The following is a 144,179-nucleotide window of genomic DNA, read 5'->3' on the forward strand; positions in this document are numbered from 1 at the left end:
TTTTTCAAATTTTCAAGAAATTTTACTTACCTTGACTTAACCTCTCTGGCTTCATCGGTTTGCGCGTCATATCCTCGAAACGCGTGCCTGAACCATTTTTCTCCCCAAAATCTCCGAGATATTAGCAAAACATAATTTCCTATATTTTTAGGTTTTTCTATTATTTTTCATTATTTTTTCCATTTCTTTTCTCTTTCTTTTCTTTTCTTTTCTTTTTTCCCCTTTTCTTATTCACCTTCTTCTCCATGGTTATTCTTCCTCCTCTGCTCTTCGCACCAGCACCCGCCTACAACTCCAGCGGCCACTCCGCTTCCCGGCCTCACCGCCGCCAGCTGCCACCACGGCTACCACCTTCGTTGCCAGTCGCCCCCAACTCCACCGTGCACGGTCGCAGCCACCGTGGTCGGCCTCGTTATGCACGGCCATCGTTGCACACACAGCAGCTCGGCCGCTGCTTGCTTGCTCCTCCAGCCGCATCCGATTGCCAATGCCGTCGCTTTAGATCCTTGCGACCTCGCCTCCGTGTTGCTCCGCCATCGCGTCGCCCCTGCTTTGTTGCCTAGCCGCTTGGACGCCTGCGGCTATGGCTGCCGTCGTTCCTTCCATCTTCACTTCTTCTTCCCTCCCAATCCCTCAATCTCTCTCTCTTATTTATAGGCAATGCACTGCCTACTTGGCCATCCCTTATTGCACCCAAGCCATCTCCCTATGCATCCACTTGGAAGATTTGCAGAGGCATGGCTATGAAGATTTTGTAGAGTGATGGCCTCCACGCACGTGTACATATCACATTAATGCCCAATTTCCTAAAATCCTGCTGCCCTACCTTCTTGCATGAAATTACTCAATTGCTAGCCATGATTTACCTAAAATCCTGCTGCCCTACCTTCTTGCATGAAAATTACTCAATTGCTAGCCATGATTTGGCAGAGCGATGGATTAAAGATGCACGGAATGGCCATACATACGGCTACATTTATATATATATATACACTATATATCACATTAATATATAAAAAATTACACAATTAAATTCTAATTTTCTCATAATATCACTTGGGCATTTCCCCAATAGCAATTATGCCCTCAAACATTCAATTAATTTGCATTACAATACCGAAAACACAAAATTAATAACTTCAAAACGCAGTCGAAAATGACGATTCGCCCCAATGTCCTCACCGGGTTGTTGTTTCATCCCGAAACCACTGAAGGGTTGCTCATTACGAAAAATCAGGGCCCCCTCAAGCTTTCATGGATTTTTCAGAAGTCCCCTATAACGATTCGATTTTGCAGCCTAAATAACAGTTGTATTTTAGTTGTACAGAAAATCGTTCCCAATCTGATTTCTTTCGATACCATAAATCTTATTTCAAAACGTTTATCGAGACCATATCATTTTTCTTAGATAATTTCACTCCGAGACACTCCCTACAGTCGATTCAGTACTTATAATTACTGTCAAGCCTATTTTTCGATATTCAAACATTGCTTAAATTACGTGGCAACCTTATGCTGAAATGGGGTCTTACATTTTACCATTGGGCCCAAGCCCAACCCAACAATTATATAGCCCACCTAATAGCCCATGAACTCATTAACTAATTGATTATGGCTTATTCATTTAAATTCATGATTCCATGAACCAAATGAAATTTTACACTAATCTAAAAGTTTATTTTTCATGCCATTAGAACAATTTATCATCAAATATTAGAATGGTTAGACCCACATAAAAAAAAAATACATTCCCCATCTTTAAAAATCTTAATGCCATCCAAATATAATACATCAAAAATAAATTATCACCAAATTATACCTTAAACGCCATAGACCCAACTTGGGTTGCTACAGGGACTTCATTTACAATTGAAAATTTATATTTTTTGTGACTTCTGATTAGGATATAGATTTATACAATTTAAATCATTTTTCTATATATCTATAGATGAAGGATATATTTATAAATAGGAACTTAATATTTTGAAATTATAGCAACAATATCATTATTGTAGTAGAAATATCATTATAGTGATATTTTTTTTTATGTCCTTAATTTTTTTCGATTTGAATTTTTTACATAAATATTTTGTATTCATTTGTGTGATTGATGGTTTGATCGGAATTTGTTTTCAATCCTAAATCCTTTTGAAAAATGCTATAATACATCTGCCATCACATATATATATATATGTATATATAAGAAAACACAAAGTTAGAAATAAAATTAGAGTTCCATTTGTTAAAAATAAAATACATAAAAACAAAATTAAGAATAACGTAAAAAATACCAATAAACACATTTGGGGTGAACGGATCAGCAGAAAAAGTAAGTAATTATTAGTAAAACAAAGGCTTTAAACACAATATAAATAATAGTCTTGCGAAATATACATCACAAATAAAATTAAAAAAATACAAAGAGAGCAACATTTCATATGTCCAACTGTTACTTACATGTTGTGATGAAATTGTTTTGCAACTTTTATGTAATAGGACAGTGATAGATATTGGACATAAAAGGCTGAATTCACATTACTAGGCAATAAAATGCCTCTTTTGTCCCTATATAGAGTCCTCTTTAGAAGGCAATAATTTATTTTATTTTAATATTATTTTTTTAATTTAATAAAAATTCGTTGGATGCAGTTAGTGATCCCAATGGTGACAAAATTGCAGTGGACGATGGAAGAGATGGAAGATCACACTGGTTTCGATAGAAGAGATAGGGGTTCGCAATGGTTTGTAGTGGTTCTAGTGAAGGATTAGATTAATGGAAATGATAGTTGTTCAAGGTAGTTATAAGTAGAGGATGACATTGCGTGGTGGTTCCTAGGAGAGAGGCCAAGACCTACAGTGTGGCCCGAGAGACGGTTGTCTTTGGGTTTAGAAATTCTATTAATTTAGGGGCTCATAAATCTGAGGATAAATTAACCATTTTGCTCCCGTATAAAGTCTTTCTTTCTCCAAAATTTGCATAATGCCTAACATTTATTTTTTTCTCTCTCTTCTCTCTCTCTCTCTTGCAATCTCTCTCTCTCCCTCCCTTTCACTCTCTCAAAAACACCTATATAAATCACTACTTTTCTTTATTATAGTTAAGACTCAATAATTATTTTTTATTTTAACACTTTTATAATACCACAACCAATTGGGTTTGGTTCTTGCTCAACCCTAAACTCATTATATATATTATATATATATGGATATGTATGTGTGTATGTGTATATATATATATATATTTGTTGATGTTGCTGATTTAATGTTGTCTAAAAGTTAAGATTAATTACAATACACAAATAGATTAAAATGTTGTATTAGTTAATCAGATAATGGGAAAGACGCGCGCAATAGCTAACCCTTCGGAATATACTATGTGATAAAACAGATTGAATAGATAGACTATGTTGTCTATTAAAAAAAATGATTGAACAATTTGATTATGTTAATTTGATTGATATTTTTTCCTTCAAAATTGTCAAAAGAGTAGTTCTTAATTGATTATTTAAAAAAAATATTTTATTCTTTGATATGGTATGAATATTTATTTATTTTTTTGATATTTTATTATAAAAAAATAAAATTTGAATGTATACTATGATTCAGGAGCCTATTTTTATATTTTTGACTCAAGATTCAAAAATTTCAGGTACGACACTGGAAGGAGATGGTGGGTCAGGGTCACGCAAGTTTCAATAAAAAAAAAAAGAGAGAGAGTTAGATCAATGGAAATGGTGGTTGGTTGTTCATATTGGGTTGTGGTGGAGATCAATGGAGATTAATGAAAGTTGTGATGGTTCGTGACAAAGATGGTAAGGGTAGGAAATTTGAAAAAGATGGAGAATGAAGAAGAAGATGGAAAAGGAAGTGCACAACGTTGATTTTTTATGGCCAATGGTAACCATAACTTCTATAGGACTTGTGAGAGTAGTTGGGTAGATAGAGAGGTTGCAAATAAGTTTAGGGTTATTGATTTCATTCCCTTGAACAAGCTTTCAAAGGAATCCCATTCCCATTCTCATTCCCTCAAAAGGCTTATTTTGTCCAACCAAACGGCCATTTAGACTAAAGATTTTAGGTAGTTAAAATATAAAAAGAATGATTTTGGAAACTCAAATTGAACCCTTAATCACAATTGCACATTGCAGTTGCATTTACGAAGTCGCTCATAATCAAAGAACCTCCCACTTTGTCCGAATTGAATGCAAAAGCAAAGTATATGTGATGTTATTGGAACTTTGATTTGAGTTTGATTTTAGGGGGCTAGGGTTTGATTTAGAGTACAAAAAATTCTATTAACAAAATATAAACATTGTTGGATGGCATCTATTATAAGATTTAACACATTTCAAAACACAAGAGTCTATTTAACCTTTTTAAAAGTATGAGAATCAATTTAGCTCTAAAACCAAGTATAAAACCTAATTTGGGACTTTATGAAAGAATTATTATCTAATTTCCTACTAATTTATCTAAGAAAACAAAAGAAAAATAAAGATGAAGATGTAGTGTTGCTAGCAAAAAAGATAGAGATATAGATTGTTTTTGGCATTGTTGCCAAAAACATTACTTCTAGTTAGAAATTTTCTAATGCTTCTCCTTTTTCTTCTTCTCTCTCTTATGCACATTTGATTCCTCCTTAAAATTCATTGTTTTCAATGATGGGCGTTAAAGATGTTTTTTTTTTTTTTTTGTGTCAATTTCTAGAATCTTTCTATAGGTTTTGGAATCTAGTTCTAGATTCCAAAAATTGAACCATAATTTTAAGACAGGTTAGTGATAATGTCAAATTTTTCGGCTAAAACCAAATCGAAATGGAAATCAAAATCATTGAGAAAAACAACGTGTTGTCGTCGCACCAAGTCATCCTTTTTACCCCCCCCCCCCCTCTCCCCCCTAGAACTCACCAACAAAAAGAGTATTACTTATAGGTTTCGATAATAGGTTTCAAAATCCATTGTTAAAATATTATCAGCGATCAGTTGGAATAATTGTCCGTAATAATAAAATAAGTTATTATTTTTTATTTCTATTTTGATTTAATGAAGATTTATTTTAACATAATTAATATTTAATTAAGATAATTTAAATCAATTCTAACATAATTAGCAATGAACAAAGTATCTTCACTAAAAAAAATTAAACTGCAAAAATAAATAAAAGTATTTTCATAAAATCTTGAGCAATGATCCAAACAAGAAAAAGGGCCGGGTGGGTGCGTTGTACCTCTAATGGGATGGGACGGGGCGACTTTGCGCCGAGGACAAGAAAGAAAGCAAGTGGGGCAATGGAACAGCCTGGGACCTGGGTGGTACAGCGCAACCAATGCAAGGCAAAGTGGGAATAAAGTAATCGGCGGGGACACACATACGCATTAGATTCATTGGAGCCGCCCCCCTTTGCTTGCACCGAACCCAATATGTTAGTTTTAAATATATCAATTTCATATTTTATATTATATATCATATTAATAAAAGTACATAAATATATAATATTTTAATTAAGTAAAATCTTATGAATGATCAACACCACCTAACCCAGATAAGTGTAATTTTGTGCACCCACTTTAAGGGGTGCACATCACCCATTATTAATTTTATGGGCTCTAGTCTCACTTTTCTCTTTTTTTTTTTTTTCTCCCTCTCCTTCCTCCTTCTTCTTCTTAAGTAAGTCTCTCGTTACCTTTTTTTAACCATTATCTGTGCGTTGACTATCGCTGCATCTTCCCTCACTACGGAGATGAAGGATACAATGATAGTTAGCACTCAAAAGGTGAGGTGGTAAGACAACTAGAAGTGAGGTAGTGAAAGGGGAGACATCGGTGAAGCAAAAGAATGCAAAAGCGAGAGGGTTAACGACGAGAAAAAGGTAGCGAAAACAAGGAATGAAAGAAAGAGAAAGGCTTGAGGAGAGAGACCCTCCCCCTCCAAATGACTTTTTTTATCACTTTTAAATTGACTATGGGTGACATACACCTCAATTAAAGTGGGTGCATAAAATTGCACTCTTATTTGTAAACTCCTTGAAAATATTCATAAATTTAAATTCAAGCTTCACGTAAAGCCACACCAATTAAATCCATTAGATACATATTTTTAATATATTTTTATAATTCTAAATATTTATATATATATATTGTCTTATATTGAAGATTTGTTCACATAACTAAATTATCTATTACATATAATGAAGCCGGATAAAGGGCTATTATTTGGAGAGTCTTTAATTGTCTACGTGGCTCTATTATTGTGCACTATTTAATTTTTTCAGTTGATGGATTTTTGTTATGCACTATTTAATAATTAATTACTTATGTAATATAATAACCAAGAGTGTTGAAGGAAGACATCCAAAAGGTTGTAAAAAAGAAAACAATAGCAATTACATATAATGGAGTTCTTTGATGAAATTGTAAGTATTCCAATTTATTGACAAATAAATAAATTAAATTTATAATCAATCAATCATAACTCATCATAACTCATCATATTTGAAAAAAAAAAAAAAAGTGTTACTAATGCTATAATAGAATAATTCACTGCTTTTTAAATATTTATTTATAAGCATATCCACGTTTCTTTATTATACTAGAAGAGATCCTAATATCAATAATAATCAAAGTTGTAGTCAAGGATTTCGAAGCATATAAAAAAATAATTTTTGAATTTATTTGTCATTTATCTATCACATATTTAATTTAATTGACAAAAATATTTTATTATTTGCAACTATGAGCACCAACTAGAGATTCTAAGGATTTTAAATTTGGGAACTTTGGCACCTAAGCAGGGCCGAAGGGATAGGCTGGTGAGGCAATTGCCTAGGGCCCAAACCCCTTTATCTTAGTAATAATTATTTTAATTTTATTATTAAAATAAAATTAATAAATTTTTAATTTTTCGTTAAAGGGTTGGGGCCCTAAATTAGTGATGGCTTAGGCCCCCTAAGCCCTTGAGCCAGTCCTGCACCTAAGCTACTGCATTTAACTCATGATAGAGAAGAATATCTAAAATTGTTCGTAAAATTGAAAAATCAAGATGCATTGCTATTATTGAGAATAATTTTTTTCTTTTAATTGTGAAAAAAAAAAAAAGAATGGTCTATTCCTGTTAAAAATTACAATGCAAAATGATAATAAGCAGTGCCATTGTCTCGATCAATGTTGGGGGAGAAAAAAAGAGTGCACATTTTCAAGGGCCTTTTACATGGCATATACTATAAAATTGGATTGAAAATAAACCCCAACTAAATCATTAACCACACAAATAAATACATAATTTAATGTGAAAAACTTAAATTAGGAAAAATCACATGTAGAAATAAACAAAATATTACTATAATAATATTGGTATAATAATAGTGATATAGTTACTATCAAAGTGATGATATTACTACTACAATAATGATATTGACTGTAACTAATTTTAGGATATTGGACACATATTTATAGATATAAAATTATTTGTAGATGTACGCAAAAAATCATATTCTAATCAGAATATGATTCAAGAAAATATTTCTCCAGACAAGATAAATTTCACTCAAAATCAAATTTGACAACATTCTAATCAAAGTCAAATTCAAAATCTTAATCACGGTCAAATTATAAATTTCAATCATAGACAAATTTGAATTTCGAATTACAATTATAACAACATACAAAATAATTCTTTGACCGAAGAATGAAAAGTAAAGTTCACAAATATACTAACAAAAGGTGAAGAAAAAAGGATTAACATATAGGTTACTTTGTTCCAACAATGTGGAAATTGCATAAATTAACCACCACTAAAATATAAAATTTGTTTTTAACTACTTTTCTAGAAAAAAATCTTTTGTCCTTTCCAAATAAATTAATTGTATATTATAGCCACTTTACTAGGTTTGACCCTATCATCTAATCTTTCAAATCCACACTTTATTTAAGAATTCAAAATAAAAATAAAAGTATTAAAAAACCAAAATACCCCACTATTTGAAAACACAACAAAACACATTTTCCAATAAACTCCCATAGCCAAACCCCCAAAGCCACAATCATCGCCGTAGCCTACAACATCGCCATCACCACCGCCACCGCCAATTGCCTGTAATACCACCACGGGATTAAAAGAAAAACATAAATAGATATTATTTTAGTGATAATCGAACTCACGGATTGAAAGAAAAAAAATAAGAAAATGAAAAAAAAATAATAACCGGGCTTAGTTGTCCACTAAACCCAATGGGCCAACTAAACTCGATGACTAGATTTAATGGCCAACTAAACCCAGAACTAAAATTAAACCACTTTTTTTTTTGCCATGGAGTTTTCCTAGTTACCTAATAGGGCCAAGATTAAATTATTGTTTAAGAATTGAACTTTCATTTGGATAAAAAAATATCATAACATCATCTTGATCCAATGTTCATGGTTAGTAGGTAGTTAGAACATTTGATCATATATTGATTTATAATCACCTAATGGCATCCCACACACAAAGTGACCAATTTTGTTGGGATTCGACGTTCAATTAACTCAGATAACGTAACTAGAGATTATTTTAATGATAATGGAACCCACAGATTAAAAGAAAAAAATAAAAAATAATAATAACTGGACTTAGTTGGTCACTAAACCTGATGACCGGGTTTAGTGGGCCCATTAAACCCGATGGGCCAACTAAACTCAAAACTAAAATTAAACCACTTTTTTTTTTTTTTTTGCCATGGGGTTTTCCTAGTTACCTAATAGGGAAAAAATTAAATTATTGTTTAAGAATTGTACTTTTATTTGGATAAAAAAATATCATAACATCATCTTGATCCAATGTTCATGGTTAATAAGTAGTTAGAACACTTGATCATATATTGGTTGATAGTCACCAAATGGCATCCCACACACCAAGTGACCAATTTTGTTGGTATTTTACATTCAATTAATTTGAATAACGTAACTAGATATCATTTTAGTGATAATGGAACCTATGGATTAAAAAAATAAAATAAAAAAAATTAATAACTAGGCTTAGTTGGGCACTAAACCCAATGGGCCAACTAAACCTGAAACTAAAATTTAAAAACTTTTTTTTCGATAGGGTTTTCCTACTTACGTAATAGGGCCAAAATTAAATTATTGTTTAAGAATTGCACTTTTATTTGAATAAAGAAAATATTATAACATCATCTTGGTTCAATGTTCATGGTTAGAAAGTTGTTAGAACACTTGATCATATATTGGTTGATAGTCACCTAATGGCATCCCATACACCAAGTGATCGATTTTGTTGGCATTCTGCATTCAATTAACTCGAATAATGTAACTAGAGATCATTTTAGTGATAATAGAATCCATAAATTAAAAAAATAAAAAAAATTAATAACCGGGCTTAGTTGGGCACTAAACCCAATGACCGGGTTTAGTTGGCCCACTAAACCCAATAGCCCAACTAAAGTCGAAACTAAAATTAAAAAACTTTTTTTTTTCCATAGGGTTTTCCTAGTTACCTAATAGGGCCAAAATTAAATTATTGTTTAAGAATTGTATTTTTATTTGGATAAAAAAAATATCATAATATCATCTTGCTCCAATATTATGGTTAGTAGGTAGTTAGAACATTTGTTCATGTATTGGTTGATAGTCACCTAATGGCATCCCACACACCAAGCGACTGATTTTGTTGGCATTCTACATTCAATTAATTCAGATAACGTAACTAGAGATCATTTTAATGATAATAGAACCCACAGATAAAAAGGAAAAAATAAAAAAAATAACAATCGAGCTTAGTTGGTCACTAAACCTAATGACCAGGTTTAGTTGACCCACTAAACCCGATCACCAAGTTTAGTTGGCCCACTAAACTCGATGAGCCAACTAAACCCAAAACTAAAATTAAATTACTTTTTTTTTTGGATCATGGGATTTTCCTAGTTACCTAATAGGGTCAAAATTAAATTATTGTTTAAGAATTGCACTTTTATTTAAATAAAAAATATCATAACATCATCTTGATGCAATGTTCATAATTAGTAGGTAGTTAGAACACTTGACCATATATTGATTGATAGTCACTTAATGGCACCTCACACACCAAGTGACCGATTTTGTTGGCATTTTACGTCAATTAACTCGGATAACGTAACTATAGATTATTTTAGTAACAATGGAACCCACGAATTAAAAGGAAAAAAAAATAATAATAACCGAGCTTAGTTGGGCACTAAACCCAATGATCGGGTTTAGTTGGCCATTAAACCCAAAAACTCCATGGCCAAAAACAAAAACAAAAAAAAATTGTTTAAAGAAACTTGGTGAATGCGACTTCAATGAGTACCTAGCTGCAATTGATGAAGAAGGTTGAATAATCCAACAAGTAAAAAGATTGAATGGAGGAATAATGGTTGAGTTTAGATGGTTTCAACAATGGAGAAAGTAGAAAGTAGTGAATATTGAAAAGAAAAAGTGATGTGAAATAGACAAAGATTGTGATGACCAGTTAGTGTGTCTAGATTACTTGGTCATTATTTTTGGGTATGTGTGATATATTGATATATTTTGTTACAACTTGATTAATGTGATAAAAATAGAAATTCTCTATATGTTGAATAGTCAAAGGCAATGAAAAGAGGAGATTATGTGTGTGGGTGTGTGTAGAAAAGTCAAGAGATGAGGATGTGTATGTGTGGAATAATCTAACCCATGAGGGTTGAACAATCAAAGGTTAAAATGGTTGACAAGTCAATGAGGGGGAGTTGTGGCAGGGTTGAAAATTCAAAAGAAAAAGAAGTTTGAAATGTCAAAAGAAAAGGGTTGAAAAATCAATAAATCTCATGTGGGGATATGTTGGTAATTATGCTAAAAGGGGGGGTAAAATTGGGAGTAGTTGGTGATGTTCTACCCTTGTGTTTAGTTTTGATGATGAAAAATAATACCTTGTTTTATCCCTAAGTCATGAGTCAAGTCTATGGTTTTCAACAAAAATCAATTTCAAATGCTTTGTTAAAATGAAAACAAAAAAGATTTATCATTTTCTATTTTAGTTAGAGATTTGCAAAGTCAAGTTTTTAGTCTTAAAAGAATCTTCTAAAATGATTTTCAAATTAGCTTTGAAGTCGTTGGTCAACATAGAGCTAAAATTGTTCTAAGGCAAAAGACCAACTTGAACATAAATGTGTTTGATGAAAATTCAATCTTAAGTATGAAAAATCATTTATGTTAATCTCATTCTTCAGAATAAGCTTTCATATTTTGAAGCATGCATGAAAGGTTTTGGTTTGAGATTTAATCGTATGAAAAATCCTTTAGTTCATGCATCATGTCTTGAAACTCATTTTGATATCATTTCAATATTTTTCTAAGTCTGGAAAACTAGCACCTTATAAGGAGACATATATGAAAATGTTTCCTTTTTAGAAAACTAACTCCCGGTAATTCAATAACTAACATTCATTAGTGATAAAATAATTTTTAACAAATTTTTCAAGAAATGAAAAGTGTATATCTTGGAGGTGGTAAAATAGCAAAATCCTAAGTTCCTACTAAAATCCAAATTCTACTTTTTTATTCTTATGGATTTTGATTTTTTTGATATTTTTATTGAATCCAAATGGGGGATACTTTTTTATTTACATTTATGTATTAAAGTAAATGGAAGGTAAAATATAAATTAAACAAAATGAGGACATTTACTTAAACTAAAGAAATGTAAATATGTGGTGATGTTTTGTATTAATCAAGTGTGCTTCTCATGTTATCTGTCAAGTTTCCAGATTTTCCAAGAAGATAGTCGACTATGTTATTTAGTGCTGTCGACTATGCATAAGGATAGTCGACTATGCTTGTTCAGTCTGTCAACTATTGTGAAAGGATAGTCGACTATGCTATTTCATCTGTCGACTATGTTTGTTCATGAATTTTAAATTTTTCTTTGTAATTTTTGATCTGTCGACTATGTAAAAGGATCTGTCGACTATGAGATTTTTGTGTTATAAGATAGTCGACTATGCTTTTCTGTCTGTCGACTATGGCTAGCTTTATTTGATAAAATAGTCGACTAACCTATTTGATCTGTCGACTATGTGTTTCACAGAAAATTTCAACGACTAGTTTTTGGCGCATTTAATGCTCGCCCAACCACCACAACGGTCGAATTTTTGGATCTATCTACCATCAACTATAAATATGGGTTGGGAGAATCGATTGAAGGTTGTTGGAAAACATTTAATATCTTCAACCACCGAGCTTTCATTTTCCATCGAGCGATTAATATCTTCTCTCTCTGTATTTACATTTCTGAGGCTTTGTATACACTGTTACATTCATTGTAAGCCTAAATTTATCAGTTGGAGAGAGCTTGTAACTAAGAGTTTGTACTCTTAGACTCTCATCTTCACGATTACTGTAATTGTCCTAGCGTAAGCTAGAGAGCCCATTATATTGGGAGGTTTGTAATTTTTTCCTAGTCACGGACTAGAGGACCTACTCGGGTTGAGTAGGGGGTTGATAGTGAATTTGCTTCAAAATCCTTAGTGGGTAGCTAAGGTAGTGGATTAGGCTTGGAAAGCCGAACCACTATAAATCTTTTGTCTTCTGTGCTTCCTGTTTTTATTTGTTCATGTTAGCATTTTTTATCCCTACTTAATTCATTCATTCATTCATAAGATTTCATATTTACTTTTCACAAAACAAGATTGTTTTTACACGGTTGATATCTCTGTTTCTCTACTTCAATTTTTAATATAACCAATTCACCCCCCCTCTTGGTGTGTGCCATAGCACCTCCTGTTCTAACAGTTGGAGGTGGTGTGTAAGCCACTCATTTCCCTCTCCTCCTCTATGCTTTCTTGTGTTCTTCTTGCCTTCTTTTTCTTTCCCGATTGCTTCTTCTTCTTCTTTTCTTCCATCACTCTTCTTGATTAGAGCTTCAAGAGGTGGGGGTTTTACTTCTAGCAGGTTGTTTTTTCTTTGGGATTCCATCAACAAGGCAAGTTCTTCTTCCTCTTTTACATTTAAGAGGCAAGCTTCATATCTCTTTAGTTTTGGGGTGCAAGTTCTCTTCTTTCTCCCTTTATATGCAAGCTCATATTCTTTTGATTCTAATGCACGATATATTTTGTTGCTTCACATTTGAATACATCAAGAATCTCTTTTTCAGTTGATGGTTATTGGTTCCTTCTCTCATTTGAGATTTATTTTTTTGTGTTGTGGGTCTCTCATCCTTGTTTTTCTCAACCTATGGATTTATCTTGATTCATGTTAAGATTTGTCGAAATCTTCAAATAGGGTTTGTTTCACCTTATAAACCTCAAGGAATGTTGCTTTTATTGGTTAGAGTTTTGATTTAGGCAAGAACTTGGTTGTATCTTGCTAAAATTTTGATTTCTCCTTTGTTATATGCGTTTCAAGCCTCTATCGGTCGATAGTTTGCCTTGATCGGTCGATCACTTTTGAAAAATAGCCTTTGTCGGTCGACAAATGCTTCCTCATTTGTCGATCGTTTTTGTTTATCAGGCTGTGCATGTTGTACTCTTTCAGATATAACTTTCTGTAGAGATATTCAAATTGAAATCTGCTTTTTGCTCCATAAACTAGACACCTTAATCTTTGTTTTGGCATAATTCTTGGATCATTTGGTCATCTTTTGAGCCGTAGTAGCCCTGCCAATCCTTGCCCAGAATCTGAATTTTTTTTATTTTGGGTAGTCTGCCTTGCTCCGATTTTGGGAAATAAATAAATTTATTGGGGGTATTATTTGAGTATGGTTGAGAGCCATTAATAGGCTATGTGTTTCTTCTTTTTTTAACAAATTCCTTAGAGAACTGAGGGAGTTTTATTGAACATTTCTTATTGCATTTTTATTCACTAGCCAAGTATGACTTGTTCTTCCCTACATTTCTTTATGGAATGATGTTGTACCATAAGGGGATAGGTTTCAAATGTTGATATTGGGTTGGTTGTGTGATTTTACTTGTGGTTATGTTGCATTGTACTGTGTTGCTATATTGCTTCGTATGATGATGTTAGGCTATGTGTTGCATTCATTGGGGGTCATGTTTTGTATGTGTTGGGAGTGTGAGCATTGGTATGACACCGTTGACCAGTTGAGTGATAATTGGTGTGTGATAGGTGAGCATATGCATGTAAAGCATTCGCATGTGTGAATTACTATTTGGGCGTAGCATGGCCTAATACTTGGCTTATGGGGGTCATGCTATCACGTTAATGCCGCAAGAGTCATTGCATTCTTTATGTGTTGCACTGCATGATGATGGTGTTGGCTTGTGATTGTGATGCGTAAGACTAGGGGTTCTAGTCCCACAGTAGTTGTATCTTGTGATGCTTGAGATTAGAGGTTCGAGTCCCACAACAACTTGTGATATTGGATGTGATTGTAAGTGTTTTGGCACGTAATGATGATAGAGGTGGATATGATATGAGAGCATTGGGCTCATATTATTGATTTGGTAGCCTAATTTTGGCTGCTGACAAGTTTGTATACAAGTCTTGGATGCCAACATGTGCATCTTTTGTGGGCCCCAATGAACATATATGTGCATCTATGCATTTATGATTTTAGTTTGGTATTGTTTTATATGAGCACATGTTATGGTGTGTGATATGGCATGGATTGTGTGTCGTTTATGTATATGGATATGACGTGTGTTTTCAATTAATAGCACGATATGCATGATGTTTTAGGGAAGTCCACCTGTATCTATTTTCCATTATTTCTATATACTTGCTGAGTTTTGTGGCTTATCTTGCTTTAACATCATTTCAGGTTAGGGGGAATGATAAAGTTTGAGGGTATTTTTTGTGGCGTTAATTCTTTTTGGGGTAGTTATGTGTACAAAGACAATCCAAACTGGAAAGATATTTGGGGATTTGGCTTTCCAGGTGCAGAAGAATATGTGTTATGTTTTGTTAGATCTAAAGTGCACCTTTTATGTAATTTAGAGAATTAAACCCTAGTAGATGTATTAAATGAAATTGATATGTATTATATTTCCATTACATATATATATAATTTAAAGAGATTTTGAGAATATTTTTATTTAAATTTTTAAGTCACAGCCTTTGGGGCTTGGGGCGTGATAAAGATATTTTGATAAATGAGACTAAAGACAATATGAGCTTTCCATTTTAAAATCCCATAAAGAGTATTTTGGGTATCTTACATAAAAGTGGCAATAGAGTGTAGTTTGTTTGTTTGAGTGGATAAAAACGTTTTTTTTTTTAAATGATTAAAAACAATTGCATCCATTTATTTTGGGTTAATTATGAATTTCTCCTTTCAATAGCTTTTGATGATCATTGGGATAATAACTAGATGTTCTAGCATCATGTTAATGAATTGTTGATTTGTTATCTATTTTGCAAAATATTAACATCTATATAATGAAAATTAGATTAAACATAGGTTGAATAATTTTATTATTGCGTATCACACATGTTTTAAATAATATTTATATGACTCCATTTGATGTTTTATTTAAATATAAAGATAGCAGTTTAATATATCCTTTTTTTCCCCCTTAATTTTGATATCAGTTGTATAATCTAAAAAATCCCCAATTCAATTCAACATGTTTAATTCTATATAAAAAAATTAAAAATTAAATTTTATGCACTATATTTCATATTAATTTAAAGATATCCTGCACGTAACGCAAATTTATCATCTTGTATTGAGTGGCGTTAATTTACCAAAATGGAATTTATTTTCTTTATTGTACGGATAGTGATTTCTAGGTTTTTAAGTACTTTGATAGATGTAAAATTTGAGGTGGATCATACTATGAAATAATGAAAATTTTCAACCTACCCAGGTAATTATAAAATTACACAAATTAAATAAGAAAAATTTGTATTTGATCTTAAGTTTGTTAAATTAAATTATAATAACAATATATTTTTAAAAAATTAATATACTTCATAAAAAAATAAATCACAAACAAATCAACACCGGAGATTTTTCTTAGGTTGGGGTCTCTATCTAGATTGTTTACATTCTCTCTTAAATGTTTTGTGTTTTGGTTTGTGTTTTAAATTTTTCTTTAAAATCAATGCGGCTAAACTTTTCTCTATTGCATTCTTTTTTACTAATAATTTATTATTTTAAGTTTTTAATATTTTTTTTCTTCTTGAAGTTTAATTAGTTGATCTTTTAATTTATTTTCATTTTCTTTCTTGATCTCTTTAGATTTTTCTTCTAAGTTCTTTATTTTACTCATTAATTTTTTATTTTCTTCTTTATGATTTTTCTTAACAATTTTTAATTTTTTTTAATAGACTGATATTTTATATATAGTTCTTCGCATGCCTTTTGTTTTTTAACTCCATATCTTCTTCTTCTATAGCCATAAGCACATATGTGCTTGTTAATTTTTGGATTGGGAAGAATTATCCGCATCTCATGCCGAGAAAATATGTTTTTTTATTTTTTAAATCTTTTATTTTCTACTTTCTTCTATTTCTTATTCTCCACGCAATCAAATTGCATGTGCTACTTTTCTTACATTTAAAGCAAGTAGGAGATATTCTTCTATGTTTCTTCTCTTTTTCTCATTATTCTAGCAAAATGTTTTTAATAGAATGGTTGTTTCATCATTTTCTTCCTCTTCACTAACTAGGATTCTTCATTTGCTTTTAAGACTAGAGTTTTCTTATCTTTAGTATATTCAGTAGTCTTGTTTAATATTAATTCATGAGTTAGAAATGTTCTTATTAATTATTTAATTTTTAATTCTTTCAAATTCTTAACTTGAAAAATTGCAGTCACCAAAGACTGCTAATCTAATGTTAGAGATCTAAAAATTTTCTTGATTTGATCTTCTTCCGAGATTATTTTTCCTAACATTTTAAGATTGTTTATAATTTTTTAGAATCTATCATTCATATCACTAATATTTTCATTTTGAAATAGTTTAAATTATTCATATTGTGACATTAGTAGATTAATCTTTGTATCCTTTACTTGATCGGTACCTTCATACACTATTTATAATTTTCTCCAAATTTTATGTGATGTAGAACAAGTAGATAATTTCTCATATTCACTAGAAATAATTGAACAAAAAATTATGTATTTTGCTTTATGATTTATTTGATATTTTTTTATATCTTCTCCGGTTCAATCTTTATCTCTTGGTTTAGACATTTCAAAACCATTCTAACAATTTTCTATAGGTAAAAATCTATTGAAATTAAATAAGACTCCATTCTTATTTTTCAATAGACAAAATTTGTGTCATAAAAAATTTGTGGCCTAGAAGGTGATGGACATCCGGTTATAGTTTGGTTGGTGAATGAGGCATCTAGATCTCTTCTAAGTTGAGGTACTGACTAAGGGTTAAACTATTTTAGAAGTCTGCTTTGATACCAATTGTCGGTCCCCTAAGATATGGCCATTCAAGAGGGAGAGTGAATTGAGTGATTAAATTTTTTTTATAATTTTAATAAATATTCTTGATTAATGATTTTATTGGAGAATATATATTTGATAAATATAATAATTGTAAGCCACAAAATATAACAAGAATAAATAAAATGGGACAATACGTAATTTTAAATGGTTCGGTATTTCCACACACACCTAATCCACTTTCCCAAGATCTAACCACCATTGGAGTTCTACTAAACCAATCTCACCAAGATTTCTATATTAGTTCACCTTAAAAACTAGATACACACCTAGATTACAACGAGTTTTAGACAACCACTACACCAAGGTTTCCACCATCACTTATATTAGAAACTAGATTCATCTAGATTTTAATGGTTTTAGAAAACTTATACAATTCACAACAATAGTTTAAATGTTTACAAATAATTGTCCATACTTGGACACAAATAAATAAGCAATTAAGTATAAATTATACAAGACAAATGAAATATAAATAAAGTAAATAAATTTGTAACTTTAAATAGAAAAGCTCGGATTTCTCTTAGAAGACTTGAAAAACTTTTTTCTTCTTGTCTTGTGACTCTTCAGTGGATATACAATAAACTTTGAAAGCCTTAGATTGCTTGAATGTTTGTTTGAGAGCATTTGAGAGCTTTCAAGTGGTTTGAATATGCAATATGTGCAATGAAAAATCTTCAAAACACGCCTAGGAAATTTTATAGGCATTTATGGGCACTATTCACAACGGTAAACAACATTGTAGCGACGGCGACGCTGTTCACAACAGTAAAAAGCACTATAACAATGGCCAGATACTATAACGATGGTGGAATTCTAGTGACGCGTAGACTGTATCAATGATCAGGACTATAGCAACACGCAGAATTGTAGCAACGGTTAGATTCACTGTAGCGTCATTTTAAGAAAATATTTTTATAGAAATTTTTTTATGTATTTTAAAATTACTTGAAAAACAATTTTAATGTAAAAGAATAGTTTTGGTACTACATATATTATGAAAAAAATATTTTATAAATTAATAAAAAAATAATTTGGTATTACAATTAGTATATTTATTCAAAATATAATTTTTGTTAATAATTAAAACTTGAATAAAGTAAGTTGGCTCAACATTAACTAAGGTGTCAGGAATTAAGGTTGGAATTATGTCTATTTTTCTATATATAGAAGTTTACCCTAATTAGGAGATCTATTTCCATATTTGTGTAAATATCCTATTGTATATATATCTCTATTAATTCAATGAATAAAAGTCAAAAAATTTCTACCCCAATTTTCCATGCAAATGTTTGGCTATCATGATAGAAATTACCAATCGTTATGAAATATGATGACATTCCCCCTATTTGTTAGAGTGAATGTGATAGGTTTCTCATTCTCCTAAACTTTCATAATAGAGTTTACTTGATAAGTCTACTTAGTGTAGACTTTTCTAGAGGATGAAAAATTTCATGCCAATGCCTTTCCTCTAGAGATGACATGAATAGCTTGATGAGTAGGCTCATCGTCCAAATAAAGAGTTTTTCTATTTTTTCTTCTTCTATCATCTCGCTGCCTACCTTATTTTTCTTGTCTTTTTAGCCTTTTTTCTTACCTCTGATCATATCTTCTATCTCTAGTGGAGGTCTTAACGTACACTAATCTCCCTAGTTTTCCATCTTTCACTAGTGTCTCGATTTAGTTCATTAATTCATGGTATTTATCAATAGAATGATCATGAGTCCATGGAATCTATAGAAAGCCTCCCTATTTTTCCTCAAGGGTTAGATTCATTTTAAAATTACAAAAGTGGGTTTATATAAATATGAATTAATATATGGATTAATTTTCAAACATCCGCAATCAAGTGATTTTTAGATTTATATTAACATATATTATATTATTTTTATTAATAAAATTGATAAAAAATCAAAAGATAGATTGAATTTTAATAAAAATTAAAATTTAGTAATTGTGATGGCAAAAAAATTAAAATACAATAATTAATTTATTAAAAATATAAATTTAAGAACTAACAATATAATTTACGGGTAAAAAATCTACACAAATCTTGGTTATAAAAATAATTTTCTAAATTTACTCTTTCAATGAGAATAAAGAATTTTTTCAGATTTTTAAATTTAAAGATTGAAGACTTAGTTTGCACATGCAGTTTGCATGAGAATATTTTGGAAAGATGCTTTAAATACCAATAAATGTACTAAATTAGGAAAGTAAAATTTGTATAGAAACTCATTGTAGTTTATTTTAGGTTTTTATGAATTATTTTTTAAATATATTTTGCAAGGCAAACACATTCTTTTACCTAATAGATAGATAAATATTTTATTTTTAATTTTAAAATAATTTTATTAATTGTTAGAAAATATATTGTGTTTTAGAATATTTTATTAATTTAAAAATAATAAATAGTAAATACACTTTATTATATAATGATAAAATACGCTTAGTAGAACTTATTATCACCCAAACCAAAAATTATTGTAATATTTTTGTAATTTAACAAACAAAACATGCCCAAAGCTTTAGTATTCCAAAAGTGCCCTTTTTGGCGGCTCTCTTCAAGTCGTGTTTGGACGTCAGTTATTTAACATGTTTTTTTCCTCTCCTTTGTGTGCACGTTTCCATGTGCGTTGGCTTTGGGGCAATCAACGCACCTTTCTCTCGCAATTCTCCTGCCAAACAGCGTCCCAACCTTCTGTTCCTTCCAATCTCCGGCCTTCCCTGATCCTATTCTCCACCGTTCGATCCTACCGCTGCTGGTATCGACGGTTGATATTCGTCCGATAGGTACTTCCGCTTGCGCCGGAATCTTTCTATCCGTTCTCCGATCGGCCATTCTCTCGAATTTCTTATTCTCTTGTTTCCAAACTCTCGAATTTTTACCGTCAATTTTGCTATCTATTGATTATTGTTGTTGGTCGTGGTTGCGGATTGATTATCTGTGCCGTGGCAAGAGTTTGATCTACGGACGTGCTTCAATTTTGCTATTATTTGTTTTCACTTTGTTTGTTTGTGTTTTAGAGCCGTTGATCACAGAGATTTTTGCTCTGAATAAGTATAATCGGGAATTCCATGCCAGACAACGTCTTATTCGGTTTATGGTGGACTTTCAGCGCCCGTCAAATTTATAGTCTTTATATATATATATATATGTATATATATCTAAAATATTTTTGCTGTGATGAGAACTTGGAACCGCTACCATTCGGGCGTGCATCGTGTGAACTTACTGGGGACGCAAAAGATTTCACAAACCACGCGCATCTATTTATCCCTCGTGATAAAAAAAAAAAATAAAAATTGGCATGTAAATACCTTTTCTTTTTCCATCTTGTGCCCGTTTTTCTTCTATGTATTTGGGCAGAGCCTGTGGAGACATTAGAAGATCCATGTTATCGACCTGAGTGATGAGATATGTCAAATTGACTTGTGCTTTAACTTTTGTTTTCCTTACGGTTGATGTTCAACTAAAGTATATCCATTTTGGTTGTTTTGCACCAAGGAACACTCACTAAATTATGGCTCCTCATGAATGCGCATCCGCTTGAAATTTTATTACTTTTTAGCATGTCTGATCCAGTGTGATGAGCTCGTTGTTAATTGACGCTGACTGTGATAGATTCTCTGTTTTATTGTTCCCCTGATCCCCTTCTTGAAAAGGTGAAACAATGTTTGTTCTTTCCCATGGATGTAATTTCTTAGATTATCATGTAAATTGAACATTTTCAGAGTTTAATAGAACATCCATTGATATTGTTAGTTTCGTCAAAACCATAGTTGTCAAGTTGTCAAAGGTGTTATTGAGGCATGCCTAGTCTCAAGGCTCTGCTGAGGCCCCCCCCCCCCCCCCCCCCCTAAATGAGGGGTGGGCCTAAGCGCTAAAGTGTGCCTCATCCTGGCATAAGGCAGTTGTCTTTTGCTCCTATGTATTTTTTTTTGTTTTGGTTTTTGATGGACTTGTTAAAATCTAACCAGTAATAACCAGAAAAAATTAAAAGAAACTTGAGAAAACAATAAAAGTCCCATTTTTAAGTTAAATAGTGTTGGTTAGTTGTTACTTATGATTTTATAAGTTTGCATTTACCTCTTTATAGGTTATACTGAAAATCATGATGTTAAGTATTTTTTATACACATTTTTTTAAATGTGTGCCTTGCATCCAAAAGGTTGTGCCTAGGCTCCAAGCACTCTCACGGCTCAACGCGCCTTGAGCCTTTGACAACTATGGTCAAAACTATGAACTGCATTAGCATATAGATGGTTTAAGATCATTACAATGTATCAATGATATTTTGGTTAAACTTTTATTTCTCTTTTTGGATAGTGGTTGCACCTTCTTTACTGTTGCACAATACACCAATGGAGACATAGACACCTATACACAATACAAAGATGGAGCAACTCACTTTAAAATGACATTTGACTGAGTTGGCAAGGTCCTTGTCTCAGTTTATTCTGGTTAGCACACATCAATCCATATGTTTTTCCTTGTTCCATATACTGTCTAATGATTGTAGCTACACAAATTGTGGTGAGAAACCTGTATTTCATTTTTGATAGGATGAACTCTGATCCAGGATTGGTATTTTCAGTATTGCAGTTAATTTATCCATTGTCTTCTATATGAATGTAAAAGTGAATTATGTTTGGAATGAAATCCAAATGAAATGTATTTTGGAATATGCTTATCCTACAATCTGTAGGATGCTAACTGTTTTGCCTTCTCCTGAAGAATATCCATTGTATTTGCTCCTCATAGGGTATGCTTTTGAACAGATGACCTCCAATTGTTAGGGTTTTATTTATTTATTTTTAAGTTAATGATACTAAACTACTGCTGAAAGTCAGTGCTTGCATTTTGCAACCTTACTATAATATTTTTAATGGCATAGCTCAAGTTACAGGTTATTTTGATGTTGCAAGATGAAAGAATAATCCTAGAAAGCTCTCTAGGGTGTGGTTCCAAAATCATGGAAGATGCCAAAAGATCTTTTCTCCTATAGTACTGGGGTATTTTTATAGCTGAACCAATTGAGATTTTTTCCCATTGTGTTTGCTCACTGCCATCCTTCTAAGGATGTTGTCGGGTTGAAACATTTGGAGCTAGCAGTATGCTTATGCTGTAAATGATTCATCATCCGTTCGTAGGTTCAGTTGTTTTCCGTTATGCAGGTGCTGGAGTATTGATGTTATATCTTTCCTTTCCCGCATGTCACTTGTTTGTGACTTGTTTGCACATCCATTGCATTAAAGTGCATAGAATGTGGTTATCCATTTGAACAGGTGAGTGAGAGTGTCACCAGATGGGCTCTCTCCCCTCCATTTTGTTGGAATTGCATATATCCTCTTTACAGGTTTCCTGTTTAGGTATCTGCCAGGTATTAGGCGCTTTTATGCAGAATCTCTTGTCCCATGTTTAGGTTTGCATTTCTTCACATACCTGCAAGGATTTAAGCATCTTCTTAGTTCTTACATAGCTTTTAAAAAATTCTAAATTTCAGCCTCCCTCACATTCAGCTTTTTAGTGCTTATGTGATATTTTTTATATCCAATAATTATATGCCGGTTAGAAATGGTTTCTAGCCATTTGAAAGAGCCACATGGTAGGTAGCTAGTGAGGCTTTCATTTTGTTCAGTTTGTCTTAATCATAAACGGTATTGCATTGCAGGCACTTTGGTTTCTCTGAGCTACAGCAGAAGGATTCTCATTTTTGAATCCTGTCTTTCTTATCAAGATTCATAACATATGAACAGGTGTATTGTGGGCTAGAAATTGACTTTGACTGAGAAAGCAAACTACAGTTCACTGTAGATCTATCATTTTTGAAGTTGCTGAAGCCTTATAGTTCCTCATTCATATTGAACATCATGAAGCTAAAATGACCATGACACTCCTGGTGTGGTTCCTTTATATTGCACTAAGCTTGTGAAGTGCAGCTCGTCCTCAGCCTCCTATGGCCATAGGAACAATCTTTGTGTGAAGGTGCATTCACTTCACACCTTGAGCAGTCTAGCATGTACTGTTAAGAGGGAACAAGGATGAGGGTTGTCCCAGCGATTTATATGTTTCCAGAAAAGGAAAAAAAAAAGCCATGGCTCAATGAATACTTAATTCTTATTTACATAATGATTCACTAGTGCTTTTTCTTTGATATCTGGGAGTAAGATATAACATCTTTTATCCAAGAGCATATCAACATCCTTCCTACTTTGCATAGTTATCTTCTTGGATACCTCTATTTGGTATTGGATATTCCTTTGAACTGTTCATGTCATGATTCCAATATTAACACGGGGTTCAATGCAAAAACAATGCTGATTATAATCTCTTAGAAGAGATGGTAGTGTGCCAGTAGTTGACTTTTATTGTTATTCGACATTGTGGTTTTGCAAATTTTGAAAAATTGAAGTTGCTTGCCTGCACAATGATGTGAACACTTTTGGTGTTTCATCAAGTGTTGGTGACACTTTTGGCTCAAGAATAACCACAATCCAAGGAGAAGTGTTGATTTTTTTTGAAGAGGAATAGATTAACTTTACTGAAGCTGAGGAAAAGGATATCACCTTAGAAGATAATAAGTCATCACTGTGGAGAAGATAATAAGTCATCACTGTGGAGAAGTATGATAGAATCTTTGGCTTGCATTTTAAAATTTCACTGGAATGCTGGAACAAGGAAACTGAACAACCATCACCACCACAAGACTTAATCCCACTAGGGGGAACAAGGAAACTGAGCAAAATAAAATATACATTTTCCTCCAAGTCTGGTGAAGATGAATGGATTTACCAATGGGAATTACTGCCATGTGAGAATTTTTGGTTTGTTTCTGCCAAGAGTAAAGATGTAAGGTAGTTGAAGCGGATGAGCTAATTTCTTCATTGAGAAGTTCATCTTTCCCTCTGTATTGGCTGTTTTTTGTGAATCCATTTGGCTCTTGTTCTGTCCATATTGGTTGACTTCCATTTGCCTTTGAAGCTTCAGTTTGCAGTTGAGGTTTCCACTTCAAAATGTTTGAGGAATGCATCTGGGTTTGGGTCATCGAGCAGTCAATTACAGGTTTTCTTGTAATGTTGCTTCCGGCAAGTAGCAAATTTCACCTGGAATGTCCATGTGATCAAATGGGGTTCTACTGGAGGGATGGATCTTGTTTCCAATCCTGAGAGACTGGCAGTTCAGTTGTTCTAGACAATTAAGTAGCTTTTTGTCTGTATATTTCACTAAGCAACCTTGTATATATAGCATCATCATAACTGACTGGATATCCTCAGTTGTTCTATATGACAGTTGTATTGATTGCAAGTTTTATAACAGTGTATTATGATCTTATGTTGAATCCAGATAAAGTATGACTGTTAGGAATTTGTTTTATGCCAAGTTTCAGAAAAAGAATTAAGTATTTAGTGATATGCATTGGACATATGTTTGTTCCCTAATTAGTATGCTAGAAATAGCAGAAAGTTGCTATGATTTCCAGCTTATCCATTCTTTTCCAGTAGTTTTAAGTGGCATAACCTCCTTTTAAGGTTTGTCCCTTTGTCTTCACTAGTGTCACAAAGTTCCCATTTCCCTTTAACTCCAGCATTGTTTTTGGATTGGATCCTTCTGTTTAGGTCTCTCTCTCTCTCTCTCTCACTCTTTCTCACCTTCTCTCTCTCATGCGTGTGTGTGCGCACACTCGCACTTCCTCACTCACTTTTCCTTTCATCTTCAATAAGTTACATGCCTATATTTGGTTTCAGGGTTAGCATTTCCATGTGTTGCAGGCAAAAATTAACATCTTGGTTCAGTTTCTAGGTGGAAATTCTGATTTATTTTTCAGAAAATATGTTCATATAATTTTCATTTATCTTATTTCTTGAGGACGCCAGTAAGCATGCGCTATGGGGTTTATTGGTCCTTTGGTTCAGTTACTGACAAGAGAAGTTCAAGGCTTAGTTGTGTCATTTCTTATTTGTTAATTAGATAACTGGAGGTATCAGATTTTGTTCACTATTATTTGTTGTTTGGAAAATGCTATTGGTACATCATTGTGTATACCTTGGGTTACACAATGATGCTAAAATGTCTAAAATGCCCCTCACCTAAGGCAGTGAGGCGCATGACTAAAATATCCCTCACCCAAGGCGGTGAGGCGCTAAGGCGTGGTGAGGCGCAATGAGGCGAGGCGATGAGGCGCGGGAGGTATTTTTGTCATTTGTGATGCATTGTGTAGCCCAAGCTGTACACAATGATGTATCTATAGCATAGTCCTTGTTGTTTTTGGTATTGCATTACTATTCTCAATTTGTCCTTTTATTCTTTTTGATATGCTGAACAGTAAAGCTTTTAAATTAGATTAAGTTTTGCTTTTACATGGACAAACCTAGACAATTTGATGATCAGTCTTACATACCAGCACCACAGCCTTCTCAATATGAGAAACATATATTGTCAAGCATTCAAAGCTATTTTATATTGCTAAACAATTGTAATCTATATTACATGGGGTATGGTGTACATTTATGTGTCTAAGTGCCTCATTCACTTAAGGACACCACAAAGTTGTGCATCTTTTAAAACTTATTTTCTTTAGGTTAAAATGGAGCATATGAAGTAACATGCTTTTATGTATAAATTGGAGTCTTCTGTATAGTTTCATGATGAACCCCACTAATTAAAACATAGTCATTGAGTACAGGTCCAACAAAAGAAATTGGACAATTCAGTACAGGCATTTCACAAATTTTGACATGGTAACAAAGGCTACATTACTGGGGTCTGTGTTGTAAGCTTCATTTTTGCAAGAACTTACTGATGAAATGTTATAGGATTCTCAGCATTTTTGTGTAGATTGTTAAGTAGTAAGGATTGATGTTCAGGTATAAAACAGGAATATCATATTTTATTTTCATTGTAATTTGTTTTAGATGTGCTTGTGCCCTATGAGAAAAGTTTGAGTTTTTGCACTACAAAATAAATCATCTGAACTAAGATAATATCAATGTCACAAACTCCATTACCTTCCATTTTATAGATTCAAGTGTTTGGATCATTTCTCTCTTTCTCTTGCATTCCATGATGCCTCTTATATAGAATGTTGGAAGTTCATTTATTGCACCAGATTTAGGTCTCATTAACTTTTATGCTCAAAGGATAATATATTTTGTTGTCTCCCATTTTATACATTTATACAATGTAGCTTTTTGCTATGCTTGAAGTTACTGGCTATTTGTATGTTTATTGCTCTAATGTTTGAAATATACATAATAGACCTTGTGTGAGAGGTTGGGTCATGGGTACTGATGCCTGTGCTTCAACTAGACTGTTTCTCTTTATACGTTAGGTTCTGGTATGACAGAATTTTTGTTTAAAACACCAATGTGCTTGGGGTTTTTAGTTGTGATTCACATTATCATTGGGTCCTTTGAGTTCTAGGCAAATTAAAGTTTTTCCTAGGAATAGTTTCTTATTTTTGCCGTAATTTGATATCTGGGTTTGATTTAAAAGAGCTAATGTTGGGCAATCAAGTTTTTGCTGCCTTAAGTTTGCATTTAACAGTTATGTCTGCTCTGTAATAAGGTCTCTTTTGTTGAACCAGCACGTCTCAGTTGAGTCACTGAAATGGAAATTGCATGGCAGAACGACCTTGATACCATTTAGGTCATGACCTGTTGCTTCAATAATTTGGATGCTATTTTGAGGTTTGTCATGAAGGAAAACTTAGCCTTAATTTGAGACAGCATTTGAATAAAGTAAAATGTGGGTAATCAGTCTCATTTATAAGCTTTTGCTTCTAGTTCATTAAAATACACTCAGCATCATTTGTTTGGAAGCTGGAACAGACTGACTGCTTCTAATACAAAAACCAGTGAATCCCACAGGTCAACCAGTGCTTTTTTTTTTTTTTTTTGAACTGTTCCAGTTTAGGTGAACCTTGTGGTTTTCCTTTGTTAGGAACCTGAGCCTGACTTGTGATTATCTTGAAGATAGAATTGGGAGAATAGGAGATAGAGAGAAATGGGGAAGAATCAGACATAATAAGAGAGAATAACAGAGAGAGAGAGATGGAAGATTTGACAGAAAAATAGAGAGAGGGAAATAGACGGGAGAAATGGGAGAATTAGAGAGAAACTGAGAGAAAAGGGAGAATTTCAGATAGAAGGGAATAACTTTTAATTCATACAAAAAACATAAAATCAGCAAACAGGTTACAACTTTATATAGGAAGCTGTCCAGCAGTTATTTGTGGTAGTTATCACTCCCCCACTACCAATAACTGCTTCTAAACATTATACAACTATCTCTAATCTATAAATAACTAACTAATACAATTTTTCCGAAATAAAAATAAAATGTAACTAGCCTAAACCTTGACATCCTTCACCATGAAAAACCCAAAATTCCATTTCAACCCCAGAGCAGTGACTCAATCTCTTCTCTAGCATCTCTAACTCATGCCTCTGATTTTCCAGAACACCTGAAGAATCCAGAAACTTAGTTACTTGGGTAGATTCTTTGTTCCATCAATGTCTTGTGCTATCTGAAACCAATATCTGGGGTAGGGGTGTACATGGGCTGGGTTGGTTTGGGTTGAGGTTCGACCCAAACCCGATCAGATAACTTTTTTATGAATCTTAACCCATACAAAGCAAAGATTTACAACCCAACTAACTGAAATCATAAAAAACTGGGTTGGGTTCTCGGGTTGGCCATTTTTAAAGTTCTCTTTAATTATTGCTTATAATATAATTATCAAGTTGTGTTGAAGCAAAAGAAAAGATTGCATATAATTTAATTTTACTAAATAACTATATTATGCATACTTCAATGGGAAGAAAGTTCAATATAAGTTCAGAATATATTACAAAAAAGAATGAACAGTTCCAACTTCTATTAAATAATTACTAGATTATAAAATATTAGTTATAATAAATGTATAGGTTGGGTTAAAATTTTTATTAGTCTCAACCCAATCAAACCCAAACCAAACCAAAGTTTTTCATAAATGTCTGAACCAACCCTATCCAAATTGAAATAAAAACCAAACCAACCAACAGTTTGGGTTGGGTTGCTCTGGTTTGGGTTTTGAACAACCCTAATCTAGGGTAAAGGTCAAGTCTCAAGGCTCCTTTTCTTTTTCTTTAACATCTAAAAGTTTTAGTTATATAGAAAAATAAGCATTCAAACCAACAAGAAGTTTATATAAACTAGCAATAGAGCAACACTTAGATGTTTTTTTATGATTTAATTAGAAGCTAAAATTTAGACTGACCACTTTGTGGTATTTGTAATGTTTCTGATAATAAAGTCTTAGAATGATTAAGAAAGCATCCAACTCATAGAGAATAAATACATAATATTCCTTGTTTCCTGGTGAATGGAATATCTAAGAAGTGTTCTCTGTTGTTGTTTTTGTGCTTCTTATGTATTTCGATTTATGAATTCTATGATGTGTAGTGTTATTTTAGCATAAAGAAATATATTAGAAAATGTATTGAATATACAATGGGTGTTAGTTTTTTTTTTTTGAAATTTAGTGGCTTTATTTATAAATTTATTAATTATGGCATCATGGTTAGATTCTGGTCCAATTTCAAATCAACCAATAGTTGTACCACTGACACTTGACTTGGTCACTTTTCTGGTTAGTTAATGGTCTGTGTTTTAAAAAGTTCTTATTGCTCTTAAATTACATGCTTTTATTTTCTCGAATATTTTTGATTCTTGAGCATTTATTTGTAGCTTATACAGTACAAATCCTGTTGTACTTCTGTTAGTAGATAAATAGATTCCTATGTGATACGTTTTTGTGAGTTCATGCGATTCATAGGATGTTCTGATGTTTGAAATAGGCCTGTTATGTTGGGAAATCTGTGTCGAACTGCTGATTAGTTCACTATATTTTTGTGTGGTTATTCTATTCAAAGATGTGGTATCCTCTCTCTCTAGTTGGAATATTGTTTGTTGCTCCCCTTATCCATAGAATAGGATATATCAGTATGAATGTAAGCACATGAATTCTATTAGTTTAGTCTCTCATTTTACCACAATAAATCTTGTGTGTTGTGTAGTATGCGCAACCTATTTCTCATTGTTTTATTTATCTTTGCAAACCACATTATTATTGTTGTTGTTGATAGCACCAGTGTATCCACATCAAAACTTACATTGATAATGCCTAGACTGACACAATTATGGGAGAGTTCAAAAATCTTTATTTGAAGTTTTTTATCGACTCAATTCACCCCTTTCTAGCGGCGACCATAACATAAAGGATCAATGGAGATATCATGTGCCTCTCCTTGATTACCTATTATAAGTATTGTGCCTATATCATCCTTAGCTAAAGCAAACTTGGTTTCTAGTGATAAGCTTAATATGGTTCCTAAGCAAAAGTTTGGGGCTACACTCTAGACATGAGAAAAATGAAATCACCACCAAAGCTACCAATTAACCTGTTATTTATAGAAACTAGATCTAGAGCATTCAATATTGTAAGAATAGAATGTGTAGGATAGTCAACTTTGTAATGTGTCTTTGCTAGAAGATTTATTCTCTCTTTACATGGTATCAGAGCCAGCTCATTTGCCCTAGTTGAGCAAGCTCGTCTCCCTGAAGTTGAAGCAGCCCTTGTCTCGTCTAAGATTCGATCGTGAGGTGCCCTTCTGCCCGAGTTGAAGCAACCCTTGTCGTGCCCAAGATCCGATCACGAGATGCAGTTTCAAGCCCAGGTGAGCCCAATTCCAGTTCAAGTTAAAGTTGTGATGGGATCCTGTTGAATCCTGATAGTGCATCAAGTTCCCAGTATTGTTTCTTTCGAGTTTTTGCCAGCCAGTTGTGTTGTTGGTATTGATTCCTCCTTGGTTCTAGTTTTAGTTGTGTTGTTATGGTGGTGTTGTTGGAAGCCAGTTCCCAGTTTTGTATCGTTCCTATTCTTGGTGGTGACTGTTGTTTGAGTTGCAGTTGTGTTCTAATCTTTCTTGCTGGTCCAGTTGAATCAATTGGGTATAGATCTTGATGGTGGCCCAGGAACCAAACACAATTAATGCTCCTGAACAAGTAGATGCCAAGGAGGTAAGGACTGTGATTTTTGATGTCATTCCCATGACAACAAAAATCACAAAACATAAACTCAATAGTAGGAAGCATTTAGACTGGAGCAAAACCATTGGGGTATGCCTATGTGACGACGCCAAAATATTTCTGTAGATTCGAAACTTTATCGAGATCTAGGTAATTGGCCTAGTGAATCATTGTGAATTTGTTAAGGAGCTTATGGATTACCTAGCCTTTTTATACTCCGGTAAAGGTAATGTTTCTTGCATCTATGATGTATGTAAGGAGTTTTACCGCCCAAAGAAATAGGATAGGACCCTTATAGAATATTTTATGGACTTCAAACGAGTGTATGAAGAGTCAAATTCTCTTTTTTCCATTTAGCATCGATGTAGAGACACAACAATCTCAACGTGAATAGGTGGTGTTATGAGTTTTTTGGTAGGATTACTAGCAGAGTTTGATGCTGCTCGAATGCAGATTCTGTCTAGCTCGGAGCTTTAATCTCTTTGTGATGTTTTTACTAGGGTTCTACAAGTAGAAAATCCTCGTCCTCCTCCAGGTACCAATTTTGCTCTTGTACGTTGCAATAACTGGAGTGCAAGTGGACATCATGGTGGAAAGGGTGGTTGGAATGGTCGTGGAGGGAGACACAATGGTGATACTAGTGGCAGTAGGGGTCGTGGTTCAGACGCTAGCAACATACCTACATGTTATCACTGTAGTGAGGTTGATCACACTAAACGAACTTGCTATAAACTTCATGGGAAACCCTCACATGCCAATATTGTTGCTCATGATAAGAGCCTTGCTGAAAAACAGTTTTGATTTCTGCTGATGAATACGCTCGTTTTACCCAATACTAGGCCTCCAAATCATCTATTAATGCCTTGAAAACCATTGGTGATAGCTTAGGTAATCCTACTACATTTCCTATGTCATCCTTTACCAAATGGGTCATTAATTCCGGTGCTACAGATCATATGACGGGGAACCCATGTATTCTTTCATCCTTTGATTCCCAAACTCCTTTCCCAAATGTGACATTGTCTAATGGGTCCATTGCGTCTGTCGTAGGTTCCAAGCTTGCCCATCCTACTCCATCTCTTTCATTGTCATCTATTTTATGCCTACTTGATTTCTCTTTTAATTTATTCTCTACTAGTAAGCTCACTCGTGTCCTTAACTGTTGTGTCTCATTTTTTCCTACCCACTACCTCTTTTAGGATCTTATAACGAAGATGATTATTGGTAGAGGATATGAGTCCGATGGTCCGGACTCATATCTTCTTGACACTACTCCTACACCATCTATTCCACAACCAACCGCTTGCTCCAGTGCCCTCTCTCTTCTCGATCTCCACTGTCGTTTGGGACATCCCTCCTTGTCTACTTTGAAGAAATTGTCTCCTCATTTTTCTTCTTTATCTCATTTAGAATGTGAGTCCTATCAATTTGCTAAACATCATTGTATGTCTTATTTCTCTCGAATTAATAAATGCATTTCGTCTCCTTTTATGTTAGTCCGTTTTGATGTTTGGGGTCCTTGTTTGATACCTTCCAAGTTTGGATATCGGTATTTTTTAATGAAATCTCGCGCTACGTGGCTCTGTTTAATGAAATCTCGCTCTAAATTATTTTCTATATTTCGTTCCTTCCTTCTTGAGATCCAAATTTAGTTTCATACTAATGTGCGTGTTTTACATAGTGATAATGCCACTAAATATGTGTTGATACCCCACAACAGATTGGTGTTGTCGAAAGAAAAAATAAACATCTCTTGGAAGTTGGAAACTACCTAGGCTCTTCTTTTCAACATGCAACTTCCTAAACCATTTTAGGCTGATGCAATCTCTAGTGCTTGCTTCTTGATTAATTGCATGCTTCATTTGTCCTTGGGGGGATATTCCCTACTCTATCTTATTTCCTTCTTAGCCTCTATTCCCTATTGAATGTTGTATCTTTGGTTGCACTTGTTTTTCCCGTGATGTTCATCCTCACTTGTCTAAGTTGGATCTAAAATCTCTCAAGTGCATTTTTCTTAGATGCTCTTGTATTCAGAAAGGGTATCGCTATTTTTCTCCTACTCTTGGTCAGTACTTGGTCTCTGCTAATGTTACATTCTTTGAGACTGCACCTTTCTTTCTTATCTCCATTGATCATGAGTATGCCCAATAGGATGATGACATCTTGGTCTACATTGTGACCATTCACGTTGCTCCACCTGTGTTTCGTAACCCACCAATTATTCAAGTGTATTCTCGCTGGGCTCTGAATTCACATCATCCACCGACTTCTTCTTCGTCTGTGGATCCTCCTACCTCCACTACTACCCCTGTTCTTCCATCTACTGATTTGAGCCTTGATCTTCCCATTGCTGTTCACAAAGGTAAATGTCAATGTACTCATCCTGTTTCTTCTTTTGCTTCGTACTCATATTTGTCTCCCTCCCTTCAGTGCTTTCTTTCATCTTTAGATCATGTCTCAATTCCTAAATGTTTATTTGAAGCTCTCTCTCACTCTAGTTGGCGTGCAACTATGGTTGATGACGTGTGGGCCTTGGATGAGAATGGTACTTGGGATCTTGTTCCTTTACCTTCTGGGAAGACTGCTATTGGATGCAAATGGATCTTTGTTGTTAAGGTTTGTTGAAACATTTGTATTAGATTAGCTAGAGAGTCTCAGGAGGGCATTTATGTTAGGGGTGTATTCGGTATTTACCTGGTTGTTTCTTCTAGAATATTGATTAGTTGTAACGGCCGATCATGTCTTGTTTGGTCTGCCCCTTATGTTCTATAAATAAGGGGTCGGGGGGGGGGGGGGGGGGGTCTCTTTTGGATCATTTTGTTTTCATTCTATCTTGAGAGAGCTATGTGAGTTATGTGCTGTGTGAGAGAAAAGCTGCCGAGTGCTTTGTAATCTTGGGTTAACTTTGTATTGCTTGGGGATAGGGCTGTAAGAGAGTGTTCTACAGTGCATGTAATCGTTCTTGTGATTCAAGATAGTGGAGAAGAGGCCTAAGGCAATCTGGATGTAGGTTTCCTCCAAGGGAACTGAACCAGGATAAACTTCTGAGTCTTTGTGTGTATAGTTTATATTGTTGTTTTCATTTCTTGTTTTATCTGTTATCTGTTTACTTCTTGTACCATGAGTGGAGTATTGTCTGTGTATTCTTGAGGGTTGAGTGTTTGAATTAGTGAGGCGGAATCTGGGATTACAATTTGGTATCAGAGCGAGGCATCTCTACCGTTCAAGAACTCAAGAAACTCAAGAGAAGGAGACAAATTCCAATAGAAAGAAATGGTGTCAACCTCATCAAGGTACGATGTAGAAAAGTTTGATGGGAACAATGACTTTGCCCTCTGGAAGATTAAGATGGAAACCCTCCTCGACAATCTTGGCCTTGAGGAGGCGCTAAAAGAGGAGGAGATGTCAAAGACCCTCACATCAGAACAGAAGCAGGAGATCACCAAGAAGGCCTAACACACTAATATTGAGTCTTGGTGACAAAGTTCTCTGGGAAGTATCCAAGATGAAGACGACAAAAGAAATTGGAGAGTCTATACCTAAAGAAGATCTTGTCCAGCCATCTCTACCTTAACGCTAGGTTCTTTACATTTAAAATGCATGATCATCAAAAACTTCAAGATCACATAGATGAATTTAACAAACTTTGCTTAGATCTTGAGAACATGGATGTAAAATACGATGATGAGGATAAGGCCCTAGTTCTAGTTCACTCATTACCTAGGTCATATGAGACTTTTGTAGACATACTTAAACATGGTAGGGATAAGCTGTCCTTAGATGACGTAATTGGTGCCCTTAACTCAAAAGAATTGAGGTTTAAGTTGGATGGAAAATCCACCCTTGGAGATGTCCTATCAGTAAGGTCTAGAAGCCTGAGAAGAGACCCTAGAGGTAGAGGAAAATCACGGTTTAAGTTTAGGACAAGAAAGAATCTCATACGATGTTACTATTGCCATGAAGAAGGACATATTAAAAGACATTGTTCTAAGAAAAAGAAAGACCTATCCGATAAGGAGAGCGTAGAAGGGGGTGTGAATGTGTGTGAACTAAGATATGGTAGTGCTGATGCCCTGGTAGTTTCTGAAAGAGTAGAAAGTAATGAGTGGGTTATGAATTTTAGCTGCTCATTTCATATGACCCCTAAGAAGCATTGGCTGCAAAATTACCAAGAAATAAATGAGGGAAAGGTCTTGCTAGGCAATGACCATGAGTGTAAGGTCCTAGGAGTGGGTGATGTAAGATTAAAAATGCATGATGGATCTTATAGAACCCTCATTGCAGTGAGGTATGTTCCAGAACTCAAGAGAAATCTGATTTCTCTTGGTGAGTTGGATAGGAATGGCCTAAAATTTAAGGGTGAGGGTGGAGTCTTGAAAATACCAAAAGGATCATTAGGGTGTATGATGGCAGTGCTGCATAATGGTATAACATCTTTTGCAAGCAACCACCTTAAGTGGTGAAGCTACAGTAGCAAGCAACAACATCCAAAATTAGGCAAGGCTGTGGCATTTAAGAATGTCACACATAAGTGAGGAAGGGCTCAAAGAATTGCCAAACAAGGAATTTTGGGGCATGGATAGGTCACTAAATTAAGTAAGTGTGAATCCCGCATTTATGGCAAAGCTGCCAAAATAAAGTTTAATAAAATAGCTATACACTCATCCAAATCACCCCTAGGCTATATTCACTCAGATTTGTGGGGGCCATCCCAAACCCTAACCCATGGAGGCTCTTGGTATTTCTTGTCAATTATTGATGATTTCTCTAGAATGCTATGGGTTTATGACTTAAAATCTAAGGAGAATACCTTTGGAGCTTATAGGACATGGAAAATAATGGTAGAAAACCAAAAGGGAAGATCTGTTAAAGCAATTAGAACTGATAATGGGCTTGAATTTTGTAATAGGGAGAAAGCATCAAGGTTGAGTTGTGGAGGGACTGATGCCTAGGATGCCGATTGGCATGAAATTGCGGCGGCCAGGGGCCGCTTAACGCCTCAGTGGCACCTAGGCAGTTACCTAGGCTGTCATTTAGAAGACTGCCTAAAGGACAACATATAGTGGGCTGTAAATGGCTATATAAAATCAAGGAAGGTGTTGGAAACAACTAGGTTGGTTGCAAAGGGTTTTACCTAAGTACCGAGAATAGATTTCAATGAGGTTTTCTCACCTATTGTGAGATATACCTCATTAAGAGTGCTGTTGGCCATCACTGCTCATTTAAACCTAAAATTGGAGCAAATGGATGTAACAACAACCCTCCTTTATGGAGACTTAGATGAGAGAATTTTATTGGATCAACCTAAAGGCTTTGAGGCTAAAGGAAAGGTGGAGAAGGTGTGTTTGCTTAAGAAATCCCTTTATGGGCTTAAGTAGTCTCCAAGACAATGGTATTGAAAATTTGTTACTGTTATGTTGAAGCACGGGTATCTTAGAAGTTCCTATGATCGCTGTGTTTACTTTAAACATATCTCACCTAGCATCTCTATATATTTGCTTCTCTATGTGGATAACATGCTCACAACAAGTTAATCCGAGCAAGAGATCCAACTATTAAAGCTAAGACTTAAATCTGAATTTGAGATAAAGGAACTAGGTGAAGCAAAGAAAATTCTAGGGATAGAAATCTCTGGAGACAAATAGCAAAGGAGAATTTTCCTATCTCAGAAATATTATCTAGCAAAGCTATTATCTAGGTTTGGAATGGCAAATGCTAAGGTTGTGAATGTGCCATTTGCCTCTCATTATAAGTTGTCCTTGGATTAATCCCCAAAGGATGAGGAATGTGGGAAGGAAATGGAAAATATTCCATTCTCGAGTGTCGTGGGAAGTTTTATGTATAGTATGGTATGCATTCAACTCGACTTAGCTCATATAATGAGTGTAGTAAGTCGGTTTATGGCAAATCCAGGAAAATCCCACTGGAATGTAGTGAAGTGGGTATTTAGATACCTAAAGAGATCATCTAAGAATGTCTTGTCTTACGGTGGAGCTAATATAGGAGATCAAGCTAGTATCCTAGGGTTCTTGGATGCAGATTATGTTGTCGATTTAGATAAGAGGAGATCCACATCAGGGTATGTGTTTAAGTTATGGAATTCTACAATTAGTTGGAAGTCTAGTCTCCAACATGTGGTGGCATTATCTACAACCGAAGCTGAATACATAGCTGTATCGAAAGCTATTAAGAAGGATATGTGGCTTAAGGGTTTAGTTAGTGAGTTCCTAGGGATAGATGTCAAGGAAACTTTGATGTGTGATAGTCAAAAGTGCCATTCATTTGACTAAAAATCAGGAACATCATGAAATGACTAAGTATATAGATGTTAGACACCATTTCATTAGGGAAATAATTGAAAAGCAAGATGTATTTCTAACCAAAGTTTCAGGTGAAGAGAATGCGGCTGACATGTTTACTAAAGTTGTACCTATCATGAAGCTAAGACATTGCATGAAGATATTGCAGATTATTCCAGATGCTGATTAAAAGGAGTAGCATAGCGGTATGGGAGGGTGTATATAGCCGTGAAGTCATGAGGAAGCCTAATTTAACTCAAATGGGTTGAAAATTTTGTTGAAACATTTGTATTAGATTAGCTAGAGAGTCTCAGGAGGGCATTTATGTTAGGGGTGTATTCAATATTTACCTTGTTGTTTCTTCTAGAATGTTGGTTAGTTGTAACGGCCCTATTGTAATGGCTAGTCAAGTCTTGTTTGGTCCGCCCCTTATATTCTATAAATAAGGTGTCGGGGGGTCTCTTTTTTGGATCATTCTGTTTTCATTCTATCTTGAGAGAGTTATGCGAGTATGTGTTGTGTGAGAGAAAAGCTGTCGAGTGTTTTGTAATCTCGGGTTAACTCTGTATCGCTTAGAGATAGGGCTGTGAGAGAGTGTTCTACAGTGCGTGTAATCGTTCTTGTGATTCAAGACAGTGGAGAAGAGGCCTAAAGCAGTCTGGATGTAGGTTTCTGCCAAGGGAACTGAACCAGGATAAACTTCTGAGTCTTTGTGTGTATAGTTTATGTTGTTGTTTTCATTTCTTGTTCTATTTGTTATCTGTTTACTTATTGTACCGTGAGTGGAGTACTGTCTGTGTATTCTTGAGGGTTGAGTGTTTGAATTAGTGAGGCGGAATTTGGGATTACAAGGTTAATCATGATGGTTCTGTGGCTCAGCTTATAGCCCGTTTGGGTGTCAAAGGGTATGCTCAGATCTACAGTGTTGATTATTCTAATACGTTTTCTCTGGTGGCTAAACTTGCTTCTGTTAACTTGTTTATCTCTTTGGCTGCTACTAATGATTGGCTCTTTTATCAATTCAATGTCAGTAATGCTTTTCTTCATGGTGACTTACAGGAGGAAGTCTATATGGAGCAACCACTTGGGTTTGTTGCTCAGGAGGAGTCAGGAAAGGTCTGTAAACTTTGAAAATCTCTATGTGGTCTAAAACAGAGCCCTTGTGCTTGGTTTGGGCAGTTTAGTGAGGTTGTTCAAGAGTTTGTACTTAAAAAACGTTCATGCGATCATTCTGTATTTTATCAACAATCAAATGTTGGTATAATATAGTTAGTTGTATACGTTGATGATATTGTTATCACAGGGAGTGACAATGCAGGCATTGTAGCTCTTAAGTCCTTCATCCAGTTTTGATTTCAGACCAAGGACTTGGGAGAGTTGAAATATTTCTTGGGAATTGAAGTAATTAGATCTAAAAAAGGTATCTTTCTCTCCCAACGTAAATATGTCCTTTTTCTTTTAACTGAAACAGGGAAGCTGGGAGTCAAACCATGCAATGCGCCAATGATTACAGACTTGCAACTTCCAGTTGATGAGGGAGAGTTGTTTGAAAATCTTGAAATATATAAAAGGTTGGTTGGGAAACTAAACTATCTAACCATGACTTGTCCTAATATTGCTTATCCTGTCAGCATTGTAAGTCATTTTATATCCTCTCCTAGAATGGTTCGTTAGACTGCTTTAGAGCAGATTTTGTGTTATATAAAAGGAGCCCCAGGACGTGGCATATTATATAAAAGTCATGGGCACTTTAATATTGAATGTTTCACAGATGTAGATTGGGCTTCTTCTAAGGTTGACAAGAGATCGACAACAGGATACTGTGTTTTCGTTGGTGGCAATTTGGTCTCATGGAAGAGTAAGAAGCAGAATGTGGTATCTCGGTCTAGTGCAAAATCATAATATTGAGCAATGGCACAATCAACATGTGAACTTATGTGGATCTATCAACTGATGAGTGAAATTAGATTAGGTAATCCTCTACCTATGAAGTTATGGTGTGATAATCAAGCTGCTCTTCATATTGCATCAAATTCAGTTTTTCATAAGAGAATCAAACACATTGAAGTTGATTGTCATTTCATTTGGGAAAAAATCCAACAAAACATCATATCTATTAGTCACGTTAAGACAGGTGAACAACTAGGTGATATATTCACAAAGGCGTTGAATGGTTCTAGAATTGACTATCTTTGTAACAAGTTGGACACGATTAACATCTATGCTCCAGTTTGAGGGGGAGTGTTATCTATAGAAACTATATATATGGAAACTAGTTTTAGAGCATTCAATGTTGTAAGAATAGAAGGTGTAGGATAGTCAACTTTGTAAATATAGAAAGTAGAATTTCTTAAGCATAATCCTAGGATCTAAAATGAATATATAATGGTGTAATGTGTCTTTGCAAATATATGATAAACAAAAGATTTCTTCTCTCTTTACATAACTTATATATGTGGCTTAGGTAATGATTCTTCTAAAATAGAGCCTTTTATTCCTCTTTAACTAAAAATGATCTAAATGTTCCTATTGCTCACTACAAAGGGGTAAGATAGCATATTGTACATCCTATATCTAATTTTATGTTTGATTGACACTTTTATTACTCACACTTTCGTTCTTTAGTCTCCAAGTTATCCTTTGTGTCTATTCCCAAAAATTTACTAGAGGCGGCACTTAGTGATTCAAAGTAGAAAGAGGCAATGCAAAAAGAGATAAATGCCTATAGAAATAATACATGGGGTTTAGTTAAATCACTTGTTGGAAAAAAGGCAATGTGATGTCACTTATTATTATCAAAACATAAACTCAATAGAGATGGATACTGGGTCAAATTAGTAGCAAAAGGTTATACTCAAAACCAAGGATTGATTATGAAGAAACATTTGCTCTAGTTGTATCGATACTTTGGTCAAAAATTTGTTATAAAAGATTTGGTTTGAAATTGTTTTTGGGTGTTGAAGTAGCGAGATCAAGCCATGATATGTTCATTTCTCAGTGTGGTATGTCTTAGTTTGTCATAGGATATGATAATTTTGGGATGTAAGCCTCTTGATCATAGTGTTCCAATTCGATATGCACTAGAATGTGGTATGTTGGCGTCTTGGAATGCCATAGAATGTATTCTAGCTTGCCTAGATTGGAGTGAGACCTCAAGACTCATGGCTGGCACCGGCTCTAATGCTCTTCTTAGAATCTAACTCTTAGAATTCTAGATTTGATGCTCTTCTTTCTTTCTCTTTGCAACAGTTCATGCAATATAGTCTTTCACAAATAACCAAAAGAAGGAAAGAGGGGGGAGAGAGACAGAGATGTTGACAGGAGAAGAGACAAATAGGTGTAGGGGATAAAGAGAAAAGGGGAGTGAGGGAAAAGAAAAAAAGGAGTGGGAAAGGGAGAGAATAAGGGCCCTGTTAAGCCTCGAGATGAAGGTTGGACAATTTGGGAATTCAAGAAGAATTCCAAGAAAAAAAGAACAAAAATTGGGGTAGGAAGAGAGAGAGAGAGAGAGAGAGTGATTATGTTATTATTTCAAAAATTGTCCTCCAACTTCTTACCTTGTTCTTCTTAAAGGCTTCTCCTTTCTTTTGAGAGGCAATTGTCTACAACCTACTCAACTGCCTACTTTAACCGCATACAACCTACTTCAACTACCTTCTTATATCTTTTGAAAGCTAAATCTAAAGAATGCACTGTTTTTCCAATCTTCTATAACATGGTCAAAACTCAATTTGGTGTTGAAATAAAGAGGTTTTGGTCTGATAATGCCAAAGACTACTTTAATCAGTATTTATCTTATTTTTTCCATGAAAAGGGCATAATTCATGAATCATTTTGTGTCCAGACTCCTCAACAAAATGTGATAGTTGAGAGAAAGAATGGTTATCTTTTGACTATTACAAGTGCTCTTCTCTTCTAAAATAATGTTCAAAAACAATATGGGGAGAAGTCGTCTTAACAGCAACATATCTTATTAATAGGCTACCCTTAATAAGTCTTGACTTCCATAGTCCACTTCATCTCCTTGAAAAGATCTATCCTGGGATCAATGTCTCTAATAGCCTTACTCTTAAAGTCCTTGGATGCCTATCCTTCTTTCATATTCATACTCCTTATCGTGGAAAACTTGATTCTCGTGCCTTAAAATGTATCTTTATTGGGTATTCCTCCACTTTAAAGGGTTATAAGTGCTATTATCCCCCTACCAAGAAGGTTCTTGTCTCAACTGATGTTATTTTTGTGGAGGATATTTCCTATTTTGATCGTCCTTATCTTTAGGGGGAGACTGCCTTCGTGGAAGATAAGGACAGGTATCTATTTCTACTTGATTTATCTTATTCTCTAACTCCTTCACCTCCTTTGGTCTCTAATTCTAAGGACTTACAGGGCATGATGCAGGGAGAATAGTTTCCCAATTCTTATTGTCCACTACAGGTCTATTCAAGGAGAAAGGCACCGACTCCTCCATGTATGCAGGTCCCACCATCTAAACCAAGTCCTGCCCCTTGATATTCCTAATCTTGGACCATAACTTGCCACTAAACCATCAACTGTCCCTGATTCGAGTGACTATGACAAATCTGACCTCAATGACCTTGACTTTCCTATTGCTATCAGGAAGGGAACAAGAACCTGTACTAAACACCCTCTGCTTTTATTCTTGTCCTATTTAAACTTGTCTCCTAAGCACAAAGCTTTTCTAACTAGCCTAAACACAATCTCTATACCAAGGACATTTTTCAAAGTAGTAGGCAATGAGAATTGGAAGAGTACCATGGAAGTAGACATGGCAGCATCGGAAAAGAATCAAACTTGGGAGTTGGTGAAGTTACTAGAGGGGAAGAACCTGGTGGGATGTAAATGGGTGTATACTATGAAATATAGATCAGATGGGTTCTTAGAAAGGTACAAAGTAAGGTTAGTTGCTAAGGGATACACACAAACATATGGGATAGACTATTTGGAAACATTTGCTCCAGTGGCGAAAATGAATACTATGAGGGTGCTATTGTCCTTAGCTGCTAATCTAGGCTAGAAACTGCAACAATTTAATGTCAAAAATGCATTCTTACATGGGGACTTAGAGGAGGAGATCTATAATGGAAGTACCACCTTGGTTTGGACCAAAGATAGGAGAAAATGTAGTATGCAGGTTGAAAAAAGCTTTATATGGACTAAAACAGTCACCAAGGGCATGGTTTGACCGATTCATCAAAGTTAGGGTGATCACACTCTGTTTATACATCACTTGGCCACAGGAGAAGTGATTGCATTACTTGTTTATGTGGATGATATCATCGTAACAAGCTATTGTCAGGAACCCGGCCTGACTGCAACTTCTTTGATGAAAGAATTAAAAGGGAGAGTGGAAATAGAGAGAAAGAAGGAATGAAATAGAGAGAAAGTAGGGAGAGAAATGAATGGAGAAGAGAGAAACTAAACTTTCTGATTTTCCAATAATCCCCAATGCATCTCACGGGTGGCTGAGATAGCCCACTCTTACAGGAATAAAGTAGTGGGAGGAGAAGTGGATGGTAATTGCTAGTTATTGTACATAACTGGAAGTTACTATTCATGCTAAATTAGAAATACATAATAGAAAAATAAATTACACAAAATAAGATTGAAATTAATAACAGAAAAATAAGAATGAAATTAGGAAATAATCTGTTGCACCACTGGCTGAGATGTCTACCTACATTCTCCAGGTCGTGGCATTCTTGCCCCCTTAAAACCATTATTGTCCTCAAGAATTAAAGCAAGTGAGTTAGCAAGTCTGGAGGGTACTCTTAAGTAGTATGATCCAGATGCAAATGTGACCAATGAACCAACACCTAGGTAAGGGGTATAGCATCCTTATAAATCACCCGTTTGTCCAAGATAGCCAAGCGCTCCACCTTTGCTAGGTGGTTATCAAGCATAGGTGGCAACTCTGTGTTGGGAATGTCCTGGGAGCCAATTGTTTTCTTGAGTAGGAAAACATGAAATACTGGGTGTATAGTAATGTGGTCGGGTAGCTGTAGTCTATAAGCAATGGGACCCACCTTCACTATGATTGGAGAAAGGACCATAATATTTAGGATTAAGTTTGGAGATAGGGTAAGAAGAAAAAAGACATACGTTGGGTGTTGTTGACCTTAAGATAGACCAAATCCCCCACCAGGAAGTCCTTGTCACTTCTTCTACGATCTGACTATTTCATTTTGTTTTGGGCCTTAACCAATTCCTCTTTAAGCAATCCCAACATTTCTTGCCTCTGTTGCAAGTATTGGTTCATTGTTGAAATTGTTGGAGTAGGTCACAATGGCTGGTAATAGTAGAGGTTTGAAACCAAAAAGAGCCTCAAATGAGGACATCTTGATTGAGTTGTGGTAATAAGAATTGTACCACTATTGGCTTCCACACATAGGCTTCCACACATTAGTTGACTCTTTCAGTTTGTCCGTTCGTTTCAAGATGATAAGCTGTTGACATGTGTAACCCTGTCCCCAAACTCCTAAAAAGTTCTTGCCAAAATTCACTTGTAAACTCTTTGTCTTTATCAGAAACAATAGATTGTGGCACCCCATGCAGCCTGACTACTGCATCTAGAAATATCTTTGTCACTTCTTATGTAGTGAATCGGTGAGAAAGGCTTAAAAAATGAGCTAATTTTGATAGTCTATTCACTACCACTAAACAACATATCTAGTCTTTATCCCACTATGTGGGGTTGGCTACATGAATTCTAGATTCCATATATTTCTGTCTTTTGTCATATCTTCATTTAGGCCCATACACTTCATATCAAACTTTAATATTTCTCCCAAAGTCTTCTTGGGTCTGTCTCTATCTCTTTTTTTGACTAGTTGTTCCATTTCATCAACTCTCCTCACATGAGCATTTCTTGGTCTCCTTCTCATATGACCAAACCATTTTAGTCCAGTTTCTCTTATTTTTTCCTCGATTGGCACTACTTTTACCTTATTACGAATAACCTATTTTTAATTTTATCTTTTCTTGTATGGCCGCTGTTCGCGTATTCTTTCCCGCAAGTAAACGGAATCGTAACAAGTAATATAATGACGAATAAAGTATCGTTCCCGCGATGATTAGCTTTTGATTCCTACTTTAATCACTATTAACTTTAATAAACCACATACAATAAAACAATTACTCACTGTAGGTGTTATATTAATTAAAACTGAATGACTAACTAAAAACGCAAAACAACTTCTTGGATTTTTAAATGCAGAAATCTAATGCACTAGGGTTCATGAATCCATCGTAGTTCTTCAATTGGTTTAATTTTCCAGTGATCAGGTTTTATAATTCTTGCTTTGAGCTAAAAATCGACAATCCTAAGTTAATCAAAAGCCTCTCTCGATAGTCAATTGAATCTATGTTTACATTTGAGATTAATTATCTTTAATTAATCTACAAATATACAAACATGCATTTATCCACAATGATCATCTAAATAAGATTTCACAAGGCATAACAATATCTCTACCTATTATTGAGTCTTATGTCGTTTATTACAAAGTGCTAATCTATATTGAATCTCTTGAAAGCAATAGAAATCACAAACACGTTCTAATAACGGCCAAGCATCAAAACGGAATTAGTGCATAACAAACAATCAACCAACTCGAGAGACAAGACTATGATAAAACCCGAATACTTTTAATTAAACCATCATCGAACTAGGTCTCATCAATCACCCTAGTCACAAGGTACTTAGCCTAACACAGTTTCAACCAATGAAAGAATAATAAAAACGGAGTTCATGATGTTGGAGAGAAGAAATAATAGAAAAATACAACCAAAACTGAAGATCTTCAAGAAAATCTCCTTCTTCTTCCTTGACTTGCCTTCTTCTCCCTCTCCAAAAAGCTCCCAAATCTTCTAAGAATCCTTCTTTATATAGTGCTTTTTAGGTTATCAAAGTCGTGCACCTTCAAGGAGTCCATCCCCACTTGATTTGGAATAAAACGGGCTTAAAACGGCCTTTTCGCGAAGGTTTGAGCCTTACCGTGGCCTTACCATAGAATGCTTGCCGCAGTAAGGCTGTGAGCCACAGAATAATTTTCCAACCACGACTTTACCGTAGAATGCTTTCCACGATAAGGTCGTGAGCCACAGAAAGTTTCAACAGCCACTACCCTACCACGGTATGCTTTGCGTGATAACACCATGAGCCACAGAAAGGAATTCTTACCACGACCCTACCACGCAATGCTTTGTGTGACAGCACCGTGAGCCGTTTCTCCTTGCTTTCCAACACTTCACCAATGACGTCCTCACTTTGATGCTTTACGACCTCCTCAATATCGACCCTAAGTGGACCTTTGACCTTGCCTTTTAACTCCAATTTAGCTCAAAAAATGTGACAACATCATCACTTTTTGCTCCAATTAACAACACATGCTCCACATTTACATAATCACATATAGAACCAAATCAAGTAGAAATCATGCTCATTGAATGTATAAATGCTAAGTTTATAGACCAAAAAAATTGTGTAAAAGACACTTATCAGCCGCACTTCCATCTTAGCATCCTCATCTCCGCTACGCTCGTCTTTTGCTCATGCTGGTATTTGACTACCTAACATTCTGAGCCATACAACAATATTGGTCTTATAGTTGTCCTATAGAATTTTCCTTTCAGTTTTAATGGGATTTTACCATCATATTACACCCCTGATGCATTTCTCTATTTTAGCCAACCTGCCTTAATTCTATGCGTAGCATCCTCGTGAATTTCTCCATCTTTTTAAATCACTGATCCCAAATATCGAAAATGGTCTTTTCTTTGTAAGATTTGGTCTTCCAATTTTATTATAACATCCTCCACTCTTACATTTTTACTAAATTTACATTCCATATATTCTGTTTTCCTTCTACTTAATTCAAATCCCTTAGATTCTAAATTGTTTCTCCACAACTCAAGCTTAATATTCACTCACTCTTTTGTTTCATCCACCAACACTATGTCATTTGCAAATAGCATACACTATGGCACCTCTGTCTGAATGTGTTTAGTGAGTTCATCCATTACTAAAGCAAATAAGTATGGACTTAGTGCATAACCTTGATGCAATCCCTTTGTAATTTTAAATGGTTTAGTATCCCCTCTGCACGTTCTGATCCTTGTCTCTGCACCGTGATACATGTCCTTAAGAGTTTGTATATAGGCTATTCGGACTCATTTATTCTCTAGAACCACTCTCCATAATATTTCTCTAGGGACCCTATCATAGGCATTTTCTACATTTATAAACACCATATGCAGGTCTTTCTGATGATCTCGATACCTTTCCATTAGGCGCCTTAGTAGGTATATAGCTTCCATTGTTGACCTACCAGGCATGAAACCAAACTGATTTTCGAGACATCTGTTTCTTTTTTGAGCTTCTGCTCTATTACTCTCTCCCAGAGTTTCATGGTGTGGCTCATTAACTTATTTTCTCTGTAATTTTCATAGTTTTGAACATCTCCTTTGTTCTTGTATATAGGAACCAAAGTACTCTTCCTCCACTCATTTGGCATCTTTTTTGATTTAAGGATCACGTTAAATAATTTCATTAGCCAGGAGATGCCCTGTTCTCCCATGCATTTCCATGCTTCTATTAGTATATTATTCGGTCCCACCGCCTTATGGTTTTTTTTTTCTTTTTTAATACTTGCCTTATTTCATTTGAACTTATGCGTCGATAAAATATATAGCTCACGTTCCCTTCAGAGTTACTAAGATGTCCCAACCTAACTCTTGTGTCCCCATCATCATTGAATAATTTCGTGAAATACTCATTCCATCTCTCCTTAATCGCTCTCTCATTCACTAATACATTTTGGTTTTCATCTTTTATGCATTTCACTTGGTTTAGATCCCTTGTTTTTCTTTCTCCTGCTTTAGCTAATTTATATATATCCCTTTCTCCGTCTTTTGTATCAAGTCCTTTATATAGATTCTCATATGCTTTTGACCTTGCTTCACTAACAACTCTTTTTACTGCATTTTTCGCTTCTTTATAATTTTTTAGATTTTCTTCATTGTTGCATTGATATATAGTCTTATAGCAAGTTTTCTTATTTCTAATTTTCAATTGTACCTCTTCATTCCACCACCAAGACTCCTTTGGGTTTGGGGCTCTACCATTTATCTTTTCAAGGACTACCTTTGTCGTGCTTCACAGGGCAATAGCCATTTCCCTTCACATTTGGTTTGCTTGTCCTTCTCCATTTCATTCCCTTCTATCTCTTAATTTTTCTTTGAAGATTAGTTGTTTCTTTCCTTTTAAATCCCACCATCTAATTTTTGAATTTTGTTTTATGTGATTTTTTCTCTTCCAATTTCTTACTTGGACATCAAGTATCAAAAGTCTATGTTGAGTAGTCAAACACTCCCCCGGTATCACCTTACAATCCTTATAACATAACCGATCTTCTTGTCTCATGAGGAAGTAATCTATTTGGGTGCTTGATGCGGCATTTTCATATGAGATTAAGTGGTCCGTCCTGTTTTTTGAACCTAGTATTGGTTATGATGAGCTCATATGCCATAGCAAAATCTAGAATAGATTTGCTCTCATTATTAATTTCCCTGAATCCATACCTTCTATGTACCTCTCTATAGCCGTTTCCGTCTCTATCTACGTGACCATTTAAGTCACCTCCTATAATCACTTTCTCTCCTCTTGGTATCATTTGTATGAGTGTCTCTAGGTCCTCCCAGAATTTTTCTTTTATCTCCTCACCTAACCCCGCTTGTGGTGTATATGTACTAAAGATATTTATAGTCATTCTTCATAGACCAACCTTCACCATAATAATCTCATCCCCTATTCTCTTTACATCCACTACCTCATCTACTAAGTTTTGATCCATAATAATCCCCACTCCATTTTTTGCTCGATCATTTCCTGTGTATCATATTTTATATTCAGTTTCTGATAAAGTTTTTGTTTTTTCCCCTACCCATCTCGTCTCTTGAAGGCACATAATATTAATCTTTCTCCTAATCATCACATCTACCACTTCCATAGCTTTACCTATTAATGTTCCTATGTTCCATGACCTAATCCTTAATCTATGATTTTGGTTTTGGCTTTGACTTTGAATTTGATCGTCTTTTATTTTGATTTTATTTTTTATTTTGGTTTTGATTTTGGACTAGTTTCTTTACCCATATCCGTCTAAGCAAATGCGGGGACCCTTGCTCATTTGTCACTATATCCAAGCGCCGATGCAGTGGCCCTAGCTCACTTGACACTACACACGAGCAGTGTAGCGCGTCAACAGTTTTTCATAGTTTGTCTAGAGTTTATGTTTTGGATCCGTCTAGATTTTACGTTGGTTGTCGACTACCTAACACAACCCTCCTCCTTTATCTGGGCTTGAGACCGGCAATGGATAACATCCCTAGGTGGAGTTTATTCACTACCACTAAAATCACATCTTTTCCCTTCGATTTAGGCAACCCCTTAATGAAGTCCATTGAAATTCTTGTCCAAGCTTGACTGGTAATATCTAGTGGCTGCAATAGGCCCAAATAAGCCACTTGTTCGTGCTTGCAACACTGACATGTGTCACAGGCTATCACATATTCAATAATAGTTCTCTTAAGATCAGGCCAATAGAACAGTTGCCTAACCTTATGGTAGGTAGCCCTTATACCTGAATGTCCCCCTGGCGGTGAGTTGTGTAGAGTTTGCAAAATTCGTCTTTTAAGCTGCTCATTGTCACCAATAACCATTTTTCCCTTAAACTTGATAATGCCATTAGCTAAGGAGTACCCTGGTTTACTACTTGGGCTGATTGATAATTGGGCTAGGAGGTCTTGAGTCCATCCTACAACTTCATAGCTGTCAGTAATTTCTCTCACCCAATCTGGCACTACTAACAGCATTATAGTCCCCACTTCCCACCTGCCTGGACAAAGCATCAACTATCACATTCTCTTTACCTTGGTGGTATTGAATCACATAGTCAAGGCCTAGGAGTTTAGACATACATTTTCTTTGTAGCTGTGTGTGTAGTTTTTGTTGCATGAGGAACTTTAAACTCTCATGGTTAGTTTTGATGATGAATTAGTTGTCCTTTAGATAGTGTCGCCATTTTTCCATAGCCACTAGGACAACAATCAGTTCCTTATCATACACACTTAGGCCCAAATGTTTTGGTGCAAGAGCCTAGTTAATGAAAGCTAGTGGCTTACCTTCCTGCATTAAGACTACACCTACTCCCCTATCACTAGCATCTGTCTCTATCACAAAGGGTTTAGTAAAATCAGGTAGAGCCAACACTGGAGCTTTTGTCATAACTTGCTTTAGTTGAATAAGGCTGCCTTTGCTTGAGGATTCCACCAAAACCCCTCCTTTTTAAGCAATTCTATTAGCGGATTGCTAATAGTCCCGTAGTTCTTAATGAACCTCCTATAGTATCTTGTCAGTCCCAAAAATCCTCCCAAAGCCTTAACTGTAGTTGGTTTGGGCCAGTCAACCATTATAGCAATTTTCTTAGGGTCTGTACTAACTCCTTCCCTGGATATAACATGCCCCAAATACTCCACTTGTCCTGTGACAAAAGTACACTTGGACTGCTTTACATATAATTGGTTGGACCTAAGGACTTCAAATGTTGTCCGAAGGTGAACAAGGTGTTAGTCAAAGGTTTGGCTATAAATGAGAATGTTGTCAAAAAATACAAGGATGAAATCCCGTAGGTAAGGACTAAAAATATGGTTCATAAGGGATCAGAAGATGGCAAAGTGCATTAGTCAAACCAAAAGGCATGACTCTGAATTCGTATAGGCCTTGATGTGTTCTAAAAGCTGTTTTTGGTATGCCTGCAGGCTTCATTCTTATTTGATGATAACTTGCCCTTAGATCGAGCTTAGAAAAAATTGTAGCTCCTTTAAGTTCATCAAGGAGAACTTCAATCATTGGTATGGGAAATTTATCCTCAATAGTGATGGCATTAAGCTGTCGATAGTCAACGCAAAATTTCCATGTTCCATCATTTTTTTTTTAACAAGGATAGGGGATGCAAATGGGTTGTGACTAGGCTATATAATGGAACTGACCATCATTTCCTTAACCAATTTCTCAATTTCAGCCTTTTGAATAGGGGGATATCGGTAGGAACGGACATTGACTGGTTCTGAGTTGGGTTTCAAGTTAATAGCATGGTCGAAAGGTCTTTGTGGGGGTAGGATTGTAGGCTTAGCAAACAAGTCCTTAAATTCAACCAATAGTAAATGTAAAGGGTTAAGTGGTTTTACCTCGAAAATGGACTGAGATGCAGCATTGCAATCCATCAAAGGGTAAACTCCTTTTGCAGTTGACTGCTCCTAATCTTCTGCCTTTGTTAAGCTCCCCACTTCTGTAGTTTGCACAGAAAATAACTGAGCCACTTGACCGACTTTCGTCTTGAAATTTTTTTTGCAGCTTTTTCCCTGAGATCAGCTCACAAATTCCCTTATCTATGCTGCCCACAAGGGTTAATTTCTTCCCTCCTACCTCAAAGGTTACCTCAAATTTCGTTAAAATCAAAGATGATGGGACTGACAGTCCTCATCCAATCTACTCCCAATACAATATCATAGCCTCCTAACTTGAGAATCTATAGATCAGCCATGAATTCTTGTTCTTGCATCTTCCAACAAAATTCCACACACCTTGAGTTGTTGTACATCTTATTTCCATTGGCAACAGTCACTGATAAGGGAAAAGTAGTTGTCACTTTACAGTTCAGTTCCTTGGTAGTTTTTTCATCCAAAAAATTGTGGGTACTTCCGTTGTCTACTAAAACCATTAGTTTTCTTTTCCCCACCAGTCGTTCCACCTTAATGACTTTGTTAGTTAGACCTCCTTTAAGTGCATTCAAGGATAACTCTCAACCCTTAGCTTCCTGAACATTCTCAGCCATCATTTTTGTTTCTTTTGAAATCTCTTCTTCTTCCTCCTTTCCTTCATTCAATCGCTCCATTTGCAAAAAAATGATGCTTGCACTGGTGCCCAGGTCCATACTTCTCTTCACACTTGAAACATAACCCAAGCTGCCTCTTTTGTTCCATAGTGAATGGCTTAACGGGTTGGTGTTAGGTAAAGCCTTAAGATTCACATTTTCTTTAGGCACTCCTCAGTTTGGTGCTCTAAGGTTTCCTCTAGTGGGTTGACCTATTACCGAATAGCCCTTGGGCTGAATTTTGTACTTTCTAAAAATAGCTTCCAAAGCCAATTCTTGCAATCTTGCCTTCTCAGCAGCCTGCTTGATAGTTGCAGGTTGCATCATCCTAATCGTTGGCCTCAGTTTATCTTTTAAATTGCTAATAAAGCTGGAGACAAAATACTATTCAGTTAAAGCTGGTTGTGCATGTAACATTAGGGACTTCAATTCCTCAAAACGGGCTTGGTATTCTAACACTAATCCTTCATGTTTCAACTTGTTAAACTCCTCAATTGTATCTGCCATAGACTGCTCGCCAAATCTATCACATAAATCTTCCACAAACCCTATCCAAGTTGCTTCATCCCCCACCTTGTTCCACCCTTGAAACCATGCATCGGCCTTGTCATTGAAATAGGCTGCAACAAGGTTTAATCTTTGCCCTTCAGCCACATTATAGTGGTGGAAAAACCTTTCGCACCTCCAGACCCACCACCTTGGTTTAACACCTTCAAACATGGGAATCTCAAGCCTAGGTAGAGGTGAGTGTGGGTGATTTTGGTAGGGTCCCCATCCACCCTTTGGCTGATGTTGGCAATTTCCTTCTTCGGCGACTGCACTGCTTCTCTGGTGGCAGTGTTGGCGGCCATGTTGTCCTCTCGGCAACGGCTCAATTCTTCTTGGGTTTGCTACAAAACCAACTCCATGGTCTCCAACTTCGCTTCCACCTGCTTCGAGCGAGTTCCCTCTACCATTTCCACGGTCACTTTTCTTCTTGTTAACTCTGATGGATAATGTAATTGCCTTAGTGAATCGGTAACTGTCTTAGTTCTCCTTCCTGAAGATGGTAACTGCCCTAATCTGCTCCCAAAATCGATAACTGCTAGATTGGAGTCACTACTAAGGGTCGTCGGACCAGCCGAGAATTAGGTGGCTCTGATTCCAAGTTGTCAAGAACCCAGCCTGATTGTAACTTCTTTGATGACAAAATTAAAAGGGAGAGAGAAAATAGAGAGAAATGAGGGAGGAAATAGAGAGAGAAATGGAGGGGGAAAAGAGAAACTAAACTTTTTGATTTTTCAATAATCCCCAATGCATCTCACGAGTGGCTGATATAGCCCACTCTTATAGGAATAAAGTAGTGGGAGGAGAAGTGGATGGTAATTGCTAGTTATCGTACATAACTGTAAGTTATTGGTCATGCTAAATTAGAAATACATAATGGAAAAATAAATTACAGAAATAAGATTGAAATTAATAACATAAAAATGAGAATGAAATTATGAAATAATCTGCTGCACCACTGGTGAAGATGTCTGCCTGCATCCTCCAAGTCGTGACAACTATGATATGGCAAGAATGGAAATGTTGAGAGATTGCTTCAAGGAATTTGAGATTAAGGAGTTGGGTAGATTGAAATATTTCTTGAGCATTGAGATAGCTCATTTTAAGCAAGGAATCTTTATTTCTCACATGTTCGGCCGGATATTGCTTATGCAGTAAGTGTGGCTAGTCAATTCATGCATGATCCTAAGGAAACTCACCTAAAAGTAATGTATGGGATCCTACATTAATTTTTTTTAAAGTAAAATCCTATATTATTTAAAGGAGACACCTGGTAAAGATATATTATTCAAGAAAGGGGAAGAGCTGCCTCTTAAAGCCTATATTGATGCTGACTATGCAAGGTCAATGGTTGATAAAAGATCAACATCAGGGTATTGCACATTCCTAGGGGGTAATCTCATGACTTGGAGAAGCAAGAAATAAAGTGTTGTGGCCTGATCAAGTGCAGAAGCAAATTTCAAATCAATGGCCCTAAGAATATGTGAACTACTACTTTGGATCAAGATACTCTTGGAAGATCTAAGGATTAAATGGATAGCACCTATGATGCTTTACTATGACAATAAATTTGTAACGCCCTGATTTTTCTTTGCCCATTTAATTATCAAAACATTCGGTCTAAGATGCCTAACTTAATTAATGGCAGGTATCGGGAGTTAGTGATGGGTTGCTCGAGAAACCGATGATTTTATCCGAAAAGTCGGGTATGTAGATCTCTAGTTTAATTTACTTTCTACAAATTTATATAAATTATTTGGGAAAAAATGGGAAGTAATAAATCTTGAGTTAGTCAAAGTATAGCTAGAAATTCAAGTGGAGTGGATTGAAAGCTTAGTGGAAAGGTCTAAGCTAAAGAGTGGAACGGGAGATGTGGAAAAGTTTAAGTCAAGCAAGAAGGAGAAGTGTGGAAAAGTCAAGTATGAGAAGAGTTGAAAAGTTAAGAAAAGTGGCTAAAGGAGAATGGGAGAAGTGGCACTCTCGGATGGCTTGTGAGGGCTATGGAAGAAGGGTTCTAGAAGCATGAAGGTGAAGGCAAAAGTCAAAACTTAAGGGTTAAGGGGAAGATCTTCTAGAAGCTAAGTTAAGTGGGGTTTGGGTGTAAAGCATGTATAGCTAAGAGGGGTGTGAGCATAACTTGTGGTGGAGAATTATCTAAGTAAATTAAGGGAATTAAAGGGGGAAAAAGAGAAGCAATTGGAGAAGCCTTCTCGTGGGTCTCTTCCTCCTCCATCTTCTAAATTTCTTCTTCAATTTTCAAGCCAAATCTCACCATTTCAAAGGCTCCAACTCATCCAATCATCAATTGAAGAAGTCAATAAAGGCAAGTTCTTCCTTTTCCCTCTCATCTATAGATATCTATTCCCCTCTTGGGTTTGGTTTGGGGAAGCTTGGGGTTGTTGATTTAAACTTTTAATCTAGGGTTTGAGATGAGGAATTGGGAGCTTGTGAACGTTGTATGCTATGGGAGTTCAATATTAGTGATGGTTTTGGGAGAAAACCAAGTCTTGGGTAAAGTAGGGTTTTTGGCTTGTCTTGGTAAATTCTTAAACTTGGTGGATTCTAAGTCTTGTGCATATTATTGTGAGCCAAGGTGGGGCTTGTATTCCCCCACAAATCCCAAGGAATGGTGTGTTCTTTGAACTAAGCATGGTGGGGAATTGGTCTTCTCCCATGCCTTGTGTTTGTGGATTCTTGTTATATATTGCCCAAAATGACCAAATATGTGTTGAATCAATGCTAGGGTACATGTTCTTATAATTCTAAATCTTCCAAGTTTTCTAACAAAATTTTAAAGAGATCATGGCCATGAAGATGGAATGTAAATGTCTTTAATTTTTTGAATGTTTAACCTTATCCTAGCATGACTTGGAAAGTGTGGTATTTGTGCATCATGGACATGACTTGTGTGAGCATGCAGTATTTGGTTTCATGGGTGAGCATGGAGCATAAACTTTATTGGTTGCATGTTCATTCGAATGTGGCCACTAAAATGTTGCATTGCATGAGCATTGATGTGCATGGCGTGGAGAATGTCTGTCGGGATATCCCCCAAAACCAGTCGGCATTAGTCGGACTGGGGTTTACGCTTCTTCGGTGACGACTTGGGGGGGGGGGGGGGGGAGTGCGTTCATTGGTGACGACTGCGGACGAGAGTATATATATATATTGACTATAGCCACAGATGTGATAGGACCAATGGTCCCAGAGTTTTACAGTTTTCTTTGGATGCAGGTTTTCAATCACAGGCCTGGTGAGTATTATGATTATTATGTGGGCCGAGTGGCTATGTATGTGTTATGAGTTTTTGTATGCATGTCGCATGGCATTTTGAATTGAGTGGGTGAGTTGTTAATCGTTTAAGGATGGAGATTTCGAAACCTATTTATCATATTTCGAAACATAGCAAAACAGAGAGTTTTATTTCGAAACCTGTGCCCTATTTTCAGCTATGCTTTTCTTTTATGTATTACTTGCTGAGCCTTGTGGCTCACTCTTGTATTCCTCGCCATTCCAGGTAAGGGAAAGGATGTAGCGGGCGCGGGTCCAAGTGAGGCTGTCGGGTAAGGGCAAGGATGTAGCGGGCGCGGGTCCAAGTGAGGCGGTCGGGTAGGCATATGTGTGCTGGGGCTCCCTCAACAAAAGATTTTGGGAGTGTTTTGGAGCTAGTATCTTAGATCCTTTCTTATCTTTGATCCTTTCTTCTTTTAGGTGAATGTAATATTTTGTGAATGTATGTTTTGTAAAGGGATGAGAGACTCCATGGTATGTGAGTGTATGGTATGTAAGGTTGTAGTTTATCTTAATACCTTTTTGTGCATGCTAGGTTGTGAATGTTAGTATTCCTAGACCCTCATGTAACGCTCCCTGACCGAGGCCCTCTAGGTGTTAGGGTGGTCTGGGAGAGGGGGTGTTACAAAATTTGCTATTAATATTGCTCATAATCCGGTACAACATGACCGAATAAAGCATGTTAAAGTAGATAGACATTTCATAAAGGAGAAGTTAGACAGTGGCCTAATTTGCACACCCTTTGTATCTACCGGTGGTCAACTTGCAGATATTCTTACAAAAGATCTACCTAGCCTTGTGTGTAGAAGATTATGGAGTAAGATTGAAATGCAAGACATCACTCACAATTTTGAGGGGGAGTGTTAGAAAAATACCGAGATTTCCATATTCCCATTCAAGGATTTATTTGCTTGATTTGTATTTCTATATTTCCTTTCTATTCTTTACCTTATCTTGACTGTATCATTGTAAATCTTTCATATTTTCAGTAGTAGTTAGAATAGGAAACTGCCTAATGTAAATTTACCAACTGTATATAATCTTGTAACCCTACAATGAGGAATAAGATTGGTTTTTTCCTGGCCACCTCTGACAAGTGATAATTTTGATATTAGTAGAAACAAAGGTAGTTGGTTCCACCTAGTGTAATTTAGGCTTGTGATTGTGGTCGCTATAATTGGAACAAAGATGAAGTAATAGTAGGATTAATGAAAAAATGCACCATTTGTAATATTTATGAATAGAATGTACCATATTATTAAAGCATGTTGGTGAGTTTCTCTAATTATCTCCATGCTATTTTACTCTTTACCCCTACCCTGACAAAAACTTGAGTATCTTTGTTCTCTGACATTTTATTTCAATAAAAAAGATATACCAAAATAAATGTCAGTAATTTTTCTAGCAAACAACAATATTTTGGAAATGTTTTGTAGAGTTTTAGTGAGTCTCAGTTTCTTTATGGTTTTATTGAAATATAGGACTTTCTTTTTCCATTACCTCTTCATGTCAGTCTTCAAGGAAACTAGCAAGCAGAAATGTTTTGAGCCATTTTGACAGAATGGAAACAAATTATTGCTTGATGAAAGGAGCTTCTACTAAACAGTTACCCTGTTTTCACTTCAAAAGATCTATTTCTTCTTTTCTTTTTGCTTGAAGCATCTGTGATGGTAGCCCCTTGTGTCATCCAGACATTACTGCATGGAACTAATTAGATTACATTCTATTTTACTTGACGTAATTATTTGTTTACTTGGAATCCATTTCGTTGCTGAATTTTTTTTCCTAATTAAATATATTGTATGATGCACATGTTTTATTTTGAGATCCTTCTTAAATATTATGCAAAAACCAAGTACCATGGAGTGGTCTGCCTCCAAGCTGCCTGTTTAGATGTTCCAACAGGTATGTTTATAAAGTTAAAAATCTACAAGTCAGGTTCTTGAACAGATACAACCCAAGGGCTAGGAACATTGACCATTCTGTTTTCTGAAGTATGGTAAAATTCCTTAAGATCTCTCCGAGTAGGAAGCTATTACATACTATGTAAAGTTAAAAATCTACAAGTCAGGTTCTTGAACAGATACAACCCAAGGGCTAGGAACGTTGACTGTTCTGTTTTCTGAAGGATGGTAAGATTCCTTAAGATATCTCTTTGATTAGGTAACTGTTGCATACTGCTCCGTCTTTTGCAAAATATTTGAGTATTGATTATTGGATGGCAACAAAGCTTCTTTCTGTTTTATCCTTGGTCTGAAGGGAACATTTGAAATTTGCTTCTTTGCCTTTTGTGGAAGGAGAGTAGCTTTTGATGCCTGCTTAAAATAGCTGCATGTTTGGCATTTTTTTTTTTTTTTTTTTTGGTTTTGCAATTCCTTTATGCATCTTCCATCACTTTCAGCTTTCATTTTTGGTTAGAAATCACTTGATGTTCCATCAAAAAGACACCCTTCCCCATTTTCCCTTTACCTTATCAATCCAAAAAAAAAAACAAAAATATCTTTTCCTTTCTTTTATCTTTTTTTTTTTTGTTTTTGCGGGTGGGGGACTGGGCATTTATTTTTATGCCCTACTTTTTCTTTTTTTCTTCTTCACCGGCTGAGGACTGAGAAATTTCCTGTGTTAGCGAACTTCTCTTAGGCAGCCAGCTGAACTGATTTGCACCTTCCGTTTAATTTTTTTAATAAGCTGCCTGGGTTTTCATCACTCAGGCAACCTCTTCTTCAGTTGACATCAAATTTTTGGATCCCAATTACAACTACATTTTTTTTTTATTCTGATTTTTCCTAGCATGCCTGACTAGAGTAATATGGTAAAGGACAAAGACTTGAGTCCGTAGCTTGTGGGGGAAGTTTCATTCTCCATGTTGTCATTTTTATCATTTAGACCTTACATGCCATAATGATTGGGATGGGTTCATCTATAATTTGCTACTCTCTCTCTCTCTCCCCCACTGCTGTGGGATGTTACTGATGAGCATCAGTCAAGGTGCCCAAATGTTTTTCATTACCAAATATCTTGGTTACAAATGAAAATCTCCTTATTTTACCCATGTTACATGTTATATGGGCTTGGCTACTTCAGAAAACTACTTTCCTATTGTCATGTCCATCTCCATGCATCTTTCAAGGTGCCTACATATTTTTCAATGCCAAATATCATGGTTACAAATGAAAATCTCCTTATTTTACCCATGTTTCATTGTTATATGGGCATGGCTGCTTCAGAAAACTACTTTCCTATTGTTTTGTCCATCTCCATGCATCTTTCAAGGTGTCTACATGTTTTTCATAACCAAATATCTTGGTTACAAATGAAAATCTCCTTATTTTACCCATGTTTCATTGTTATATGGACTTGGCTACTTCAGAAAACTACTTTCCTATTGTCACATCCATCTCCACGCATCTTTCAAGGTGCCTACATGTTTTCCATTATTGAATATCTTGGTTACACATGATATTTTACCCATGTTTCATTGTTATATGGGCTTGGCTACTTCAAAAAACTACTTTCCTATTATTATGTCCATCTCCACGCATCTTTCAAGGTGCATGTTTTTCATTACCAAAAATCTTGGTTACAAATGAAAATCTCCTTATTTTACCCATGTTTTATATGGGCTTGGCTACTTCAGAAAACTACTTTCCTATTGTTACGTCCATCTCCATGCATCTAATAGTTTTCCCATGTTCAGCATGATTAAAGCCTAATTATTTGGTGTATCTTCACCTTTATAGATTATGATGCAAGATCCTATGCCCCTCATTTGTTTTAGTGTCAACTCATTGTGCATCCTTCAGTTTAACTAACCTTTGCTTTGTCGTGATGATGGCATCTAGAGCTATCACATATCACCCTGTCCTGGAAAGCCATGGCTTTTGAGAAGGATCTCAATCTTTTATGTTCAAAATGGTTTGACTGAGACATGTAGTGTCTGTCAACCTAATATTTAGTCCTGTATATAACAAATTAGTTACTTTTATATTTGTGATAACTTAAGCTTAATCTATGTTTCTGGAAGCATAATTCGAATAGCGTTCAAACAAATTATGGTACTTTACCATGTTGTACAATTTTTGTTCAGCATTGGATCCTAGAAGCTCTCTCATCCCTGGGCTTGTAACTCACAGAACTAGTGGACATAGAAGAGTTTTATCTTCTTTTGCTATAAGAAGATCTGGTTATCAGGTTATGCTGTATCTGATCCAATTGATGTTCGAGTAATTCCATTCCTGCCTTTTCTTTTGTATGTGATGCATGAGGAGAATGTGCATGCGACCTGTTTTCCCTTACCCTTTAAAGGCAAGTGATCTTTATTAACCTCCATTTGGAGCTAGGAATTTTTTGTGGAAAGAAAAAGAAAAAGAAAAAGAAAAAGAATTAATTATATACATGCAATTTTACAAATCTCATCATTCCCATACTAGAGGGTTGGGTAACAACGGTACCCAGTGTTGGTCAGGGTTGTGTGTAAAAATATTTATATAAGGTAAGGAAACATTATGTTTGAGTTAAAATACTTTTAAACTCATATAGCCTCTTAAACCTTTACCTCACCTCAAACTTTAATGGTCATCAGAATAGTGTTTATTCTTTATTTTTTTGCTGAGTAGAATAATATTTTTTCATGTGGAATATGTTATTCTTTGGGGAATTTCTTCATTTATGAAGTATTCCATCCTTCATGGATCAATTGAATGTTTCATTTTTATATCTGAATAAATTTGCAACAAATGTCCATTGACTTATCATTTATGCAGGTGGTTCCTATCTTGATTCCAGGGCCGTGATCCATTCTTCTCTGAGCAGGGAGCCATGGATCATAGATACCTTCCCAGCTCATTCAGGAGGGACCAAAGTTATAATAGAAATCAACTAACTGCAGAACAGTCTTACATACATTTGGGTACTGGATCCTTTATTTTATTTTTTTTTAGGGGCCAAGTTTTACAGTTTTACAGACATTTGGGTTCCGGATCCTTTTTAAGTTTTTTTTTTTTTTTTTTGTTTGGGTGGGTTCTAAGTTTTTGTGTTTTCATTAGAAGTGTCTAATATTTTTCTTACTGGAGACACCTGTAGGCAAGGCAACATTGCCTGCATGCAAACTTTTGTAGTTTTCTGGGCATGATAACTGGAAAAGGGGGGAAAAAAAAGAGAAAAGACTTCCCTTTTAATTTGATCTTTTACCCACTGTCAGTCTTGTTTATAATCATATGCTAAAAATTCTATTCCACGCAAGTATCATTTTTCTAAAAGAATTAAAATTGGATTGGACCACATTTGGCATCTGATCTATTTTTCTTATTAATTTTATATTCAGGAAGGGCTGTTGCACCAGAAAATGGTTCGAGGGGTGTAATACACTCTGCTTCACAGTGGAATTCAGAGAGCAGAGGAAATGAACGTCATCCTTCAAGTTTCAGCATGGAACTACCACATTTCCAGCCAGCTCTTTCGGCCCCTTCATATGATCCCTTCCCACAATCTTCAGCTGCTGGGAACTTGTATCTGGCCCCACAGAATAATGCTGGCCATGCATATTCTGATTATTATGGCAGATGTAATATTCGTGAAAATCAAAGTGCCACGATAGATTCTGTAACAGGAAATGGAAGGGGACCATTCAAAAGAAAAAGTCCTGAGATTTCTGTGGCATTTGAAAGAGGCAGCACAAGCAGATTCTGCAGTGTAGGAAGTTCCTCCAGTTCTGAGTTACCACAGGGGAAACAAAATTCTGCTTATCAAAACATTCCTTCTGGCAATATTGGTTTACCTCACTATGGGGGTGGTAGCCTCTCAATTCCTGGTGAAGATCCCTTGAGGAATGTCAGAAATCGATCTAGGCTTGATATGGGAGCCAACATAATGAGAACTGATTCATCAACTTATTCTGCTCGCCATTATCATTCCACAACTCATTCATCAAACTACCATGGAGTGGTAAATGTAAGCAGCACTAATGCTGATGAAACCACTCGATTTATGAACTTTGGTGCCCTGCCACCTACTGCTCATGGAAGGATTCAAACATCAGGTTAGTGGCCTACCCCCTTATGCAACTAATTCATTAGTTCATGCTTATTTTCCCATTAATCCAACTTAGCTGCTAATTATTCTATTAGTCAACATGGTTTTGGAGGCATGCTTTATTTTCCTCTTACTGACATGAGACTTTCTTTATGGGTAATAAATAAGGGGACGGCTTCTTTCTTTTAACTTGAACCATTCATGGTACCTATGCTTTTCATTGGGGGATGAAAGTTTATTACTTGTAAACTATTTATTTTTTGAAGGGATGATGAGAGATTCCTTGGGTTGGACATAGGCAATGGCTATGGGAGCTACTAGGAGGAGAGGGAGTTAAAGGAGAAATGGTTTTTTCTTATCTTTATGGCTATTGTGCCTGTTCTGATTCGTAGCTACATTCCCTTTTATTAGCAATAGAGATGCATGGGCTGCACATGGCAGAGGACACATGTCCTTGTGGAGTGGGCTAATGCTCTTATAGAATATGGAATATTCTAAGGTGCCTAAGCTAGCCTCTACCCTTTTGGGTAAGGCTTGGCCTAGCAGGAACCAGGGTTCCCACTTGTGTGTCAAGGGAGTTGGTTATAACGTTGATCATGGTAAGGTGTCAGATTTTTAAGAAAAGTTCATTTTCTCTTTTAGTGCATTTCTTCTAATTGGGTAACTAGCTGGTCACTCACTAGCTTCAAGGGTTTAAGCATGCCTGGATCATTGTGACATGCTAGGTATAAACCTTTCCACAGGCTAGATGTGCTCACAAGGCAAGTATTAAGCCAAATGAGTTCCATCTAAATATGAGGACCCTAGGATGTATAAGAGCTTATGGTAGGGTTGAGTGTAGCAAATTATCCCTCAGGAGGAGTAGTTAATTTTGTTGAGTTGTTAGGGTAGTTATTTTACTTCTTGTATTTTCTATTATTCTGTTGAAGTAGCTATATAAAGCTGTTAGGGCTATTGTAGATCGATTATTGAGAAATATATCAATTGAATCTTCTACTTTTCTCTCTCCAAACTCTCTTTCTTAGACCTGTCTCCTTTCTCCTTTAGCTTCTCTTCCTCTCTTTCTCCCTTCCAATTCTCTTTGATTCTCCCTCTATTCTCCCTCTCGATCTCTCTGTTTCTTTCGTCTTCTTCTATTTTCTTCCTCTAATTCTGCCTTAATTCCTCCTTAAATCTGACATAATCCTCTGTGGAAACCTTAGGACCATGACAATTTGGTATTAGAGCAGTTAATCCTTGGCTATGATTTTTGTAAAGTCGCTTCAGTTAACTCTAGCGTTCTCAGCAGCAAGCTAGGCTGTAATCTTGGTAGATAACCCAAGCAATCTTGGCAGCAATGTATGACTAGGTGAATTTCGACGATTTTCAGTGGAATTGATCAAGCAGTGATTTGGTGAGTCTGGTGAATTCAATAGAGTTGACTGTTGGAATCAAACACCGATCATTATTGAAAGGGAGAAGCAACTCGTAGATTAGAAATTGCAATTGTCTTTAACAGAGATTCCAGGCATTCTTACAGTCGATCAAGCAAGGCAAATTCAGTTCCGCTAACTTTCGATGGTTCACGGCTGGATTTTGGTAATTTTTAGCAGTTGGTTCACGGTCACTACGGGTGATAACGACGAATTAGTGAAGCTAATATAGAGGCGACTTGCTGTGACTGTAAGAAAGCAGTTGGCTAGAAATTCTAGTTTAACTTTTGAAGGCGTGCAGGCCAGGCGATTTCAAGGGTGATTACGACCACTCTTAAGAGTAGTTCCAGTTGATCGGAATTCCTAGATGAGCAAGGCTATCCTTGAAGCTGTTCGCAGGTGAATTTCGAAGAAGTTGCAGTTGAGGCGATCAATTTAGGAGGAGTGAAACAGGCAATACCTATAGGTCTAAGCGAATTCCGGTGAGTATAGGAAACTGTTGCTGTAAGTGAGTTAGGAGATTCTGTAACCCCAGGCGATTGCAGTAGGTTATGAGAAGACAGAATCAGCGGTGGAATTCTGGTGATTGCGAATCACCGGCAATTGAGATTGAATTTCCAGAGCTTCGAACCTCGGCCTTCGACTTTTAATTGGACGCAAGAAGCAATGTTTGATGGAACAAGAATTAAATAGATGGAGGCGTAGCTTAAGTAGGTAATCGTGACCATGTTGGACATGTAGATGCAAGTAGGAGCCATTGACGAGGTGATAGACTAGAAGCTAGATCACGCGTTCTCTCACATGCACGAGGAAATGATGAACCAGATTCGAGATATATGCGATCAAATGCAGAGCTTCATGATGATATTCTTTGTGCAAAATCAAGTGCTTTTAAGAGAATATTCAGATCCAATTAGTATAAAGAAGCGACCAAATCCTGTGATTGGTGGAAATCCTTACTCTCCTCGAAGAAATGAATTAGATCCTGTTTCGGTTGGAGCCTCGTACCTTACTCGTCCATGGAATTAGAATTCCAAGAACAGTCCATGGAATCAGAACTCCATTATCAAATCTCGGAGTTCAACTTAGAGAGATAAAACTGTTCTAACGAAAAATGATTTTTGAATGTCTAAGAAAGAAAATAGTAATAAGAAGGACGTTGTTAATGGGGCATTACAGGCTCAGGAGTTCCTTACAATGAAGCGGTCTAAGGAGAAGGTAAGGGCCTGTTCTCTTTGGCGTTTTCAGCCCGTTTTGAGTTTTCAATTTTTCAAAACACTGAAAACGTGTTTACTTTGTTATTTTCGAAAACACATTTTCGAAAACAACTAAAAAATTTGTAAAGATAACCCAAAACAACATTTTGTTGTTTTGGGCGTTTTCAATGAAAATACACTGAAAACTCAAAAACACGGAAAACACTCAACCCCCCCCCCCCCCCTAACCCCCCAAATTCTCGACAGAACTACTCTCTCTCCTCTTTGCTCTCTCTCTCGCAAGTATCAATGACCTCGCCATCTCCGTCGCTACCACTTTCCTCTCTACTCTCTCTCTCGTAAGCATCAGCCGTCGATCGCCTCGCCATCTCCGTCACTGCCACTCTCCTCTTTGCTCTCCCTCTCGCAAGCATCGGCTGTCGACTGCCTCGCCATTGACGTCGCTGCCACTCTCCTCTTTGCTCTCTCTCTCGCAAGCATCGGCTGTCGACCTCGCCTGCCACCGCTGAAGCCACCATCGACCTCGCCTGCCACCGCTAAAGCCGCCATCGACCTCGCTCGCCACTGCTGAAAGCCGCCACCGTCGATCTTGCTGGTTTTATTGAAAGCCGCGGCCATCGATCTTAGATCTACGGAGATTTGTCCGTTGGATCTTGCTGGTTTTTGGGTATGTTAACTCCCTTGGCTTGGAGCTTCTAATGGTAGGCTTTGATTGGTGGTCGCCGGCGATAGAACCGCTGGCCGAAGAAGATGCAGCGCTAGAGAATGGAAAAAGGAAGGAAAGGGAAGAAAAGGAAAGAAATAAAAAGGAAAGAAAAAAAAACATAAAATAATTTTTCAAAAATTACAAAGTAATCATGTTTTCTAGTTTTTCATTTTAAGAAACAGTTTTTTAGAATGATAAAAAGAACACGTTTTTAAAAATCTCAAAACAGATATTCAAAACACAAAATTCAAAATGAATTCAAACCTCAAAACACAAAACTGAAACACAAAGAGAACACCACCTAAGATTGTGGAAAACTGATTCACTACTTATCTTAAATTTTGTGCAGAAGAAGTATTCTGATTTAGGTAATATTGACAAGAAGGATGACTGCAATATCAGAGATGATATTGGCGGTGAAATTCATTCTCCGGAGGAAAACTATAACGATTAGGTTGTTTGGATAGAAGATCCAAAGGAACAATCTCATTCCTTTGGAAAAGAAGTTCATGAAGAGGATATTTGAGATGATATTATCAGAAGTTTGGATCAAGAGGTGATTGATTCAACCAATTAATTCCCAAAATTGAAAGCAAATAATAGAAAACTTTCAAAGAAGGAGATAAAAACAATTGGATCTTCTGAAGTTGAAATTGATTTGATCTTTTGCAATGAGCCATTGACATGCAGTGATATGAAGGAACCAGTTGCAGTTGGCAAGAGTAATGATGCGCCTAGTGAGAGGTTCCAGGAGGAACATAAGAAACTGTTAGGTGGAGTGGCAGAGAAAGCAAAGTTTATTACATCACCTCTGGTGCCAAGTCCATTGTCTGAGGGACTAGCTAATTTCCTAGATTGGGACCTTGGAAAGAATGATTATGGTAAAGGAGGTCCTCAAAATATTGTTCTTATGCCTATGGTTCCTTTGTGCTCTTGGTCTAGGAAGAGGCTGCGAGGAGGTCTCTTATCCGTTCTGATTTGTATGGGGATTCTATCCTTGAGGAACAAATTCAAAGTTTCAAAGTAGAAATCGCCACTTTAAGCTGCAGGAGTTCATCCTTAGCTGAGATATCTTCTAATGTTGTGAAGGTGTGTGGATTTGATAAGGAAGTATGGAGACAACATGTAATTGGAGGACAACTACAGAAAAGAACTGAAGCAAGCTTTATGGTTGAAAACAAGGTTTTGCATGAGTTGGATAATTCAATTTCTCAAGGAGGGTTATGGTATTTTGTGCTAGTAAAGCAAAATATTGTTCTGGAGTTGCAAGAGAGCATGGCTTCAACAAACAAATCTCTAACGAGATTTCAGCTAAGGGAAATAGTTGAAGAAGCCAAAAATTTTGCTGTAGAGAACAAAGCTCCTGCTGCTTTGTTTGTTCTTATTCCAGTTGGCCATTTAGGATTTCTATCTACTGTATTGAAGGACGGATTGATGAATGGAATTGGAGTTGCAGTAACTCCTAGTTTTGATGCTCTCAAACAGCTTTTGTCTGAGCATTTGAAGCGAGCCTACATTTCTCAATCGTTGCATCTAAAGGTTATTGCAGATATTGTTACAGTAGAGAATGGCAGTTGGTCTGTAGGGAATCCATTAACTGTAGCTATGAATGTGTGTCTGCCATCCTTACTTGTACTAGATGGTGATGAATTATTAAAGGAAGTCATGGACACAAGAAGTCATTCCTCTGGACTCCAAGCAGCCAACATTGAAGGAGCGGTGATGGGGAAAATTTGTGTGAACAACGGTTGGCAGGTTTCAGCTCCTAACTATGACAACCAGAGAGTGATTGCTTCTAGTTTTGTTCTAGTCGATGAGTACATGAGAGTTGTTGACAATTTGTTAGGCTTACAGAAGTTTTTCAAGATTTCTCCAACCAAGCTATGGAAGAGAAGGAAAAGAGCTAAGATTGGAAAGCTGTAGCGTCCTGAAGTTGTTAACAGCACTACTACTCCATCTTCCTGAGAGTTGTCTTGTCAGCTCTAGCATTTCTTGAGGACAAGAAATATTTCAAGGCAGGGGGAAATGTTAGGACCCTAGGCTGTATAAGTGATTACGGTAGGGCTAAGTGTAGTAGATTATCCCTTAGGAGGAGTAGTTAATTCTGTTGAGTTGTTAGGGTAGTTATTATACTTGTATTTTCTATTAAGCTGTTGAAGTAATTATATAAAGCTTACTAGGGTTGTTGTAGATCGATTATTGAGAAATATATCAATTGAGTCTTATGATTTTCTCTCTCCAAACTCTCTCTCCCTCTCGTACCCGTCTCTTCTCTCCTTCAGCTTCTCTTCCTCTCTTTCTCCCTTCCGATTCTTCTGGTTCTCCCTCTCAATCTCTCTGTTTCTTTCGTCTCCTCCTGTTTTCTTCCTCTCTTTCTCTAATTCTGCCTTTAAATCTGACCTAATCCTCTGTGAAAACCGTAGGACCCTGACACTTGACACCACTTGCAAGACTTCACGCTATGCAACGTCATGCTATGAAATCCTTAGCATATGCAGCAAAGTGTAGACAAAAACATTCATAAGTAACCAAGTATGCTGTCAAATCACACTTGTGTTGGCTACGTTACCAGGCCTTTAGGACATGGCTGATCTTGGCACGAGAAAATGGCAAACTAGGGCATTTCTAGTGCATGAGGTCCCCGCTTTTTGAGGGCCATATTTGTATGCAGCTTTTCCCTTGCCTTTTTGTAAAAAGTTTGTTTCCACAATTCATGGAGGCACGGCCTCACCGTTGCTGGCAAGGCCTGCCTTCACAAGATGAAAAATTGATGAGAGCCTATTTCATTCTTAGAATGCATGTCATTGTGTGCTGTCAGCCTTCTTGGTTATTCTTGACATTGCCTGCTTGGCATGATGCCTACAGTAGAGGAGATACAAGATCATCATGACAACAGCCACTGCACAAGTCATCAAACACCTAGGGGGTACCTCACTTAGTATCAGCACTCTGATAGTACGAGGGAGTTACAGTCGACACTAGGAGCCTCCTATATGTATTCTTTATCCATTCTCTATTTGATAGAAAGAAATATTGCTCATGCAAGTGTCGTAGTGGCCTTTGAGAATTTACGGTCCTTCATTTTGATGACTACAACCTAATTATCCAAAATAGGAAAAAATGCTCAACCTCCATCAAGGCTGAGATCTCAAGAAACATCACTGTGCACAGCAAGCATGTCAAGCACCCAACTGATATGTGCTTCTAACAATCTAACTTTGCTTCAAAGCATATGACCCCATAATTTTATCTTTTCTAGACTCACACAGCTTGTCAAAAGTGCCAACCAGTGACACCATGCTACATGGAACTTTGTTTAATCTGTTAGGGGTTTGTGGATGTCCCATGGTGGCTTATACATGTTGTAGAGCCTAATACAGGCACCCACAATAACTTTATGCATTACAATTCTAGATTTGACTTTAAGAGAGGATTGAACATTACGTTTTCTCTTGATTTTTAAAGTGGATTGATGCTGGGAAAAATTGCAGGTATCAATAGCTTGAGCCACGAGAGCAATCATTTTCTTGTGAGAAGAAGTGGCACAGAGATTAGAGGTTGCCATCTTGATTCTACTTCAAGCAGAAATCTTGTTTCACCTTCACAGTATGTTCATGCTCCACCTCTAAGAAGTGAAAGGGAAGGCCGTCATACTCATTCTCAAAGACCAGTACCTCCATATAGGCCTGGTCCAAGCTGCCCTTGGTTCAGATATCAATCAGCTTCTACAGAGCACAGTCTGCAGTCACTATCAGCAGCTCGTAGTTCTGATTATTCAAGACCATCAATGGGAGGATGGAGCTATGGTCACAGGAGTGGAAGGTCAAGGATAGCCTTTGAGCAAATTCAGTCTATTTCTAGTATTGTGGATGCTCAAGACAGAATTGGCTCAGAGGTGCATATACTTTTCTTTCTCCCCCATCATTCTTGTACTATATTGCAGGTCACCTGATCTGAACTAATCCAGCTAATGTCTAACATTGAAGCCTGGGAATGGTTGCACTCGGATTTCTAGTCTGGAGCCTGATAGGAAGATGACTGTTACTTGAAACTTTACCAACTTATTATAGGGTTGAATCTAGCCCACCCGCCCTGCCCCTGAAAAACTGCTGATACATCTAATGGCGCTATGGATCAATTACATTGTCAAACAAACAAAAGTTGTTTCTTTTCTACCAAAATAGTCTAGTTGTCCTTGAAAATGACATCAACAGTTGGTGGTAAAACAAAGCTTCAGTATTTCCTCGAAGATATTCATAGGTGCATTGTAACTTACTAAACCACTAGAAAGATAATTCAGTGAATTGAGTTGTTTCCCATGAATTAGAAAAATATAGTTAGCTATTTTTATTTTGTTTTTGTTAGAAGGAAATGGTTGAGAACAAACTGAAATATTAAATTATTGGAGAATAAGAGAAAGGGGAATATAAACCTTGTTCTTAATCTCTTTAAGCAATAAGGAATAAAAGATAATGCTCTTTCAAAGTGCCCTGCTCCAACCTTTGTCTACCATTAATGCTTTCATTGTATTTTGTAACTTATTGGGTTGGAGTTAGCTGATAAACATTTAAACTTGAGCATATACTCAATAAGAATAGAGCTTTGTTCTCATGAAACATTTCCAATTATTTAATTTATGGAGTTTCATGTAAACATATAAGCTATCTTTTCAAAAACAGGATTTAAGGGAAAGAAATGAAATTGTTTATACATACTGATTATATTATTATTTATCAAACTAAAAGAAATGACTTTTTGACAAATCTCTATGCATTTGTCTCTCATGTTCTACCCCAATTTAGGAAAAAATAAAATTAGCTTTATGGCAATTTATTTTCTTCTTCCAACTCTTTTTTCTTTGGTCTTTACAGTCCTAGTTGTGAGTGTTGCATGTGCAAGCTTACTTTATTTCCAAGCTCTTCCATACATTTCCAGGACTCTATTTTATCATTTCTCATGTGTTTCTGAGATGTTTCAGATTTCAAGTTATCCAGAACAAAACAAAAATTTGATCCTTGCCGTTAATTCGCACTTCCTAGTTCAAACTTGTCCCTCTTGGGTATATGGTTAGCTTCAATTTGCAATCGTGGCCTTCCCTTAAGGTTTTTGGCGTATGCCTTTTTGTTGATTAGGCACGTGCAAGGTCACAACACGTCCATATTTGTGGAACTGAGTATGATGCCTAGAAATCAATCAAGATCAATATTTATAGCTCATTATTATCATTACTATATTTTTTGTGATCTTGATCCACATCTGAGATAAGTCTATCTTTTCTTTTCTTTTGATGAAGTGTTTGCTTGAATATGAACATGTTTAAGTGCTAAATATCTGAATAAAAATGTTCAGTGAATCACCATGGATATGTACAAGATTGCTTTTTGTTTCCAAGTTACAGCTCATGATCTGAATCCCTTTCTTGTTGCAGGAACTCAGGATGATGGATAACTCATCACTCTATACCAGTTCAAGGAATTTGTTTGATCAATATACAGACATGAGGCTAGATGTTGACAACATGAGTTACGAGGTTGTTAAGTGTAAATTTAATCTTTTCTAATGAAAGCATCATGGCCTACTCCCTCATCCTCCATCCTCCCCTTTTGTCTTTTTATCACGAATATTGTTGTTTAGAATCTTGCCCATCTCTCACTAGTATTAAATTGGCTTTTGGACAGGAACTTCTTGCTCTTGGGGAACAAATAGGGAGTGTCAGCACTGGCTTGTCTGAAGATATGATTCCAAAGTGTTTGATTGAAACAAAGTCTTCAGATAAACACCATGAAGGAACATGTTGCATTTGCCTTGTAAGTCACCACTCTAGTATTTTCGACCCATAGAGGAATAGGTTCATCTGTGGTTGAGATCCAAAAGTCTATTGATAGATTGAGCTATGATTATCAGATGGAAAATGCTTCATTTAGAGAAAATTGCGAGTTATGTGTTCCCTTTGGAATGTTAGATATGATGAGAATATTCTTATAAATACTCAGGATATGGCCTCAATTTAATTAGGCTTTTCATTGCTGCTGCTTAAATTGACCTAAGTTGCCTGAAATGCTGTAAATATTGATATGACAATAGGGGGTATATTTGCTATATGAGTACAGGATCCAAAGTCGGTGTTGAAACTGCCAAACTGAGTTACTTAACCCTGGGTTGGATACAGACTGCTTTTAATCTAACATTAGCTCCAATCAGATATCCATATTTCCATTAATGTTATAAGAAGTGCGTACAGCCTATAAGGTTTTGCCAAAAAAACTCCAGTTTTACATTCGGAATGGGGTACACCATTGAAGTCCTGGTGGGATTCAGGCTTGTGATTATTGATGTAGTAAATACATGGAACTACTAGAGACATAGAAAACCTCACTCCGGACATGTATTCTTTATTTCTGCTGAACGTTTGCCTATTTCCCAAATACCATAGTAGGCCATTGGCATCATAGCGTGCTCCATATGGAATTGGCTGTTCATGACCTTAATAAATACGCCAAAAGAGTTCTGAATTGCTCAAAACTTGGGGTGCTTGGTTTAATCTTGCAATAAAGGTTGATCTGTTGCTGTTTCTGTTTCTTGTTCTTCCTTCCCCCCCCCCCCCCCCCCCAACTTTTCAGAGATTTGTTAATTTGCTACTATGAACTGGCAGGAAGAGTATGGTAGTGATGAAGAGGTTGGAACCCTAAAGAAGTGCGGGCATGACTACCATGCGAGCTGCATTAAGAAGTGGGTGCTGATGAAGAATGTGTGCCCCGTCTGCAAGGCTCCTGCTCTTGCCCTAGATTCTTAATGTCAAATTGGTCACTTGAACTTGGACTTGGGACAAAAACAGCTTTCTTTGTGTTCTTGTATATATTCAGTATTCACACACACAAGACAAAACAGATCTAAAACAACAGTTTCTCCAAATGGGGGAAGCCGTTTCACTGAATTGTTATTTAGGAAACTTCAGTTTGTGCAATTCTATTGCTTTCTGATTGCATCTCTCTTTGTGATCGTCTTCTAGGGCCCAGGCAACAGGGACGGTGGTGCAGCAAGCAAGGCTGCTACTCCTTAATAAGGCTGTTGTAGGGATGGGATGGATATACTGAAAAAGGATCCATTCAATATCTCCTAATCTAGAATAGAATAGAATAGAATACTACACTACTAGGTTGAATGGAGCCCAAACCCTCATTTCGTCCTTGCTAATTGCTATACATATATTTTTGGATCGAATAGCATTATTTATTAAATTATTATCATTTTGTATTAGTTTATTTTGGATATGATATCACTTATTATTTCAACATCTATTTAGTTTTTGAATATAGAATTTTAAAAAATATATATGCATGCATATTTATATATATTATCTAAACAAAAAATTTCTTAAAAAACAAATCTAAATAAGAATCAGCATTCAATAATTAACTTACTATAACATTTTAAATTAATAAGTTAATTAACATCTAATTTTAAGAAACAAATTAAACAATCATCAAATTCAACATTGAATGTAATATCAAACTTGACAAAATAAAATAATAACAAAATATAACATTTAATATTTTTCAACATTTTTAAAATATAACATTCAACCAAATTTCGATCTTAGATTAATCCTAAACCAAACTAGATTAAAAATTGGTTGGTCTTTGGGGGAGTTAAGAATTGAACTAGTCAGTTTAGATCAAAATTTTAATACCTTTACTTTTATTGATCAATCTTTCATTCGAAATTAAATCATCTTTATACTAATAAAATATATACCAACCAATACAAAAGGATATTGAAAACTATACCCACCTTAAAATGAATTTTAACTTTATCAAACACCAATCACATAACCATATGTACCTAACATTGTGCCATCACAGACCATTTTTCTTAAGATAGGGCAAATGAAGTGACTTGGCGCCATTTCAATGAATGGGTGGTCTCTTGGTAAAGTTGCCTAATATATATATATATATATATATATGTACAAGCAACTTTAACAAGTGGAATGCCAGCTTATGTATAATATAGGCTTGGTTTTATCAACTTCGCCTGCCTTTGAAAGGATAATCATATATAAATAAAAATGATTTAAATATTTGAAATTGAGTATTTTTTATAATGTGTTTAAATGCTCTCAACAACTCTTTATTTTTAAATACTTTATTAATGGATATTTAAAATATTTTATAAATTAAACTATAAAAAAATAAGTACAATCTCTATTGAAAGTAGTTCTATTCAAAATTAAACTTAAGCTCCAATTTATAGCTCAACTCATAAACGAGTAGAACTTAAACAAGATAAATTTTGGCTCAATTCAACTTGCGAGCAGGCTTTTAACATATTTGTGAAAAAAATATTTGTTATTATTATTTTAATATTTTATTATTTTATTATTTATTCTTGTGTTTGTGATAAACATGTTTGTATTTATTTGAACAATATTATTATATTTTTTTAAAAAAAATTATGCTTATATTTGTTATACCTTTTGTTATGTAAAAATAAGTTTTAATGGCTTTAGTTAAAAAAAAAAAAAAAAAAGAGTTTTTAATCAACTTGGTGAATCCTTAAAGATTTCCAACTCGAACACATTTTTTTAGCTTGCCAGAATTCTAAGTTTGCAGAAAAAGAAAGTAAAATTAATATACATACTTATACAATCCTGAACAAGAAAGAGCAGATTTAATTGTCTCAGCCTAATTTCCAGATTCAAGAACAGAGACTGGCAACTGTAGTGTAGATGAAATATAAACAAAAAGCTTCGCCTAATAGAGCCAGTTTCTTCTGTCTTGCATCCATCTCCGCCTGTGCAATCGAAAACACAGTGATTTAAGCAAAATTAAATTTTGGAATCCATATTTTTGGGTTGGATTGGTGGCTAAGGCTTACCAGTGATAGTCCCATCTGGGGCGGGATTTGGACATGCGGTTCTCGCCGTAGGGGTAGCCGGACTCTGAGCGGTTGGCGTTTTGAAAGGCACAGCAGCCGACAGCATAGACGCCGATGAGCACCACTACCACGATAATGTTGAGCACCGACAGCTTGTGCCAGTCTCTCCTCGCCGTCTCCAGCACCCCCGCTTTGCAGGAATCGCACTCATAGCATAGCACATTCGGAGCGTTGTTCCACTTGTAGCAGTCCGGGTCTTGCCCCAGCGCCGCCCCAGCCTCCGCCGCATAACTGCACGCCGTCGGCGGCTTGCAGCACCCAGACTGCCAAGTGAAAAAAGGAGGATTTTTAAAGAAGCAGATAGATATATATATATATATAGCCAGAGATTCAAATAAGCCAACTCTGGGTAATAATTATGGGACAAAATTGTTATTCTATTGGGAAGTGAAACCGCGCCAAATCGTCGTCGTATGATTCAAAACACAGAAATTTTACCGTTTTCACAGCTCTTTCTATCTAATCATGCACATAAAACTTTAATATTCTTCCTTTATATTTAATTTTAACAAGTGATATCATAACCGGACATGCATGGAAGAAGGAGCAACAGCTCACCTGTATGGGAGACATGCCCCTCTGGAGATAATCAACAGGAGTCCAATAAACAACAGCCGCACAGGTATTGGAACCCAGTATACAGCTCCGGATGGTCTCCCAATACCTCGGATCCTGAATCCGTCTGCGGAGCCAGGGCGAGTAGTCGGCCAGCCGGTACTCCCTGTAAACCCTCCCCGGCACCTCGGCGCCGCCGCCGCGGCTCGTCACGACGAACCCGAATATAGTCAACCCCATCAACGCCCCTATAAGCAGCAGCATGACGGCGAGGTAGAGCCACAGCGCCCAGGCGACGTTGAAGCAGGCGCCGATGAAACCCGCCAGAGACACGAGGAGGATGACGAAGCCGATGATGAGCAGCGGGGTCTGGAGGAAGCTCTCGCAGGTGGTGCGGTTCTTGGCCATCCATAAGCCGCCGCCGATTATGGGTATGGAGGCCAGCAAAGTGAAGAGGTTCAGGAAGCCGATGAGGGTGTTGCTGAATCTGTACATTTGACTTGGTGATGAGGGAGAGGTTTAAGGATTCAGTAGTAGTGTTTTGCTTAATTTGGTTTGCTCTGCTCTGCTTTGGTTTTCCCTCCCTCCATTAGCATTGATATGTATGTATGTATAGGCAGTTGGTTGTCTTTTTAATGAATTAATTTGCAAGATTCTTAGCCCCTAAGGAACTTATGTAAGTTTGGTAACTCCACAATTATTCTAAGTGAGATCACTCACTTTATGTCCTTTCTTTCTACTCCTTTCTTCTCTTCTCTTTGAATTTTGAAACTGAATGCAAAACTTATCAAAACAAGAAGTTTCAAACTACCCACCTTTTGATACCTCTATTCACTAATTCACATTCCATAATTACCATTAATAGAAAGCTATAAGAAAGAGGATTGGAAGCAGAATCAATTCATACGGGAGTGCCCCAAGGCAAGCAAAGTATAAGGGCATTTCCGTAAATGGATGAGCGGGCTCCACTCGGCTTCTGCCTCTGGCCTCTGGTCTTCGCCGTGAAAGTTCTTTTCGGGTCTTTATGAAGATGGCACTCCAGAGCAAGGAATGCAAAAAAAGGTCTTTTTCTTATACTAATATTTTTATAATTATATTTTAAGTTTCCTTTTTAATATTTTAATTATTAGTAAGTGATATTAATTTTAGTAGTATTTTGTAACAAATTTTATATATATTATGAATGTTGTAATGGATATGTAACTATATATATATAAAATAATACAACTATAAGTAACCTGCAGCAAACTGAAAAGCAACCTGTTACCTGCAGCTAGCACACTGAATCTTTCTCATATTTTAAGTATAAACTTAGGATAATTAATAGTAGTCACTTAGGTGGTGTTTGTTAATCAAAATATAAAAAAAAAAAAAGTTAGATATGAAAAATATTTTAGACGTTTATTCTTTTCAACGTGTTTATTAAACTTATCTAACATTTTTTGAAAAATTCTCACATAACCTCTAATCTGACATTTTTCAAATAAATTTATCTGATCTTCCTCTAGATAAATTTATCTGATATTTTACGGATAAACCTAAATTACTTATATACCCTTGTATAAAGGCACTCATCCAATTCTTTTGTCAGTGTTCATCTTCTTCCTTGACTGTTACTATTCATCTTCTTCCTCCCGCCATCTGTTCGACCATTTTTTTTCCTCGCCTTTCATCCTTTTCCTCGCAATCGAATCATTTGGCCATCATTAGTCTCCTTTTTCCCTTCGTTTCACCATCCAGCGATCGCTGGTCTTCTCTCTTGGCTTCCTATTCGTTCATCCACTAATATTTCTTTGATCTTCCTTCGATCTCCTTAACTTCATTGATCTCCTTCGATCTTTCTTCCACTAGTTTGTTTTTTTTTTAATTCAAATTTTATTATTTTATGTTTTGGCTATTTTTAATTATCTAAGTGGAATTATTATAATTCCACCAATTATTATTTCTACTTTTTAACTCTTTTTAAATCTATTTTTAAACATAGATTTGGAAAATAGAATTTAATTTTTAATTTGTAGACAATTCACATTAATCATAAAATACTATTTTAATCATAAATTTATTGTTGATGTTAACATATAGTTTTGAATAAATTTAATAAAAGATATATTTTAGTAAAAACCTTTATCTCGGTACTTATCATATGCATTTAACAAATATATAGAAAAAAAAATACAATTATCAATAGATTCCAAAAAAATTGGAATACTTTCTAAGTTTATCTTGATTATTTTATATTTTGATCCGAAAAGCATTTCAATCTTATCTTAATATTTCCTTATCTTACTTATTTTAACAAACGTTATCTTGTTATAAAAATTCATAACATTCAAAGCCCAACCTCTAACCTATTACATTAAATAAAAGACTAAAATAATATCGTACTGGTATATATGGTATACATGTTGGTTAGTGGGTAATGAGTTCTACTACAGGGCTAAAAAGTTTCACCAAGAGGCATACAAAATGGGGTTGAAAAGACCAAAATACCCTCACCCAAAAATACAAATTTGCAAGGGATGCCATTGCCCAGCCTTTGCCTCTTTCCTCTCTCCCTTCTCCCATGGAGGCGTGACCACTGACCGCCGACGCTGCTGCCTTCACCTCGTCGCCTTGCTGCCATCAACTCGTAGCCTTGCCTCACCTTGTCTTATCGCCTCACCGACCGTCGCTACATCCTCCGACAGTCGGCAAGGCAATGAAGTGAGGTAAGGTAAGGCAATGCGAGGCGATGGCAGCAAGGTAATGAGGCAATGACAACAGCATCGGCGGTCGCGCGGCCATGTGAGAAGGGAGAGAGGCGAAGGCTAGGCGAGAGCATTTGGGTCTTTTTGACCCCATTCAGTAAGTCCGTCCATAAGCCAGTCAAGCAAAGTAGAATCATTCGTGGGTAAGTAGGTCCGTCAATCATGCATAGCCTTAATACTGACATGATATGCTCAATCACTATATATATAGATATATATCGCCATTTTTTTACATTATGTTCCTTCTGACCCAATGAGATTGATTGGACTGATTTTAATGGCGGCGAAATATTGTGATCTGGTGATCTGTGCGACGGGGGGTGGCTAGCATCTGCAAGCACTCCGATACTCAAGTTAGTGAGGATTCAGAATGTCAGAGTGTGGGTAAGGTTTGGAAATAACATATATTGACCTGTGATCAAGTTAGCTTATATAGAAATGAAAGTACCTTACGTGTCGTCGACTGTCGTGGGAGGATAGATATAACGCCCCGCTCCTACCTATGGGTGTTACTCACGAATAGCCAGCTTACTATTCACACGCTAGGGCAAAGATGAAGAGACGGCTACGTTTCAATGAGAAACGAGCTAGGTGGGAACTAGGCTTTGCCCTCTCTTCGCTCTACTTAAGGATCCGAGAATTATCGAAACGACCCCGCGAAAATAAAACCCGAAACCTCACAAGTGTCACCCCTTCTCAAGCTCTTTAATGAAGAGCTAATGATGACTTCCCAGGATCGAAAGAAATAAACTAACTCACTTGCTTCATATAAATTATGGCACAAAGCCTTAATTATAAGAAATAATTTTTCTTTGCCCCAACTATTAACCCATTTTTCTCACTTTCAATTCCTTTAGAAAATATTTGGAATAATATTTCTTTGGAAAAATTTAATAAAATTTTCCTTATCAAGTCTCCATTGATTTTTTCCTTTTTATTATTTCAAAATACCACAAATTTTCAACCCTTAGGAAATTAATTTTTGAAATTCAAACCTCAAGCATTCTCATCCATTTTTCAAAATTTAAGGAAAATACTCCATTATTTATTTTCCAAAATATAGGAATTTTTCCACAATTGCCTCAAAATTTATATTAATTTAATAATTAATTTGGAGGCTTAAATACTCCTTTATTTATTTATTTAAACATAATTTTATTTCAGAAATTCCACAAATATCATATATAATTAAATAAACAGAAAATAAAAAAAATATAAAAAGAAATCTCAAAACAACAGCCGTAGGGGGGTGTGACAGTCCCCAGCCGTGCCCCCAGCGCGCGGGCCGCCTGCCGTGCGAGGGCGACCGCTCCCTCCACGCCTCAGCCGCGCGCTAGGCGAGCCCCATGCGCGCCCCAGCCTCTCCAGTCCGACCTGCAACCAAAGAAAATTTAAAAAATATATATTTTTTTTCTTTTAAAACCAAAATTATCAGAATGCTTTTACACCTCAAATGGCTTCCAAAATATCCAAGTTTGCCACTAGTCACCCACATTAAGCATTCATACACATTTAACTAAAATAAATACAACACCATACACAAACAATACTCCAACACATACATTCTTCTTGCTTCAATACCTTCAACATTCCACAACTCCCTTTCCTTTAAAAGATTTCCCATCTACATAGAGGTCAAAGGACCTTATGAGCCAATGCTCAGTAAGGGTGCTATGCAAATGTAAATGTAACATGAGAATATAAACATGTAATGCAAATGCAATGCATAGGTAGTCCTCCATGCCCTCATAACCACATAGGTTAAGGCACCAACTAACCCCTCCCTCATCACTAGTCCTCTATATGGCCATAGGTCCACTAGAACACAAAACATGCAATATGACCATTACATGCAACTCATTCAAAACATGTACAAATGCAAGCAAAACCCCCACCACTTAGGGTTATCTCTTACCTCTTTTGTAATACCCCGAGAGCCCAGAGAAGTTAGAATATATCGAGGATAGTGTAAGAAAGGAAACAACACCAGCTGGATACCTTTTGGGCTGAATGTTGGCAAAGAACTCCCAAGCTAAGCGTGCTTGACCTGGGGTAATCCAGGGATGGGTGACCTCCCTGGGAAGTTCGTGTAGGCCCATCAGGGTAAGTTGTTCCGGTTCTTCCTATCGCTCGAACGGGATGTTACAGGTGGTATCAGAGCTGACCCTTGGTGAAGGCGGTCCGATGAGGGCGGGGAGTGGCGCCGGGGCTCGAGGGCCTGTACAAGGAGCGGCTTCTGGCAGGCTTCTAGGATGGCAGCCCCCAAGGGGAGAAGGTCTGGGACCAGTTGTAAGGTCGCATGACGAGGACGTCATGTGCTCAAGGGGGGGAGAATGTAATACCCCGAGAGCCCAGAGAAGTTAGAATATATCGAGGATAGTGTAAGAAAGGAAACAACACCAGCTGGATACCTTTTGGGCTGAATGTTGGCAAAGAACTCCCAAGTTAAGCGTGCTTGACCTGGGGTAATCCAGGGATTGGTGACCTCCCTGGGAAGTTCGTGTAGGCCCATCAGGGTAAGTTGTTCCGGTTCTTCCTATCGCTCGAACGGGATGTTACATCTTTCCTTGAAGTTTCAATACTTCCACTTGCCAAGACTCTCTCTTTGGCTTTTAATCACCTTAAGAAAATATCCTTAAAGCATTAGAGATCTTTAAGACTAAAGAATGAATGGAGAATGAAAGCTCTCCTACACACTTGAAGAAATTTACACTAAGGCTTACCTTTCTCTCCTTTGGAAGCTCACAAGAGAACTCTCATTGTTCTCTAATTTCTTCCACCAAGCAAAACCTCCTCATAGAGATTTCTCTTTCTTTATATACTAAGTCTTGACATCTCACAAGTTCAAGACTAATTTCTAGCCTTTGATTAATCTTTTGAAGAGTAAATCTCAACCTTTGAAACTAGCACAATCCTTGTGCTTCTCCTAATCTCAATCATAGCCTTTGATTTTAAGAGAACCCATCTCTACTCTCTAGAGAAACACAATCCTTGCCATCAAGTCCCTTTAAATCTCCACCCTTGATAATGAACTAAAGACTACATCTCCACCATCCATTCTTTTATTAGGCTATTTAGATATTTATTTAACTTGCAAATTTGGCAATCCATGCCACTTTCAAGACTCAATTATAGCCATTAGATCTTAATCCATTTCAAGCTAAATCCTCAACCCTTGGATCAATTCTCCAATTCCCATAATTCTCCAATTTTTAAAATTAAGAAATAATGACTGATTTCAAGATTGACTATTTCTCCATTTTTTTCATTTAATTTAAATCCCATAAATTATCAAGCATTTAATGGAGACTAAAATCTTTTTCCTTTTGATTTAATATAAATGGCTCTTGAAAGACATAATTCCATTTTCTTTGGCATTTAATTAAATCCACCATTTCCCACATAAATGCATGACTAATTTCCATTTAATATAGAATTTCTTTTAATTCTCTCCATAATGACTCTCATTTAATGCTTGAGAGACTAATTTCTTTTCTTTTTGCATTTCTTTAAATCTCACTCTTGCTTCACAAGATCATGCCAAGTGTCCCATTACACTTAATCAACAAATTTATTATTCCCAAATTAAATTAAATCTCATTCCATCAGATCTTGCCAAGTGTCACAAATCTAATCATACTTGGCTTCCATTTTAATTTCCTAATTATCCATACACTTAATCAAGAATTAAATTCTCCAATATAAATAATTTCTCCAAAAATAATTTATCTTTTTATGGGACGGAACTCCAAATTACCATTTTGCCCATCTTAAGGCATCTTATATATTATGTGCCTTTTCTTTAATTCGAGGGCAATTATGGAAATTTTTATATACAAATATTTTCTTAATTGATAATTTTATCATAACTTATCAAGGGTATTACAATAGAAGGCCGAAATGCACGGTAGTGATAGAGATCATCCTCGAGAATCTTGGATTTGATGAATATTACGAGCTGATAAGCATTAGTGTGCGAGTTGTTTGGGGTTGATAGAATCCGAATGGCGTAAGAATCTTAGATTAGATGGAAAGATTATTCGAGTTTCTTAAGCTAAGATCTAGTCTGGGGGTTGAGCTAGGTGCCAAGCTATAGGCCCGCATCCCAATGGATCAATATGGTCCACATTATCCTTTATTTATTTAATAGTAAGATATTTAATTTCTACATATTTCATTAATGAAGTAATTAAAATTTTATTACTCTTAAAATTAAGGACACGATTTCAATATAAACAATAAAATAAAGTCTAGCTAGAGATTTAGCAGCAAAAATAACGTCTTCCAAAAAATACTTGTCCCTAAAATTTCGCAACGAATTTCTCTATTTCATTGCAAATTACACAGGTAGATATATATATTTGTGACAAAATTTGCAATGGATTCCCAAAATCTGTCACAAAAATAATTAATTTTTCTAACAAATACTTTTTAAGACAGATTATCTATGACAAAATCTATAGCAACAAATTTAATTGATCTTTTAAAATTTATTTTCCACCGTTGACCATCAGTGGCAAAAAATTAATTAATTTTAAAAATAAAATTCTATTGCAATTTTGCTACAACTTAATTCGTGAAAAATATTAATTAATTTAAAAAAATAAAATTATATTTTACAAAATTAAAAAATGAACCTAATAGACATAATAGACAATAGCAAGGTATTACAAATAGAATTAGAAATTAAAAGAATAGATATAGATATATACATAAAATATGTATTTATACAAAATTTTGGTGTATGATATTTACTATTTAGTCTCTTTTATATATATTTTGTTTGCTTTTATGATAATATTTTAAAAAAATAATATTGATACGATTGACAAACAAATAAGATATTGAATATTGAAAGTTTATTGATTAAGCAGTGTGTTTAACATATTATGAGTCTAAATAAATTTAAGAGTTGCTAATTCGCGTTGCTTTGTGCTAGGAAAATGTTGCGGAAAATCTCTACAAAAAGTAGGGTTAGTGCAATAACATCGAACCAGATATAATCGAATGTAAAGAACAATATACAAAGTACCGATAACAGCAACAAGAAGATGAACACAAAGTAATAACTCCTTGTTTAAAACCGATTCAAGGCTCAGATCTGTGAGTCCATTCACCACTTTGGTAATGCCAACGAATAGAAACCATAAGCCACAACGAAACCCTCAAACCGAAAGCCCAGAAAGGCCCAACACCTCTCGGTCGAACTCAACCGAAGCCCTCTCTCACCCAAACGATCAAAGCCACACATAGTAGGTTACCACAGAAGGTAGATTGGTCACAAAGACAGAGGGTAGAAAGCACAAAGCAAAGAGAAAAGCTTCCTGAGAACAGATGATCAAAAACCCCCTAAATAGGGCACACACATCACCAACAAATTGGCCAAGATCAACAAGGAAAGATGCGGTCTCTCCACATGGAAAGAAGCATCGGATTAACATGGAAATGGAGACATCGAAGATCAGCCACTAAAGGAAACCGCAAAGGAAGCAATCGGCCAAGCAAGGAAATGAGAGAAAGAGAGAGACTAGGGTTCGGCCGAGGGAAAGAAACAACAAGAAATGGGCTGCACAAAATGGCCTTTTATATGTGGGCTTAGGAGATAATGGGCTTTTGGGCTCAAAACAGTGGCTTCCCCCCACTTGAGCAAATGGGCTAAGGCCTATTTCTCCTCTAAAGTGGGAATAGGGCTTGTGGCCCGACTTCTAAAATGGGCTGCCTAAAAGTGGTGATGGACTTGGGTTCTTCAATCCCTGACCAAAGCCTATGAAGATAGAACCCACCCGAAAAATCGTCATAGCCTTGGGCCTCATTAGAAAACACAAAACCAACAATCTCCACCTTAATTCCTAATGAGGCCAGCACACATAGGCAACATGCAACAAATGCATAACATAACAACAAATGCACAATTTAAGCAACACATGCATGTATTAGCAACAAATGCCTAATCATGCAACAAAAGCCTAATCATCCACACAGGAAATAAACATGCAACAAAAGCATAAACATGCAACAAATGCATAAATATGCTACAAATACATAAGATAGGCAACAAATGCTTAAACATGCAACAAATGCATGAACTTGCATATTATCCACATAGGAAATGCAACAAATGCATATCATCCACATAGGAAATGCAACAAATGCATATTATCCATATAGGAAATGCAACAAATGCATATCATCCACTTAGGAAATGCAACAAATGCATAAACATGCAATCAATGCATAAACTTGCAACAAATGCATAAATATGCAACAAATGCATAAACATGCAACAAATGCATATTATCCACATAGGAAATGTAACAAATGCATAAATATGAGCTAGCTCTCTCTCCATTCCACTTAGGTTTGGATCTCACTAATCCTCCCACTTAGGGTAAGGGTCTCTCTGATCCTCCCACTTAGGGTAAGATCTCTCTAATCCTCCCACTTAGGCTAGGATTTCTCTATTCCCTCCACTTAGGCTAGGATTTCTCACTTATCCTACCACTTAGGCTAGGATCTCACTCATCCTACCACTTATGTTAGGATTTCTCTAATCCCACTTAGGGTTAGGCCCTCTCATCATCTTCCTACTTAGGGTGATTGAGTGACTCCACCTCACTTATGGTAGTATCGCTTTCATTTTTGTTTCAAAAGATAGACAAAATGCCCCACCCCTTTGAAAGTCCCTATTTCATAATGTGTGTCCATGTTCACAAAGAAAATGCTTAACACAAATAAGTAGTGCAACCTACAAAACACTAAGTTCTTCACACTGTATCCTATACAATGGATATGCACAAAACAAATTCAATCAAGGGGCAAAATTTTTAACAGAGATAAAAATTTTAAAGCACTAAGCAATTAAGGGGAGGATTTACTAGACACAATTTTAAAGCACTTAAGCAATTAAAACAGCCACAAGTAAATCATAAAAAAAAAATTCAAAACAAACACTGGATACCCACTAAGAGTATAAGAAATTAGATATGCAAACTAAGGAGATTTTAAAGAAAACACAAAGTTTTAATTTAAAGAAAACTTAGGTAGCAGATTCACAAAGAATCAAAGGGCCAATTAGCAACAGATTTTTCAAACACTTAGTAATTTTAGTAATCACACAGATTAACGCAGGATTACTCAGCAATATCTAAAAGACACTATGCAGTTTAGATAACAGTAAATCAAAAAACAGCCACTGGAACCCACAAAGGATCAGACCAAGCAGAATTCACACACGACACTAAGCAACTGATTTTCTAAGCAAGACTTAACCGCACCAAAACAGGTTATGCTAGCACAAGAAAATCACAGATAATCCTAATTCTAGCAACAAGCAATGGTTACCACCACAGGATAACCCCAAACCTAATGGCCACCCCTACACGATGACTTGCTAGATGCTAGAAATGAGAATTACAGAATTTAAAACCATAGAGGTTACCAGTAAAGATCTCAAAACTGAGATCTGTAAGTGATGCAGGATCAGATCTGGAATAGAAGACGGGCACCCCGGCCTCCACGCGCTACCTCGTGCACCGCCGCCTGCAAGGCCACGCGTCGCTGGCCGACAGATAAGTGAGCAACCATGTGCTGCTAGGGGAGATGACCCATGACTTGCTGGATCCGGATCTGGGGTCCTTTCAACCCAACTCACAACCTGCAAAGAATAATCGAACCGAGATCAGATCTGATATGGAACAAACTCACCGTGAAATCGGATCTGAAAACGATGGGGGTTTTTCAAATCTAATTCGAACAAGCACTACCTAGGAGCCATACAAGGCTCTGATACCAATTGTTGCGAAAAATCTCTACAAAAAGTAGGGTTAATGCAATAATATCAAACCAGATATAATCGAATGTAAAGAACAATATACAAAGTACCGATAACAGCAACAAGAAGATGAACACGAAGTAATAACTCCCTATTTAAAACCGATTCAAGGGTCAAATCTGTGAGTTTGTTCACCACTTTGGTAACGCTAACGAATAGGAACCACAAGCCACAATGAAACCCTCAAACCGAAAGCCCAGAAAGCCCCAACACCTCTTGGGTGAACTCAACCGAAGCCCTCTCTCACCCAAACGATCAAAGCCACAAATAATAGGTTACCACAGAAGGTTGATCGATCACAAAAACAGAGGGTAGAAAGCACAAAACAAAGAGAAAAGCTTCCTGAGAACGGATGATCGAAAACCCCCTAAATAGGGCACACACATCACCAACAAATCAGCCAAGATCAACAAGGATAGATGCGGTCTCTCCACATGGAAAGAAGCATCGAACTGACATGGAAATGGAGCCATCGAAGATCATCCGTAAAAGGAAACCACGAAGGAAGCAATCAGCCAAGCAAGGAAACGAGAGAGAGAGAGAGAGAGAGAGAGAGAGAGAGAGAGAGAGAGTGTAGCGACCCATAAATAGCAAATTAATTTAATTATTGAGTTATTGTGTTAATCTAAATTACAAGGAATATTAAAATAATTTGTTGTTATAAATAATAATAGATTATGTGATTTTAAGAAAAGAAGAAATTAAGGTAATTAATTAATTATTTTAGAATATTTTTGGAATAAGAAAAAAATTTGAAATAAATTAAATTGTGTGATTTTTGGTAGTTTTGGGCATTAATGTAATTAATAAAGGGTGTGTGTGTGTGAATAATGAAAGTTGGAAGGGGCTGGTGCGATTTCAGAAAAGGGACCAAAGTTCCCTTTAAATTTAATGGGCCGCATTATAAGGTTGAGGGAGCTAGCTGGTGCAGGTGGCACGCGGGCGAGGTCGCGGGTTCGATTCGTGATGTGCGCGCACGCAAGGCCGAGATTTTGCTGATTTTTAATCAGCCAAAGGCGTCCAAAAACGATGTCGTTTCATCAATGGCGGTGGCCTCCAGCGCTGGCTCCACGGCTGCCACGTGGCCGCGCCTTAGCTGCTCGTTTTGCTCCTATTTAAGCCCAATTTCGGGTGTTTTTCTTGCAGCTAAACAGTGAGCAAATTTTAGAAAGAAACAGCGTGTGCGCGGGAGAAAAATTGGAAGATTTTGGTGGAAAAATCAAGATTTAATTAAGTTTAATTCAAGTTTTGATTAGCCAGGTATGTAGAGAAACTAGTAATAAATATTTTGTACGATCAAAATTTCGTTTAGAGTTCAATTTTGTTAATTTTGGCAAATTATTGAGGTATTGCAGTTTGTATAATTTTTACCACGTTGGGTCAAAACAAGCCTAAGGATATCTTCGTAAAGGTAAGTTCTTTATACCCTCTACAATGTCCCTTTTGTTGTCAATTTATTTGACCTCCCTTCGTTCGTTTTGGCCGTTAATTGATTATGGAATTTTTGAACGTTTCACTTTAAAATTTAAATTATTAAATTGGCCTCGTGGATTTTATTTGTTGGTTGCCTACGGGGGTTTATGCCACCCCCTACCTGTGGGAATGATGCCGTACTCACCTGGGGATTGGTTCTTAGTTGTTCGGGTATTATTATGGATTTTGGTTGTTTATTGGTTAGAGCGGTTGTGCAGTGGGCGCAAGGATTGGCTGTTCGGTGACGGAATGACTGTTGTCCGGTCTATCTTAGGCCGTCGGCTGGTCACTCATATTCACTGATCGTTGACCGGTGCCAAGCACTGTTGACTAGCCCTACCGTTACGTGATTATAGCATGACTGGTTACATTTTATTCTTGTTGCATGGATTGGTGTGCACATAGGTACGGGCTGCATGTTGGGGTTATCATGATCTGGTTATACTTGGTCATGGACATTCTAGCTTGGTTATGTTGCATCCAGTATGGACATATGCATCGCGTGTGGTTTACTATGTGGGCAGAGCATGGCCTGATGCCTGGATGTATGGGCGCCAGTGTATCACGTTGATGCTCACTACGTCATTGCATTTTTATGTGCATTGCATGGTTACTGGTAGTTATCAGTTCTCGGATGGGAGGACCATTCTGAGGGAGCCTATGGCTCGGGTGTCGGGAGTATCGACACGGAGACACGGGTGACGAGAGTACCGACCCGGGACAACGCGCGTAGGTTTGTTGGAGATTTATGTTGCCTTTTAGGGCAGCGGCAAGTTGGTATGGGACTTGGGTGCTAGGTGTCTTGTGTGGGCCCCAGGGACCAGTATGTGTTTTCTTTATGCTATGCTGTTGTGTTGTAGTGTCTCATGGCTTGTGTGTATGTGTGGGACTATGTTTGGGGTGATCTCCTCTTCTATTCACGTTACAGCCTTCATTTTCTTAAAACTTGCTGAGTCTTGCGACTCATCTTGCTTTCCATCATTCCAAGTAAGGGTAAAGCGAAGTTCGAGGGCGGAGATCATACCACTTAGCAGACAGTCGTATCGGTAGGGAATACAGTTTGCTTGCCCCCGTTGTCTCTAATATTTTGTCAGGATTTCTGTCTCTCATTTTTTACTGTGCCGAGTTGTTCCTTGTATCTTTTATTTGTTGGCACAGGTGTCTGTATATATTTTCATATACTCCATGATCGCTATTCTAGCGGGGTATCTATGTGCATGCATGTATACCGTTTTGCTTCTGCTGTTGTATTTTTTATGTATGCATGCCAGGGTATTTTTGTCTTGTGTTTCATTCCTATTTCCCTTCCGTAAGCGCTCCCATTCAGGTAGACCGGGTGGTTGGGATATCCGAGCGGAGATGCTTATAATGTTGGTATCAGAGCATTATTGAGTCAGTTTGGGGGACAAGTAATTGTACACTAAGACTGTTTGGTAGAGTTAGAGAGTTAGGTCATATCTTTAATTTCGAAATACGTTCTAATTAATCTTGGTTATGTAGGACTCATGGACGCACACCGTGGATGAGGTCGTGGACGATTGCCGGCGCAAGATAGAGGGCACCTTGTTCCTACTCCTGAGGTACAGGCGACAGGTGCGGGAAATGAGAGACAGCCAGGGCCTTCGGACATGCAGGAGACATTGGCAGGCATCTTACGAGCCGTGGATGTGCTAGTGACATCATAGTTACGTCAGGAGTGTAGTCATGATGGTAGGACCAGTACAGCCCAGGCGTCACACTCAGGTATGCTGGGGGCAGGGGATAGTTCCGGTGCTGCATTACTTAAAGATTTTATGGCACTACGTTCGCCAGAGCTTAGTGGGGGTGCCGACGCGACAGAGGTCGAGGACTGGCTATTGGCAGTGGAGAAGCATTTGCGATCTATAAACTGTGCAGAGGCCCACAAGGTTCGACTAGGGACCTTTTTGTTGCGAGGTGACGCCGAGCGATGGTGGGAGACCACCAGACAACGATATGGTGATGAGGGCCCGACATGGGCATAGTTTGTTGCGGCGTTCAATGAGACCTATGTACCTACTTGGGTCAGAGAGCAGAAGGTATTCAAGTTTATTGAGTTGCAGCAGGGAAGCAAGACAGTCACACAGTATGAGACTGAGTTTGTGGCGTTATCTCGTTATGCTCCAGAATTGGTAACTCCTGAGTCTCGTAGAGTCAACAAATTCCAGAGGGGGTTCCGACCAGAGATTCGCCACACCATGGCTGGTATCGAGGCACCCGACTTCCCTACGGCTGTCCAGCGGGCCCACGCAGTTGAGCGAGACCAATTGGAGGCTCGATCGGATTAGTTAGTCATGAAGGGCGCAGGGAGCAGTAGTAAGAAGAGAAAGTGGGATGCCGGCAGTAAGAGTTTAGGGTTTCCACCGTGCCGATAGTGCGGGCAGAGACACCGGGGACAGTGCCGGGATGTACGTCGGGATGTGTGTTATCGTTGTGGTCAGCCAGGACATTTGAAGAGGGATTGTCCACAGGAGCCTAGACCGGCTACACCGGCCACACCAGCTGCAGGGCAGGATATCATTTGCTTTCGCTGTGGACAGAGGGGCCACCGAGCGAACGTGTGCACCCAGCTAGCACAGATTGGAGGGCTACAGACTGGCGGAGTAGGGCCCAGACCAGTTCAGAGACAGTCTACACCTAGGGCGCAAGGTCTAAGAGCACCATTATCCCTACCAGCAATACAACGCCCAGGGCCTACAGAGAGAGTACAGATGCAGGGGAAGGCGTTTGCGGTGACAGCTGCCGAGGCGGCTGAGGGCAGTGACACAATACAAGGTATACTTTCTCTCCATGGTCACGACGTACGTGCCTTATTTGATACAGGTTCTACCCACTCTTTCATAGCACCACACATATTGCATAAGATCTCGATCCCGTGTAACCACTTTCCATATAATTTGTCTGTTTCGACACTAGGAGGGACGGTATTGTTGGGGAGTGAGATGGCCAGGGATTGCAAGATAGGGATTCACAACCAGGTATTTTTAGGGGATCTTATTGTTTTGGAGATCCAGGATTTTGACTTATTGTTAGGTATGGATTGGCTCTCACGGCACTATGCTCGAGTTGATTGTCGTTGGAAGGTGATTTCATTTGAGTACCCGGGGAAACCAGTTGTTACATACCGGGGTGTGAAGTCAGTGGTGACTACGCCGATGATATCAGTTATGCACGCCGAGAGGCTTATACGACGTGGGTGTGAAGTCTATTTTGCATTTGTTACCGTGATAGCTGGGGAGAAGAAGGAGTTGGCTACCTATCCTATGGTGCGAGACTTTTCAAATGTGTTCCCAGATGAGTTGTCGGGACTACCGCCGCACCAGGAGATTGATTTTGCAGTCGATCTGATACCAGGTACGCAGCCCATTTCCAAGACTCCTTATCGTATGGCTGCTAATGAATTGAAGGAACTCAAGGTGCAATTGCAAGATCTTTTGGATAGAGGTTTTATTCGACCGAGCACATCACCATGGGGGGCCCCAGTATTATTTGTGCATAAGAAGAACGGGTCTATGCGATTATGTATAGATTACCGACAGCTGAATCAGGTAACAGTTAAGAATAAGTACCCCCTACTCCGTGTGGATGATTTACTGGATCAGTTGCGTGGTGCATCGATGTTCTCCAAGATAGACTTGCAGTCAAGTTATCATCAGGTGCGGGTCAGATAGGAGGATATTGCGAAGACCGCATTTCGTACACGTTACGGGCATTATGACTTTGTGGTCATGCCATTTGGGCTGACCAATGCCCCTGCAATGTTTATGGATTTGATGAACAGGGTGTTCAAGGAATATTTGGATTCCTTTGTCATAGTTTTTATTGACGACATCCTAGTCTACTCACCGAGCCCTGAGATACACGAGGTGTATCTGACTATGGTTCTGAAGAAACTCAGGGAAGAGCAGTTGTGTGCGAAATTTTCTAAATGTGAGTTTTGGAAGACCCGAGTTGTATTCTTGGGACACGTGATCTCAGGTGAGGGTATCTCAGTAGATCCAGAGAAGACCAGAGTCGTGATGGATTGGCCGAGACCGATGACAGAGACGGAGATTCAGAGTTTTCTTGGCCTTGCCGGGTATTATCGACGGTTCATAGAAGGCTTTGCACGGCTTGCATCACCTCTGACGAAGTTGACAAGGAAGGGCATCAGATTTAGTTGGGACGAGTCTTGTGAGAGATCCTTCCAAGAGTTGAAGCGGCGTTTGACATCGACACCAGTGCTGATGATACCCAGGAGTGGTGAGTTATTTACTGTATACAGGGCTGCCTCATATGCAGGGCTAAGATATGTTTTGATGCAAGACGACTGAGTGAATGCTTATGCATCCAAACAATTGAAAAAGCATGAACAGAATTATCCTACCCATGACCTAGAGTTGGCGACCGTAGTATCTGCTCTGAAGATTTGGAGGCATTATCTTTATGGTGAGAGAGTCCAGATATACACTGATCACAAGAGCCTTAAGTACCTTTTTTCACATAAGGAACTTAATATGAGACAACGCCGTTGGTTAGAGCTGCTCAAAGATTATGACTGTGAGATCCTCTATCACCTAGGTAAAGCTAATGTGGTAGTAGATGCTTTAAGTCACCGTGGAGCTTCAGTTGCAGCTATGATGGTGCAGGAGTAGTTCTTACTAGAGTAGATGAGTGACCTTATCATCTTAGTGGCACCAGACAATCCTACCCTTTATTGTGTTGCCATGAGTATCCATTCAGACTTAGAGGATCAGATTCGCGATCGACAGCGACAGGATGTGGAGCTTAGCGAAATCATGGCTGATATGGAAAGATTTGGGCCATTGGGGTACAGCCAGAGGGACGACGGTTTGCTATTGTTCCATGGACGGATTTGTGTGCCGAATGACAATGATATCAGGTAGAGGATCCTAGAGGAAGCTCATCGTTCTCCCTATACTATCCATCCTGGAGCGACGAAGATGTATCAGGGCTTGCGACATCAATATTGGTAGAGCAGCATGAAGAGGAGCGTAGCAGAATTTGTATCACGATGTTTGGTGTGCCAGCAAGTCAAAGCCAAGCACTAGAGGCCCGCGGGATTGTTACGACCTTTAGCTGTGTCGGAGTGGAAATAGGAATGTATAACTATGGATTTCATCTCGGGATTGCCGCGATCCAGTCGGGGATTTGATTCGATATGGGTGATTATTGACTGATTGACTAAATTAGCTCACTTCTTACCCATCAAGAAGACCTATCCTATTCATAGACTGGCCAAGTTATACATTGATGAGGTGGTGAGACTGCACGGAGTACCAGCCAGTATTGTGTCAGACAGGGACCCTCGGTTCACCACATGATTTTGGGAGACGTTATAGAGTGCTATGGGGACCCAGTTGACTTTCAGTATAGCCTTCCATCCTCAGACCGACAGGCAGTCGGAGCGGATCATACAGACTGTGGTGGACATGCTTCATGCCTGTGTATTGGACTTCCATGGGAGCTGAGATGACCATCTGTTGCTAGTGGAGTTTGCCTACAATAATAGCTTCCAGGCTAGTATTGGGATGGCACCTTTTGAGGCGTTGTACGGGCGACCGTATAGATCATCGCTTTGTTGGACTGAGATTGGGGAGCGAGTGTTGCTTGGACCGGAGTTGGTAAAGTAGACGACAGAGAAGATCCAGTTGATTCGGGTTAGGATGAAAGCAGCTCAAGACCTTCAGAAGAGTTACGCGGACAGACGACGCTGGGATTTGGAGTTTGATGCGGGTGATCATGTTTTCCTTCGAGTCTGCCGATGAAGGGTGTCCGATGCTTTGGAGTATCTGGCAAGCTGAGTCCTCGCTATGTGAGACCGTTCGAGATACTGGAGCGAGTCAGACCGTTGGCTTACCGGTTAGCTTTACCCCCTTAGTTAGCCCACGTACATGATGTTTTTCACATCTCTATGCTTCACAAGTACGTGGCAGATACCGTGCATGTTATTGATTATCAACCGCTTGTGGTGTAAGAGGACGTGTCGTTCATCGAGTTGCCTGCCAGTATCGTGGATTGGAAAGAGAAAGTGCTCTGCAACCGTACGATTCCCTATGTAAAGGTTCAGTGGCAGCGATATACCCTTGAGGAGGCTACTTGGGAGCTAGAGGAGGACATGAGGCGACTTCACCCTCAGTTATTTGCCTAGCCAGGTACGAATTTCGAGGACAAAATTCTTTTAAAGGGGGAGGATTTGTAGCGACACGTAAATAGCAAATTAATTTAATTATTGAGTTATTATGTTAATCTAAATTAAAAGGAATATTAAAATAATTTATTGTTATAAATAATAATAGATTATGTGATTTTAAGAAAATAAGAAATTAAGGTAATTAATTAATTATTTTAGAATGTTTCTGGAATAAGAAAAAATTTGAAATAAATTAAATTGTGTGATTTTTGGTAGTTTTGGGCGTTCATGTAATTAATAAAGGGGTGTGTGTGTGAATAATGGAAGTTGGAGGGGGTTGGCGCGATTTCAGAAAAGAGACCAAAGTTCCCTTTAAATTTAATGGGCCGCATTATAAGGTTGAGGGAACTGGCTGGCGCAGGTGGCACGCGGGAGTGTGGGCGCGGGCGAGGTCGCGAGTTCGATTCGAGGTGTGTGCGCGCGCAAGGCCGAGATTTTGCTGATTTTTAATCAGCCAAAGGCGTCCAAAAACGATGCCGTTTCGTCAATGGCGATGGCCTCCAGCGCTGGCTCCGCGGCTGCCATGTGACTGCGCCTCAGCCTCTCATTTTGCTCCTATTTAAGCAAAATTTCAGGCATTTTTCTTACAGCCAAACAGTGAGCAAATTTCAGAAAGAAACAGCGTGCGCGTGGGAGAAAAATTGGGAGATTTTGGTGGAAAAATCAAGATTTAATCAAGTTTAATTCAAGTTTTGATTATCCAGGTATGTAGAGAAACTAGTAATAAATATTCTGCACGGTCAAAATTTCATTTAGAGTCCAATTTTGTTAATTTTGGCAAATTATTGGGGTGTTGCAGTTTGTATAATTTTTACCGCGTTGGGTCAAAACAAGCCTAAGGATATATTCGTAAAGGCAAGTTCTTTATACCCTCTACAACGTCCATTTCGTTGTCCATTTATTTGACCTCCCTTCATTCGTTTCGGCAGTTAATTGATTATGGAATTTTTGAACGGTTCACTTTAAAATTTAATTTATTAAATCGGACTCATGGATTTTATTTGTTGGTTGCCTACGGGGGTTTGTGCCACCCCCTACCTGTGGGAATGATGTCGTACTTACCCGATGATAGGTTCTTAGTTGTTCGGGTATTATTATGGATTTTGATTGTTTATTGGTTAGAGCGGTTGTGCAGTGGGGGCAAGGATCGGCTGTTCGGTGACAGAATGACTGTTGTACGGTCTATCTTAGGCCGTCGGCTGGTCACTCCTATTCACTGACCGTTGACCGGTGCCAAGCACTGTTGACTAACCCTACCATTACGTGATTATAGCATGACTGGTTATATTTTATTCTTGTTGCATGGATTGGTGTGCACATCGGTACAGGCTGCATGTTGGGGTTATCATGATCTGGTTATGCTTGGTCACGGACATTCTAGCTTGGTTATGTTGCATCCAGCACGGGCATATGCATCGCGTGTGGTTTACTATGTGGGCAGAGCATGGCCTGATGCTTGGATGTATGGGTGCCAGTGTATCACGTTGATGCTCATTACGCCATTGCATTTTTATGTGCATTGCATGGTTACTGGTAGTTATCAGTTCTCAGACTGGAGGACCGTTCCGAGAGAGCCTATGGCTCGGGTGTCAGGAGTACCGACACGGACACATGGGTGACGGGAGTACCGACCCAGGACAACGCGCGCAGGTTTGTTGGAGATTTATGTTGCCTTTCAGGGCAGCGGCAGGTTGGTATGGGACTTGGGTGCCAAGTGTCTTGTGTGGGCCCCAAGGACCAGTATGTGTTTTTTTTATGCTATGTTGTTGTGTTGTAGTGTCTCATGGCTTGTGTGTATGTGTGGGACTATATTTGGGGTGATCTCCTCTTCTATTCACGTTACAGCCTTCATTTTCTTAAAACTTGCTGAGTCTTGCGACTCACCTTGCTTTCCATCATTCTAGGTAAAGGTAAAGCAAAGTCCGAGGGCGAGGATCATACCACCTAACAGCCAACCGTATCGGTAGGGAATACAGTTTGCTTGCCCCCGTTGTTTATGATATTTTGTCAAGATTTCTGTCTCTCATTTTTTACTGTGCCAGGTTGTTCCTTGTATCTTTTGTTTGTTGGCACAGGTGTCCGTATATATTTTCATATACTCCATGATCGCTATTCTAGCGGGGTATCTATGTGCATGCATGTATACCATTTTGCTTCCGCTGTTGTATTTCTTATGTATGCATGCTAGGGTATTTTTGTCTTGTGTTTCATTCCTATTTCCCTTCCGTAAGCACTCCCGTTCGGGCAGACCGGGTGATTGGGATATCCGGGCGGGGTGCTTACAGAGAGAGAGACTAGGGTTCGGTCGAGGGAAAGAAACAATAAGAAATGGGCCGCACAAAAGGGCTTTTTATATGTGGGCTTAGGCTTAGGAGATAATGGGCTTTTGGGCTCAGAACAGTGGGCTTCCCCCTACTTGAGCAAATGGGTTAAGACCCATTTCTCTTCTAAAGCGAGAATAGGGCTTGTGGCCCGTCTTCTAAAATGGGCTGCCTAAAAATGGTGACAGACTTAGCTTTTTCAATCCCGGGCCGAATCCTATGAAGATAGAACCCACTCAAAAAATCGTCACAGCCTTGGGTCTCATTAGGAAACACAAAACCAACAGAAAATAATATTTTTATGTAATTAATTTCCACACAAAACATGTTAGAATAATGTAATGGTGTCATTGAAACCATTAATTTTATTTAATAATTTTTAAAGTTTATTATATAATTGATATATATATATATATGGGGTTAATGTTCATGATGTTTTAATAATTTATTTATTGAATATATAGAAGGATAATATAAATAGGTAATTAATTGTTTAAATAGATAGAATATATTATATATATATACACTAGGGATGACCGTCATTGCGCGGCCCCCACCACTCGTGCCCACAATTTCAGCAAAAAAGGTAAATCGTAGATGTGAGGCTTTGCCTCACTATGCAGAGCGAGAATCGAACTCACGACCTACCGAAATGAACCCCATATATCGCTTGTCCAACCACTCGACTTATGCCCTAGAGTAATATATATATATATATATATATATAATTGTGGGATAGCCTGCAATGTACACAAAATTTGTTTTTTTATCTTTTATTTTTTATTAAAATAAAATTAAATAATTTTAATATAGTTTTTATAAATTTTATTAATGTAAATAAATTTCACTATATTTTGTAAATAAATTTTATGCATGTAAATAAATTTATTTAATGGGTGTTATTTTATTTTTATTTTTTATTAAGAGGAAATTGTAAGATTTAAATATATTCATTTAATTAGTGTCATTTCATTGTGACTAAATCCATTTAATGGATGCATTTCATTCTTCTTTATTTTTTCATTAGAAGGAAATTATAAGATTTAAATGATTTCAATAAAAAAAAATTGATTTTACTTTTTAATTACTCAAAATAGACTTTGTGGTCATTGTAAAATCCATGGAAAAATTAAAAAAGAAAAAATGTTTTCTTTCTAGGTGACTCCCTTAATTGCACATCTTACATTGAATCTTACAATCTTTCTTTTTAAAGACCCATTTTATAACTTGTAGGGTCACAATCTTTTGAAGGCTCTATATTTCCCCCACACTCTATTTGACAATCATAGCTTGTATCTAACCACTTGTGGTTTAAAGTCATACATCAGCCTATGGGCTAACAAGGAATATCTATTGTCTTATCAATTTGTATAGACAAATTGAGGCCTTTTTTAGGGGCAATATTTTTTGTACTATTTGTGGCCAAACAAATTTTACTCACAATTGAATGATCAATAGCTTGAGAATTTAAAGATAAATGAATTATTTTATTTCAAAAACTAAAACTTTATCTAATTTTATCCAACGAGAAAATAAAATACTAAATTCCCCATACAATTAGAAAAGTGAAAATATTCAAATGGAATTTTAATTTTTAAGTTCAAATAAACTACCTTGACGAATTATATTTTGATTCCCTTGGTCTCCTCATGCTTAGGAACTTTGTCGTCCCCATTGCCCTTTTTCTCTACCCATGACTTATATTTTATGCGCTCATATTTCATATGCTTAATTTTCTTGTAAAAAAAGCACATAATATTTTTCTAAATGTATGTTATGGCCATTTAGTCATTTGAGGCTAACCTTTGCTACATTTCTTCTTTTCCTAGACCAGACCTTTTATGATTTCCTTATCCCTTCTTAAAGTTTGGTTTATCATGGGAAATAAAGAAGACACTTGCACCCTTTTCTCTCTTGAGCTTTTGTTCCTTGACAACACATTTAGAGATTAGCTCATTAATGGTCAAGGCTTGAGATGGGTGATGAAGGTAGTCTTAAAACTACTAAACTCATTTGGCAAAGAGTTAATAGCGTGAGTATAGATGAACTTATTAGATAAGTCGATCTCAATATTCTTTCTTGAAACCTATTGCATTGTTATATGATGTTCATTAATTTGCCCATAAGATTTCAAGCTTCAACATTATCAAGAACTATAAATATTTCTTCAACAACAACGAGTAACTTTTATTTTCTTGTGGTCTTTGGTAATTCACTAATTTGACCTTTCCCATTTGGCATAAAGTTCTTTCTATTTAAGATTACTTTTTTCTTGTGAATTTAGTCAGATCAACACCTATTATTGGTTGGTCAATGTTAGGTTGAGCTTTACTCTTACTTTTTAGTTTAATTGGCACATTTTTACGTATTGCAAAGTCAATATTAACAATATAATTCGTAAATTCAATTTATTGCCTCCACTTATTATAATAAAACCCAATCAACATCTCAATTAGTGGAACATTGTTATTCACACCAAGGCTAATTAAAAATTATATGACAAGAGTGTAGTATATCAGGCTTAAGTAATAAATTGGGCTCAAATTCTAGGAGTATACAAGTTTTGACATTTTATAAAACTTCTTTGCTAGTGTTTCTCAAACTAGATGCTTCGAAATTACCTTACTTGGGTAGGTGATTGAATATAATAATTATGAGACCACCCCTATTTATTCCACAAAATCAAAATACCTAATAACCTCATTTGGTGAGGTGATCAAATACAATAACTTTGAAAGCTTGTTTACTAAATTGAGTAAATTTCACAAGTCTTATGGATAAATCATTTGGTGACAACCATTCATTCAATTTATAAAATTATCTCTAAGTGTGACATGCATATAATATTACCCAAATTAGTACACCAGATGTGTGTTATTAATTGTGCATATAGAATATGCCAAGTCGTATCATCTATTCTAATACATTTCAATTTTATTATGCACAAAATTGGATATATAGAAAATATGCGAATATTGAATTTTTTTATCATACATAAGGGATTAAACACACACACATGCACGTATATACTTTATTTGGATTTTAAGTGAATTAGGTTGGTCCTTTTATTGATACCCATAGTCAAAATGGGTTAGTTCATGCCCAAAACTAAAACTATATTTCCTTCGCCTTTTAAAAATGGGCTTAGAAATCCAACTAAAGAAAACCCAAAAGGAAATGGATCAAGGATAGACTCAAACCTATATCCAAATAAATTGGTCCTACTTTCTTTTAATCAAATTTGAATTGGATTTATTTTAACAAAAATAATTCTAGTCCATGCATATAAAATTGGGATAAACACAAAATTGAAGTGATTATAAAGGAAGTTGGGTCAGGCTCTTAAAACCATATTGCTAACCCGATACCTAGGAAAACCTAGTTAGATTTGTTGTGCCCTAATTGCAGAAACCTAAAAAGGGGGAAAGATGAGGCCTTATTGACGGGGCCTAGAGACTTGAATCTAGAGTTGGGGGCCACAAGTAGTGCTCACGGTTGATTCTAGAAGCTACTTTGTTTGTGAGTTCCAGTGTACTTTCACTACTGTAAGGAACTGTGGTAATTGTCCTGAGACTCTTGTCGTCGTCGTGTAAGGACAATGGTTTTGGTGGTAGCCGACGATTCTCATCTAGTGGTAACATGGTCATCAACTGGCAAAGGCGATGATGAATTTTTTTCTCCCCAAATCGTGACAATCTGAGAAATTTTTACGGGTACGTAGTTGCAGCATGCTCCTACTGATGGTGAGCTAGAAGGTCACTTCCCTAAATGATGCAGAATCCGAAACCAAAATATAAGAGTAATCTTGATTACTCAAAATAAATATTAATATTCAATATCAATAATTAATGTCTGATTAACAATACATCATTAAAAGGTTTATATACGATACAACCCCAAATTAATTGGAAAATGTATCAAAGATCAAACCGTAAGCTAACTAGAATGGAAATATATATAATCTTCCTAAACCTACTAAGGAAATAATTTTTTAGGAAAGAAATAAAAAAATTCTAGAACATATAACAAAATATATTGATATTATCATCTAAAATATTTTCTTATCTTGTTCCCATCAGTCTCCTTTGGTGGGAGAAAACTCAACCTTTTGAGTTTTGTAAATCTTGCTCAATTCAGAGGATCTTCCCTGAGATGGACGGAAAATGCCACTTCAAAACTCAACACTCAAAGCTCGAAAATCATTCAAATTGGGTCAGTGGTATACAAGCTGAAATTGCCAGAGGATTGCAAACTCCACCTAACAAGGGTCATTGTTTGGGGAGGGGGGGGGGGGGGGGGGGGGGGGGGTTAAAGTTCAAATTTCAATAAAGGAGTAGCTAAAGTTGCTGCTATTTTATTGGTTATTAAAATAAGTCTAGTTGATGCAAAAGGATTAGTCTTATCATTATTGTTTCTTTTTGTTGCTATAATTATTAGATAACTCCTAAACTAGTTGCTATTTTTCAAGCTTATTGTTGAAGTCTTTAGTTTACAAGTTGTAAATGGGAAGGTTGGAGGGACAGTGAATAGAAAACTTCATGTTTCTTTGAACTTCAAGGTTCTATAGGAGGTTTTTCGTTTCCCTTGAAGAAAGTTTATTCTATTTCCACTCATTTTTCTATAAGCTTCTCAGTCATCTAAAAATAGAAAAATAGAAGCATTACAGTTTTAAAATTGAACCAAATTTTGTTCACCAACCTGTCACAAGATCCCAAAGCTGCTCGCATAACAGCAACATTCTCGAGTCTAATTATTTTTTTGTAACATTAATAATATTCTTCCATTGCAACAATAAGTTTAAGAATATTCTTGTAGAGTCCTGTTCGATATTTCTCTCTACAAATACTCACATATTACTAATAAGATTCTCCACTCTAGGGAAGGAAATATGCCACTCTATCACATATAATTAATAGTACAAAATGTGACAAGCTTATCAATGAACATCTTGTCCCCACAATGTTCATAGGTCGTGAAAAATTTTTAAGATTACAAGAAAAATAAAATTATGTTTTCTTATTAACAATCTCTATTATCAACCTGATTTTATAAAGTATAATCTAAACAATAAAATATCATTCGATATGATATAATAAATAAATAATAAATACCCACAGAATGCATGTAGGAAACAAAACGTTAAATTCTATTATCAAATAATAAGGGACATTGGCTTCGCAGGCAATATAAAATTCTATTATCAGAATATGGAGATGGATTAGAACTTTCGTTGTGAAACTAGCTAGTGTCTTCACATTTTTATTTTTGTTATTCTTTCCTTCTTCGCATTCATAGTGTTGGTGACTCAATGTCACCAAAAAGTAGTTGGACAACTCCAGCATCTACTCACCTCCAGCATCTACTCACTCACTTGTTGGTAACTCATAGGAGAGTTGCAGATGAGACTCCTTGATTTGAGAGTTGGACTCTTATTAGACCTTATTCTTTTCTGTTGATCTTTCTGACCCTGTATGTGTACCCATATATATGTCACATAGTTTAGCTTGATTTTTATTTGGGTTTGCAGTGAGAATGTACTAGAATTCAACTCCATCCTTGTGTATTGATTTGCGATATGGGTTTTGTAACGACCCGTTAGTGGGTCTAGGTGTTATGGGTATTTTAGTTTGCACATTAGAGTTGTTGCCTTTATTAATTAATTGTTAAAAATATTATATGAGTTGGTAATGGGGGTAAATTAATGAAAATAATATTTGGTGTGAAAAAGTCTCAAAGTTGTGGGCTAAATGGGTTTGGGCCTTATTTGAATTAGACCATTGATAAATAATTAAATCTTAAGTGTAAATGAATTGGGTTGAACCCAAATCTCAAGAAAAGTCCATTGGGCCTTAATTGGATTGGGCCATATATTTTGACTTGGGCTTGGGCTATATATTTTGACTTGGGCTTGGGCCATGGGCATAGAGAATGGTATCTTAATTAAAAAGAAAAAAAGATTAAGAAAATGGTAAAATGACCAAAATGGGTAAGAGATATGTGAATTGTGTGTGTTAGTATGAAGGGCAAATTAGAGAAAATTAAAAGGGAGATGGATTGAAAGGAGTTGGGAGACAAGTCTCCCACATTTTTTCCCTCCTTTTCTTCTTCTTACTTTCTTGTTCCCTTCTTCTTCTCCCTCTCCCGATTGTCTCTTCTTCCTCCATTGTTCTTCTTCATTGAAGCTTTAAGTGGAGACTATGGAATTTTCAATTTCAAGGGGTGTCTTCATCTCTTTGGATTTGCAACCATTTAAGGCAAGTTCTCTTCCTTCTTGTTTCAAATTCAAGATCTCCTTCTTCTTCTTCTCCTTATGATTGTGTAAGTTCTTCTTCTCTTGATTATCTTTTAATGCAAGTTCTTCAACCTTGTTTCCATCTTAGAAGGCTTGTTTCCTTCATTTTTAAGTTGTTGCTCTTAAATTCTTATTCTCAGATTCACTGACCATATTATATTCTTTGGTCTATAACTCCTTGTGTTTATATCCAAATTGAGATCCGTTTGTTGGGTTGTAAACTAGACATCTTAAGATTCATTTTAGACACAAGAATCGAATTTTTTGACTAAGATTTGATCATGTTATAGCCTTGTAAATCCCTGCTAAGATCTGGAAATTTTACTGCTTTCGAGTAAACTGACCTTGTTGTACTCTTTAGGATATAACTCTCTGTGGTTATATCCGATTCAAGATCCGTTTGTTTCTGTATAAACTAGACTTGATAATCTTCATTTGGTAAATTTTTTAGAATTTTTGGCTGTGTTTTGAGCCTACAGTATCCTTGTAAATTCTTGCTCAGAATCTGGAAATTTTCTGCTCTATTTTTGAATAATCTGTTCTTGCTTCGGTTTTGGGGGTATAATGCTCTGTGGTTATATCCAAATTGTGATCCATTTATTTTTTCTATAAAATAGACTTCATGGGCTTCGATTCAGTATAAGATTTGAAATTTTTGGTTATGATTTGTACCCATAACAACCTTGTTGAATTCTATGTAGAATTCTGTAAATTACTGTTACAAATTCTGCCTTGTTTCGGTTTTTGTGGAATATCTCATTGTGATTATTTCCGATTTCAAATCCAATTGATGTTCCAGAAACTAGACTCATTAGGCTTTGATTTGGTATATCGTTTGTGGTAATTGACCAAATATTGAGCCTAGATTGGATTTTTGAAAATATGCTTGAAATCTGGAAATTTCTGAAATATGTTGTTATTCAACTCTTCCTATGTAGTCTATCCTTTCTACGTTTAAAATTATGATTTTTGTATAGTTCTTCCATTGTTTTTTTTGAATTATTCTTGATAACCCTTATTGTTGGATAAAAGGGTTTTATTTTCCTTATTTCGATAAATCTTGCAATATTAATTCGTTTTCTTGTTGAACATTGCAAAAATCTAAATAGGGTTTTGTGTCACCCTACATTTCTTAAGGAATGACATTTATTCATTAGGGTCTAGTGTCATGCAAGATTTAGTGTTTCTTGCATGTATAAATTTTGATTCCTTGCGATTATTATTGGGGTAAAAATATACCGTAAATATTGGTTTGGGCATTTCTATAAGTATGAGTCAATAAATGTATTAAAATTTACCCTGTGATCATAAGATAGTGCACACTTTAATTTATGTAATTGTGCATGTTAAGCATGATTTGAGATTTTTCTTAATCATTGAGGATTGACATGAAATGGGGATATGCATATGTGATGCATGATTATACTGATTTGCGCACCTATTATTTTGCGCGACGGCTAAGTCCGTGGATGAGAAAGGATATCCTATGAGCGCTTGACGCGGGTGAGGTGGTCATCAACCCAGAAGGCGTGGCTCAAATTGTTATCATTTGTTGATGTATTTTCATGATGCATATATATTCATGAATGGATATATATATATATAGGCCGTGAGAGCCTTGAGAATTATGCAGAAAAATTCCCTACTATTGGTGCATATGCATGAGCATGGGAACGAGTGCATAATATATGTAATAATCACGGCATGGGAAATTAATGTAAACTGAGAACTTATGAGTCGCGTTATACTAATATCTCCTCATAGAGTTGTTTATTCTATCTTGATTATCCCTGCCTTTGATTCTATATCTCCATGCTTTATAAATACACTTGCTGAGCCTTGTGGCTCACCTTGTTTACTCTCATGTCATTCCAGGTACAAGTAGAGCAGTGGTTGAGGGCGAGCCCAGTGGGGCTAAAGCCCAGGGTTAGAAGTGTACAGAGACCTTCCAAATTAGATGGTCTATGTTAGCATTTGTGATGAGGGCAAGTGTGAGGAAATTTTATGTTGTAAAATTTGTTAGTGCCCTTGTATTTCATTTTGTTTAGACTATGGTCTAAGATGTTGTAAACCTTTATGTTAGCTTCCGCTGAGTTTATCTAAGGATAGTATTATGGTGTTGTATGTTATTGTTCTATATCACACTTGTGATGACCTCCTTTCGAATATCCTATGCTAGCGGGACTATCCGGTAGTGGGCCACTACAGGTTTACTTTTGGTTCATTTTGAAAGCAAAAACACAAAGAAGTATGTATTAATTATATATATATGTGTGTGTGTGTGTTGGGGGGGGGGGGGGGGGGGGTGGTATTTGTATATACTGATTTAATTAGATAGATGCGAGTTTGATCTTTGGTCGTCTGTTTCTATAACTAGTAGGCAAAATGGAACAATTGCAAAGTGAAATGCAACTTGAACCCAAGATGACACAGGAAATTATTAAAAACCCAAGATCTGCTAGACGAGTTGCCGGTGACCTCTCGTGCAGTCATTGCAAAGTTTACGAATAAAGTATAAAATAAATAAGAACTCTTTAAAATGGGCCATAATTAATTCCACTATTTCTACTGTAAGGTAATTAAAAGGTCCCGACTCGATAATTTTTTTTCCTTTAGTTTCCAAATCTATGCGTCTTCCTATTTTGTAAGACAATACTTCACCTTTGTCCCCCCTTAATTCCTTTCTTTAGTTTAGAGATTAATTACTATTACAAATTGGTGTAATAGTCCTAAAGTTTCATCCCCTTGTAACTTATATCTAGCATCAGTCTGGGATGAAAAGAAAGAAAAAAAATAAAAGAAGTGCCTAAGAGTTCTTCTATGTTTTTTTTTTTTTTGAGCGATCTTGAATGCTTTGTTTGTATTTCATTTTAGTACTTGACTAGTTGAGTTACATGCTCTTATATAGCTTCAAAATATTTTACCGCAATTGGAAACTCTTGGGATGACTGCCCTTACGTGGCCCCTGTCGCTCGTGTCCTCAGTTTTGACAGAGGGGGTAAATTGCAAGTATGAGGCTTTGTCTCACTGCACAAGACAATTATTGAATTCATGATTCACAGGTTCGAACATGGCATATCGTTTGCCCAACCACTCGACCTATACTCTAGGAGCCGCAACTAGAAACTCTTAAAACCTTTGTATTGTAGGCTTATGGCTTGAGCTAGTTGTAAAGAACTCACAACATGGGTCAAAGTTGAATATCCTTGCTAAATTGTTGGTTCCATTTACAACTACAAAGATATATGTAATGACCCGTTAGTGGGTCTAAAGTTTTATTTGAATTATGATTTTTATGTGTAATAAATTAACCTAAGAATTAGGTGATATAAATATTGTGATGTGCCTAATTTAAGGGATCGGGCTTTTAAAGAAAGTTTGGATTGATACCAAGTGTAATGGGTTGTGTCTTATTTAAAATGAAGTTGTGAAGCCCTTGGGCCAAAGAAATAATGGGCCATTGTGTGGGGCTAATGAAATGGGTATTGGGCTCATGAGCATAAAAACTTGTGTATTTTAATTAATCAAATGAATGAATTATGAAAAGTCTAATGAGGGCTTGATGTGATTCATTGTGTGTGTGAAAAGTAAGGGTGAAATGGGAATTTGATAAATGAGAATTTATTATAGATAACTTGTGTGTATTATGGAGTAAAAAGGAAAATGAAAAAGAAAAGAAAAAAAGGTAAAAGACTAAAATGGGTTTAATGAGTTGTGGTGTGTGTAAAGGAGAGGGGCAAAGTGGTAATTCGGCCAAGGGGTGGTTGGAAAGATGATTGGCAGGCATCTCTCCTCCATACTTTTTTCTTTTCCTTGTCTCATTTTCTCTTTCCTTCTGTAGCATCCGAAATTTTGGAGGTAAATAATAATTATTAATTTTAACGTTTTAGAATGATTAGTGACTTATGGAATACTTGTGAGTTAAAAAAATTTAAATGAGGATATTAAATTTATTATATTTTTAAATAGGGAAGTGATCGGAAATTTATAAAATTCTTAGGACTTAGATTATTAAGTGATTAAGATAAATAAAATATTATATTAATTAATATGTTTATATATAACATAAAATAATAAAATGAAGGAATGAAAGCAATTTGAAAGGAGGCACACACGTAATTGTATGTGAGGTAATGTGTAATCTAAAGTTAATATATTATATTACATAAAATATATATATATAATAATGTAACATGATGTGTGTGTCAGGGGACGTGTGGCATGCGCTGCCCTTCCTCCTTTCTCTTTTCCAGCTTCTTTTTTCTCCAATTTCAATGCAAATTTGATCAGACAATTGGAATAGCTTTTGTTGACTTTTGTGGGGGAAGTATGGCCAAGAATTAGCCTGATAATTGGGGCGCTGTGAAGTTAAATAAATTGGACTTAATGGCTTAAATCATAACTTATTGGGAGCGTGAATTGCCTGCTTGCCAAAGAAATATAAAGGCTATAAATACGAGTAAATGGGGCATTTCAAGCAGCAGTTCTGGGAGAGAAATTTCAGAGAAGAAGAAGGCGCATAAGTGGAAAAATTTGAGAGAAAATTTAAGATTAAACGTGGTTTAATTGAGGTTTAATTAGTCAGGTGAGTAGAGAAAGATGTATTAATTATTTTGTACGGTCGAAATTAATTAAGTGGAGCCCGAGAACTCATTATCTATTTTAATTGTATTACTTCGCAGCGGGAGTGCGTAAAAATCAAGAATCAACCTTTTACAAGCAAGCTCTTAACCCTCTCCTCGCATTATTTATTTCCCGTGAAAGTTTTTGAGGTTTCTTGTACTCTAAACCCTCCCTCATCTTGACTCGGTTCCACGCTCTAATAATAATACTCCGTGTGGCAACCACCCTATGATTTATATGTTATTAATGAGGTTATTGTTGATGAAATAAGTTAAACAAATATATCTTGGTGTCTTTCATTTTGACCGTTATGGGGCTTTGTATCGCTCCATTTTCCTTGGGAATGATGCCAAACCCGATGAGTTAGGTTCTTAGAAGAGTCGGTATGACTTATGGGGTTATGTTAAAGAGTTTAATTGGACAAGTAGGTGGTTCATTTCCATGTTTATAAGGGATGAGAATGAGAACGGTATTGTGATGTTCATGAGATTATGTACATGAAAAGTTATGGAGAAATGTTGTGTAATGCTAAGTTTAGAGGATATAAAGTTAATAGTGTCAGTAAGTGTGTCTAAGGGTATGGGTACAAAACCACTGACTGTCGATCGTGGGTCGTGGCAGTTGATTGTTGGATGTACGGGCGTTAGTCATCGGTTGTTACGATAAGCACTAGACAGCCAGAAATGTTGGTACTCCAGATTCCTGCCTTGGTTTGTGCATATCATGATGTGTGTGCTACAGGGGGTTGGATTGCATTCACTTGGGGACATGCTTTGTGTGTGATGGGATGCGTGAGTATTTGCATGACGCGGTTGGTCTAAGAGCCAACTTGGGTATCCTAGGTGAGCATATGCATGTAGAGCATGTCGCATGTGTGTATTCCTATGTGGGCGTAGCAGGGCCTGATGCTTGGTTTATGAGGGTATTGCCATCACGTTTATGCTACAAAAGCCATTGCATTTCTTATGTGTTGCATTGCATGGTTCTATTGTTACTGCTATTCTGGACGGGAGTACCGTGCTAGGTGTCGGGAGTACCAACTCGGGTGAGCTTCGGCTCGGCTTAGATATTAGCTCGGGATTGGCCCGAGGAAAGACCAAGATCGCGGAAATATATGACAATGTGATGGATGACAGGAAGAACACATGAGAGTATGATGGGTATCAAGAAGAGCATGTAACGAGTATCAGGAAAAGCCGACCATGTCAGGAAAAGGCGGGTCCAAGAGAATGATGAAATGGTAACCTATGTTAGGCTACAACATGTTTGTATGCGGGATCTGGGTGCTAATGTGTGACTTATGTGGGCCCTTGGTTCCTTATATGTAATTAACTTTATGTTATGCATGTAGAAGTAAGGCACGTATGGATCATGACATGGTGTGGTTGCATTGGCATAAATTGCATGGGGTGTCATGGGTACAGTCCTATCTTAAACCTATAACTTTTCTTTCATGAGCTTGTTGAGTCTCGCGACTCAAATTTGCTTTCCATCATTCCAGGTAAGAGAAACGTCTGTGATAGCAAGTACGTTCAGCGGGGTTTGGGTCCAGACTGTCGAGTCGTGATAGCACGTGCAAAGCTCTCCCGAAACTAGATCCTGGGTGTCATTGTACATATGTTAAGGTTAATGTTTGATGTTTGAGATATATGTGTATTATGTGAGTCAAATGGGCTAACGGTGATCAGCTATGTAATGACCATTATGAGAAGGTATAAAAAAAGAAGAAGAAAGATTATGATTTAATAAGGGTTGTGTGTGAGGTGTAATTGTGTTATTATTCGATATCATTTTAGTAATAACCCTCTCACAGAACCTCTTTGTGCACGGGGGGGCTCTAGGAGGCCGACCGTTACACCTTCCCTCATTTCCCGAGCAACCATTTCTTCTTCATCTTGTTTTTTCTGCTTTTATCTTCTTTCTATGTTGATAATCTCCATTAATTGAAGCTTCAAGTGGGAAGTTGCAGCTAGTTGTTCTTCTCTGTGGACCAAGCATCATAAGGCAAGTTCCCTTACCTCCTTATTTCTTTTTGGAGGCAAGTTCTCGTTCTAAATGCAATTTCTTGTTCCTTCTATGTGGTTTCAATGCAAGTTCATGTTGATCTTTCCTTGTTAATGTAAGCTTTGGTTCCTTTTCTCTTGGGTCAAGTTGGTTTCCTTCTTGGTTCCTTTGTTTTCGAATCTTCTATTTTCTTAAAAGATCTAATCTTGAGCCTATATTGATTGGTGGATTACTTTCTCATTTCTTTAAACTTTGTATTTTATCATTGATGGGTCTTTTCGAGAGTTGTCGTTAGGGTCTAGCTCACCCTAAATTTTCAAAGGAATGACACTTGATTGATTAAGAATTTTAGAGAAGCAAGGTTTTGGTGTATCTTGCTTAGGATGTTGAGTTTTGTGGGTTGTCGTTGTTATTTTTGGGTTTCAGACCTCTGTTAGTCGACTAAATCCTCATTCTATCGACTAAGTGGGGGAGTGAGGTTCTTAGTCGACCAATTTATGCTTCTGTCGACCAAGTGAGTATTTTCGTTTCTGTTAGTCGACCAAGTGTTTCAATCGGTCGATCAAGTAGGTAATTTGGCTTCTATTAGTCAACCAAGTGTTTCAATCAATCGACCAAGTGGGTAATTTGGCTTCTGTTAGTCAACTAAGGCCTTTTCGTCGGTCAACTAATTCCCTAGTTGGTTGACCAACTCTTTTATTCGGTCAACTAATAGAATGCATTAATTCTTTCTTTTTTGTCCGATTCTTTTCTAAAGTTTGTAATTTTTTCCCAAAGCTCTTATGATGTTTTAGTTGGCTTCAAAATCATCTCGTGGATATGTAAGTGTTCCAAAAATGGGGAAGTTAATTAATGGTGAGAATTGAAAATGAAAATCATGAATTTTTAATGATAAATTCATGCAATCAACTTGTTTGACCTTGAGAAATGGTATGGAAATGAATCTTAATGAATAATGCTAAATCATGTGATGAAAATATCATTAGCTCATGTGAGGATATAATCTTGAAATGTCTAAGTACGCATAATGATTATGGCGAGAACATTGCTAATAATGAAGCACGTTCGATATGTTTACTTGAAACCTTCATGATCATTGCATGGTATTATTATTTACGCACATATTATTTTGCGCGGTGGTTATGTACCGTGAAGTGATAAAAGAATATCCTAAAGAGCGTTTGACGCGGGTGAGATGGCCATAAAACCCGATAAGCAATGTTCAAGCCAAATGAATGACTAAATAATTTTTCTATGTATATGTATGCATGCATGTGAATGAAAGGCATTGAGGGCCAATGTGATGCATGGAAATCTATGTATTCATGAGAAATGAAACGATGCATAAAATGTATAATGACAATGGCATGGGAATGATAATAATGATGGGAACTAATGGGAAATGCTACTCATACTTGGGAAGTCGGGTCTATTCCACTTTGATTTATCTATACCTTAACTCTATTGCTCCATTTGTTGTAATATATACTTGCTGAGTCTTGTGGCTCACCTTGTTTATTCTTGTCATTCCAAGTAAAGGAAAGGGAATTGCTGAGGGCGAGTCCAATAAGACTAGAGCCCAGGTTTAGTGGTGTACAAAGATATGCCAGCCAAAAAGGTCTATGGGAGTGATTTGTCTTGAGGGCATGTAGAGTGAGATTTATTTTGTAAATGATATTTACTCTTGTATTTTGATTGTATGGCCTTTGAGCCTAAAGAATTATGTAAGTTAAAATGTCATTGGAAATACTTTATTTTGGCTCCTCAAGATCAGTGAGCAAATGAGAAAAAAAAAAAAAAAATTGGTGTTTAATTTGGGTTATTGTTTCTGTATCCATTTATGTGACGATCTCCTTTCGAATTTTTCTATGCTAGCGAGATTATCTGGAAGAGAGCCGCTACAATATATATAGCTGTTTTGATCATCATTCATTTTCCTTTATACTTAAACTTACTTCTGATCATTGTGATTCATGTTAATGGACAATAAGGCCTGCTCGAAAGGAAGGGGTGCATTTGGAGTGATTTGCAATGAGAAGTTCACCAAGAATCTTGATCAATTGCTGATATTAAGGCATCCATCTCGGGTTTATCCTCCACGCTACTGCTACTACAGGCAATGGGGAATTAGCCCCGTGATATCGCTTTCTTCTTCCTTGTTCTCTGCACTGTCTCACGCTTCAACTCAACATCGAGTCGCACAATTTTGCTCCTAAAGGGTTATTTGCCTCCTTGGATCCCATTGCCCCTCGGCTTCAAAGTTAACAAACTACTCGAGTCTAGATTTGACTCCATATAAGCCAGTTACGATTTTGTTCATTCTGGCTTAGATTCTCTACAGTCCAGTTCAACCTTGGATTACAGTTTTTGTTCAAGGTTTTCACCTTTTTTATTCAGCATGGAATTGGACTCAATGAATGATCAGTTGACGAGATCATCAATGTTGTCACTGGAGATCGATTTTCCTTTGACCAAATCGTGCCAACAATCTCTGTGATGGTTGCTTGCTTCTTTTGTTATGTCCATTTTTTTCCTTATTTTTTTAATTCTTCTTCCCTAGGATTTAAGCTTTGTTGGCGTTCTGCCTTTTAATATGTTATCCTTTATTCCTATCCTAGGAACTTGAAAGAAATCATTAATTAAGAACAAACCTTTAAGTCTCAACGCAAAAACATTATCTAATTCTCAACACAGAATCACACTCTAAGTCTTGCATTATCTCGGGATCAATGGTGGGATTCCCATCTATCTTATCAATGTACATAGTTGGATTGGGAAATAGTAAGTCACAAGGAAGACCTTCCAAATTTTGGAATTGTGGACTGCCTGCCTCTTCAACTGACCTTAATTAGAATGACTCAGCAGCAGTCGAAGCGGAATTCCACAATACCAAGAATCGTTTTTGGGCAAATTCAAAAGGTATTCATTGTGACTTATTATTGCCCGATCCAAATATGTTCATTGATAAGATACATGGGAATCTCGCCATTGATCCCCAGATGCTATAAGACTTGGAGCGTGATTGTGTTGAGGTCTGAGGCCTGAGAGGTTGGTCTTCAATCAATGCTCTCTTAAAAGTTCCAGGAATTGAAGGCAGGACTCCAATAGAGAAGAAGAATTGAAGAAAGGAAAAGGAAAATCAAATCAAACGAAAGAAGCGCAGGATGTGGCAGTTGGAAAAATGGTCTGTGACAAGGACTCTAATGATTGTGGCCACCAATCATTCAACGAGTCCAATTCAACTGTTAAGACTTTATGGTTACTATGGGATAAGTTCTTTGGGCAAATTATTGAGATAAGTGGTTTAAATTTGAACTCATAATGGTTAGTATTTTATCTTCAAATCCCTCCATTTTTTATTTTACAAAAGAGAAATATTTGTGTGATATATTGTCAGGACAATATGTTCAATGACAACTCAGCCAATAGATTTTACGTACTCAAAGTCAAATTCTTAGACGTTAGATGTAGCCGAATTGTTGAAGCTAAAGTCAAAATTATCTTACTCAAAAATCTATATATATCAGCCCTGCAAATCTTGTATTGTAATAGAGGAATACACAAAAATATTTTCCACACTCATTCTTCACATGGTATCAGAGCGGGTCATCCTTGTGATATCCTAAGAATTTGACTTTGAGTATGCATAATTTATAGACTGAGTTGTCACTAAAGATATTATCCTAACATCTATAGATATATAAGAACAGAGCAAATGAGTAGGTGTGAAACTCTCTCACCTTCACAATATCTCTGTTATTCATACACCATCTTTGGCATCACCATTTTGAGCCTTAGACAGACAAGGGGTGGATAAAAAAGAGGAAGCTCATGTAGCTTTTTTCGCAAAGGGTTATTAGACAAATCGTGGATCGATTCTTCCACTCCAATTCATGTATATATACATACTGAATGTTATTCTATAGAGTTCTACATCAACATTTGATTTGAAATGTGGAAACCTAGAACAAAACTGGAGTACAAGGACAATCTAAATCGAAACCAACTAAACCAGAATTGATTTGTACGTACCTACTCAAAGCTAGACTCAAGTAGTTTGTTAAATTTAAAGTTGATAGGGACGACGCTATTTAAGAGGGAGAGGACCTTTTTAGCAATAAAGTTTTGCCACTGGATAGTTGAGTTGAAGTGTGAGACAATGTAGAGAATGAGGTTGCAATACCTTCTCCTCGTTGACTGAGTTGTGATTGTAGTGATTAGAGCTTGCAAAAACCTCTTCTTAGGTGGAGTTAAACAATGGAGCATAAGGAGAGGTTTGACGAATAGAATGGAGAGGAAACTAGAACATTTTTATGCTTTGATGCCTTCTTGATTTTTTGGTTCTAATGATGCAAAATCGATCACCTTCTTCTATCTCGAACCAAGTACCTGTAAAAAGGGTGGGAACTTGCTCCCCATGATCCCTCTGACGCCCAAGTCAGTTCATAGGGTTTTCGAGGAGTATAATAGTCATGGAAGATAATAAAAGAAGAGTCCCTTAGGAATCAAATCCCCATACCTATAGAGACTGTGCTCTATTTATAGATGTTCGTTAGCCTTTCCCTTAGGAGATAAGATATATTTCAAAAAGAGAGGTTGATCCCCTTTCCATGGGGAGAAAAAATAATATTCCCTAATAGAGATAATTCTTGGGATATTTAGAGATATTATTGGTTGACTGAATATTCCTCTTTATCTCTTGCCAGTTCAAAATCATAATGTAGAGATTATAAAGACACGTGGAGCTCCTAGGACTTGACATATGGCGATCGCCTATTAGTCTTTACTAGCACACATGGCTCCAAGTTAATAATAACCTCCCAAGGGTAGCATAGTAAAATTGCCCCCTATAAATATTCCCTCGTCAGGTTCCATCTTGTCTCTAAGAGGGCTTATTAATTTATAGCCAAATCTTCCTAAAACTAGACGTTAGAATAGTCATCTGATCAGCGTTGGAATAGTAAATTAGCCATTGAACAAAAAGCTAATAGTAGGAACAATTAGATGGCTATTGGAAAACCAATTTCTGTAGTCCGCATAGTTTCAACTAGTATACAATACTTATCTTGTAGTTGAATCTTCCAAAAACTAGTCGTTGTAAAATTAGCCGTTGGAATACTAAACTAGTCGTTGGAGTAAAACACTAAATGTCAAAATGCCTCCAAATTTTATCATTTTTTTTATAAATACTTCATTTCATTTGAATTGATTTATTATGTGTTATGGGCGATCTCCGAGAATCAACTAGCGGGCTGGACCCGACCCCGCAGGGTGAACCCAAAATACCCAAGGCCCAATAGGCCGACTGGAATTCCTTAGAGGCCCGCTAGACCCAGAGATCAAGGACCACCAATGAAGAGTCTCACGGTAAAAAGTCAGGTCGCTTGAAGACAGCGAGCTCGCCCTAAGCTCGCTCGCTCGAAACAACATCCCAGCATCACAACATCACGACTTCAGCTTCGTCGAAAGATGCGTCAAAGATTAGAACAGCCAGAAGACCGCGAGATAATCGGAAGCGATATACACCTGCCTATCAGAAGTAATTCAAATCCCTGAAGACAAGGAACCTATCCCTGATATTCCGAACGATAAGGAAAGCGCCATCAACGGAATAGACTCATTCCATACTTAGAACTGATTCGAATTGTAAACAACACGACTCTATTTATAGAGGAGGATACGCCACTGTAAAGAGAGGATGACAAAATTACATACTGTGACTCTGCCAGAATAACCAGAGAACAATCGTGGACTAGGCACGATTCGGGCCGAACCACGTAAAAATCTTGTGTGCTTCTTGTTTGTTCTTTTGCTTCTATTCCTTACTCTTCGGCATCCGTTGTCGCATTGTGGGCTCTCGGACTCCGGTTGACGGTTCTCGTACGTCAACATTATGCATACAAAATGTTTGGTATTCCAAAATCAATCATGGTCCAGCAAGGAGACACCGTAGGATTTCATGGGCTACTTACTGGCAGCATTGAGTCACCAACACACACACACACTCACACACTCTCTAAATGTGGAATGGAGAAAAATGTTAATGAAAGTGAAAATGCTGAAACACCAATTTAACTATAAATCCAACCTTAGCCTTATATTTTGGTAGATTGCTAATCATATTTTCTTAAGACATGAATATCTTCCTACTTTATCATCTTTGTAAAACTTGAAAAAATTTAAAAAATTTTGAGCATTCAAAACATAATAATAATAATAATTTTTGTTGTTGTTATTGATAAAATAAAATAATAAATTTATTTAACTGAAAATATCGTCGTTAAACCGCCTGAATTTGCAAGAAAAAAAATAGTCAGAAGGCGCGGGGAGATCCCCGCGCAAACATTTTGATACTTAAATCAGACATTAAAGACAATGAAGACTGTATTGAAACAAATATTAGATACGTATTTTTTCTAAAATGAGTGTCTACTTATTTGTAGAGGGATATGGAGTAATCTTAAATAATGCAGGATTAGAATTCTTACAAATAACGTCCATCTTGACTTTTCCTAACTTTGTTGGGATTAGGATTCTTACAGATAACGTCTATCTTGATTTTTCCTAATCCTATTAGGATTTTAATTCTTACAGATAATATCTATCTTGACTTTTTATGACCCTGCTAGGATTAGAATTATTTCGGATAATGTCTATCTCTTATAGATGACGTTTATCTTCTTGGAGAAAATTTTAGATATCGAAATTATCTAGTTTGAACATTGCGTGAGACCCCCTGGTATATGAGAAAATTTATACCTTTTAGCCCAAAAAGTTATTTTGGGCTTTTTTGGACTTTTAATAGGCTTTTGCCTGTGACACGACAATTATTCTCCACTCTTTCATTCGAGTTTTTCAGAGGAAATAGTAGATCGTGTCATGGTATGCCCTTATTTCTGATGCTAGATCATTCTCCTACTTTCTGAGTTTTTTATTCTGGATCATTCTCACGTTTTCTACGTTTCTGATTCTAGATCCTTCTCAAGTTTTATACAATTCTGATTCTAGATTTTTGGATAATGAGGCCTAGATCGTTCTCACATATTTCACGCTTCAATTATAGGTTTTAAATAATAAGGCTTTATAATTTGCAATTTGAACATGCTTTACTTGGACCTACCAACCATATAGATTAGGGTTAGAATGGAAAGACAATGTTAAGTAGTACCATACCTTGGTTTCACAGATCAACTGTTATATAAAAGTCGATCATCTTGAATAAAACCTTCCTGTCATTTTAGAACAATATCGTTGGCTCCAAAGTTTGAGTGTTTGAGCGTAGGGGATAGTCGAGCTCGAACCAAAAAGTGATGAGGATTTTGAAATTATAATGAACGTGTTGATTAAGATTGGATTATTTTTGTGGATCCCAAAATTTTAGCATATCAGTATTAGGAGGGCTATCTACATTAGGATCCATTTCTTCGTGTCTGTTACTCGCGACTTGAGATAATATAAGAACCATTTTAGTATCCTTAGGCTTTTTGAATGTTTCCCACAAACGATGTCAATTGTTGTTGCCAAAATACAACAATAAATTTATTTTAATTAGGAATATCATTGTTAAGCCATCACAATTGAAACTAGTATTAGAGACGTATTTTTTCTATAATGAGTGCCTACTTATTTATAAGGGGGTATAAAGTAATCCTAAGTAATGCAGAATTAGGATTCTTATAGATAACATCTATCTTTGTAACGACACGTTAGGGGGTCTAGACGTTTTTAGGTATTTTATTTTAGGTTCAAAAAATTTTGCTTTAATTAATTGAGGGTTGAAAATATTTTTCTTTACTTATGGAATGAAGAGTAAGTGGAAATGAGAATTTGGTAGCCCATCTAAATGGGATCCAAAAATGTGGGGAAAGTCCAAATAAATTGGGTCATTGTGATGTGTTCAAAATTTTTAATTATATTATGAATGAGCTTGGATGATGAAAATTTATTTGGGTTAGTGAGGCATGGGCTAAGCCTAATTGAGAAATGAAATTTGAAAGTTTTAAAAGAAAATCATAATAAAATAAATTGGCCATCAAATGTCAATAGTGCCTTTGGTCTTCCTTTTGACCATTGTAAGGGTGAAGGCTAATTAAGTAATCTGTCATGGAATGCAGGGATAGACCTGCAACCACCTTTTTATCCCCTTTGTTACGCCGAGGATTTCCTCCTTGGTGTATCATTTCTGGCGTCCAACTTTTTCACTTGTCCTCTTGCTTCTTAGTTTACATCTCCTTATTCAACATCCTTCTTCTTCTTCTTCATGGTTCATTTGTTATGCTGGGTTGCGTTGTTTTCATTGTGCTGGGGGAAGCTTTTTGGATTTTTGAATCTTCATCAGGCAAGTTTCCTTGACCCTCATCTCTTCTCATTCATGCAAATTCTTCTTGCACTCCTCTTTTATTTTCAGTGCGAGTTTTTATTGTGCTCATGCGAGCTATCAGCCTTTTCATTTTAGTCACCGTGAAGGATTATATATGCTTATATATATATATATATATGTCTGTTGTTGTATGTGTTTTCCCCCTTATTGTTGTATCTTTGGATTTCTCTACTTGTTTTCTCGTGGTCTCATTGATGTCTCTTTGGGGTTTGAATCACCTCAAGCTTTCTTCGTGAATGGCATTTTATATAGCTAGGTGAGGATGAGAATCTCTGCTCGTTCTGCATCCAAAGAAGCAGTGTTAAATGTATATGTATATATATATATGTGTGTGTGTGTGTGTATCATATCCGAATGAGCTTGATTTTCCAAATGCCTCTTATATATATATATGTGTGTGTGTTGTGTCTAAATGTAAAATGCTAAGTCACCATTCGCATGAATTCAATGAGGTATTCGGAGGTTTCGCATCAACAGCAAAAGCTCAATTGAGAATATATATACTGTTCACCTATATATAAGACCCACTTATAAATACACATATACATACATGCGTAACGAGCTGTTACCCCCTCACTGATTTGTAAAGCTTATTCGAGCCATGCCATGCCTAGCCAATCCACCATATACTCATGCTTAAACAGTCGTTTGAATGCCCTTGCTCTATTCTGCAAACCCAGTTATATATACACGTTTAGATTCATTGATGTTCCAGCGAGCTCGTTCCGAGCTCTTTCTACTTGTCTTTTCTACGAGCTCATTTCACAATTTCTTGGTTGCGAGCTCTTGCCGTGCACCTGACCTCAAGCTCTTGGCGCGAGCTCTTGCCCAACCCCTTAACCGCTAGCTCGTTCAGCGAACTCTTGTTCAGCTCATGACCTCGAGCTCGTTCCGAGCTCTTTCCGCTTGTCCTTTTCAAGAGCTTATCCCGAGCTCTTCCCATAAGCCTTTGAATGCGAGCTCTCTGCTCACTCCTCATCAATTTACATTTCCTTAACTTAAGTAAATGTTTGCATTTTTCTTAATTTATATTTTACCTTTCATTTAGTTTAATACATAAATGTAAATAAGAAAGTATCCTCCATTTGGATTCAATAAAAATATCAAAAAATCAAAATCCATAACAATAAAAAGATAGAATTTTGGTTTTAGTACAAATTGATGAATTTGCAATTTTACCACCCTTAAAATACATAGTTTTCGTTTCTTGAAAAATTCATTAAAAATCATTCTTACAACAATGAATGTTACTTATCAAAATACTGAGAGTTAGTTTTTCAAAATGAAGACATTTTCAAAATATGTTCTAATTGGTCCTTCGCCTTAGAAAAATTTCAGGTTTATGTTTGACCAGCAATTTCGCGTGGTGTGGTCATTTGATTACATGGGGACTAATTATGAATTTGAGCTATGAGCACGAATGCAAGTAAATGCATATTATCACTGGTTAAATGAAATCACAACAATCATATGATGGAAAAATAATTATTAAATTTATAATACTCTTCAGCTGGTGAATCGAGATTTAATATTAAATAGCACATCTCAAAAATTATTCTTGTGTTGTAAATTACATCAAGCATTTCTGTGTCATAAATTACATCTTGAATGTGGTAAATGTTATGAAGTAAGATATGTTGAATTTATCTGAAGATGGAAAAATACCTGGTATGGGTAAATGATGTTAACAGTATGAATATCGCGGAAAGAAGAATTTAAATACATGTAGTTGGCAAATGCATACATGATGCATACATGTACATGTTACATATATATATATATGTTTTGTGCGCCTATTATTTTGTGCGGAGGGAGAAAGAGTACCCTAGAGCACCTAGCGCGAGACGAGGTGGCCATAGCTCTACAGGTTGGCTCCATATTTATTTGTGAGGTTTGATGGAACTTATGCACTTTTGCATGCACCGATTTATGGCTTGTGAGCCAGGGAAATTGATATTGATAATGAAATGATGCACTCTTGCATGTATTGAATGATAGCTTGTGAGCCTCTGAGAATTGATAATGATATTGGAATTTTATGCAAATTTTCATAGTGATACATGGTGACATGACATATTAAGTTGAATTGATAAATTCATGAATTATGAATTTTGTATATAATTGTGGAGTCCTTGATTACTCTTCTTGGTGTCATCGTGTTCTTGGATCCTATATATTGTTCCTCGAACTTGCTGAGACTTGTGGCTCACTTGATCTTCTTTGCCATTCTAGGTAAAGGAAATACGGTTATTAGGGGCGAGTCCAATAGGACTGCAACCAAGTGATAGTGGTGTACGGAGACGTGTCCTAACTTTAAAGATCTTAGTTAGTGATTTGGTGAGATTTGTAATAATAATAATTTATTATGTTATGGGCATTTGAGCCTCTTATTATTTTGTATGGCCATCAAGCATAGAGTTATGAGATATTGGGAATGTAATTAAATCTTATTTAAATTTTCGCTGCTAGAAATGAAATGAGTTAAGTTCAGTTTTAGTCTATATCATCTCTGTAATGATTTTATTTCGAGTATTCGGAAGCGGGTCTTACAATCTTAACTTTTCATAACTCTGTTGGGATTAAGATTTTACAGATAACATTTATCTTGATTTTTCCTAATTTTATTAGGATTAGAATATTTTTGGATAACGTCTATCTTTTATAGTTGATGTTTATCTTCTCAAAAAAAAAAAAAAAATCAGATGTCAGAATTATCTAGTTTATGCAATGTGTAGGACCCCCCCCCCCCCAACGCACACAAGAAAATTTATACCTTTTAGCCCAAAAAGTTATTTTGGGCTTTTGGGCTTTTTTGGTCTGTAATGAACTTTTGCATATAACACAACAACAACAACAATGACAATAATAATAGTTAATTAAATTAAAATTTTCTAAGAATTTGAATTAGACCAAAAAGATGGGATCCAACAATAATTTGGCAGATTATCAGGATAAGAATTGGATCTAGGAAAGCCAAGCACGGGTCTACAAAGGTTGAGCTTAAGGTGAAAATATACTAAAATTTTCAAAAATATGTCAATTTTTTGTTAACTTATTGTCTTACTTTAAATGCAAAATTAGAACAAATAAGATCATATTATGTAACGATCTGTTAGTGGGTCTAGGAGTTTATTAATATTTTATTTTTGGGCATGGGAGATTTTGCTCCTATTAAATTAAATGTGAGAAATATTCTTATGTGGCAAAATGTATGTAAGTAAATTGTGTGTTAGTTTAACAGATTGGGTTCCCCATTTGGGCCTAAACCCATGTATTAGTGGGTTGTGTTTTAATTAAATGTGAATTATTTTGATTGGAGCCTATAATGGAAACGAGCCACTTTGAATTGGGCTAGTGAGTGGGCTTGAGCCCATATAATTAAGTAGATTAAGTGAAATAGATGGAAAAATAATGAAAAATGACAAATGTCAAAAATGGGCATGCTTTATGAAAAAAGTGAGGGCCAAAAGGGATTTTCATATTTGTGTTGACTAAAGAAAAGAGAAAAGAAATAGAAAATAAAGCAAAAGGTCTAAATTGGGCATGAGATATTTGTGTGTGTGTGTTTGATGTGGAGGGAAAATTGGTAAAAGCAAAGGGGAGAGTGGTTGGTAGACCACTCCCTCCCCCTCATCTCTCCATGCCCTTATGTTTCTTCCATTACCCAATCCCTCTCTCTCTCGTGGCTCTCTTTCTTCTTCTTCTCCAATTTTCTTCTTCTTGCTTGGAGCTTCAAGAAATGAGGAATCTAACTTTATCTGAAGGCTTTTCTTCTTCTCTTTCAATTTTCATTGTCAAAGGTAAGTTCTCTTGCACTCTCTTTTTTTAAATGGGTTGTGCATGTTCTCTTCTCTTGTTTTCTTCTTGATGTAAAAACTTAAATCTTCTTGTTATTAATTTAGAGTGGTATTCCAAACTCTTGGAGCCATTTTCTTGAAGTGAGTAAGTCTTGTTTTATATTCTTAAAAAACTTGTGAGTTTTCCATTTGAGATGGTTTTGGGTTTCTTTGAAAGTCTCCATGGAGTATATTTGATCCCATATTTCATTCATGGAATGATAATTGTGGATTAGGAAGCTAGATGAAGGGGTTTTGGTGTGTTTGGTATTCATTTCGTATGTTTTTGGTTGCGTCGAGTCGACTTATCTATGGGTTAAGTTAACTCATCAGAGGTTTGTCGTTGCAGTAATTTTTCTCCATGCTTTCAGTTAATTTGACTTATTTTTCCCCTAAGTTGACTTAGCCTCAATTGACTTATTTTCTCCTTAAGTCGACTTAGTGATTTCCATCAGCATTGCGCATGCTGCTCTATTTTCGTCATAACTTTTGATGTAGGAGTCAAAATTGAGATCAGTTTGAAGTTCCATAACCTAGACTTCGAGGGATTCGATTTGATATATAATATCATATACTTTGGTTACAATTTGAGTTGGTTAAGGATTTTCTCAATCCAAATTAGGTATGATTGTTAAAATAAGTTGCTATTAAATGCTTCCTTTGATATCACTCAATCCTCTAAAATGATAGGATGTGATTGAAGATATATATATATATATATATGCATGTACATGGGATTCATGATATAAAAATGTAATTGAGTTGCATGAGAAAGCATGATAATCACATTTGGGAAGTCATTAAGAAATGTTCTTGGTTGGCATGTCCATGGAATCTCATGTGTGATGCAATAATATTAGCATATAAATAATTTCCCTTAATTGATGTGATGAAATCTATTTAAAGGTTGAACTGGGTGAAATAGCCAAAAACCTTAATGGGCAAAAATTAAGAGTGTGTGAATGTTACTCATTATAACTGTGCTTGTGGTTGTGTTACATTGCATTCTATTTCAATATTATGTCACATTATGATGTTAGGCCATGGGTTGCACTCATTGAGGGGTCATGCTTTGTATGTGTTGGGATCGTGAGCATTGGCATGACACAGTTGGCCCGTGAGTGCTAACTTGTGTATGTTAGGCAAGCATATGCATTAGAGCATTTCTGTGTGAATTCCTATGTGGGCGTAGTATGGCTTGTTGCTTGGCTAATAGGGGCCTTGTCATCATGTTAATGCTGCAAGAGCCATTACATTTCTTATATGTTGCATTGCATGGTGGTAATGGTGGTGGAAGTTGGCTTGTGATTGTGATGCGTAAGACTGTGGGTGGAAGCCCACAGTAGCTTGAGACCTTGATGAGATTGTGAATGATGTGGCATATGATGACGATGGTGATGGATATGATATCTATGGATGTGGTATGGGAGCCTTGGGCTCATGTGGTTGATTCGGTAGCCTGTCCTTAGCTATTGGCAGGTTTGTATACCGATTCTTGGGTGCCAGTGTCTGCATTTTATGTAGGCCCCAAGAACTCTATGTGTGCATCTATGCATTTATATTATGGCTAGGTATCGTGTTATATAACTTCATGGCATGGATTGTATGTCGTTTATGTATATGAGACTGACGTGTGTTCCCTATACGGCATGATATGCATGATGTTCAAGGAAACTCTGGTTGTACCTATTTTTCTAGTGTTTTTATACACTTGCCGAGTCTTATGGCTCACCTTGAAAAAAAATGTGTTTTGATAAAAAGTAAGAAATGATAATTCTGTGAGGTTGTTGTTGTCAAGTGTAGAAGGCATGAACTCAGTCAATATCTATATGTCGGGTAATGGTTTTCTTTTGACTCTAAGTTATTCATGCTTTCATATATATCGATCTATTGATGATTCCTTTTGCTATATACTTACTAAGCCTTGTGGCTCACTTTGTTTCTTTTGTCATTCCAGGAAATGGAATATAGATATTTGGGACGAGTTCTAGTTAGATGCGTATAGAGATGTCACGGCCTTAAGATCCGTTGGTGTAGTTTGAGGGCATGAGTATAGTGTTTTATTTTGTAGTTAAAGTCTTAGTGCCCTCTTTATTTTGAGAATGTATGGGTGGTAAGCTCAAGATGATGATATTGTAAAGAATATATAATATTTTTATGGCTCCTATTAATAGTGAGCAAATATGGAAATGAAAAGAAATCTTTTGACAAATTTTGAGTGATTTTTGTATTTGTATCCATCTTGAATGGATCTTCTCTCAGACTTCCTATGCTAGTGGAAAAATATGGGAGTAGGCCATGACATATTAGGGCAAGTCTAGTACTAGGCATCGCATGTAAGGTCACGATGAATTCTTGAGATTTGAGTAAACGAAAATCAAGTGAACAAATTTAGAGTTATTCAAGTTTGAAGTTGGTTGAAATACGCGATGCATTAGTCGGATAAGCCACTTTAAACTCTAATGAAATCCAAATGGGTTTGGGTTTAAATGAACCAAAAGACAATAGGCACAACCATAAAAGTAACGGTAAAACTAGATTTCATTTGACGGTCAATTGAAAATTATCAAGATTGAAAGATTTTGAAAAAAAAACTCAGTCGGAACACGATTAACAACTTGAGTAAATCATTTTGAGCAAATAATTGCTAGTCGAATCATTGTCCTATGACGCCCGTAGGTGGCATGGAAGAGAACACATTAGTACCTCTCAAAGAAATTTTCAAACCTATATGGATTAGGTATGGAAGTCAAAAATTTATAAAAATAAAAAATAAAAAAATCACAATTTAAAAAGAATGAATGACTACAAAACATCAGATGAAATGACTAAAGGAAAGGATCAGGGATGTCAAGTGGTTGCCAAACAGCTGCGTATAGTTGTCAGATCGACAAAGGTGTTAGGCAGTGGCTGACGGCAATGGAAGTGACCGACGATGTGACATGTACCAAATGGGTCACTATTTTGCCTATTAATAGCTTAATCCATGAGGGTTTGAGGTCACTAGCAAGGAGAGTTGAGAAAGAATAAGTAAAATGGAGGAAAGAAGTAAGAACCAAGTCATTGCGAAAACCAGTCTGCCACCCTAATAAGCGAAAAAAGCAAACAAACAAGTTGTAGGCGAAATTTTTCTATGTATTCTGGAAGCAGTGGTCGACTCACGGAGAGAGGCCATTTCTAGTGATCAACAATAGTCTCAGTTAGTGGCAATCGTGACCAGAGGCTCACTGGTAGCTAGGAGCTTGAACGGAGGAGTGAGGGTACGGGTGAAATTTTGGAAACTTTAATGGAGGCAAGTGTAAATTCCAGAGGCTTCTGAACTTCTCTAGGTGTAAATATTTTGTGTATTAAGTGTTCAAAGATAATTCTATGTTTAGATTAAATAAATTCCTAAACAAAATGTGACCAGTTATCTAAATTTGAGATAACTGTGTTAAATATATTTATAGTTTTTTTATACAAAATTACACACTAGTGAATTATCTCACTCAGATTCAAATCACATAAAATTTGTAGTATATTTTTTCTAAATGTTTCAATGTAATGTTTTGGACCTAATCTTAAAAATGGGTGTCAAAGTTACTCAATTAGATTATTTATTTGTATATTTAAAATACTAGTTATTGTATCATAACGAGAGTGCTGATTCAATCTCTCTATAGTTTTTTTTGTGATTTTTTACGTAGGTTGACCAATTGCCTTTTGTTTGCCATGAAGGGGGATAATAATGAATATTACTACATAATTTTGCTCAATGATGACCATAATATTCAAGACAAGTATGCGAATGTGACAACCACTCCATCCCAACCTGATTCATCCGAAATTAACACTCAAAGAAAGGTATAAACAAAAAATTTCTCAATGCAAGAGGATTTGATGCTCGTGTCAACATGGCTAAATATTAGTACGAATGCTGCACATGATAACGATCAAACGAAACAAAGGTATTGGAAAAAGGTTTGTGCATATTTCCATCAATATAAAGAGTTTGAATCTAATCAAACTCCCAATTCACTAATCCATCCTTATTCTACAATCCAACTTGCTGTGAGAAAATTTCAAGGATACTATAACCAAATAGATAGCAAAAATCAAAGTAGAACAACGAAACAAGATAAGGTGACCTCCATCGTTATCCTTTTGTTAGTAATCATAGAAATGTAATGTTAGAGCACACATCAAGAGGGGAGGTAAATTGGTTAATTTAAAAATTAATGGCTTTTTAAACCTTAAACAATGTATAATGTTTTTCAATAAAAATGATACGAGAGGCAAATGAGAAATAGATGGTAGAAAAAAAAAATGAATAATGCAAGCACACAATGATCTATAGTGATTCGGCTTACCCAAGCCTAGTCCACTATCTTAGCTTTTCACTAAGGATTTTTTAAACACAATCCACTAAGTACACCTACTTAAAACAAGTAGGTTCTCTAGTCCCAAAACTAGGAAGGTCAGGGTCGACCTTGGGCCAAGGCCACCAGGGCTACAGCTCGGGGCCCAATTTTTTTTTTTAAGTTTATGAATATATATGTGTATAAAAAATTAAAAAAAAAATAACAGCATAAATTGCTCTGCCAATGATGCCCTCTCACGCAACCCAAAACTTGGAACTCTACCCAATGCCCATTTTCCCTCTCTTCTTTTTCTTCTTCTTCTTCATTTTTCTGGTTATTTCTCCTTCGCTGCCCGATACTCGGTTAAGTTGCTGCTTCATTTTAGTGTGAGTATCTTCATCTGTATATGTTCTGTTCTTTATATATATATATATATATATATTTATTGTCTTCCTTATTGCGACTATGTGTATATTTTGTTCTTTAATCTTTATATATATATATATTCATTACTATGTGTGTGTGTGTGTTCTGTGTGTATGTTATGTTCTCTCTAGTGATGAAAGCCGAGGCGGCCTTCCGGCCTCACGAGACGCGTCTTCCACTAAGAAAGACAATAAGGATGGCCTTCTGCTAGGCACAGAGCGCGATGGCTCTGGCTCGATTGTTCAAAAGCAATAAAATAGTCATATAATTGCTTGTGAGAAACCTTGCTCTGGCGCGATGGCTATGGCTTAGTCTCTCTATAGACTATAAATAGTCATATAATTAATTTATTCAAAAGTAATAAAATATTCATTGTCATGAGAGTCACGTTTATTCTAACAATTTTTTTTATTTTACTGTTATCATTGGGGTTACAAATGTGATTGGAAATGCCAAAAAGGCAAACCTACAGTTGGCGATATCAGGAATAAATATTTTGCCAAACCAACTTGCTTCAATTAGTGTGGTTTCTGTTTGGTTTTTGTTTGGATTTGATTTCTTTAAGTGTTATTAACCTCAAGCATATAAGGAAATAGTCTTTAAAATTTTCTTTTATTTAGTCTACCAATATCAAAACTGGTGCTTGCATAATTATTCATATCAATAATATGGCATATTGCATTAATGCCTGTGAATATCTTAAAGTTAATAACTAATTTGGAATTTTGGCTTTGACTTGAAAATTATAAATTATAAACACTAGTTATTGACAATTCACTATTCTTTTATTTACTTACAGATTTATTAATTTAATTTATAGGTTTGTTTGAATGTATTGTGAAATTTATGTTTATATTTATTTGACTGCATTATTGAACTTATGTTTATTGTTTATATTTTTTTGTATTATATTTGAATTATTTTGTATAAACATTTTCTTCTTTATTATTTGACTTATTCTTTTTTATTATTTGATTCAACAGAAAACTTGATTAGGATTCTTTTTCTTTATAATTGGAAGTTTCAAGTGGAAGAAAATATGCTCAAAATCTAGGTTTTATTGTTCTTTGTTAATTAGTTTTATTTTTTTTATTGTGTTGTGTTTATTATAAAAATTAAAAAAATGTTTCCTAAGAAACAACTTTTCGAAAATCTCAAGAGACAAGAAAAGAAAAAAGAAGAAGAAATTGCTCAAAGTTTAAGATGATCTTTGAATAAATATTTTGTTAAACAAACCAATACTTCACTTGAAAATTTAGATGAAGATTTACCAAATGAATGTGAATAGCCAATTCAATTGGAAGAATTAGTAGAAAATGAAAATGAAGTGAATGAAGAAATTGGTGATCAAGATGAAAATGAAAATATTGATGAACCTTTCCTTGAGGAAAATGAAAATATTGATGAACCTTGCCATGAAAATGTATGTCTCGAAACAAGATTTGATTCGAACATTTATGATCCACGAGTTTGGGATAATCTTGATGCAAAAATGAGATATTTACTTGTAGAAAAAGGTCCCATAAGAGAAACTAATCTCAAATTCCCCATGGATGAACACAATAGACATTTTTCTTCAAATCATTATCTTCGTATGTTACCAAATGGGGAAACTAAGGATCAAAAATGGCTAGTGTACTCAAAGGAGTTGGATAAAGTGTTTTGTTTCTGTTGTAAGTTGTTTAAAACAATGAATTCTAGAAGTCAGTTAACTAGTGAAGGAACTAGAGATTGGAAACATCTTGGTGAGAAGCTTATAAACAACATGAAAGCAATATTTAACACCTCACTAACTTGAGGTCTTGTATTGAATTGCAAATCAGATTGAAAACAAATCAAACAATTGATACAGAATTACAACAGTTAATTAAGAAAGATACACTACATTAGAAAAATGTTATTATTAGAATCATTGTTGTTGTGAAATGTCTTGCTATACATAATTTGGCTTTTTGTGAAACAAATGAAAAAATTTATGAAGATGGTAATGGTAACTTTTTAGGCATACTTGAAATGATTGCAAAGTTCGATCTAGTAATGCAACACCATTTTCGACTCATTCAAGATAAGAAGATTCATTATCATTATCTTATCCATAAAATTCAAAATGAGTTGATAGCTATTTTAGCATCAAATGTTAAACATGCAATCATTGAAAAAATAAAAATGGCTAAATATTTTTCAGTCATTCTTGATTGTACTCCTGATGCAAGTCACAAAGAACAAATGACTTTAATATTGAGGTGTGTCGATGTTTCAAGTACTCCAATAAATATAGAAGAGTACTTTCTAGAGTTTTTAAATGTGGAAGATACATTTGGATTAGGAATTTTTAATGAATTGTAAAATGTAATTGAGTCCCTTACACTTAATATTGGTGATGTGAGGGGACAAGGTTATGATAATGGCTCTAATATGAAAGGAAAAAATCTAGGTGTATAAAAAAGATTACTTGATATAAATCCTAGAGCATTTTACATGCCATGTAGTTCTCATTGTCTCAACTTAATAGTTTGTAATATGGCCAACTCATGTGTTAAAGCAAAATCTTTTTTTGGAGTATGTCAATGCATATATACAGTATTCTCTAATTCAACAAAGAGATGGAATGTGTTACTTAATTACATAGATGGTTTGACTTTGAAATCATTATCAACTACACATTGAGAAAGTCACATTGAAAGTGTCAAAGCAATAAAATCTAAAGTTTCCCAAATTAGAGAAGTTTTATTTAAATTAATAGAAATTAGTGAAAATGCCAAATTGAGTAGGGATGCTCAAAGTTTAGCATCAGGAGAGCTTTCAAGTTTTGAATTTATATTAAGTTTTGTTATTTGGCATGACATTTTACATAAGATTAACTTAGTTAGTAAAAAGTTACAATCTGAAGACATGCGTCTTAATGCTACTGTAAGACAATTAGCAGGAGTTGTTTTATTTTTTGAAAACTATAGAATAAATGGGTTTATTTCTGCCATGATTGATGCTAAAGAAATTTCCCTTGATATGGGAATTGGCTCCTATATTTCCAAAAAAACGTCAAGTTTGTAGAAAAAGGCATCTATTTTTGGGTTCTTATTTGATGCTGTAAAGTTGACTTTGTTTCATGATGATGAATTGAAAAGTTTTTGTGTGAATCTTGAAATTACTTTAAAATATGGTGATGTTTCTAATGTTGATGCAAGAGACTTATTTTCAGAATTACAGGTGTTGCAAGTGATGTTACCAAAAGAAGCATATGAAACAGATAAACTATGGATATCCATTAAAATTCTTGAGTTTGTAAAGAGTGTGGATATGTTTCCTAATGTAATGGTTGCTTATAGGGTATTATTGATTATACCTGTGACTGTGGCATTTGCTGAAAGAAGTTTTTCTAAATTAAAATTATTAAAATCTTACTTACGGACCACCATGACTCAAGATAGACTAAATGGATTAGCGATATTATGCATTGAAAATGATATGTTAGAAAACATTAAATATGATAGTATAATTGATGATTTTGCGTATAAAAGTGCAACAAGAAGACATTTTAAATGATATTTTGTGATTGAGATTTTATTGCTATTTTTATTTTGTAGGTACATTTGATGATTTTTTTTGCTTCGATTAATTATGGAGGATGAAAGGAAGATTAATCAAATTAAGAAATGCTTATGGAGATTCAGGAGGAAGCATGTAGACTCAAATATATAGTTTTCATTTTTTAATGCAATGTTTACAATGCGGGGTATTCTTTTTCCTTCGTTTGAGGTTTTGTCCCATTGAATTTTTTCCAAACAAGGTTTTAATGAAGCCCCAAAGTACTATTTCTTATCTTTTGTACATTTTTAAAATTTTAATAAAATTAATTAGTTGATAATTTTTATTTTTTTTAATTTATATAAAGGAGCACATTTGAGAAAATTTGCCCTGGGCCTTAAAAAACCCAAGACCGGCTCTAAGGAAGGTACAACCTCCTATCAAATAGATAGGCCCTCAAGCTCTACAAGCTTGGAAACAAATGAACACAATAGTAAAGAGAGTTCTAAGAGTTTGACCTCTTAGTTACAAGTTCTCTCAATGAAAAATAAGGCTTTGGAAGAAATTAAACATTGAATAGATTACAAGCCTTTTACAATGAATGAGAGAGAGAGAGAGAGAGAGAAAGTGTAAGCTCAATAAATTCTTTTTGACACTTGCTAGCTTAGTAGTTGAATCATCTAAGAGCTTTAAATGTTCTTTTGGACGAGCATTTATAGATGTGGGAGCTAGCATCCAAAAATCTAACCATTGGGGGTTGTTAGGTGCTCATTTAATGCACTTCAGAAATAGTCGTTAGGTTTCCTGCGAACACAACAGTCGACAGATGCAAAGCATCGGTCGACAGATTAGTATAAATTCAAATATCGATCAACAGTTTATTTGAAACTGTCAATAGGTCCTTGTGCAAGTATTTTATCGATAGATAGATGCATAATCATCAGTTGACAAATGGCTTATAGACTACAGAAGCAACAAGGATTGGCATTCTGTCGGTCGACAGATGAGGGCCATTCTTTAGAACAAGCATACTGTTAGTCGACAGATGTATAAACATCGGTTGACAGATAAATGTCAAGACAAAAGGCCAGTCGATAGATGACTAACAATCTGTCGACAAATGGATGTCATTTCAAGGACAACCATTATGCCGGTCAATAGATGCATAAGCATCGGTTGACAGCTTGGCCAAAATTTGAAAAGCAATCAACAGGTCACTTTGACCAATCGATAATGGCCTTACTGCTTTTGAAATTCTTGTCTTATTTTGAATCAATTTTAACTAATGATGCATAGGATCTTTTGAGTATAAATTTTCATAACTATTTGTATAATGTGCTTTGATCAAGAAGGCTGATTTTTATAAAAACGTTTAATGACAAATTGTTCTTAAAAATAGATTTGAAAAAAACCAAAAGATATTTTTCATCATCAAAACTAAATGCGCATGTTTGAACATAAATCGAACATAGAACCGATCAAGTGATACATCAGGTAATTATTAATATTATGTGGATAGTCATTATTATTGACATTATTTTTAACTTATTAGATTTCTCAAATAGTAGAGATGTACAAGAGCCTACAAAAGTTTACTTTCACATTTCTACATTGTTAGCATGAGCTGCGACATGTAGCAAAATTTTCGTAGATTTCGTTGAAGAAAAAATCTAAAATTTCTCAACATGCAAGTCTAACAACATCATCACCATATACTCTCGAGTCGATGAACCTATCTGGTATTGATGTCCGAAGCAACGAGCCTTCATTGGAATTGCTAATGGGAGATGCTACAAAAAAACATGGGCGAAAAAATAAATCCAAGGTAACAGAAGCTTCTATTGATGAACTAAAACACATGTTGACAAAAATGACTAAAAAGAGAAAGTAGTCCAAAATGTTATTAATTGAACAAAAGAATGAGATATTAAGGTTGGAAAGAGAAAAAGGGAAGAGTGCGAACAACTGCCTTATGAAGAAAGAATTATTGGGATTGATACTAATAATATGGATGAACTTCAAGCTAAATATTACAAAGCTCTCAAACTCGAAATTATTCAAAAAAAAGTGAAATGCAAGGTTCTCAGATTTGTAAATGGAGTTGGGATTGATGTATGTATATTTTCCTTTTATTAATGTATGGAGTTGGGATCAAGTGAACTTCATGAACATCTAACTTGAAATTTATGTATCTTTTCCTTTTATCCCCTTTTTTTTTATTTTTTTTGTTTGATTTTCAATTGTTGTTGTGTTTGGTATTGATGGCTATTTCTCATAAGCATTGACTCGAAATTGGCAATTTTTGTCTAATACAATAGAAAACAAATACATTAATTTATTTCAATTTAATTGTTTACCATATAGTTCTCACAAATGCTCCACAAGATCATTTTGGAGTTGCATATGAGTTTGTTTGTCTCGAAATTGATGGTGAATCTGTATAAATTGCATAACTTCATTTGTGCGATTGCGAGACAATTCAATTTGGTGGAGTGTTAGCAACTATATCATACTCAAAATCCATATCTTCATGAATTGTACCACGTTCATCTTCAACTATTATATTATGAAATATTATACAGGTTGTCATTATATCTTTGAGTGTTTCAACATCCTAATCCACTTACTAGTGCAAATTGTGATTATAAGACTCTAAATGCTAGTTCTGTGTCCTTTTTAGCAGAGTCTTATTGTGTAGTAAACAATTTCTTCTTATTCTCTTGAGGAGATGGAATAGTTTTAACAAAAGTGGGCCACGAGGGATATATACTATCAGCAAGATAATATCTCATGGTATATTCAAGTCCATTAATAGTGTATTTTACTTCAGGATTGTGACCTTCTGCCAATTCTTTTAATACATGAGATCTATCTAAGACATTAATGTCGTTTAATGATCCCAATAATCCAAAAAATGAATGCCATATCCATATATCATATGAAGTTATTGCTTCCAAAATAATGATTAGCTCATGGGCATGACCTATATAAATTCCATACCATGCAGCTGGGCAATTGGGCCCATTTCCAAGGCATACAATCAATGATACCCAACATTCCTGGAAACCCATGCTGCTCAGCCACAGTCATCAACCTTGCAATATCAATACTATTTGGTCACCTTAAATATTGCTCGCCAAATACCTCAACCACTATTTTCACGAATCTTTTCAAACTTTTTATTATTGTACTTTCATCAATCCTGACATATTCATCCACAACATCTGCATGTGATCCATATGCAAGCATCCTTAATGAAGTTGTAATTTTTTGGAGTGATGATAATCCAACTCATGTGACATTAAATCTTTGAACAAAATATTGATCATGTGATTTAATTGTTGCTTGAATTCATAGAAATAATGATCGATGCATATGAAATCTTCTACGAAATAAATGTGGTGGATATGCAAAGGAATCAACAAAATAATCATGATAAAGCCTCTCATGACCTTCAACTCTATTGCGATTGATGACATGATGGTTCATCGTGGATCCACGACGTCATGATCCACAGACTGAATATGTTGTTCAACTAAACTTGCAACAATAGCCTCTTTCTCTTCATCATCTTCAACCTCTTCATGGATCATTTAGAAAAAACATATAGATGTTGTTGGATATGGTGGCTAATGTGAGATTAATAAAGATTGGTGATGACAGTTGGTGTTTTGGATTTGTGGATTGTAAACTTTTTAACCAAATAGATAATTTATTTATAAATTGTTGGAATATAGTCGTTGGAATGTAACCAATGGAGTATGACTGTTATTGGAATTTTAATTTTAACTTTGTAAAATTTTAAATTTATTATTATGGAATTATTTCAAACAATTTTGTTAAATAATTGTTTTTAAAAAATATTAGTAAATTGATTTAAAAATATATTAAATATTATTAATATTTAATACCGTAATATTTATTATTAAATTATAAAATAAATAATAAATTTTTATAGTAGTAAAAATTATATGTAAAGTAAAATAAATAGAATTAAAGTTTATTAATAATTAAATAAATGAAATAGGGAGTTAAATAGAGAGAAGAATAGGGAGTGATATTGAAGCGGACACAATTTTCAAGCCAAAATTAGAATAAATAGCAAATTATTTATAGTATAATAACGAGCAAGATAGAGATTGTTGTTGGAGTTAACCTTGAGTAAGAATTAATATTCAGTTCCCAAGACCCTGCCTGAAGCTAGTGTGGCAAAACTAAATCATATCTTGCCAAACTGGAATATTCCTTGTCGGGAGCCTCTCTTAAGCTTATGTTTTTGTGCTCCCAATTCCAATATCACGTAGGATAGTCCAAAAATAATCATGACCAAGTCCCTTAGTAAAACATCCACCAATTGTTGGTGAGAAGGCACGAATGTCAAGTTGATGAGCTTGGTTTAGACCTTTTCACTGACAAAATGATGATCCACAACAATCCAACTCTGTGTTTTGTCCTTTCGTGAAAAATTAGATTAAAGGCAATGTGAATAGTTGACTTATTATTGCAAAATCAATCAATCTTGATACTTTTGCAAACATGTCTTTAAGGAGATTTAACAACCAAACAATCTCATTATGTTGTCTTAGCCATAAATTTGTACTCTACTTCTACAGATGTCAAGGCTATTAAATCTTGTTTCTTTGATCACCAAGTCAAAAGTGCATTTCCAAGAAACATTACAAACCTTATTACTGACCTCCTTGTAGTAAGGTAAAGGCCCAATCAACATCATAATATGCCTTGAAGACTAGGATATTTTCTTTAGGATAAAATATTCCCTGACCCAGTGCCTTACTTACAAGGCTAGACCTTTCATAAGGCCCATGAGGCAGTTGCCTCAGAGCCTATGAAAAATTGACTATTTGGGGGCCCATAAATTGAAAACCTCTCTTTTTGGGCTCACTGCCCAAGCCCAACCGCCTACTCTCTCCCCTTCTGCAAAGCTTCGCCCATCCCCTTCTCCCCCTCCCGCTTTCACTAATTCACTCGTTACCCTGCCTCTCTCGCTCTGTCACTCCCTCTGTAACGCCCCATTTTTCAAGCGCGCTATAACTTAGGACAATTCTAAGATAATAAATTTTTTTAAAAAAAACTAATTCTAAGCCATATCATTTCTCATATCCATCCCAAAATTTTCATACATCTATCTCGAAAGAAAATTATCACAAACATCAAATACGGAAGCTAGAATCGAACCTAACATCTTAACATTAATCATAAATCAATTCTTACATCCTCATTAACAATAATTAAGGTTATACATCATCATTTCTCAAAACGTTTAGAATTTAAAGTAGCAGAACTTAAATACATGGGCTACATGACATACATTCAACTCATCGTACAACTCATCATACACTTTGCTAAGTGCAATTTCATGCCTCATTCATTCTCGTTTCTGCTACAATCTCCATCTGGAACGTTTGAATATTCCAAGGGCAAAACTCAAGTTAGATGATGAATCATCTAAGTAAGGGAATAAAACATTTAATGCTCATGTATGTATACAATGCACATAACATTGTAACTCTTTGTTTGGGTCGACCGCACCTTAAGATTACCCATCACTTTTTACAGTCTCCCTGCCAAATCGGGGTGTATGGGTGCACCCTTGGCAAAGCAACGGTGTCAGTACCTAATCCCAAACCCATGCAACATATGACCGTAAATTTCATCATGCTCATATGCATATTTCATTATCAATACATGTAAATCCAATCTCCATGACATACTCACATCAAGACATGACAACATGATAAAATCATTTTCATAAAATCAGATTTTGGGTCGAATCACTTACAAATCAAGCATTTTCATAAAACTAAATCCAATTGGAAAGTACCACTTACCTTCTCAAGCTTATCGGGCTATCTCGATATTCGCGTCTTACCTCAAAATATGTGCACCATCTCGATTTACGTGCTAACCTAAAAATTCGCACAAGTCACTTCAACTTAAGCCTCAAAGCACCCTTAACTTAACATTTTAGGCTTTCTTGGCATACGTGCCCTAACCTCGAAACGCATGCATGATCAATTTTCTGGCTCCGAGCATGCTCCTCAAGCCCAAATTAATTCCTAGATCTTTCTAGGATTTTTTTACAATTTTCTCCATTTTTCTCATAATTTTTCTTCTATTTTTCTTCCTTTCTTTTCCTTTTCTTTTCTTTTTATTTTTCTTTTTCTTTTTCTTTTTCTTTTTCGATCTCCCCGTTCTCCTTCTTCCTCGAGCAACCCCTACGTGCGCACAACCTCCTGCCCGGCCTCGGCCAACCCCGCCATCGTCGATCACCTCCCACTACCCCGCATTTGCCACCGACTGCGACCACCACTGCAACCACCACCTGATTCCTGCGTGTAGCATGCGCGCACATGCACAACAGTGTCACCGGCTGCTGCTTCGCTCAGCCAGCCCTCTACTGGCCTCCACAACCTTGCTGGATATTTGCTGCAGCTGGTGCTAGCCGCGCCATGCCCTCTTGTGCTGCTGCTTTGCTCGACCATCCTCCGACCGAGCTTCCATGGCCGCGGCTTGTTGTTCACGGCCGTGACCGCTTGCTAGTTTGGGCCACTGCCTCGACCCATTCTCTCTTTCTCGATTTCTTCCTTCTAGGCTCACTCTTTACTTCTTCTCTCTGATTCTCGCTTTCTCTCTTCTTTGATTTCAAAGAAAATGGTCTCTACAACAACAGCTTGAAGCTGCTATACCATGGCCGAATTTGGCCAGTTCTCTCTCTCCTCCATTTGCTTCCATTTCTTCTTCATTTTGCATTTTATTTATAGCTGAATGCAGCTTGGGCATCACTCTTTCCCTCGACAATCAGCTGTCGGCCATTTGCAATTCCTCAGCCCAATAGAGAACCAACTCATCATGCCCAACATACTGCACAGCTGTTCTCCACGTTTCACGCGCATGCACCCACATATATATATAATATGTATATTACATAATTAATCTCTCCACTTCTCATTAATTTTATTTAATGGTTTTATTAATTGCATTTCGACCCCATTAATTATTTATCATCAAGCCACTCAAAACAACAATTTCTTTGAAATTAATAACCGATAATTACTCGATAAAGACTAATTTCGCCCCCAGTGTCCTAATCAAGCCCTTGTTTCGTCCTAAAACAACAGTTGAATTTTAATTGTACCGAAAATCATTTCTATTCCGATTTCTTTTAATACTATAAATCCTATCTCAGAACACTCGTCGAGACCATATCTGTTTTCTTAGATAATTACACTCCGGAGCATTCCCTACAGTCGATTCGGCACTTATAACTGTAAGAAATTACGCTTAAACCCCTAATCTTTTGATAATTTCTCCTATGACCCACGTTAAAATTTCTCTTTAGCCCTTTAGAAAAATTGGGATATTACACCCTTTGTCGCCCTTGCCCTTGCTTTCGCCTCTCGCTACTTTGTCGCTCTCTGCCTCTCTCTCCTCTCGTTGCTCTGTCACTCTCTCTCTCTCGCCCTCGCCCTCTCGCCTCTCGCTGTTCTACTCGGTCTCTAGCCTCTCGCTGCTCTGCTCGGTCTCTCGCCCTCGTTGGCTCACCTCACTCTCAGTCGCTCACTACCTCTCTCTCACTCCGTCGTAGTTTCGCACCCTTGTTGGCTCGCCCTCTGTCGCTCGCCCTTGTGGCTGATTCAAGGGCCTATTTTTATATTTTGCCTTAGGACCCTAAAATCTCATGTATGACACTGCTTACTTATATACCGAACGAGCCATTTTTCCATGTCCATGTATGGCTTCCTGGGATTCTTCAAATACAGACTAAGCACATAGACTCCATATGACAGACCAAGCTTGGTTAGAGTTACGTATAGAAATCTTCTCATCAGTCAATAGGTTCTCCAATTTTCATTGATAGCCCATGTTATTGTGGAATGGGTGTTTTAGCATACTTGGCATCTTCCAACCCAGCTTCAGCTATTATGTCCTTTGCATATTTGTGTTGGCTCAAATTCCCAAGGAAATAACTTAGTGGACCTAAATCCTTGATTTAAAGGCACCATTGGAGATGCCTTTTGAACTGTTCACATTTTTGTTTGTCATTTCCTACTACAATGGAAAAGACCATGCAATGAGGCACTTAACTGCTAGAAACTTAGCTACTGGTGCAAATGTCTTATTGTAATCAAAACCTTCGACTTGGCTATAGACTTTACAATGTGCCCAGCCTTATATCTATTCACTGTGCCATTAGGATTGTATTTTGTTGTGAAGACCCACTTTGATTCAATTTCCCTTTTTCCACTTCAATGTTGCAAACTTAGCTATTGGTGCAAAGGTCTCATTGTAATTATGACCTTCTGACTTGGTTGTAGTCCTTTGCAATAAGTATGGCCTTAAATATCTCCAAGTGTTGTTTTTAGTTAAAAGCTTTCAACTCTTTGTTCATGGCTTCTTACTGTTTTGGGCTTTGTGTTACTTCTTCAAAGCTATTAGGCTTTATCTTGATGTTGTTCTTTGTTACAATATTATTGGGAAATTTTGTAAAATATGAAATATTACATATGAAAATAGGCTCAATAGGATCCTTACCATTAGCACCTAGAGGCGTGATTGTAGGAGAGGCTTACTTTAAGGGGAAGTCATCCTTTTTGGAATAATTCAAAACATAATCCTCGAGATGTCTAGGGAGCTTTCATCGACTTGCACGTAATCCAATCTTTTTCATCCAGATCACCCTCTGAAGGTCTTGGAATTCTCCCGTCCACATATATTATTTTGTGCTCCGACATTAAAGCATTAGTTACCGCCCTTTTTTCAACAGGTGAGTATGTGTAACCAGTTGGTCACTTGGCCTGTTAGAGCTACTCAGTTGTTAGAATGGTGGCTTTTCTCCCTTACTTGATGTTGCCTTGGTTATTGTGGGTACCTTCGCCATCTATTCTTCCTTAATCAGGCTATTTGTGTAGGTTAAGCTAGACAGATCTTGAACTTAATTTTCCTAAGAGCAATCAACCCTACTCTGATACTAAAACAAATTCTATAGATTGTTAATATAGTACTATATTATTTCATAGAATTGTTACAAGTATATATACAAGAGAATGGGTCTTCATGAGGGAAAAATATGGCTAACTAAAAGGCTACGTCCATGACAAGAAAACAAGAACAATGATAATATAATTACAAGAGTGAAAGGCGGAGTTGTGATCCTTTAGGATCCAAATGATTAGTACACAAATTGAGTGGGAGTATCCAATTCTCAAGACTCTTTTCCCTTACAAAGTTGTATTGCACAGAAACAATAAAAGATTCCAAAACTTCAAATTTGACCATCTAATTTTACTTCCAATGCCTAGAACCAGCAAAAAGAGACTTTAAAAATAGCTTACCTACTAGCATTTCAATTTACTTATTACTCTCTATTGGTTCATTCAAAGCTAAAGGATTTCAATTGATTTAAGCATTGATTCTTATTGTACCATTACTCATTCATTCTTTTATCTTTGTGTGCTAAGGGTTATAAGTCTTTTTAACAACTATAAGATATACTTTCTTAGCACAATGCATGAACCTTGAAAGTAAGTAACATAGTGCACTATATCGGGTCTTGTGGCTGTCAAGTACACTAAACAACCAATCAATCTTCAATAAAAGCTTTCATCAACCATTTTATTCTCATTTTATGCTAGTGGAGTATCCATGGGCTTGCATTCCTCCATTTTGATTTTTCTTAACCCTTCCATAGCATACTTCTCCTAACCAATAAAAATCTCTTTTTTTGATTGTTGGATTTCCATTCCAAGAAAGAAAGCCATCTCACCAAGGTCAATCATCTCAAACGCACACTACAAGAAATTTAGGATATTGTGACAAAAATAATTGTGATGAATTAAATTTTGTCATGAAAAATATCCTTTTTGTGACAAAATCGTGACAAAATCGAATTTTCTCATGCAAAATTTAAAAAGTAAGTAAAGTTGTGACAAACAAGCACACGCACATCTTGCCCGGACGTCACCGGCACAGCGATAGTAGTGCCCTCGCTCAGAGGCCGAGGGGACGAATAAACTTCACTTGATAAACATATATAAAATATCATGCATGATCATATGCAACTCACTTCACCATGTATATGCAAGGATCTTTACATAGTTGTTATGAGAATATTTTCTTGAGTAGTTCCAAGCAAAAGCTCATATTTTCTACGTTATGCAAATTACGTCATTAAAAACATATTGATACGTTCTCAACCCATTTATGGCATAAGGTATTATCCCCAATATTTACAGGCCGACATATTGATATTTCATACGATTTCAGGGTCAAGGTATGAACCCCTATACGACGTAAGTATTTGTACCACTTTACTTTCGGGATTACGGATAATGCCCTTTGTTACTCACAATTATTAGTTAGTTCAATATCTTTGATAGTATTAAATATTAGACGAAAGCTAATTAGTTGACCGCCACAATCACATCGAGTCTCCCCGACTCTCTAAGAACCTAACCCCTAGCCCCAATAGGTTTAGCATTATTCCCAAGGAAAGTAGGGGCGATACAAAGCCCTGTGACAGTTAGAAATAAATATTCTTAGGGGTCACATATTTAGTTTAAACCCACCGTTCACAGATTCAACAACTCACATTTTATAAAATGGTTACCACGTGTATTTACATTATTAATGCGTGAAACCGAATCATTGTGAGGAAGGCAATAAAGTATGAGAAACCACGAAAAGTTTCGCAAGAAATTAAGAACATAAGGAGAGGGTTAAGAACTTGCCTTCATTCGGTCAATTCTCGACATTCTTACACTCCCGCTACGAAGTAAAACATTTCATAGAAAGATAATAAAATTACAACTCATAGTAATCAAATCTGACTGCGTGAAACACATGATTTAGCCGTAAACAATTTATAATTTAGTCATACAATACTCTTAATAATTTTTACCCACTCACCTGAAATTCTAAACACTGAATAACTTCAAAAAACACTTTGATTTCTCTACCATTCTTGCTACTAGCGACTTCATCTTGTTCCTCTCATTTCTCCTTAATTTTTCCCTTCATATTTATAGGCATTTCATGCCTCGGCAGCCAAGTCATTCTCACATCCCTATACTAATCATTCTAAATTAAAAAGTAATTACATTTTGAATTGAAGAAGCTGGAGACATGGCTTCTCAAATCTTTCTATATATATAGGCAATTTGACTTGGGCACCAAGCTTTCGCCCATTGGATTGACCCCCCCTAATCTCCACCCTACTTTCTACCCACAGACTTCAAGCCACACATATATATGATTTATATTATAAAATTCTTCATGTGTGCCTTTCACCCACAACTTCTCACCCTTGATTATGCCCACTGATTTCATACAATTTTGAGCCCGTTGTTTTATGATATTTACTCACCAAGCACACATACACATACATATAATATTATATTATGGCCAGACTTGGCCTTTACACACAGCACCCACATGCACTTATAATATATATTATCTTAATATATTATGTTGCTTTCCACTCTCCTTTTAATGTGATTCAATGCACCCAACCCACAAATTCTCATCTATCGGTTCACGCCCACTATATATATATATATATATTTATATTATATCTATATAATATACTATATAAAAATTATTCACTAAAAATCTCATTTAAGTATTTCTTTAATTGCTACTATATCTTAACATTAAACTAATAATTATTGAGATACTTAAAACCCAAAATTAATAACTCTAAGTTACTCGATAAGGTCGATTTCACCCCCGCACTTTTACGAGACCCTTGTTTCATCCCGAAACCACCTCAGGGTTGATCGTTATGAAAAATTGGAGCTCCCTCAAGGTCCCGTTGACTTTCTAGAAATCCCCTACAATCATTCAATTTTTCAACATAAATCATAGTTATACTGAAAACTGTCTCGATTCTGATTTCTTTTAACACCATAATTCATATCTTGGAACACTCATCAAGACCACATCATTTTCCTTAGACATCTTCATTCAGGGGCACTTCCTGCAGTCAATTCGATATTGAAAACTACAAAGAAATTATATAATCCCAATTTAATAATTTTATAAATATTCCAAAGTAAGATAATTAATTACCTATTTCTCCAAAGCAAAATAACTTATTATTTTCTTCCAAAGTATCAAACATTCATTAATTACCTTAAACACCAGAACTAATAATTTCTATTTGTCTCCAAAATTATGGGATGTTACAATTAAGGAAAGTTCGAGATCAAGTTTAGTAGTATCAGATTGTAGTGGCCCACTACCGAATAGTCCTGCTAGCATAGGATATCTGAAAGGAGGTCATCACAAGTGTGATATAGAACAATAACATACAACACCATAATACTATCCTTAGATAAACTCAGTGGAAGCTAACATAAAGGTTTACAACATCTTAGACCATAGTCTAAACAAAATGAAATACAAGGGCACTAACAAATTTTACAACATAAAATTTCCTCACACTTGCCCTCATCACAAATGCTAACATAGACCATCTAATTTGGAAGGTCTCTGTACACTTCTAACCCTGGGCTTTAGCCCCACTAGGCTCGCCCTCAACCACTGCTCTACTTGTACCTGGAATGACATGAGAGTAAACAAGGTGAGCCACAAGGCTCAGCAAGTGTATTTATAAAGCATGGAGATATAGAATCAAAGGCAGGGATGATCAAGATAGAATAAACAACTCTATGAGGAGATATTAGTATAATGCGACTCATAAGTTCTCGATTTACATTAATTTCCCATGCCGTGATTATTACATATATTATGCACTCGTTCCCATGCTCATGCATATGCACCAATAGTAGAGAATTTTTCTGCATAATTCTCAAGGCTCTCACGGCCTATATATATATATATATATATCCATTCATGAATATATATGCATCATGAAAATACATCAACAAATGATAACAATTTGAGCCACGCCTTCTGGGTTGATGGCCACCTCACCCACGTCAAGCGCTCATAGGATATCCTTTCTCATCCACGGACTTAGCCGTCGCGCAAAATAATAGGTGTGCAAATCAGTATAATCATGCATCACATATGCATATCCCCATTTCATGTCAATCCTCAATTATTAAGAAAAATCTCAAATCATGCTTAACATGCACAATTACATAAATTAAAGTGTGCACTATCTTATGATCACAGGGTAAATTTTAATACATTTATTGACTCATACTTATAGAAATGCCCAAACCAATATTTACGGTATATTTTTACCCCAATAATAATCGCAAGGAATCAAAATTTATACATGCAAGAAACACTAAATCTTGCATGACACTAGACCCTAATGAATAAATGTCATTCCTTAAGAAATGTAGGGTGACACAAAACCCTATTTAGATTTTTGCAATGTTCAACAAGAAAAGGAATTAATATTGCAAGATTTATCGAAATAAGGAAAATAAAACCCTTTTATCCAACAATGAGGGTTATCAAGAATAATTCAAAAAAATAATGGAAGAACTATACAAAAATCATAATTTTAAACGTAGGAAGGATAGACTACATAGGAAGAGTTGAATAACAACATATTTCAGAAATTTCCAGATTTCAAGCATATTTTCAAAAATCCAATCTGGGCTCAATATTTGGTCAAATACCACAAACGATATACCAAATCAAAGCCTAATGAGTCTAGTTTCTGGAACATCAACTGGATTTGAAATCGGAAATAACCACAAGGAGATATTCCACAAAAACCGAAACAAGGCAGAATTTGTAACGGTAATTTACAGAATTCTACATAGAATTCAACAAGGTTGTTATGGGTACAAATCATAACCAAAAATTTCAAATCTTATACCGAATCGAATCCCATGAAGTATATTTTATAGAAAAAATAAATGGATTACAATTTGGATATAACCACAGAGCATTATACCCTAAAAACCGAAGCAAGAACAGATTATTCAAAAACAGAGCAGAAAATTTCCAGATTCTGGGCAAGAATTTACAAGGATACTGTAGGCTCAAAACACAGCCAAAAATTCTAAAAAATTTACCAAATGAATATTATCAAGTCTAGTTTATATAGAAACAAACGGATCTTGAATCGGATATAACTACAGAGAGTTATACCCTAAAGAGTACAACAAGGTCAGTTTACTCGAAAGCAGTAAAATTTCCAGATCTTAGCAGGGATTTACAAGGCTATAACATGATCAAATCTTAGTCAAAAAATTCGATTCTTGTGTCTAAAATGAATCTTAAGATGTCTAGTTTACAACCCAACAAACGGATCTCAATTTGGATATAAACACAAGGAGTTATAGACCAAAGAACATAACATGGTCAGTGAATCCGAGAATAAGAATTTAAGACCAACAACTTAAAAATGAAGGAAACAAGCCTTCTAAGATGGAAACAAGGTTGAAGAACTTGCATTAAAATATAATCAAGAGAATAAGAACTTACACAATCATAAGGAGAAGAAGAAGAAGAAGAAGAAGAAGATCTTGAATTTGAAACAAGAAGGAAGGGAACTTGCCTTAGATGGTTGCAAATCCAAAGAGATGAAGACACCCCTTGAAATTGAAAATTCCATAGTTTCCACTTAAAGCTTCAATGAAGAAGAACAATGGAGGAAGAAGAGACAATCGGGAGAGGGAGAAGAAGAAGGGAACAAGAAAGTAAGAAGAAAGAAAAGGAGAGAAAAAATGTGGGAGACTTGTCTCCCAACTCCTTTCAATCCATCTTCCTTTTAATTTTCTCTAATTTGCCCTTCATACTAACACACACAATTCACATATCTCTTACCCATTTTGGTCATTTTACCATTTTCTTAATCTTTTTTTCTTTTTAATTAAGATACCATTCTCTATGCCCATAGCCCAAGCCCAAGTCAAAATATATATATAGCCCAAGCCCAAGTCAAAATATATATATAGCCCAATCCAACTAAGGCCCAATGGACTTTTCTTGAGATTTGGGTTCAACCCAATTCATTTACACTTAAGATTTAATTATTTATCAATGGTCTAATTCAAATAAGGCCCAAACCCATTTAGCCCACAACTTTGAGATTTTTTCACACCAAATATTATTTTCATTAATTTACCCCCATTACCAACTCATATAATATTTTTAACAATTAATTAATAAAGGCAACAACTCTAATGTGCAAACTAAAATACCCATAACACCTAGACCCACTAACGGGTCGTTACACAGATCCTTGCCGATAGCTATGTGTACGGGGCTCTCCCGACCTAAAAGATCATTGGAAGTGAGTGTGGACAGGGGCACAGATGAACTGTTTTGTTAGATTTGTTTAGCTAATGCTATGACATGTATGTATGAGCCCCTAAAATGTGTAATTTTTGTTAGTTTGCCTCCACTGTGGTGAATAAAAGATTGAGGTGAAATTTTTGATCATTACAAGTTGGTATCAGAGCATTTGTGTAAATTTCCAGTCGTTAAAAGTTGGTATCAAAGCATTGTGTTTAATTTCTCGACCGTTACAAGTTGGTATTAGAGCGGAGGTTAGGGCAAGTTCTTGTACACGTGGGCATGTTGGGTAGTGATTCGAGTATGTCTAGCACTTGGATGATAGTTGGGCTAAGAACCCCGCAGTCAAGGGATAATGATAGGTGGCAAGCTTTGGGTGTAAGCCATGGTAGTGCAAGAAGATTAAAGTTGGTAGTTGGCCTGGTTCATAGAAAAAATGAGATGAAACCAGTATAGGCGAGACCTAAGGAATGACCCTGCGGTATATGATGCCTGGTAAGATACTGAAAAAATGATGATATGGAATGTATTGAAGGTGATGTTGAGTAATATCATAGGAGTTGCGAATGTATCTCGAGGAAATAGATCAAGTACGAATTTCAAGGACGAAATTCAATTAAAGATGGGAGAATTGTAACATCCCAGAATTTTGGAGACAAATAGAAATTACTAATTCTGGTGTTTGAGGTAATTAATGAATGTTTGAGAATTTGGAAGAAAATAATAAGTTATTTTGCTTTGGAGAAATAGGTAATTAATTATCTTATTTTGGAATATTTATGAAATTATTAAATTGGGGTTATATAATTTCTTTGCAGTTTTCAGTACCGAATCGACTGTAGGAAGTGCCCTAGAACGAAGATGTCTAAGGAAAATGATGTGGTCTTGATAATCGTTCCAAGATATGAATTATGGTATTAAAAGAAATCAGAATCGAGACAGTTTTTGGTACAACTATGATTTAGGTTGAAAAATCGAATGATTGTAGGGGACTTCTGGGAAGTTAATGGGACCTTGAGGGAGCTCCGATTTCTTGTAACGATCAACCCTGAAGTGGTTTCGGGATGAAACAAGAGTTTTGTAAAAGTGCAGGGGTGAAATTGACCCTATCGAGTAACTCGAAGTTATTAATTTTGGGTTTTAAGTATCTCAATAATTATTAGTTTAATGTTAAGGTATAGTAGCAATTAAAGAAATACTTAAATGAGATTTTTAGTGAATAATTTTTATATAGTATATTATATAGATTTAATATAAATATATATATATAGTGGGCGTGAACTGATAGATGAAAATCTGTGGGTTGGGTGCATTGAATCACATTAAAAGGAGAGTGGAAAGCAACATAATATAATAAGATAATATATATTATAAGTGCATGTGCATGCTATGCGTAAAGGCCAAGTCTGGCCATAATATAATATTATATGTATGTGTATGTGTGCTTGGTGAGCAAATAGCATAAAACAATGGACTCCAAATTGGATGAAATCAGTGGGCGTAAT

General features: G+C 36.2%; 3 protein-coding genes and 1 pseudogene across 19 annotated transcripts; 3 read left to right on the forward strand and 1 right to left on the reverse strand.

Moving 5' to 3' along the window:
- The first annotated feature begins 20,019 nt into the window (after nt 1-20,019).
- On the forward strand, nt 20,020-70,915 carry LOC127806414 (probable E3 ubiquitin-protein ligase RHG1A). 17 transcript variants are annotated; one of them, XM_052343684.1, is made up of 13 exons: nt 20,020-20,198; nt 23,081-23,394; nt 29,969-30,125; nt 37,836-37,892; nt 38,248-38,347; nt 38,548-38,748; nt 54,792-54,985; nt 59,329-59,474; nt 59,889-60,602; nt 67,422-67,825; nt 69,359-69,460; nt 69,609-69,737; nt 70,583-70,915. In XM_052343684.1, exons 8-13 carry the CDS (start codon nt 59,384-59,386, stop codon nt 70,721-70,723), a joined length of 1,581 nt encoding a protein of 526 aa, XP_052199644.1. In that variant the 5' UTR covers nt 20,020-20,198; nt 23,081-23,394; nt 29,969-30,125; nt 37,836-37,892; nt 38,248-38,347; nt 38,548-38,748; nt 54,792-54,985; nt 59,329-59,383; the 3' UTR covers nt 70,724-70,915. The 17 variants fall into 17 exon arrangements, with proteins under 17 accessions (XP_052199644.1, XP_052199639.1, XP_052199647.1 ...); XM_052343679.1 differs by having other exon boundaries at nt 54,792-54,883; XM_052343687.1 differs by lacking the exon at nt 54,792-54,985.
- Nucleotides 30,138-37,829, forward strand: LOC127806415 (uncharacterized; annotated as a pseudogene).
- Nucleotides 70,916-72,535: 1,620 nt separating the features above from the next.
- On the reverse strand, nt 72,536-74,013 carry LOC127806545 (tetraspanin-6-like). The gene is made up of 3 exons (XM_052343908.1): nt 73,426-74,013; nt 72,808-73,130; nt 72,536-72,723 (listed from the first exon to the last, which is right to left on the reverse strand). The coding sequence occupies exons 1-3, from the start codon at nt 73,915-73,917 to the stop codon at nt 72,684-72,686; spliced, it is 855 nt and encodes a 284-aa protein (XP_052199868.1). The 5' UTR covers nt 73,918-74,013; the 3' UTR covers nt 72,536-72,683.
- A 15,356-nt stretch (nt 74,014-89,369) lies between these two features.
- LOC127805611 (uncharacterized mitochondrial protein AtMg00860-like) lies at nt 89,370-90,125 on the forward strand. Its single transcript, XM_052342360.1, has 2 exons — nt 89,370-89,733; nt 89,869-90,125. The coding sequence occupies exons 1-2, from the start codon at nt 89,370-89,372 to the stop codon at nt 90,123-90,125; spliced, it is 621 nt and encodes a 206-aa protein (XP_052198320.1).
- The last annotated feature ends 54,054 nt before the right edge of the window (nt 90,126-144,179 follow it).

The sequence above is a fragment of the Diospyros lotus genome, chromosome 7, assembly GCF_014633365.1.
Source record: "Diospyros lotus cultivar Yz01 chromosome 7, ASM1463336v1, whole genome shotgun sequence".
In the NCBI taxonomy this organism is placed as follows: Eukaryota; Viridiplantae; Streptophyta; class Magnoliopsida; order Ericales; family Ebenaceae; genus Diospyros; species Diospyros lotus.

What these genes read in the sequence shown, in the direction of transcription:
- LOC127805611 (XM_052342360.1), top strand. Translation starts at nt 89,370, where the DNA reads ATGGTTCTGAAGAAACTCAGGGAAGAGCAGTTGTGTGCGAAATTTTCT. An exon ending in GCTGATGATACCCAGGAGTG is followed by an intron (nt 89,734 to 89,868) that starts GTGAGTTATTTA and finishes CCCATGACCTAG; the next exon opens with AGTTGGCGACCGTAGTATCT.
- LOC127806414 (XM_052343684.1), top strand. Translation starts at nt 59,384, where the DNA reads ATGGATCATAGATACCTTCCCAGCTCATTCAGGAGGGACCAAAGTTAT. An exon ending in ACAGTCTTACATACATTTGG is followed by an intron (nt 59,475 to 59,888) that starts GTACTGGATCCT and finishes TTTTATATTCAG; the next exon opens with GAAGGGCTGTTGCACCAGAA. An exon ending in TTGACAACATGAGTTACGAG is followed by an intron (nt 69,461 to 69,608) that starts GTTGTTAAGTGT and finishes GCTTTTGGACAG; the next exon opens with GAACTTCTTGCTCTTGGGGA.
- LOC127806545 (XM_052343908.1), bottom strand. Translation starts at nt 73,917, where the DNA reads ATGTACAGATTCAGCAACACCCTCATCGGCTTCCTGAACCTCTTCACT. An exon ending in GGGGCATGTCTCCCATACAG is followed by an intron (nt 73,131 to 73,425) that starts GTGAGCTGTTGC and finishes TTCACTTGGCAG; the next exon opens with TCTGGGTGCTGCAAGCCGCC. An exon ending in CCCAGATGGGACTATCACTG is followed by an intron (nt 72,724 to 72,807) that starts GTAAGCCTTAGC and finishes TCGATTGCACAG; the next exon opens with GCGGAGATGGATGCAAGACA.